This window comes from Sinohyriopsis cumingii, chromosome 1, assembly GCF_028554795.1.
Source record: "Sinohyriopsis cumingii isolate HCF-2022 chromosome 1, ASM2855479v2, whole genome shotgun sequence".
NCBI lineage: Eukaryota > Metazoa > Mollusca > Bivalvia > Unionida > Unionidae > Sinohyriopsis > Sinohyriopsis cumingii.
This window is the reverse complement of record NC_142961.1, coordinates 151,293,748-151,437,926: the sequence shown is the minus strand read 5'-3', so window position 1 is coordinate 151,437,926 and position 144,179 is coordinate 151,293,748. Positions and strand designations below refer to the sequence as shown.

General features: G+C 37.2%; 2 protein-coding genes and 2 pseudogenes across 3 annotated transcripts; 3 read left to right on the top strand and 1 right to left on the bottom strand.

Annotated features, from left to right (window-relative positions):
- Positions 1 to 766: 766 nt before the first annotated feature.
- LOC149808165 (putative G protein-coupled receptor 75) lies at positions 767 to 19,322 on the bottom strand. 2 transcript variants are annotated; one of them, XM_089974036.1, is made up of 3 exons: positions 19,059 to 19,322; positions 6,874 to 7,028; positions 767 to 6,126 (listed from the first exon to the last, which is right to left on the bottom strand). In XM_089974036.1, exon 3 carries the CDS (start codon positions 5,291 to 5,293, stop codon positions 3,911 to 3,913), a length of 1,383 nt encoding a protein of 460 aa, XP_089830162.1. In that variant the 5' UTR covers positions 5,294 to 6,126; positions 6,874 to 7,028; positions 19,059 to 19,322; the 3' UTR covers positions 767 to 3,910. The 2 variants fall into 2 exon arrangements, with proteins under 2 accessions (XP_089830162.1, XP_089830169.1); XM_089974043.1 differs by lacking the exon at positions 19,059 to 19,322 and having other exon boundaries at positions 6,874 to 7,491.
- Positions 19,323 to 45,905: 26,583 nt separating this feature from the next.
- On the top strand, positions 45,906 to 106,275 carry LOC149808164 (uncharacterized). The gene is made up of 3 exons (XM_089974022.1): positions 45,906 to 46,454; positions 95,521 to 95,670; positions 104,599 to 106,275. The coding sequence occupies exons 1-3, from the start codon at positions 46,247 to 46,249 to the stop codon at positions 104,841 to 104,843; spliced, it is 603 nt and encodes a 200-aa protein (XP_089830148.1). The 5' UTR covers positions 45,906 to 46,246; the 3' UTR covers positions 104,844 to 106,275.
- A 5,069-nt stretch (positions 106,276 to 111,344) lies between these two features.
- On the top strand, positions 111,345 to 115,567 carry LOC149808163 (uncharacterized; annotated as a pseudogene).
- A 7,402-nt stretch (positions 115,568 to 122,969) lies between these two features.
- On the top strand, positions 122,970 to 141,893 carry LOC149808162 (uncharacterized; annotated as a pseudogene).
- The last annotated feature ends 2,286 nt before the right edge of the window (positions 141,894 to 144,179 follow it).

Genomic DNA, 144,179 nt, shown 5'->3' with positions numbered 1-144,179 from the left:
AAAGTTGCCGCTCACTCACATCGATTAACAATATGGAATTCGCGCAGCCATAACTTTTTTCTCTCCAGATAGTGGAATTTTGTGTATTCGGGAAGAAAATTTGACGATTTGCGTTAAGTTTTTCTAGGTGCCCTGATGTGACATACATATTTAATACTGACAACCAAGATAGATAGTTTGGGATAGTACTGCTTTAGTGCAAGTTGTTCATGGAAATATGAAAAAAAATTGCACAATAGTGAAAAGAGAGTTTAATAGTCAAATTGTGGTCTCCAGCATCGATTAAACCATACTGCAAAACAAGAATCCGCTGTTTTTGGAACATCAGCAGTTTGAATATCAAAACAATGAGCAGAACTGCAAAAATAATGTAACACCAAATCGATAGTTTTATCACACTCACGTGTACGTTTATAATCTGTGTCACGTCGGCACACGCGCGCGCGTGTGTGTGTGTGTTACATGTAGGTGTCACGAGAGAAGGGCCAAATACAAGGTACTATTTTACTACTTCCTGAGTGCTGGTGGTACGGTGGATCGTGTGTGTATGTCAATAACTTTTCGGGGTTGGGTAGGGTGGATCGTGTGTGTATGTCAATAACTTTTCGGGGTTGGGTAGGGTGGATCGTGTGTGTATGTCAATAACGTTTCGGGGTTGGGTAGGGTGGATGGTGTGTGTATGTCAATAATGTTTCGGGGCGGGGTAGGGTGGATTGTGTGTGTATGTCAATAACCTTTTGTGGTTGGGTAGGGCGGAGCGTATGTGTATGACAAAAAAATAGTTTTATTCGCATCTGTGCATATCATTCGAAAACATAAGAAATGCAAGTTTGAAGTGTACACTTTTGATTAAATTATTCGTCTTCTAAAAATTTTATTTCGTTTGTTCCTTTTATTTTCTTTGCAGAATTTGATTAAGCTCCCCAATTTGTAAATAATAAAAAAAAAAAATACATGACGGAAATTTTTTTCAGTAACAACAATGAAATTGTTAGAAAACTATGGGCTATTAGTTCTAGAGAGATTCATACTCATTTTACTGTTATGGTCAAATGTAAATATTTTATGAATGAGTCACAACTTGTGTTTTTTTTTCCCTATCGGGTAAAATATACCACACGTGCCTATAAAGTAGAATATGTCATTATAATACATTCAGCTATTAAAAGAGTGAATTAAATGTGAATTAAACTTGATCATCGTGTCAGCATAAAATGCACAGACTGAAACAGTCCACGGGGTTCATAGATTAATGTACCTAGGCAACAATGCATCGTTATAGCACAGTGTACTCTTTAATTTTCATTTTTCCCACAAAGACTTGGCGTAAAGGAGGATATAATATTTCTTATTCACGCTTGAGTTTGAACCTACCATTGAGTTACAAGTGCTCGTCAGACTGCAATGTACACTCAGAATAAAGCCTTTAGCAGATTGGTCGCAAGTTCAAAATGAAACAAATCATAAATCTTCTGCCTCGTCATTTCTTTCATCATCTATCGTTATGGTTAGTACACGAAGACATCAAGTACTGGACATCTCAAAAGAATGAGTTTCGACGCGTTTTTTGTTTGTTTTTGTGATACGTGAGATGGAAATTGTTCATCGTTCGGCGAAAATGACATTAATTACATATCCAGAAACATAAATTAAGCGAATTGATGTCCATATATGATATTTTCTCAAGATATTCACCTAAATCTTGCAAGAATTATACTTAAAGGTGATAGGGTTTTCTCCGAAACGTGTTCGTTTTAACTGGTTGGTATCTCAAGAAATCATGCTTTGTATTTAGCCACAAATAAGAACCAGCATTGACCTTATATACAAACATTATTAACATTCACAGTAAAAGTCTGATAAAGTTGACCGTTGTAATAGTCTTGCCATTGTATCTGGCAATGTAAACCCTACGTATGATGCAAAGGAAAAGACCCAATACATTGTGATAAATCTAAGGTATGTCCCATTTATATTTACGTATCCATTTCCATAGATTTATGACATATTTGTGATTAATTGTTTGACTGTTGGAATTGTGAAGTTGTAATATTTGTAGTCATTCACTAATTAGAGGAAAAAATTTTATAATCTAGGAGCGTTGGAATTTCCAGTAGACAACAGTTGTTGTCGAGAAGTCATAGGAAATAAGGGGGAAACAAGTGACTTCTAGCAGAATTCTCGCTAGGGTTGGATTCGCTCGTTAAAGAGACCTCTTTGGCGTATTACACTATCTGGTACTCTATGACAGAAGTTGTATTTGGAGTGTGAAATGCTGGAATTTGTCAGTTAATAAAATCACAGTGAAAAAAAATCATTAAGGAAATGAAATATTCCATATAATGATATAGTTTAGAATAAGCAAACTTCAAGTGTGCTAATGTGATAAACGTGAAGGCAAATAGTGATAATTTTTAAGCCAAATATTTGCTCTGCATGTACAATATCATTCGTTTCCTACATTGCGTGAATGTCTCCTTTCTAATAATTTGGCCCTCTTTTATGCCTTTGAATCTCAGAATAAAGGACTATATTGATAAAAAAAATAAAAAATATCAGATACATAATTTATTTTTATTTTTATTTTATACTGATTTTAAGACATAATTTGTAATTCGAAAGCGTATGATGACGAGAGACAGCTACATTGCCCTTTTAGTAATGTCCCTAATGTTTCAATTTTTTAAGTTTAAAATAAAATTGTTACTTTAACAGGCAGTCACATTTTTTTAAAAAAAAGTGATTCTTCAAATTTTATTATTTTTCTTGCTATGCATGCAGCAAGTAATGGCAAAAGCATATACATTTGTATATAAGATCCCCCATATTGTCGAGTTCATCTGCTGCACTACCCTCATAGTTCGCATTAACAATTTATAGCACTACCCTCATAGTTCGCATTAACAATTTATAGCACTACCCTCATAGTTCGCATTAACAATTTATAGCACTACCCTCATAGTTCGCATTAACAATTTATAGCACTACCCTCATATTTCGCATTAACAATTTATAGCACTACCCTCATAGTTTGCATTAACAATTTATAGCACTACCCTCATAGTTCCCATTAATAATTTATAGCACTACCCTCATAGTTCGCATTAACAATTTATAGCACTACCCTCATATTTCGCATTAACAATTTATAGCACTGCCCTCATAGTTCGCATTAACAATTTATAGCACTACCCTCATATTTCGCATTAACAATTTATAGCACTACCCTCATAGTTCGCATTAACAATTTTAGCACTACCCTCATAGTTCGCATTAACAATTGGTATCAAATAGTTCATCAAATTGTCTAATGTCTTTTTAAGCTCGTAGTTAGTCATATTTATTGAAGTCTTTTTTTGTGAATCTCTTAATTAAAATGAACATTCGAATATGCAAGAGATATGAGCCACATGAAATATCCAACTTTTAGAACTGAGTTTAATTCTTGCCACTACCGGTATCGCCTTTTTCTTTCCATTCAAAGCAGTTTTAATTTTTTGTAATGCATTTTTAGATTGATACGGTTAATTTTAGCACATGTGAGGTCCTTTTCAGACTGGAATAAAATTTTCATAGTTAAGTAAGCAACGTGGCATGTGTCGAATATTAAATATTTTTCATTTGCCACAAGATTACATTTCCCTTATGAGACCCCGAGTTTTCTTTATTTTGATTGATCGAAGCAGGGGAAGAAAGAAGAGGTACCAAGCAAAATCTGAGCATACAGCGCTAGTATTTTACCAGACGACCAAACAATTAACGTAGACTATTAAAGTATATAGCAATAGAAGCAAAGGCTATTAAATAGGATTTAGCGAGAGAGCGTGCCTGCCAAGTTTTTAATCAATCGTCGCTTCATAAAATATCTTCATCTGTTGCTATGGAAGCAACAACTAATGGCAAGTAGCACTTATATATAAGATCTCTCTGCATTTTCCATTGGGTTTGCTATACTAGCCTTATATTTTGCATCGGTATTTTTCTCGGCAATTTTGTTGTTCTCTGCCGCTTCTCTGTTTGATTGTAAAAGCAATATATTTTGCATGTACATATGTCTAACACCTATGTGCTTATCACGGTTAAAACACCGATTTAATACCTTCCTTGAATACTTTGGCGATCCGGCTGGAAAGGTATTAGTGTCTTGTGTATTATGAGACAGTTTCAATTGGTTCGTTTCTGGCGTCCTTTTGCTTATTGCTCTCAGTTTCGTCCTTTTATGCACTATGTACTCACACCTTATTAAATTGTAGAGCAATTTGCCGTACTTGTATTTGATTCTTCCATTGTTCTGTCCGTAAACATAGGGATTCAAAGCACTATTAAGAAACACCAATGCTATTCCACATAACTTCACCTGATAGAGAATAATTGACTCTCCCGTCCAAAGTTCTATTGCCTGTGAAATAATGAGCGGACCCCAGCAGAGCCCAATTGTTAAAATCACAACAAGACACATGGTCAATGCCTTGCTTCCTTTGTTAGGAGGGGGCAGTCTGGGGGGCGGGGACCCATTCTTTACTGGACTAGAATTAAATGTTTTATTCCAGAGACATTCCTTACAATGAAGCTCCGGAGATTTCTTGAATTTGTATAATTGTGGACTAGTCCTAAGGCAACATTGGTTCTGTTGTCTGACCGTCCAGGATATAATTCCATAGGAGATGGCTATTATTGCAAAACTGACAATAGTGACAGGTGCGATGAAAAACAAGATAAAATTGTTCTCCATGCGTTTAGGGCTGTTAACAACATACTGACAATTGTAAGATACTCTGCTCCAAAACGTCGTAATGTGAAAGGTTCCACCTAACGAAACGGCCATACTTATAACCCAGACTAGAAGAACGACAATTCCAGTCTGAGCTAAACTTAATGATCCTTTTATATATCCCATGACTCTTGCCTGTCTGTGAATTGCGATGGAAACGAGACTGAGCAAAGATAGCATGCCACATATTGTTCCAAGAAACAAAATACTTCCACAGAAAACTCTTGGTGTTGGCGGATCGGAGAATAACAGAAACAAAAATAATGGTGCCAAGCACGTACACATCATGAAATCGGCTCCAGCCAGATTAGTAATAAGAAGATCGAAATTACTCCTCAATTTCTTCTTCTTTAAAGAAGTGAAAAGTACCATTCCATTTCCTGTGCATCCTAGAATAAGCACGAAAATAACTAGAACTGTGCAGACTGCTTGTGTCGCTGTGTGAACGCTGCCCTCGAAACCAGGTGTGGTGATACCGTCGTTTTCATTGGAGATGGACTGGTTTTCAAACTTTGAATACATATCGTCAAGTTTGGTGTGATAAAACGTGAGCGCTTCTCCAGTTTCTCATATCTCATATACAAGCATACATGATAAAAATTGCAAATGCCTCTGCAAGTTTTTAGACCAAATTGTGAATAAGCATGAGCACAACTTGTTTTGGTTAAACAGAAAAACGGATCCGACAATATATCAATCTGAATACTAGGTGCTTCGAGATACACATATATCTTCCTGGCGCAGGGAAAACTAAGATTCCCATCTGTACCTTTTACCATATCTTGCCATCTTTCCATGTGCTACCTTGCTGTTTTCAGAGGCAATTGTTTTCTCTCCATGCATTTTATTATCCAACAGTCGTTAAAAAATTAGGCAGTATACAAAATATCTTTACGTCTCAACATATTGTTTCTATATTCCGTTTATCTTAATTTCTATTTATTCGTAGTGGTGTAACACATTGTATGTCAAATCTTGCAGCAACCAAACTAAGCTCACAGCCAGTGAAATCTCTGTTTTTGCGAATTTACCAAAGGCTCATTTCACAACTGATTTCATGTGACGTGAACCATGCAAAATGATTGTAAATCCGTCTACTCCATAATATTCCGCACACTGATGGGATAGAGTTTCAACGAAATCCTTTTTATCCGGCCTGTACAAATTCCAGTTACTGCTTACATAGGGCAATACTGGAGAGATTCCAAACACAACGACGCTCTCGATCGTAGATCATACAAAGTATCACGCCGAACAACAGTTGCGTCTGTTTTGCTGTCTGATACCGGAAGGCCCAAAGATACTAAGGTTATAGCCACATTGAAGTACTGTATATTATATCTTTAGGGCTGTGCCTGAAAAACGTTTCCAGAAAAACATGGTTAACTTATAAGCAATGTATGTCCCTCTCTCTCTCTCTCTCTCTCTGTCTCTCTCTCTCTCTCTCTCTCTCTATATATATATATATATATATATATATATATATATATATATATATATATATATATATATATATAATACTCGTCAATAATGACCCTTACATTTGTCATATAATTAATAAAATAACGCGAATTGAGGAGACAATGGAAAACATATTTCTATCAGTTCTTGTTTGAAAATGCTAATGCCACTGCAGTGCTAATGATGATGATGACACCCATGTTTTTAGTAAAATTTCTAGGGCTATGTTACGACCACAAAATACTTTAGAAAAAAGAAAAAGAATTATAAATTCCAATTATTCTTCATCAATATATTCACATTGTTCTTAAAATTGTCTTGTTGCAGAAACTGTATATCGCACTTGCTAATATGAAGTATTAAATTTGTCAGACTGAACAAATTATGATTATCCAAGTTAATTACCCAAAAATAATTTTTGCATATATATTGTTTGCCATGCTAAAGTAGCGGCATTTCGTTTAAGCTGCAGAAATGTCTGGTAAAGTAATTACTCAGCTTCATAAAACACCGCTCGTATACTTGAGAAATGTCTAGTAAGGTAATTACTCGGCTTTAAAAATAACCGCCGATATGAATATCCGTAGAAGAGGAAAGAATGCCATCCGTTTTATCTTAACAAGAAGTAAATAACACTGTACCTTGATGAAGGCCTGTTTGGTCCAATTTTCCTTTAAAATAATGCATGCTCATTCCTAAAATCTCTGGCAAGTCCGATGGCAGCAAATTCTCACGTCTGCAGAAACTTACAGGTGTTAAGATACTTCAAGCCCCGAGTCCTTGTCTGTATAAATACCTGGACGATAATATATACAAAATTAACAGCCGGCTATTTAAAAATCCAAATTCTGAAATATGATCCCCGAATCGAGCTCCTATAAAGCCATACCTTCCTCGAAAGGCGAGCGAGGAAATTTATTGTCCTTCTGTACCTATTAAGTTGATCGACAGTTCATAATTTTCTTGGCTCGTCCACCATCTAATAAGTGCGCTTTTGGCTTTTGTTGTGCTAAAGACTGTTTTCATGGTTGGAAAACCCCGCATACGTGCCTGTTATTGAAAAGGTATAAAACAAGATCGCATTGTGAGCGGCAACTTGATCTCTACGCGCTGTGTACAAAGACAAGCAACCTCCACGTCGTTGTTCATTCGTTACCCGCAAGTCTATACAGCGCGGTTGCGGGACGTTCAGAATTAACATCAGCCGCTGGAAAATAAAATATCAGTTTTAAGATCAATGGGCAACAGTCACCCAACCCGTCAATGACAAAGAGTACTGAGGCTTTCCTGGAGGGTGGCAGTCAATCTTGAGGAAAGAAATGGACAAGCAACTATAAAATCCAGGTCGAACTCAATATAGTTTACAAAGTGGGGGATTGTAGCCATTTGAGTACCAGAGTAACTGAGAGGAAGTGTTACATAGAACAAATGTCAAACAATTTACTAGCAGCAATGGTTGTTTTTTACTGCTCTAAATTGACAATGATCCCAAGAACCAATGGCTATACCGTTGTCTTCCTTGTATTATTTTAAGTCTCTTTTTTAACTGAGTACCAAGATTTCTATGAAATATATAGATATGCTGTTCAGTTTTGAGCTTAGAAAAATGGTATAGGAAGCGAACGGGTTAATAGACTACAAGAGACTCTTCAGTTAGTGAAGTTACTCCTTTGAATTTGAAATCATTCCCACAGACAGTGGTATGACACTTAAAAGCATTTCTTTTCTACGCAAAAATGAGCATTAGTTCGCCTTTTGCGGAGTGGATAGGCTAATATGTTTCCTGAAGCGATGGGACTAAGCTAATATTTGCATTCATAAAAATAATCGGTGTCTAAATGAGGCGATTTTACATAATCAAACAAGCGTGAGGGAAATCTAAGCACACGATAACCCATAATCCTGCAAATTAGTACTTTGCCATAAATGGAGAAATCAAATTATATTTTATAATCTAGATGGCTAGATATACATACCTCTCTCTCTCTCTCTCTCTCTCTCTCTCTCTCATGAACTGAAAATGAAGTATCAGTACTGTACAATTATTAGATGAATTGCCTTGTAAGGCGTTTTCATAATGGCAGGAGTATATAGTGTCCTCAATACAGAGGCTTCTGTCCTTATAGTATAATCTTTATTTTATCCACGAAGTTATTTTTCATCCCACAGACCATACAATGTGCACCCTTATATTTTATTACATATACATAGTGGAATATATTACATGAATCAAACTGAAAGAAACACTTCTTGTACGTGATTGGTTGGTTGTCATTAAAGTGTCGTGGTTTGGTCGAATAAATATTACTGTGTTTTAATAAATAACATAAGGATGTTATGTGTTATGACCAAACATATGATTTAACGGCTGTTATAATTACTCGCTCATTATTACACAAATGAATATCTTAACTCTATAACATCAGTAAAGTTCACAGTACTGTCAAACAGGAGATAATGGTTAACTTAGGGGACTGTGCGGTGTGTACTTTTAATACATAATTGCATGCACATATTCATGTGTTATTAATGTCACTATTATTATAATATTCTTATCTCCTCTTGCTTTTCTTAATGTTATTGTTTAATCGCTATTATTTTTTGGATTAAAATTAAAATTTGCTGGATGTCGAAGAATGCACACAATCATGATAATAAAAGATAAATGTTATAGTGCATTAATTCCAAACTAGGCTGTCCTTAGTGCCCATTTTTCGGCATCACTGGCATATCAGTGAATGGGGAATATCTAATAAAAAAACGGAGATGAACTTTCGAAATTTCTGATTTCGGTTTGATATTTCAGGGTTTTTTTATTACGATGTTCCTCTGGTGGTTGAGAGTTCTAAGGCGCTCGCCTCCATAGACCACTCACACATCTCACCTCTGCGTGAGTTCGAGTCTCGGCTGGCCGCCATGTATAAGTTGATCAAGTGCTGAAAAATGGCGATAAATCCCACAAAACCAAACCAAGCCAATTATTTTGTAACGAATAGGGAAACAGTCAAACGTTTTCTTAACATCCGCAAAATTTTACACATTATTGAGTGCAGGGTGAAAACATCTGTATTTTTTATATTCAAGAACATCAATTATTCCTAAGGAAGTTTACATTCTGGTCATAAAATGTAGATTCTAATGTTGCCTAATTAGTCTCAGTTTGTATTATTAGTATGTGTGTTGCCTGTATAAATGGAAATTCACACATTACCCCAGTAGTGTATACATTATACTCATTACGAACAGAAACTCAAGAATCTCAGAACTTCGTTGTTCCTATCAGACACCATACTCAGACTAGCAGATACCTATCATCCTGACTATGTTAATTCAAACATTGGGATTCAAAACGGCCATAATAATCCTCTTTGATTGACAATCACAAAACCAGGCTTAATTTGCCTGCCGCAAATTAGTTTGATGGAGTATCTAGTGTGATATCATACAGAAGGAATTGATCTATAGAAATATTTAGAATACTGCTACAGTTCGGTCCTGGCTGAAGCATATGGAAAGCAATCGTCAGAACCTGGCTCTCTGAGTTTCCAATATTACATTTCCATAACCTGTCTTAGGAATTATCAACCTTTAAGGGCATGTAGTCCTTACAACTAGCATGTTAAAACTAGGAGGAAGATAAAGAATTTTTTCAAGAAGGGTCAGAGTTTTGAAAGTTGGGTGGCTCATGTTGAACAAAATGCATAAATTTATTTGATTATATTGTAGAGGATACCTTTTTTAATTAAAAAAATAGGTGGTGAGGCGGGGAGGTCATTTGACTCTTACCCATCTAAGTTTTTGCCAGTAATCTAAATAAAGTATGCATTAGTGTTTAGATGACTTATACAGCATAGTATGAAAAAGACTTATACAGCATATTATGAAACAATGACTTATACAGCATAGTATGAAACACTGACTTATACAGCATAGTATGAAACACTGACTTAAACAGCATAGTATGAAACACTGACTTATACAGCATAGTATGAAACACTGACTTATACAGCATAGTATGAAACACTGCCAAGGAAAACTTCCATCGTATTTAGATCCATCACATTCTGAATGACGTGAATACACTCATCTGTTGCCTGTTTGTGTATGTATTTGCAATGAAAGCCTTTACAAGTTTATTCTTTCATAATTTATATTACATAGGTTATACACATTTTATTGCCATTTTATTTCATTAGTTTTAAAATGTCGTCAGAAAGCACGTTGAATGTCAAGACGTGCATACTTATTTTTTTCAATATACCTTTAAATTGCTGCAAACTGAAAGTAATCCTATCAAATTATTCCGATATTTTTATACAGTGTGTGCGCACTTATAAGTCGACCCAACTGCAAACAACACAGATCTTGATATGCCGTAACATAATGCGATGACAGATCGGGGTCTATGTTGTTTGTTCTACTGAATCTTCCTAACAAACTGCATTTACCCAGATCTGCAGGCGCATTATACAACGGCAAATTTGGGTCTGTTCAGTTTGAAGTTGGAATCGTCCTATACGCGAGTACTTATGGTAAAAAAACGTACTCCCAGTCACATGCTCAGTTGAAGGCAGCAAAACTTACGGCTTTAAAAAAAATACAAGATCTGTCTCGAATACCTTGGCTGCTGATAAGAGACTAGACAAGAAATAGGAAACTATCCGATTTGTTGTACCTATATACGTAAAGATACGGGGCTGAGATCATGAAGTGTATACAAACTAGATAGATCCCTGAAAGAATGAACAAACAGACATTGCTCCATTGTTTGCCCAATGTCTCGGTCTCCGGCTAGAAAGAAGAGGGACCGTCAAATTATCGGATCATAAATGAGATTTATACTATACCATTAGCCTTTAGAGTGCCAGAAGCCTAACAGTCCAAAATTAGTTAATAATTCTACTGGGTAGAAAATATATTTTGACTGTCATATAAACATTATGCAATTACTATAAATAAAAATTTAATGGGTCTTGGTACCGAGAAAATGGGCATAAGGTCAGTGCTTTTTTGGTGTCACTGCTGAATTCATTTGTTTAATGCAGTGACAATAAATATTAGTTTTCGGTGAATTAAAGTTTCTGGTTTACTCAGCTATTAATCTTCATCCAGTTCTTATTTTCCAGAATGCTATAATTGTGGAATGTCTCAAAAGAAGTCATCAAGATTGCTGAGAATGAATCTCAAGCATGCCTATTTACCAAGCATTCCTCCCAAACACAACCCGATATTCGAGAAACCATGATTCATCATCAAACGGATATACATAACTACAAGGTCACACCAAGCAAACGGATATACATAACTACAAGGTCACACCAAGCAAACGGATATACATAACTACAAGGTCACACCAAGCAAACGGATATACATAACTACAAGGTCACACCAAGCAAACGGATATACATAACTACAAGGTCACACCAAGCAAACGGATATACATAACTACAAGGTCACACCAAGCAAACGGATATACATAACTACAAGGTCACACCAAGCAAACGGATATACATAACTACAAGGTCACACCAAGCAAACGGATATACATAACTACAAGGTCACACCAAGCAAACGGATATACATAACTACAAGGTCACACCAAGCAAACCAAATCTTCAGATACATAAGTAAATTCAAATAGCAGCAGCTTCCGGTGAGTTAAATACTATCGAGGATGACGTAATGATAATAAATTATGGTGATACACGTCAAAGCTTTGGTTTTACATAGACGCCAATTGAACTGTGTTGAAATACACTGAATGAATTCATTTGTCACTAAACAGGATTAAATGGGTGGGGGAATAAAGAGGAAAAATATTGCGAATAGATTTTGTTAGCTGTAACTGGTCCATTAGAGATGATTCGCGCTTCTCGTGAGTGCAGTGAAAGCGTTATTCTGAACAAATTAATAAAAACATGGTATGCTATTCAAAATCTTGTGAAAACAATTTTCCCAATATTAAAAAACCAAAATACTCAAAAGACAAAGCTGATAATTATATATTTTAAGCTTCATTGTGTGGCGAGCGCTTCACTAAGAATTCATTGTCATGGGTTGTTTGTGTTAGACGGATTTTGCGTCATTTACAACATACTCTGGAGATTCTGTAATATAACGGAAGACATCATACAGTGCTGACCATTCTAGTGGATTTTAATCTCAAGTTTGCTGAATTCTCGTTTATAATGTGGATACAAATAAAAATAAAAATTTCTTTATATCAGGTGTTTAGGCCCAAGGCTGACCAGAGTAACTTTTGGTAGATACAATGTATTTTACAAGTACCAGTCAAGTAGCTATTGGTACATAAAATGTATTTTACAAGTACCAATCAAGTAGCTATTGGTACATACAATGTATTTTACAAGTACCAATCAAGTAGCTATTGGTAGATACAATGTATTTTACAAGTACCAATCAAGTAGCTATTGGTACATACAATGTATTTTACATGTACCAATCAAGTAGCTATTGGTACATACAATGTATTTTACAAGTACCAATCAAGTAGCTATTGGTACATACAATGTATTTTACAAGTGCCAATCAAGTAGCTATTGGTACATACAATGTATTTTACAAGCACCAATCAAGTAGCTATTGGTAGATACAATGTATTTTACAAGTACCAATCAAGTAGCTATTGGTACATACAATGTACTTTACAAGTACCAATCAAGTAGCTATTGGTACATACAGTGTATTTTACAAGTACCAATCAAGTAGCTATTGGTACATACAATGTATTTTACATGTACCAGTCAAGTAACTATTGGTACATAAAATGTATTTTACATGTACCAGTCAAGTAGCTATTGGTAGATACAATGTATTTTACAAGTACCAATCAAGTAGCTATTGGTAGATACAATGTATTTTACAAGTACCAGTCAAGTAGCTATTGGTAGATACAATGTATTTTACAAGTACCAATCAAGTAGCTATTGGTAGATACAATGTATTTTACAAGTACCAATCAAGTAGCTATTGGTACATAAAATGTATTTTACAAGTACCAGTCAAGTAGCTATTGGTAGATACAATGTATTTTACAAGTACCAATCAAGTAACTATTGGTACATAAAATGTATTTTACAAGTACCAGTCAAGTAGCTATTGGTACATACAATGTATTTTACAAGTACCAATCAAGTAGCTATTGGTATATGCAATGTATTTTACAAGTACCAGTCAAGTAGCTATTGGTACATACACTGTATTTTACAAGTACCAGTCAAGTAGCTATTGGTATATAGAATGTATTTTACAAGTACCAGTCAAGTAGCTATTGGTAGATACAATGTACTTTACAATGTACCTCCCGCATCCGGGGCGGACGCTCTAACCACTAGGCCACCGGAGCGGTTCGAAATACATGCATATCATATGTAAACACTTGATTTTCAATGCAAATTGGACAAAATTCCAGTTGATATAGACTTATACAACACGAATAAAATTGAAAACTTCAGTTGTTCCTAATAACTTCGAAACAATTTTTGGAAAGAGCAAAAATGACAGGCAATGGATAAAGGTTTAAAACAAACGACATGAAGATGAACTTTGAACTTAAAAGTTAAAAGCTTCGTACAAAGCCTTAGGTGTACCCTCTCAATAGCATCACGATGTTCATAACACTCCCCCAAATCTCTTATCCATAGGAAAGGATTAGGACAATTATGTGAGCACAAATACATGCTGCATTTTTAATAAAAACTCATTTAGTCATTAATGAACGATTTCATAATGAATTTCATGATGTTTTCTCTACTTATTGGGCTACTCTTAGTTTAGCTTACCCAAGAAAATACAGTACGTTAAACACAAAACCATACCTCTATAGAAACGAAACCATTTCTACCTGTTAATAATTATAGAGCCATTTCTCGTGTGACTGCATGGATTCAAACCTCCGAAAAACCCCAACAATTTAATTTTAATGTACGTTCTCTTTCATATCATATTTTGCACAAAACATTCCAAGGGCATGTGTTTGCCTCTTTAAATTCCCGGCTGTATCCGAAAAACTCTCTGTAGCGTCAGCCAAAAGAAGTTATAACACATTTGAATTTGGAATTATCTTCGTCAATATAAACAGATCTGCATTTGCCTGTTTCTGGCAATTCGATCCGTTTATAAACGTCTTAAACAGGAAAAGACTTAGCACGAATCACTGCACAGTATCAACAAAACATTTGAATACTCTGTCAGTCGTCAAGAGCTTTTATACTTAATTCAGCTGAGTAAAAATTGCTTAAAGAACTTCTATCAATTCTCTACTACCAGCATTTTCAAAAATTTAAAAGCACAGAAAATAAGGTAATGCTAACACAATCGAAACCCTTTGAAAAACTTTAAAAACATGTGTGATTTGTGTGATTTGGATTTTTAACGTAGCGTTTAACAATTTTTCAGTCATATCGCTACGATATCTGCAGTGTGGCAGTTTACAGACATGTAGCGTGATGTCACACGCTTTCACATTATCCAGGCCGAACAGTCCTAGCGCTAACCTCTTAATGCTGAGCGCCAAGCGAGGCAGCTGTTAGTACCATTTTTATAAGTCTTTGGTATGACTCGGCTGGGGATCGAACCCACGAACTCCCGCATCATGGGCGGACGCTCTAACCACTTTAAAAACACAACTGAAACGTCCTTTCTGACTGCGTGCATACTTTTGGTGTAACAGCACGTAAAGAGAAGCAGTTATCTATTGCAAAATATTTTTTTCTATACCCATTTTGTTGCTCATGCAACTTTTCTTCTGTACGAGTATACCTTTAGTACTTGTGTAAAAATGTTACTCGTTACATGGAAATTCCTCTATAGTTCTTAGACTATAGAATTTCTATGTGAACTGTGTAAAGGGAAAATTATAGTTTGATATCACTCTCTATTAACCTTATTTAACACGTGATTTAAGAGTTTTTGTAAACATGGCAGCTTGATTGTATCATATTTATATAACATTTCATCCAATATTCCATCTGCCCATGGGGTTTCATTTGGACATGTTACCTGCATTTCTTCAACAGAAACTGTACCATTTAACGTTTCCACATACAATGAACATTTCATCCGCATACAGTGTACCAGTCATCCACATACAATGAATTTGTCATCCACATACAGTGTACTAGTCATCCACATACAGTGTACCAGTCATCCACATACACTGAATTTGTCATCCACATACAGTGAATTTGTCATCCATATACAGTGTATCAGTCATCCACATACACTGAATTTGTCATCCACATACAGTGTACCAGTCGTCCACATACAATAAATTTGTCATCCACATACAGTGTACTAGTCATCCACATACAATGAATTTGTCATCCACATACAGTGTACTAGTCATCCACATACAAGGAACTTGTCATTCACATTCAAGGAACTTGTCATCCACATACAATGAACTTGTCAGCTAGAGATTCAGAATCTGGTCAAATGCAGACTACCTTATTTCTAACAGGTTTCATCAAAACCTTTTGTGATATTCATCAAGTGACGAATATACGATAACCGTTTATTGCGATAAGATCTTGTGTACATTTCTTTGAAAGGAAATGTTCTTATTTGCTTCCTGAACTGACTGGCACTATTTTTTAAATGCTGATTTGGCTAAAAGTTATGCGGGTAGATTTGTGAGGGTAAAAACATTATTATGAATAGTTTAGAAAACAATATATGACTAAAATAACACCACATTCTTCAGCACTTTGACTTAGATACTTTCTTGTTTTTTATATTGCAAACGGTATTACCACTAAAAACGTATTCTTCTACTGAAATGGATATAAAGATATTCAATAATATTTTTCTCTTCTTTTTAATCTGTCAAGAATCTTAACATTTTAGATCTCAAAACCATCAAAACCTGTCTCATGCTCTTTGTGAGGCAACTGATTTCCCACCAACATATTATTACTTTATTTAAGTTTGTTTTACTTTTGACAACTGCTCTGTAAACACAAGATTGAAAATGCGAGCGTTTAAAATAAAGCTAATTGTAGTAATCCTGACAACTGTAGGATCCCATACAAATTTGAATATACCGTAAAATGAATTTATAAAAGAATATTTTAAAATGATTTTAAATTATGTTACATCGATAAAACAATCCTTTGCTCTAGAAACCAGAAATCGATATAGTAAAAACTATTTATATGTTCACCTATTTTCAGAATTCAAAGAAAATATAAACGAGGTAGGTAGGTAGGTAGGTAGGTAGGTAGATAGATAGGCAGGCAGGCAGATAGATAGATAGATAGATAGATAGATAGATAGATAGATTAATGTACTACTATCTCGGCAATAGTTGAAACAGTGAAGCATTCCTTGCCCGGATGAGTCACTTGGAATTACCAGAGGATTTAACTTCGATAAACATGTTTCGGGTCACATTACCGGATTATGAGAGAAGAAAAATACCTACATTTCTAATCTTAACTTTGGACGCAGAATTAGAGAAGAATTAAATTTCGTGCAAGGAAACTTATGAACATAGTCCAGACTAGGAGTGCCGCCAGAATGCGCAAGGAAGGATTACCTTAAATCTTTAAAGGAAACGTATAGTTCCACATGTCCGTGAGTGTGTATGAATGTTTCCTTGATATTTACATATTTTCGTAAAGTCATATTGATTTCCTCGATATAAAATAGTGGTATACATCTTTCCAGTGTTTTTCATTTTACCTTTAAATCTAATTCAAATATTTCTAAACTGACTTTAATTCAGTCGCTAATAACTAAGACATAACAATAACATTTTGATTTTTCCAACAAACGGTAGTAGGCTTTGGTCATCCATAACTCATCATACTTTTCTATAGTCGTTCTTTTATATATATATATATATATATATATATATATATATATATATATATATATATATATATATATATATATATATATATATATATATATATATATATATATATATATATATATATATATATATATATATATAATCTGATATTTTTTAAATTGGAATGTAAAGTCAGAAATACTACATCACCCAAAGGATTTAAGCAAAATACCGTTGGAAGCCAAAACTCTATTTTTGATGTTGTGGGTTTAGACCAAAAGCAAAAATATTGAAACGACTGTCAAAAAAAGAACTTCATTAGATAACAAAATTTTAACTTTGGGCACACTTTCAATGAAATATATTTCTTTTAAATGTATTACAAAAATATCAGGCAATCTAAGCACTGTTTTGCAATTATCCTTCTAAACCTCTCCAGAATAAATATCTCTTGAAATTATCTTTCAATCACGGAATTTCTCAAGTCTTATGAAAAACCTACAAAACAAATTTGAGATAACTGCATTCCGATGAAGAACTGCCGTAATTGTTTCAGTTTTGGTTGATTTTAAGGCTTTATACCCACTCTTGACAAGGTCATATACTGTTTTCAGTTTTGGTTGTTTTTAAGGCTTTATACCCACTCTTGACAAGGTCATATACTGTTTTCAGTTTTGTTTTCTTTCATCTAGAACTAAGAAGAAAGTTTTCTGTGGAGAGATATGTTCAACACGAAGGAGTAAAATCGAAGTATGTGCATACATGGGAAGCGTTTAGTAGGTAAAAAACACCCAGAAAGATCCAGCAAGATTTCTGGAAATAACACTGCTGTGTTGTGCAGTAGACAAGCTGTCAATTTTACAGAGACTGGCACTGTACAAACGACGTTTTAATCTAAATCTTTATCGTGTCAGAGTTGCTCCAGTTACGAACAAAAGATGTATACAGTTATCCTTTTACCTTGTGAAATTAAAACCAAGCAGATAAGGCTTATCCATGTTATAGGGCAAATCTGTAAAACATATATATATATATATATATATATATATATATATATATATATATATATATATATATATATATATATATATATATATATATATATATATATATATATATATATATATATATAGAGAGAGAGAGAGAGAGAGAGAGAGAGAGAGAGAGAGAGAGAGAGAGAGAGAGGTGTTTGCACGCACAGATGTACACATTATCATATACACGTGTATCGTTTAAAGTGAAACATCCCCGCTCTCTTTCTCTCTCTCTCTCTCTCTCTCTCTCTCTCAAAATATGATCTAAATTGAAGCACACTATTTCTTCTCTGTAGAGTTTCACCAGTGTCATGTAAAGCTGACAAACGTGTAAGACGTGAAAATATGCACATTTCATCTTAGAGATAGGAGACAGTCATACATATTTCATCTACTGGCAATGTCTACAAGCAATTAGATAAGCAATGAAATTGAAAATCAATACACAATATACGAAGGAAACTGATCTCGATATGATCCGAATCGTTAAAGCTATTAGCATTTGGTAAAATCAGCATGCAAAGCACAAAATTATTACACAAGTCATAAAACATTCAGAATGAAACGAAACAAAAATAATACAAGAAGCATGTATATATTTAATATAATGGACACATTAAAATACAAAACACGCTAGACAGAAGAGGAACGTATTACATCAGCAAAACCAGACACGTTGATTATATAATAGTATTCTCCATAAAGCCATTAAGAGGCTTATTTCCAATTACTTAAGATTATCCACTAAGCCATTAAGCGGCGTATTTCCTGTGGGGTACTGGAGAGGCAATAACAAAAAATGGTGGTGTGAAGATAGTTAATACTGAGGTTATGGTTATAGACAATTCTTTGAAGGAAAACTTAACACAGTCTCTCTGTTCTGGATTGATTAAATGCCATTTCAAGTATTCATATTTTTCTACACTCTGTCAAAAATGGATACACTCCATCTTTTATGATTGTACTTTAAACTTACCTGACGAGCTTGAAACTTTGCTTGCAAACGCCGTGGCTCTTGTTCCTCTTACTCCCCGTAGTTATATGCCTCTTTGGGATCAAATGTACACTAACTCGCCAAGAACAGTTATGTCGTTCTTCACCATAAATACGCCTTTTTTTTTTTTTGTTCGTTCAGTGAAAACCAGATATCAGCAGGGATATTACTGGATAGGTTGACATAAAAGATTCTTCCCGGTTAAGAAACGCTGTTTTTACCCTTGAAAAAGATGTAAAAATCAATTATGAGCGTCTGCCCGAGCCGCTCGTCAATGACATACCGTGCGGGAATTGAAATCCCCATTTCAATGGTGCTCAAGTAATGATGTGTTTATGGCAGATAATTGCTTTAACAACGATCAACAGCTATTATCAGTCAAACTTGAAAGTATTCAAGCTGACCTGCGAATTACGTGCGGCTTTCCCTGTAGAAGGTTCCAATAGGGGTAACAGTAGAAATTTGGAGCTCTGCATGCTTTCGTTGCAACCAAGAAGGAATCTTGATTTAAATATACCCAGGCGATTACAATTTGTTGGCACCCACTATATTCCCCGAAAAGAAAGCCCAAGTCTCACCCCACCCTTCCAATACACATACAGAAACACTAAAATGGTTGATGTCTTAAGGGTTAAATGGACTTAGAACTTGGTAACTTTCGCTTCCAGCTGAGGTATCGGCTTCGATGTTGAAGGCTCACCCCTTCATTAGAATTGTTATTTTATCCAAGAAAGATATTTTTCTTACAAAACGTTTTCATAATTTTCCAAGGTAAGCTACTCAGTTGTCAAGAGGTAGAAAAGTAAACATGAAAACAAAACCGTTTTGTTGATGTATAACTTAAACGTTAGTCCCCGTTATATTCTTTTGACTCCATTTGCAATAGTTTCCAACCTTTTTTTTTCGTATTTTCATTAGGACTTGTCTTAAAGTTAAACTTTCCTTTTTCCTTTTCATGCGTGCCAACTCTTTCCACGTGTTGTTACATGTGTATTTTGGAAGATAAAGTCTATCATGAGGACCTAAGGAATATATTCATATTATAAACAATGTGTACAGTAATCATATTGTAAACAATGTATACAGTATTCGACTTTTAATTAATGTATACAGAATTCAAATTGCAAACAATGCATACAGTATTCAAATTGTAAACAATGTATACATATTCAAATTGTAAACACTGTATATAGTATTCAAATTGTAAACAATGTATACAGCATTTGAATTGAAAACAATATCTACAGTATTCAAACTGTAGACAATGTATACAGTATTCAAACTGTAAACAATGTATACAGTATTAAAATTGTAAACAATGTATACAGTATTCAAATTGCAAACAATGCATACAGTATTCGAATTGTAAACAATGTATACAGTATTCGAATTGCAAACAATGTATACAGTATTCAAATTGCAAACAATGCATACAGTATTCAAATTGTAAACAATGTATACAGTATTCAAATTGTAAACAATGCATACAGTATTCAAATTGTAAACAGTGTATACAGTATTCAAATTGTAAGCAATATTTACAATATTCGTATTTTAAGCAACGTGTGCAGTATTCAGATATATTTTACAGAATTTGTCTGAGAGTACTACTACAAGATGAAACTTTGAGGAATGTTTAAACCTGTGTCCTGCACTAAGTATTCGTGCTTGTTTAAATAAATGTTAATAAATGCATTAATTAAACAACTTCGCGTTAACATTGTTTGGGAAAGCCCTACTTTTGCCTAGAATCTGACTTAAAAAAGGAGAAAAAAGCAAAAGATAAATGTACATATGTTGAATGTCAGTAGTCGAATTTGTGCGATGGTGTCAGCAGAGGGATGCAGTTTGCCGTCAACCTTGTTTTCTTTGTTTCTGAAACGTTCAGCTTGTTCTGGAATCACTGCTTTTAAATGTCTTTTTGGCACATACTGATAAACATACTGACTGGCAGCCGCTCTCGACAGCATTATTTTACTGTTGATAATACCACTCCGATGATGCAATCGAAGCAATATTCAGCTGCAGCTTCGTCTCGTATGTATGTATGTATGTATGTATGTATGTATGTATGTATGTATGTATGCATGCATGCATGCATGCATGCATGCATGCATGTATGTATGTATGTATGTATGTATGTATGTATGTATGTATGTATGTATGTATTCACTAAGCTGACGGATAAATTTAAGTTTGCAAGTACTACCTATCTTTTCATAAATGGTCTTATTCCACTATTCACCTATTAGTGAATCAAGCTTTTAGTTAAACTGCCTTTCCATCGGTCAATCGATTCTACCACCTACCTATTTAAATGTCTGTCCCTATCTGTGTGTAGTAGCACATACATACATACATACATACATACATACATACATACATACATACATACACCCACCCACACACACACACCCACACACACACATACATACATACATACATACATACATACATACATACATACAACATACATACATACATACATACATACATACATACATACATACATACATACATACATACATGCATACATACATACATACACATACACACATGCATACATACATACATATTGGTTCACAAGCTAAGTTCGTAAGCAAGCCAGGAGAACAAAATGTAGAGCCCTTATTTGGTCCCAGTTGGTTCTCATTTGATTTACAATCGTTTATCAATGCTCTTATTTTGTATGGGCGACATACCTGTCTAGCCCAGTAACGCCTTGCTAGACGGATCAAATTCACTTCAATCTGTCCGTAGCCTACTCTGTACCTCGAAACCCGCCCTGTATATGAACCCCATTTATTATGCCGTAGATATCAGGACTATACTAAAATCCGACCGGGTATATTGATACCCACTACATGCAATTGAGTTATTGATACACCTGAGAACTGGTAATATAGGAGTACGGGTTTATATCTATCTATCTATCTATCTATCTATCTATCTATCTATATATATATATATATATATATATATATATATATATATATATATATATATATATATATATATATATATATATATATATATATATATATATATATATATATATATATATATATATATATATATATATATATATATAGTCGATGACACAGGTACAATTAAGTCTTCTTCTTCTTCTTCATGGATTATCCAGTTTCCCTACCATATATAAACAACAAGGAAAGGATAAAAGAAAGTTTTTGTACTCCAGATTAAAGTGATGCAAGATTTTTAAAAGTATAGTTTCTTTTGCCTAAATTGCAATGTCTTAAGGCATGGGAACCTACGTACACAGGGTAAACATGTTAATACCCACACCACCAAATTAGTGATTTTTCGCTCATTAGTTAACAAGGAGATATAATTTAAGACAGACGGGATAAAATATGCATGGCCGATAAAGGACTACACTATTACAGATTTGGTTTTGACTCTGTGTGATGAAGAAGTTACCACACGTGTCTGGTTTTCTCATAAAATCAGTAGTTAAACAAAAATAAGAAACTTCAGAAGAAGAAAAAAGAATACAATCAGGTCGGACTTAATCGTCATCATATGACAATACGGCAAAAGGATAACTGGAAGGTGGAGATATATTAGTAACCCATGATGACATGACGTTTTACACAATTAATAAAGTTAATGAAAAGTATGGACCACTTTAAAGATTTTTAAAGAGTGCAATTTTTATGATCTCAAATGAAAGCGCTAATCAATCTATTAAATTAATTTCCAGCTCTTTAATGTTAGTGTTTATAACTTATCATTATCTCGTGCAGGGGTACGAGGTCATTTCTGGACAACTCTCATAAAATGAGCAGCTGGCTTTCCGACTTATAAATTTAAATTATTACCATCTCGTTGAGGGGTACGGGAACATTTCTAGATCGCTACTGTAAAACTAAAAGAACAAAAAATGAAAGTCCATGGACCATAGTGATATTTCAGTGCTGGATTACATGAAATAATTATGATCTTGTGTAAAGATAAAAGAACATTTCTGGATCACTTTAATTTGAAAGACAAACATGCCCCTAGGTCACCGTACCACAGAGATATTTCACACCTGGATCATAGTTATATTTCAGTGCTGGACCACTTGTGAATTTTAAAATATTACCACGTTTTGTAGTGGTAAAAGTGCATTTCTGAACCACTCATAGTATAAAACAAGTGTATACACGAGTCACTAGACCAAATACCAATTTTTGATTGTTTGTTGAATGGGGCAGAACAATGCTTTGACATTTTGTCATGCAACATTAATAATAAATGGAATGTAAAGATCTTAATATGGTTGTTAAGAGTTACTTCCCTTACTAATATCACAGATATTGCCCATTTGGCCCCCGACTCAGTGCTACGAGGTGAGTATTTTTCCCAAATTTAAAGGAAATGTTTGTATTTTCCTCTTTATACACACACTTTAAACAAATAAGTGACGAAGACTAACAGAGGAACAATTGCATCCGAGAACAAACCATGCTACGAGAAATGTGATTAATGCTTTGACAAACACTCTATATGGTGGCCATGGCTTGAAACTGACTACTTTTTTTGCATCAGCATGGTGTTGGCAACTGCTTAAACGGCTATAGAAAAGATGAGCAGTAAATTATATTTACAATGTTCCTTATCTCAGAGATTAGTAATAAACAAAACTGTATAAAGCAATCATGCAAAATATCTACCACATTTCGGGAATGTAAAAGTTTATATATATATATATATATATATATATATATATATATATATATATATATATATATATATATATATATATATATATATATATATATATATATATATATATATATATATATATATAGTACGCTGTATCAATGATATACCAAGAGATGTATACATTTTTCACTAGAAAGGAAACGAGGCTTCCCCAGTTTCCTTTTAATGAAAAAATTATACAACGAGTGTTGTTCTATGCCTTTTGTGGCATTTCACAATCCCCTTTGCATATATATATAAGTTGATAGTTTTCCTTTCTTAGTTTATATTTTTCTTCACATTGATTAAATCAATATAATACACACTTATGATTTAAACATTAAAATATTTTAATATATTTACAGTTGATCTAGGTCATTATTCTGCTTTAGTAACAGTACCACCGACCATAATCTCTCTCTCTCTCTCTCTCTCTCTCTCTCTCTCTCTCTCTCTCTCTCATCCTTTGGTCGGTTTAACTTAAATATTACCATCATTCGTAAGTCCAAAGACATCGTGGGATGACACAAATGAAAATCCTCTTGGCTCGTCATTTCATACATTTTAGCTCGTAACGTACTACGAGGGTCCAGAGAGAGAGAGAGAGAGAGAGAGAGAGAGAGGCCTTTGAACATTTCCATATTTAATTAACATTAATCGATTTTTAGAACATTATAGTATGTTTAAAAAACAATAACAAAAACAAAACATTAAATACACCACACCACCACACCGAGAAATTTGCCGTATAATGTCGACATGGTTTGCAACTTTGTATCATTGATAAATACTGTAGATAAATCCCAAGAAAAAAGAACACATATCGTTACGACAAAACCATATTCTTGTAGGTTACTTGGTGTGATTTCTGTTCCAAGGTTTTAATCCAGCCCAAGTTCCTTTTCTTTCTCACTCCACATTTTTGCGTAGCTTGAACGTTATGCATGAGAGGGGAGGGGGAAACAGAGAGCAGAAATCAACGTATATATAATATCCCAAATAATAAATTTTCCGCTTGAAGTTCTTCCGATTGTTTTGCTTTTAACATTTCCCATGTCATCCATTTGCTCGAACTCCTCACAAATTTGTTCTAATTCCTTTTGTTGAAATGTTTGCCAAATGAAGAATTTGTTCAAATGTTATTCTTTATCCTGTATTTTTGTTAAATACAAACTGCCTAATTTTTCTCTCTTATACGCTAAAAAATTTGTGGTACACGTTTCTCCTATGTTTTTGAACTTTAACTGATCATTTTGCTGTTGATGGTATTGCTTGCAAAAGCTTTCGCAAAGGGTTAAATTCTTCTAAATTCTCAGGCTGTTTGTTGTTCACAGCATTAGTCCAGTTCTACATATAACTTGTATGTAATACCGTTTAGACATTATTACCTGTCAAAGTACATAAAAGGTCACTTATTGACAAAAAATGTCACGAACCACATCTCGCTTTAAACCACAATTAGGCACAACTGCAACCATGTAATTAGGTGTACGTTGAGTATGCAAAATATCATGCTTAAATTTATCAGTGGATTATGTTGTATTGTTGCCCACGTCAAAACGGTCATACAATTTTTTAAATTTACAAGTGGCAAGAACGTCACATACTGTTTCCTTGTACAATTCGGTTCAAACATATGCATGTAATTTCTTTCTCCAGGAGAGGACATGGGTTTTTCCTGTGGCGTTATTTTTATTTTCCTCTTCCTTTCACCTTGAAGTATTTTACGTTGGTAACCACTCCTGTACAAATGGTGCACCTACTGTAGTGAAACACACCAGAGACCTAAACCTCTACACTAAGGAAGGTGGGCCACGAAGACATGCTTTCGTTGTCGATTTACTGAGTTTGACTTCCTCATTTATCATGTTTTCTCTGTAACTAAGAAACCTCAACAACAACAACAAAAAAAAACATTTATGCGTACATTCATCTTGAAAAGCATTAATGATCTCTTGCAGAATCAGGTGATAGTGACCCTTCTATGCTCCAGCAATGAAATTAACTTTTGCAGTTAGTTCCATTTATGTTGCACTGATACACGCAGGGGCGTGCTTTAAGTAGTTGGCACCCGCGGCGGATCCTTCCTTTGGCACCCTCCACAGTTTACTTAAAAATGTAAATACACAGAAAAATACATGTGGTTAGCTTCCAGAACCAATTGAGGGTTAATATTGCTATTCACAGTGAGTCCTTGCATTCATCTAAGACAAAGTTCCACTTAGAAGAGGTGGACAACTCCTCCCATAGACATTTTCTACATTCCTATTTAATACGGTGTGGAAGAGCCTAGCGTTGTTGAAACGGAAGAAAGCTTTTGAGGGGCGCGCAATACATTGTGTACATTGGCCATTTGCTGAGAGACAGAGTATATATATATGTACGCTACATCAGTGATATATCACTAGATGTATACATTTTTCTTTAGAAGGAAACGAGGCTTGCCAAGTTTCCATTTAATGATTTTTTTTACAACGAGTGGTATATCATTGATACAGCGTAAAAACTATACATATATTTTATTTATTTTATTTATATCACATACAAATATATATATATATATATATATATATATATATATATATATATATATATATATATATATATATATATATATATATATATATATATATATATATATGCCATTTTAACGGAGTTGGATTGACGAGAGGCAACTGTCTATTGACTGGGTGATTGAACTCACATCCCTGCCGAGTGTGTCCGCTACAAAATGTAGTTCTGTAATTTTGTGCCTATTCAAAATTACCTTTGCATAATGATAGGTTGATTGTTTTCATTTTTGAGTTTCTATTTGTATTCACATTGATTAAATCAATATAAGTTACACTTAAATGCATACATGAAAAATGGTTTTAATCAACAAAGTAGAGCACTAGGCCTACAGACACAGATTCTTGAATACCGAACACTCATCAATGCAATGACGTACAGGCGCAAGGAAATTAGCGTGGAGTAGAATCTAACCGAAACGACGAACCAACAAGAGGTATTTAAAATATTTTAGTATATTTTAAAATGATCTAAATCTTTATTGTACTTTAATTAACTTTACAACCGACAATAAAAATTTGTTTCTCTCTCTCTTTCTCTCTCTCTTTTCCTTTGGTCGGTTTGACTTAACATTTACCATCATTCTTCATAGCTCCAGAGATGTGGTATATCTTTTCATAGATTTTCGCCCTTATCTTGATAGATGGTCAACAGAGAGAGAGAGAGAGAGAGAGAGAGAGAGAGAGAGAGACAGAGACATAGAGACAGAGTGAGAGAGAGGGAGAGGGAGAGAGAGAGAATGAGGGGCTGCCTTTAGATATTTTCATATTTAATTAGTAATAATCGATTGTTAGAACCTTATACTGGGTTTAAGAAGCAACAACAACATCAACCAAGCCTTAAATACATTACATATGTGTGTCCCGTAACATACATTTAGCTTACTGTGTCGACCGGCAATTACAGCTTCGTATCATTGATACAATAAACACTTTAGATAGGTCCCAAGGGAAGTGTAGACATACCGTTATGAAGAACGATATTGTAGATTACTTGGTGCAATTTCAGTTTCACTGTTTTCTATCCAGCCCAATTTCGTTTTCGCTCTCACTCAAGATTTCTGCATATTTTTTCTCTTGGGCATGAGAGGGGAGGGGTAAGCGAAAAAGAAAGGATTCCGATTAAATTGTGTACCATGTTAAATTCATTTAGAAAACCGGGATTATTATTACCTTTAATCAATATTTTCATACGTCTTTAAAGATGAATGAGTGGAAATTAAACATTAATATATAGGAATAGAACAGCACACAGTTCAAAGAATGTTTATGTATGCGTATTATTGCTCCATGGACGGATCACAATTTGATATACCAGTAGTACTGGTGTATCAAATTGCTTTATACCAACACTTTAAATATGTATATATATATACTGATGTAATTATATATAATTTGGGAGAGTAATACGTAGGGGAGGTGCAAAATTAATATATAGCGACCAGACTACTAGCTATTTCAGGAAGGAGAGAGAGTACAAATCGAGAAAAATAAAAAGTTATTTATCAAACAATTTATCGAACAATATAAACAAAGCATTTATAAATAATTGGTAATATCTCCCTTATAAACAACTTAAGAAAATGATTCATAAATAGTTAATGAATACAATAATTTATCACGGAACACTGGGCGCACGGTGGATGAAGACGCCACAGAAAGGTATCACATGTAACTGGGTACATGGAGGATCAATACGCCAGAGAAAGATACCACAGAACACTGGGTACATGGAGGAACAACACGCCAGAGAAAGATATCAAAGAACACTGGGCATATGGAGGATCAACACGCCAGAGAAAGATGCCACAGAACACTGGGCACACGGAGGATCAGCACGCCAGAGAAAGATATCACAGAACACTGTGCATATGGAGGATCAACACGCCAGAGAAAGATATCACAGAACACTGGGCACATGGAGGAACAACACGCCAGAGAAACTTATCACAGAACACTGGGCACACAGAGGATCAACACGCCAGAGAAAGATATCACAGAACAATGGGCACAGGAAGGATCAACACGCTAGAGGAGATGTGGATAGTTATTTTAACCAGCAATGAACATAATTAAGGAGCAGGTCAAGGCGGTTACGGTGTAAATAATGTATTGGAATGCAAAGATACAAAATGTATAACTAATGCTTTGAATTTGCCAGTTTGTATGAGTCTGAACATTTTATATTTTTGAAAAACGAGGGGTAGGTCAGAAGAATTTTCATCATTTTCTCCAGGGATAAAAAGCTTGTAGCTTTCTGCACAAAAGAAAAAAATCATTATGGAAAACTAAGAAGTTAAATCGTATTTTTCAAGACACATCATGTAGAAGACGGTGTAATACGCAGTCAAGATTGTGTTGAACTACGCATTTTTTTCTAAGGTACCGAATAATATTCAGAATTTGTTTTTTTATTTGTATATATTTCACCGGAAAGATCTCCAATTTATGAAAATAGATTTTAGTTATTTTGAAAGAATAAAATCTGTATAAAGAAGCTGCTTGGGTTCCGGTGGGATATCTTTTAATGCTTGCATACGAGATTTATTTCTTGACTTATTACTTTCCCACTTTTTGGACAAAACTTTAGATGTAGTTCATGATGACGATACGTTTTCTCTGCCACATAATACTTTTTTATCTTTCGATTGAAACACAAAACACTTGATTTGACTAATGTAGAGATGCAAAATGTTTAATGCACTTAATGGTAAGTCTTTCATATAGGGAAGGGAATGTAATATGCATTGCAAATAATGGCAGCTGAATAGTGGATCATGTTGTAGTCTCCACAGAGTTGTTTCCCTGTATATCAAACTTTAGTTTTGATGAGGGAAACGAATGCTAACATTTTGCTAATGAAAATCGTTAAAACAAATTATATAATTGCAGTACAAAGGGATATTTTGTCATGCATATGTCAGTGAAGTGAATATTGGACGATAATTACGATGATGATGACAATGTTAGTAATTGGGATTTTTGTTTCGGTTGAATGACAAAAATGGGGAATCTATCCTCCAACGTGTTCAACAGAAATTTAATTAGCATGTTCAATCTATTTACGTATCAACGAACGTATAAGCAAGTTTTGTTCTTTACATGAGGAAATATGTGTCGAAATTCAGCCAACTATGCACCCATTTTTACTCCAAGGTTACAACAACCGTAGTTCGATGGAATCAAGCCTAGTGGAGTACTAAGGGTAAATGGCGTACGGGGCTACGATGAAGGGGCTTTGGCCCCCAAGGCCCCTAAAGCCAGGGGCATCGCCCATTCCGCCCCCCCCCCCTCCCCTTTAGTGCATTACTGATCAAGACTGCGATAATAATAAGCAGGATAAATTTCAGCTGCTAAATATAGATTTAGGAATTAAGATATTTATCTCGACGCACATGTTCACATTATAAACTCGTTTTAAATTTTGTATCTATTAAAAAGGTAAATATATGAAAAGTCCATAGAAGAAAAATGTGTACATTCAAGAAAATTTTCAAAAAATAATCATGCTAGTGTTAAAGTGAAAACAAAAACTATATAGCGTAAATAAATGATAAAATAGCAAAGCATAACTGCTTAGACTGGTTCCTTAACAATCTCTTATAGAGCTGAACAAATGGATAACGATAATGCGAGAAATGATAAGGACAATTTTGAACCAATTACAAACCAAGAAGTGTTGCGTTCTTTCCTCAGCAGAAACAAAGGTGCAAACAAGATTTAAGTTATCTGCTACGAGTGAACATAAACATGCATTGTTTAATTTCTTTACGTGCTTTTTAAAATAAAAATCGTTGAAACGGGGAAATTTCCAAAGATGTGGTCAAAAAGTATATGTCCGATTTTTCAAAAGGGAAGTATGAATGACCCAAATTACAGGGAAATTTCCTTAAAAATGCACTGTGCAAATATCCATATTAATTTTGAAGCGATGGTCTTATAGATGGGCAACAATTCAATAAATCATTTATCCCAGGAATGACGATGATGGAAAAATTCTAGAGTATCCAATTTCGTTTTGCAGATATCAAACTATGGTTTGAAATAGAAGTAACAAAGATTCACTCTTAAACCGAACAGACACTAAAAATAAAAAATAACAAATAAATAAAAATACTTTCTGTATTTTGGCATTCCACAGGTTGTTCGACTATTTATGGATACAAAGATGAGCTAAACTCACGCCAGACTCACTGTATGAAAAAAAAAGAGCAAAATGTTTATATTCGTTTATACTTTTTTTTAACTTCTTCGTCTTCTTTTTTCGTAAATGGTAGGTTACGGGCAAAAAGGATCATCTCGGTCAAGTTTCCAATGACTAGGCCTTGAGTTGTAAAAACAAGTCTGAACTTGTATCTTGAGTATGTCACATGATGTTTCCACGAAAATATTATACCTGAACATTTCACATAATATCTTCTCGAAAAGTTGGACCTTCGTGCCGCAGATGCTGTCTCCTCGAAAATTAGGACACGGATATCTCAACAGCTAATACTGAAAGCTGCATAATAATGCTTTCTACTAATTCCGAACATTTTTTAAGAACTTTAGACGACATTTAATACTGTAGCTTAAAATGAACAATGAAGTTTTGTTTGATAACTGTTCAAATTATGCGACTGGGTCTTATTTTCGAAACATTTAATAAAATGACCCCTCGATCAAGTGCTACGGTCACTCAGCACTCAGCTCTCTCATAATATAAATTCTAAATGGATCATTCATTGGTGTAATGATCTATCTAGGTGTGCTGTTTGTCTGTGTGCATAAACAGTGCTAAACCCAAACAAAAGTGCACGTGTAGTAAGAATTCGTGAAATAACACAGAAAGCAAATACCTGGTTTTTGGAGACAACTGGTTGCAACAAATGCACGTAATGTTCGTGTTTCCACGAGTAGCAAAGCATAGCTTGAAAGATAATTATTTTAAAACTTGGAAATCTATATTTTACTTTTCTAGTAGAATGATGCTGGATATGCATCTTCCAAATAGATTCTTATCTAAAGACTATCTTGTTTCCATGACAATAAAAAAATGGTTATATAGCACTAGCAAACACGTAAACACCATCTCATAGACTCCATATTGAAACAGGCTGATCGTCTACTCCACAAAAAATATCATAAACAATATGAAAATATGAAAAATGTCGTCTATGTATTGTGCTAGAGGACTAATTTCCGTTTGTATTAGAACAGTGGTTCCCAACCTTTTCGAGTATGAAGACCCCTTCTTAACTTCAAAATACTTAGCATTGTCCTTCAGATGCTAATGGTTGTATTTTTAGGCTCCCTGTGAATAACTCCATTGTTCCCGGGGGTCCGCGACCCACATCGTTGGAACCACTATATTAAAATATCAGTCTTACATGAAATATAGACGTATGTATATAACTAAATATTAATGGAAGCATTCAAATATGGTCAAATGTATAGATTAACTTCGAATTAAGAATCAAAAGATTATATGGTAATATAAGCATTTCACAGTTGTAGTCTACCATATGACCTTTCAACGACTTTATTAAACTATTACTAACAAAGATAATTTCTCAATCAGCGTTAATCAACTGTAAGATCATAATTAGACCGTTTACATTCATTGCATGAACAGTTTTAGTTGCTGATAAGTTGCTCACTTTCATCTTTCTTTAACGTTATTGTATTTATTTTTCGCTCTCAATTTGATTGTAAGTTAGTTCTTAATAGCAATTAACGCACATATTCAATAATCAAAATGAATCAGATCTGAACAGTTTTCATTAGGATTCCTATTTCCACATAATATAATTTCACTGTGCAATTTACTGATAGTTATTTTTATTATGTACCTATCAATTTTCTGCCCAAGAATTTTACCGTCAGATCCCAAAAGTAGGAAAACTGTCATTTTCTGATTCCGTATTACAATACTTTAAAACTGAGGACGGAACTACTTTTCCCTTGAGGTTTCCTGGTAACAATTGAACGAGGGCGAATACCTGCTCCGTAGCCTAACTGGACATACAAATGGGAATGATTAGCATTCTCTCTAACAAATTAGTACCATTAAGTTCCTAACAAAATGTCAATCCCGCTGTAAATAACTGTCGAAATAATAACGTCAAGTCCCCATCGGAGCCTCTCAAAATGACCTTCGCTATCAGCCTAGCCCCGGAAGTTCATATAAGAAGGGTTGAAATCTTACGAAATGTCTTATTTTCAGTTAAGTTTTGAAATGTATTCATTTATTTTAAACTTGATAGGTATATAAAAATATCACTATCACAATAATTCAATGTTGATTGCGAGATGACGTCTTGATGTCGGCGTCAGAAAATCCCAGAGAGAGAGAGAGAGAGAGAGAGAGAGAGATAGGGATGGGGTTGGGTGGGGTGGGGTGAGAGGGAGGATATTTTATTTTCAACGTTAATACTGGATATATTTCATCGTGATGTATTAAAATATATAATTTTGGGTACCACAAGATGAAATATATCTGAAGTTTAACGTAGGAAAAGAAAATCTTATTTTTATTATATATCAAAGTTGCTCAAACGTTTAGAAGATTAAACTCACTCCTCGCCATAATAGGCCCACTCATGTCTCAAATGCTGTCCGATAAGTATCTAGGTCTATAGCAATAACTAATGGCTTGAATCTGAACCGAGTGACCAGTTCCTCATTATGATGCTGTCATCATATCGTGTGACCATGATTAAGACCTTTTGCAATGAATGTGAAAACTCCATGCCAAAAGTTTGAATTACCGGCTACTGGCTGAGACGCCTTAGCGGACACACGTTGGTCCAATTATGAAATTTTAATGTCATATGTCGAGAATTCCAGGTTCGCCTGTTGTGTCAAAATGCTGGTCTTGGAATTTCAATTTGATATTCAGAGTTTTGTAGCCTTAATTATTGAATTGCACAGCGGTTGTTGACAATGTACATTTATATCTCCCAGCTCTACATTTTGAACTTTTGAATTACACAGCGGTAGTAAAATTTTCAATGTTTTATTTCGAAAATCAAAACTTTACAAGTTGAATCCAATTTCTTGTGCTGAAAGTTCCATTTCATTAGAGGTGTTTTTAGATTTTTTTCCCTGTTTCTATGTCGGTAAATCCTCACAAGTATGCAATATATTGTTTTATGTTTGCACCTGTAGTTATTCTTGCACCATTTTTCATTATATGTGATGTTGATTACATTACATGTATTTTATAATGCTGTCATGGGATTATTATCTTATCTATGATATCTCTGGCGAAATAACAGGGTCCCCCAACCCTGCCTGCCAAAACAATATCTTCAGTGAATATATATATATATATATATATATATATATATATATATATATATATATATATATATATATATATATATATATATATATATATATATATATATATATATATTTATATATAAACATTCTTATAAACGTATATATATATATACATATATATATATATATATATATATATATATATATATATATATATATATATATATATATATATATATATATATATATATACATATATATACATATATATACATATATATATATATATATATATATATATATATATATATATATATATATATATATATATATATATATATATATATATATATATATATATATATATATATATATATATATATATATATATATATATATATATATATATATATATATATATATATATATATACGTTTGCTCTCTTGCATATCGTTAAAGACGACTAATGGAGACAGGAGCAGCAGTGGCTACGTGTTTAACGTAATGGACTCGCGAACGAAAGGGTGCAGGTTGGAATCCTATCATCTGATCAGTCCAGCTCATCTTCAGTGGTGTGTCCTGGGTACTTGGTACTTTACCCGACTAGCCTTTAAAACAAACCCCAATTTGTCTTCCTCTACTGTAAAACACCAAAATCAAAACCTGTTGTGTATATTCGATTTGTATTGTTTGTTGGTGTTTTCATTGATTATATGATATGCATATCTGCATATTGCAAAATCGATCTTCGTCCAAAATCAAGTTAATGGTAAACCTGACCAGTGACAATTATTTTGTAATCAACAGAATACATAGCTAATATTCTCTATTATTATAGATTTAATAATGAGATCATTAGTAACTGAAAACATGTTTAATACAGTTCCAGTTAAAGATACAGCCTTGATTCTGACGTTAGAAAGTTCAAGAAAAGAAATTTCCTATAAGGTTGACAGATTCTCCAGAAAATAGTAATTGAGACCGAGGTCACGTGGATGAGTATATAAACTTGTTTACTTATGGATTTTTCATTCCCGCCTAACCATCCGAAGCGGAATCAGTCTTATTGTTGTGTTCAGTTTTTAATGTGGGTGGATTTATTATTTAAACTTTATTTATTATCATTCACGAAAATTACAAAGTGCTCATTCATATTCTTGGACTAAAACAATAATTATGGATTATGATGATTTCAGTCAGGGACGTTTGGATTATATTCTTGTGATACATAAAAAGACTCTTAACACATCTCGACATTCCAGACCATGGCACATTAGTACATTCGAGATTACATGCACATCAACACATTCAATATTGGACCTTATTTGGAACACCACTGGAATTTAGTTGGAACATCATATAATTGACTTGAGATAGAACTGTTAGGACTATTTTGGATTTAATTCACAAAACTAAAAGTTATTTTTAAATTTTCACTTTGTATTATTTTAGAGAAATAAATATTTGCTGAATTTTACGAAAACCCTGTTGGCTTTCACTCTTTTCTATTACTTAGTGTTAGAGTCGTAACAACTAAAACAACCAGCGGCTTTCTTACAACAAAACATGAGGCAGTGATACATGATGTTTTAACGGACAACAAACTTCTGTTACAAACATAAAATGCACAGGCGCTATGCAAGCAATTGTGCCCACTCTATCAGTTAGTGCCGTGGTGTGTGAATGCCGAGAGCAGAGGTGGGATCGTCTTACGAAGGTGATGTGAACATAAGTGGGTTTCACTGACCTTGATACGCTCCAGCGATTACGTTCACTTTTTGCTGTCAGTTTCGTTTCATTTCGTTTCGCTGAAACCGTTAAAGGTCAAATCGTCAAAATCGACCAGTGCATTTATTTGGGTAACATACCTGCATTCCCATAAAATAAGCCACTCTGGGCACACTCTCTTATTCAAATTACCACTTTAGGGTTTTGGGATCGTGAAACCGAGGAATAGGTGAGGCATAGACATACAATAGAACTGATGCAACGTTAATATTGATATTCACGATGAGCCCTTTTCATTGATCAAACATAGTGTTCCGCTTCATTTCCGTGTCATTACAGCGACATACAGCCGCCAGTCACTTTATTCATTCATGTACTAAATTTGTTGAACACATTATAATATGTGAAAATGTCCAGCCCTGGAATGTCAGAAATAAACGCTGAGAGAGAGAGAGAGAGAGAGAGAGAGAGAGAATAACTGGAAACCTAACAATGCATCAATGCATAATGGAAAATATTCATGTAAAGATGATTGCAACGGATTAACATAAATAACTTATTCATAAACATATGAATTGGTCACACGGTGACACAAAACACACACACACATATATATAAACATATGTATGCTGTGTCACTATATATATATATATATATATATATATATATATATATATATATATATATATATATATATATATATATATATATATATATATATATATATATATATATATATATATATATAATACCGGTAGATTAAACGACAAAGTTGAGCCAAGCCGGAAACCATCTTTGGCCATTGGAAATAGGTGTCATAATATTACATTGTCCAATAATAATTATCAATCAAGTCAGACTACAGTGAATTATTCTAACTTATATAGGAGTGTTAAAATTTTGGCGGTTAGATAAAGTTAATCCTGATTGACTTAACTAAACGAAAGGTGTGTATCCCAGACAAAATTCAATATCTTAAGTAATTTCCCTTGCGAAATTCCGCAGTTCAAGTTATCTTTTGAACGTGAGGTCTATGGGACTCTGAAGAAATTATTGAATAGATTTTCTGGTTAAATAAATTGTCCAAGGGACGGGTGTCTGGAAGATTTTGAGAGAGAAATAGAAAGATGGATAGATAGATAGAGAGATAGTTGTTGTTGTTGTTGAGTTTAATTATAGTGGCGTGCGCACAATTGTGCATGTGCCACTTTTTTTCTGACTGCACCGCAGCCTGCTAGTTGTTCCTGGGGAAGGGAATGGTGCCACCTCCCCCAGGCTTTTTTGGGTTCAAGGAACCCTGATAGTTTGGCCTCAATCTGTGGGTCCATAAGGTCCCTTACAGTTGAATGTTTAGCTGTCATTAGTGGGAAGGAGAGCTCGGGAACGGTCCTGGTTGCTTCACATCGCTGGTTTCTTGTTGCATTTGCCTGGTGTTTCTTGCTTTTTTTCTCCTATTTTTTTTTCTTCTTTCTTTTTCATAATGTTCGAACAAGGGGGTTATTCTATGCTGCTTATAGAGGTTGTTAGTAGAAATCATGTATGAAGAGAGATTTTCAAGGTTATTATGGTATTCCTAGTCGAGGTGTTTAGGGTGTATTTCCTACGTTATGTTCTTTATAAGTTTTTAGATATTGCCTCTTTAAGTTATCATTTATCAATGTTTTTAGAGATTGAATGTTATTTATACTTTATTTAGCAAGAGACCGGAGTCCTAGCCGATTAAACGGTTCGTTAAGGACATCTAGGACCGGAGTCCTAGCTGATTACTCGGTTCGTTAAGGACATCTAGGACATCCGATTTTGCTGTTTGTTTAGTTTTTGATAGGTGCGTAGTAAGTGAATTATTTATTATTATTTTTATAACATTGAATGATATGTTATGGGTTTTTATGTGGTGGCTTCTAAATTTATTTAGCCAGTTACTGGGTCTTTTGGTTTTGTGGCGATATTAATTATATTTTCTTCCTTATTCCTGCTGAGTCTATGAATTTATTTATATTTTTATATGCTGATTGTTTATTTTTATTAGAGTCCATAAGTAACTCTGGGTATGTGTGTGGTGAGCCAATCTCATTTTTGGTTTTTGATAAATATTTTTCGAGCGGGTTGATATTTTGGGCATATATTGAATACGTGGTGTAGATTTTCGGTGGTGTGGCAGTTAAAGCAGTTAATGGTTGCTGGTTTGGGTCCTATAAACCTTCCAAAACTGCTTGCTAGTTTAGTTTTTCCAGTTATTAGCCTGTTTATGGTTTTCTGTTCTAAATAGGTACCCTTTGGTAGCTGTATGTTCCTATCTACGGTTTTTTGGGTTTCATGGTGCTTTTTACCTTTTGTGGAGGAGTTCCAAAAATCTTGCCATGTTTGGTCTATATATGTTTGTGCGAAGCTTAGCGCTTCTGTAGAGCTATAGTTCAGCTTGATAAAGTTTTGATCTCCTAATTTGGTTTGTGCAACTTTGTCTGCTGTTTCGTTGCCAGGGATTCCAATGTGCGACGGTATCCACATGAGCTCGACTAATTGATGTGCTGTAGTGATATCGTCGATTAATTGGCATACTTGGTCGAGGAATTGTTCCCTACAGTGTGCATTGCGATTTTGGATCGATTTGATAACGCTTAGGGAATCGCTTATAATGACGGCTTTAGGTATTTGGTTGTCTTTGATCCATTGTAGTGATTCAAGTATAGCCCAGAATTCAGTAGTGTAAATGGAGCAAATAGTCAGGTAATCTGGATCCCGTTTGTATATTGAATTCAGGGATGACTATTGCTGCTGTGTTCTTGGTGGGTTGTTTGTTTTTGATCCATCGGTTTATATTTTAACATAGTCGGAGTATTTTTGGTTGATTTCGTTTACCAGTACAGGTTTTAGTAAGTTTTGTTGTCCTTCTTTATTGCCTAATTTGGTAGCTTCAATGTTAATCCTTGGTGGGTTTTGTAACCATGGTGATTTGTTCTAGTCTGTATTGTTTGTTACCTGTGTTTTTAGTAGAGGTATCTTTTCTCTTAGTTCAAGGATTACTTTGCCACTTGGTGTGGTGGGTATGATTTTGGGTTTGAAGACAACTTTACACTTGTTTATAACTATTTTGGTGGGATGGTTGTCTGGGTGGGTATCTAATCGAACGGAGTATCGGAGGAGCAGTTCTTGCCTACGTAATTTTAAGGGTAGTTCTCCTGTTAGTGTTTGTAGTTCTTCTAATGATGTTGAGGGGAGTGTTCCTGTGCATAATAGTAAGGCTTTTCTCTGGATAGTGTCAAGTTTTTGTTGTACAGGTTGCTTAGCCGAGTTATATGCTTAGCAACCGTAATCCAGTTTTGATCTAATTAGGGTTTTATATATCGTGAGGAGGGTTTCCTGGTTGGATCCCCAGTCAGTCCCTGTGATGTTCCTGAGTAAATGGAGATTTTTGTTACAATTCTGGGTGAGTTGTTGAATGTGCTGTTTCCATGTGAGATTTTTGTTAAAGAACATTCCTAGGAATTTTACTACTGTATTTGATTAATTGATTTTGTATATAGAAGTTTGGATAGACTAGGTTGTTATTTCGTTTGGGGATGAATATGATTGCCACAGTTTTTTCATGAGATATTTTGAAACCCCATTTGTCCGCCCATCTCCCTATGTTGTCTAGGCTCTGCTAGATTTCTTTAACTACTGTGTTACTGGCAGGATTTCCATTCCTCCATATGCCACAATCATCTGCAAATTGTGACAAGTTTATTTTTGTGGAGGCTGCATTTAGGTCAAGGTCGTTTAACATTAGGTTAAATAGTAGTGGACTTATTACACTGCTTTGCGTTGTTCCATTTTCAAGTGAAAATTCTTCCGAATGGGTGTTGCCTATTCTTGTGGTAATTTGCCGGCCTGTGAGGAAATCGCCAATCCAGCTGAACAAGCGTCCAGTTATTCCAAACTGGTTTAATTTGGCCATTGGTCCATTGGTCCATACTAGGTCGAACGAATTTTCTAGGTCTAGAAAAACCGCTATGAGGTTGCGATCGGTTTTCCTATGTGCGATAAAAGCGAGTTTGATGTATGTTTCCAATCTGAGAAGTTCGTCAGTGGTGGACCGTTTTTTCCGAAAGCCACATTGATTTATGGAGAGTAGGTTATTGGTTTCTAGGTGGTGTTTTAACCTATTTGCGATTATTGCCTCCATTATTTTGCAAATATTGTTTGTAAGGGAAATGGGTCGGTACGAATTTATGTTGTTGGGATCTTTACCTAGCTTAGGAATTGGTATTACTATGGCCTGTTTCCATTTGGTGGGTAGTTGGCCTTTATCCCGTATCCTATTAAAGAGTTTGATTATGGCTATTGTTATATTGATAGGTAGTTTTTTGTAGATAATGTAACCTAATTGATCCTTACCAGGGGATGTTTCGTTTTTGGATCGTAGGGCTATCTCCCATTCATGTATTGTGATGTCGCTATTTAGGTGAGATTCTTTTGTTCCTTGGTCTTGAAACATTTGAGGTTGGGTTTCCTCCATTAGCTTTTTGTGTTCTTGAAAGTTTCTGGTGTGATTATTGTTGCTACTCATGTTCGAAAACTGCTTCGCTAGGAGGTCTGCCTTATCTTTATTTGTTATGGCATTTTTAATTTTAATTGGGGCTGAGGTAGTTGCTTTCCCTTTTATGGCTTTTATATTGTCCCATATTTGTTTTGAGTTTGATTTTAGACTCAGTTTAGAGCAAAAGGTTTGCCATAGATTAATTTTAGCAGTTTTTATAGTTTGTTTTAGCGCTTTTTCTTTATCTTTATATTGCTGGAAGTAGATAGAATTTTTGGTGCGTTTATATTTATTTAAGGCCCTTTTTTTGTCTTTATGTGCTATAGTGCACTGTTAAGTCCACCATGGTACAGGGGTTTTATTTTGGATATTAGTTGTCTTTGGGATGCATCGGTTAGCTGCCTCTATAATCGTGTATGTTATGTTATCATAATACATGTCAATACTTGGGCTTTCTAAATTATCTGGATTTACTCTAGCTAGAAATAATTGGAACTGGTCCCAGTCTGCCTGTTGGTACCTCCATTTAGGTGGGGTTTCGTTTGGAATGTGTTGAGTTTTTGTTTGAATATTGATTGTGATGGGGAAATGGTCACTTCCTAACGTATCTTCTTGATCCACCCACCAATTTGTGATTTGAGCCAATTTTGGGGTATTGATGGTTAGGTCTATGGTTGAGAGAGTGCCATTCTCAGGGTTTAATCTAGTGTTCGACCCGTCATTTAAGATGACCAGATTGATCTCAGTTATCCATTTTTCAACCATTTTCCCTCTTTGATCTTTGTTTTTACCTCCTCATAACTCACTCTGTGCGTTGAAGTCGCCACAAATAATTAGATTGTTGTTGTTGTTATTAGTGATTTCCTTTAGTGAGATTAGGTTGGTAGGGCAGAAGGTACCCCCTGGGTCGTATGCATTTATTATTTGAATGTTTGTGGTTCCTATATTTATCATTACTGACATTATTTCGATGCTATTATTAATGTTTAGGTTAGGGGGTACTTCTATTATTTCATAGTAGATTAGTGTATCTAACAAAAAAATTGCTAGTCCACCCCCATTCTGCCCCATGGGTCTGTTTTTAAAGATTCCCTGGGTATAGCCTTGTAGTTTGGGCAGGCGTTTGTGTTCTTGTGCTATGAGGGTTTCCTGCAGGCAGATTACGTCCGGTTTTACGGCCGTATTATTCAGTTTGTTCTGCAGTTCTGATAGGTTTTTAAAGATTCCTCTGCAGTTCCATTGCCAGATGGTGATTTTATTATTTTTTGTACTATCCATTGTTGACGTTGTCTTTATCTGTTAGTCTTGTGGTCCAATCAGCTAGTATGGTGAAAATGGTTTTGAGGGTTCTCATTATGCTACTGAGATCTTGTATTAGGGTTCCTGTTGTTAGGTTCATTACTTCCTGTATTAATTCTGTGTTGGGGTGTGTGTTAGGTTTGGGGATGTTTGGTGTGACAGTTTTGTTTGTATCTGGAGTGTTATCAGTGTGGTCTTGGTTTGTTACAATGTGGGTTGTAGTTTTTGGTTCTTTTGTTTCCTGATTCGAGGGTATGTTTTGTGGTGCATTGTTTACCTTCTGATTCTGTGTGGAGAGTTTTGGTGTTCATTGATTGTTTCAGAGGTAGATTTTGGTGTGTTGGGGTTGTTTCTACAGATAATGTTTTTGGCAGAATGGTAGGTGAGATGTTTTTCGTTCATTAAGTCCACTATTTGTTTCTCTTTTATTGCGAATCTGCATTCTGCCGAGATAGATAGATAGATAGATAGATAGATAGATAGATAGGTAGGTAGGTAGATAGGTAGGTAGGTAGGTAGACTGATAGATGGATAGAGAGAGAGAGAGATTCGGGTGCATAGAAAGAGTGAGTCTCGAAAAGGCACCAAGGTGTTGTCTTAACTGCATACAGTATGTTCATTGATGTAAGTTTGTAATTATATGTTAATTTATTCTTTTTAAATTCATACTTCAGTTATCCTTAAGTTCAGAAGTTAATCACGGTTCATTGGTCTTCAATGTTATGTGATTCATGTATTGTAAGAATGTCATACACTATTTCATGGATATAAATGTGTTCGGATTTAGCGGTTTTTATGTTGTAGAAATCATATATTGTAGGGTTTTCAGTATTATTCTAACACGAATTGTGAGAATTAATTTATCTATCTTAAAGGATAGTTATCATGTATTTTAAGAACTGATTTTAATAAGTCTATGTCAATGAATCATAAATTAAGACAAGAAGTAAAGCCCATTATTCATTTGTGTATTTAAGTTGTGAATTCTCTTAACCGAGAGAATCGGCGAGTGTCGATCGACATCGTTTAGCTAGTAATTTACATTCCACATTGTGATGTAACAGTTTTCTTTTTACGAGGTCTAGTTATGTCATGGTTCCAGTTATGAATGCAGCTAGCAGCTAGGAAATTAACAATATTTTCATTTGGGTTTGGACTTTTTCTTAACGTAGCTTTAACATTTGTTCAGTTATATCGCTACGATGTCCGCAGTGTGGCAGTTTATAGCGATGTCTAGCACTGGAGCATCATGCCGCAGACATGTAGCATGATGTCCCACCCAGTCACATTATCCTGACACCAGGCCGACCAGTCCTAACACTAACCTCTTAATGCTGAGCGCCAAGCGAGGCAGCTGTTAGTACCATTTTTGTAAGTCTTTTGTATGACTCGGCCAAGGATCGAACCCACGACCTACCGCATCCGAGGTGGACACTCTAACCTCTAGGCCACCGGAGCAGTTCAATATTTTCATGTTAATAAGACTGTATTATTATCAGGTTGCCATCAGACCACATTAACCTAGTTCTGTTGAATTACGGTAAGACCATATCTGATGCCAAAAGAGTTGGAATATTGTTCAATCACAGGTGAAGAAAAAGCTGACAAATATTTATGTTGCGTATTATTTTTATTTAAAGGTGAAAAAATAACTCCATACTGGTGCTATACAATGAGAACGAGTGTAGACTACAACCAAGTTACGGCTAATGACCCGAATTGGTTGGAGGTTGGGGGGGGGGGGGGGTAACGCTAACCTGTCACCAACAGTGATTTGGAAAGGAACGAGAGCAAACATGTTATTCTGACATGCCGGCGATTTGAGTTCGATCATTCATTGGATTCTACAATGAAATTTGTTTAATTGGTATGTCAGAACGGGTACTTGCATTTCACATAAATTTTGTTTTTCTGTCTGTAAGAGAAATTGTATCATTCAAATGTCATGTTCAGTTTTATTTTGTTTATGAAATTGGTTAAATTGTTATATTTTTCATACGCGGCCCGTGTTGTCCTATTCTATATCTTTACTCACATCTGTATTATCCCCTATATCAATTTCAATTTCATATTTAAATATTGTTTTTATTTGATCTCGGCAATAACAACGTAGTCGATCGTCTCCTATATAACGATAACTGAAGCACCATAATAGACGGGAATCATTTCACCTCCCTCTCTTTCTCTCTCTCTCTCTCTCTCTCTCTCTCTCTCTCTCTCTCACACACACACACACACACACACACACACACATTTATGGGTACACATAAGCTGACACATAAGCACACACAGCGTTTCCAAAAGTTCGTCATTTATAAAGCTTTTCCTCATATTCAGTCGTCAGACAAAACTAGAGGATATCAATTCAAGCTAGTTGGTTTTCATATTGCATTGATCAATTTCATCACCATATAAAATGATGGGTTTTGTTGCGTGTGGAAATATAGACATTTAAAGAGTCAACCCTGAGGTATTAAGAGACCACATATTCTGACTCCATATCTTGATAGGAAAATACCCAGTATGACTTGAAGTAAAGAATCACCTGTCTTCCAAGACCGGATTCGTGACTACATATATGGGCTCTCAAAACAGGTTCCAGTTTAGTTCTTGTGGCCACCTATAAAGATTGTTGCAAATCCGATATTCAATGCAGTATCTTATATCTAAGCTATAAAAAAACAACTTTTTGTTTCTCCTGAAATTTTTATAAATTTAGTTCATATATCTGTGGGAGCCACTCAGATCTCGCACACAAACTGTAGAACATACCATGGATGATTTAACTCCCTTGTGAACAATTTGTTTTCGGCGAAGGACAATGGAGGGTTTGGATTAAAATAAACCTTAGAAATTTCCAAAGTTCAATAATCTAATTTTAAAGTATGAAACAAATTTGAAGATAGATAATCGATGAGAATGAGTATCGTCACATATACACATGCCATGTAAAATACTAGCACAGCAGGTTTGAAATGTGTACGTATTATGTTGGTAACATTGTTATACTTAGTGTTCATGTTTATATATTATGTAACACCTAAGCTTTAAAAGACGTGAGTTTATGACTAGAGAGAAGTTTTAAGGCTGATCAATGATGTGTGACGGTCATTAACTTCATATTTTAGCAATTAAATATGGGTGCAGTTTGGTTTCTTTTAATAATAACAGGAAAAATCTAATACTCTTTGACCCACCCTTTCTCTAAATTGAACAAACAAAATTTCTTAAGATTCAAGGATTATTTTTGTTCTTTGATTATTCTCCGCTTTCCCTTCCCACTTTGAAGGTAAAATTTAGCTGTTGTTGATGTGGGTTTAACGCCATTTTTCAACACACGATATGCTGTCGATGGTGGCCAGTATATAAGAGTCACCGACCTACGGAATGCTCTTGGCAAGGTTTCCCATATACCACACTGGTCGATCCCGATACTGGAACCCACTCAGTGACTGGTAAAAGCGAACATGTGAAATCACTCGGTCACCATGGGCCCAAGTTTCGATGTTAGTTCTAATGATCAAAGACGAAAGCAGTGCCGGATTACCAAATAGGCAGAGTAGGCACCGGGTCTAGCGGCCCCGCGACAACGGATCAAAATAATATTGATAAAACGTATTAGGAAATAATTTGCTGGGGGGGGGGGGGCATGATTTCGACTACCTAAGGACCTAAGGGCCTCCATAGGGTTTAATCCGGCACTGGACAGAAGTGCTTATGTAATGGACATGCGCCCATCGTCCATTAGCAGTTGTTACCCCTCCTAAACTACTGCCATGATAACACATGAAACATGCGATACAGATTTATTATGAGGTCTTTTAGGATCATAAATGAAAATGGTGCATGTTGACCATTTTGTATTTCCGCCACTGCGGTCATTTCAAAAATATTGTTATCGCTGCTCCTCTTGAATGGATGGCCATATCAACATAGAATTTTCACAAAAAAAAGACTTCATCTGATACCTTGTTGGTCCTAAATGAAAATGGTGCCACTATCATCAATCAGGCAGTCTCTGAAAATCTTATAAAACTTGTTATTGCCAATCCTCACGAAGGGAGGGTCGTGTAAATATAATGTGTTCGCTAAATAATTCTTATGATATACAGTTGTTAATGTAAAATGGTGCTAGTATGACTTTCAACAGGGCTATCATGGCCGCCATCTTGAAATATTATTATGACTACTTCATCATTTCCGCCATTTTTACTGCGACCTATGTAAGAATCCACGCCGATATTTCAGGCTACACTTCGCGTAGGATAGAGTCTTAGTTCTTTCCAAGCATGATGCCAATGGACAACACGCTGCAATTGTAGTACGTAAAATTGAAGAAATATAGTAATAAAGATACATTAAACAGCGTTCCGATAAAGCTCAAATAGCTATTTCTAAGATTATGAATTTATGAGAACTGTATGCAACAGAAATACAATATTAACGTTTCAAAACTTTCATCGATGCACATACCTACCTACCTATCTACCTACATACATGCATACGGTCACCAAATCATATTTCTTATGATAAGTGATTATTTTTTTACTAAAGCGTGTAATGTACGTCACAACCGCGCCCTTTTATATGCAAATACACGACGAATACTTTGTGCACAATTAGTGCGTTATTGATCAGTCTTCATTAATTCCAGTAAGACCTCTAGCGCATCATCAACACGAACAACACTTGCAGAGCAAGTTGGCCACGTGATATCAATCTATCAATTCAAGCGAGAGAGTCGTTTACGGCTGACGGGGCACAAACTTACATAGGTCTGAACATTGTTTACAACGGCAGACGTCTATAATCCCGGGAACTGGTATTTCTAGTATGGAAATTAAGACGTAGGCTGTACTGCTCCTAAGATACGTGCAAGATTTAATATAAATACAGTTGACAACAACTGGTGTGTGATACTTCCTTACAAAGTATTCACTTTTGTGTTAATTATGTAGTGGAGCTTAAGATAGAGGAGCAAGCTCAGAATTGTTTAAAATCTTTCGAAATTTATAACAACTGCGAACCAGAAGACCAAGAAAAAATTCAAGTTCAAAGACAAGTGCTACTGGAAAATGGCGGGTCCATTTGGTGCTGGTGCTCTCCCCCTCATTTCTTGTATAGCCCTCCTCGTCGGGGCCACTTTGATCATTCTGGGATTTGGAGCCCCATATTGGGCACATAATAAACAAGATTATGTGGGACTGTGGAGGTTTGGGAATTGCCAACCAGCCTACAAGAACTGTTACAACTACGATCAACCATCTCCGATGCAAATACCAGGTATGTATATCATCATTATCATCACTAACGACAACATCATCATCATAATCGTCTTCGTTGTCCGAGTATTTACCTACGATCATTTAGGTACGTTTAACTTCTGGAAAGTGTAAAGATGAAATTATTTTTGTAAAATTATTATATATTATAACTTCTTAAAAATGTTAAGCCAAGTTATTATATGATGCGCATGTCAGAGGTCAGAGAGACCACACCCTGGAACGCGTCCCGTGTATCAGTGGAAGAAAGCTGATCAGGTTTTTAATCATTTATTTTATATAATTGGGCCAGCCTACAGACCGTGAAAATGTATATTTCTGTACAGTCACACAGGTGGTGACAGAACCTGATCACACTCACCTTCACATGACCTCTTCTTCAGAGTTTGGTATTCGGTGAAATACCCGTTATAATACACCATCGACATCTAGATACTAACAGTAAAGACAGCGTTTATCCATCGATCCTGCATACAATGTTTGGATACACGATTATACCGAGTCCTTACCTCTGACCTTGTTCCAGCCTTTAGTGGGAATTGGGTTCAAGGTCGTGTAGGCTAAATTGCCTGTGAATGAGAAGCAGGAGATCGTTTATGAAGACAGGTCCAGTAATCTCGACAACCTGAACATACATACATACATACATACATACATACATACATACATACATAATAAAGCCTATCTATATCACTTTTTCGGTTTGATACTTAAGACGGGTCTTATCCCGTAATCATGGCTTGAAGGTAGCATAAGACCAATTTTTTAAGCATAGCGTGGATTCCGCCAGAAACGAAAATTACCGACCGATCACGGATCAAATGTTTCCTCGACCTCATAATATATCAGCCCCAAAACATGATGAATTTCGTGCTGGGTATTCGATAATAGATCAAATATTTTCTTTACATATATCTTCAGAAATCTTGAAGTACAAAGGGACACAATTATTTTATGCGTCTATTATTGATTTTAGCAAAGCTTGTTGTTGTTGTTGTTGTAGGGTTTAACGCCATTTTTGAGCACACGATATGCTATACATGGCGGCCAGGATTAATGGTGGAGGAAGAACCCGGGAAAACCCCGGAAAGAACCACCGACCCACGCGTAGCTACTGGCAAGCTTTCTCATATACCCACAGTGGCCGAATCAAAGCTTGTAGTCTGGTTTAGTGGGCGGGTCTTTGGAGAAAGTTGTTGAAAAATAATATAAATTTAATTTTTTTTTCATAGAATTATTCTCAATTTGTATCAAAATCGGCGATTTATAAAAGATATAAAACAAGATGTTGAACAAGCGAAATAACTACGCATCTTGTTTGCAGAAGAATAAACAATATGCAATTCCAAATCGATTGACAGTTGCAATTGTCGATCACACAATTTGACCAATTTGTTCAACGGATGTGAAGTTTGGGGGTTAGATAATATACGGATTATTGAAAATGTTCACAGTTGAATTTCTAATATATAGTTCAAAACTTAGAAAGAGCACACCTTTCTGCTTTCCTGTATTAAGACCTTGACAGTTTTTGTTTTAAATGTCTCATAATTGGATTAGGCATTTCGATAAAAAAAATTCAAAAACACTCAAAATTTCCGAAACGTTATACACTACTGTGTAAAGTTATAAATCGTTTGAATATATTAAAAACATTTTGGTTTCAATTGGAAGAATGGATCTGCTCTACCAAGCATCAATACGTAACTGTCAAGAGCTGAAACCAAGTGTTGTTAAATGATTTATTTCATACATGAATGGAATGCACGATTAAACGATACATCACAAACGGTACAACTTACCAATTAGTCAAGCTAGATCTAAACTTTGAGCAGTATTTGAGGTCTTTAAAAATAAATCCAATGTGCCGCCTGCTTGTGACCTGATATTTCAATACGCTATAAAGGTTCTGTTTGTTCTGTTCAGTTACCATCTTGAATCTTACTGATCAAAGTTATTGGATCCACTTCTCGTTCCATTTAAAGAAAACTTCAGGCAAAGGTATATATTACGTGTTCAATCGACAGATTCCATCTGTACATTTTCTCGGACGGGCTATGGTGGGGTGATGGTGGTGGTGGTGGTGGTGGTGGTTGGGGGGGGGGCACATTATTGGATACGTGGTTTTATTAACAACGACAACAACAACAACAACCCAAAAACAAACCAAAACCACGATGTAACGTATGAACAGCTGTTATACCCAATTTTCATCTAATTCATGATGTGTAAGATTATTTACAAAATGTATGTCACGTGCGCTACGAGGGACCTAGGGAAGCAAGTTAACCATGTCAAAACACTTGGTTCTAACCCTAACCTGCATGTTGGCTGGGCTGTGAAGTGCAGATATACATCTTAGGTCATAGGCATACTTAAGACCAACTAATAATACACATGGAACATACCATTATTCATATTTATATTAAATTAATATAAAAATGAATTTAAATGTTTGTTTCCTTTCAAATCACTCACCGAAATTACAAGGTTTCGGTTGAAGAGCTAGAAAGTCTATGAATTTAGAATAAGTTTTCCATGACGAAGAACTGATTTACCGCTTATACCGACAGCGGAGGCCAACACTGAACAGGGACGAGTGGCTTGAAATATAAACCATCTATACGAGTCTCGTATCACGTGACCACTATAAGTCACATGATCAGCAATCTGATGAATTTCAAACTCCAAGAAATGTATGCTCTGACTTAGAGAAAAATTCTAATAATCATGAATTATCCAGAGCAACCTTTTTCTGTTGTAGTTCGTATACAGTTTAAACTCCGTAAACACTTGATGAATCAGCAAAACATAAACGTGCCATGCTAACTCATCACATGCTGTGCCTCTACGTCAGCTGTGCAATCCTTATCGGTATCGATGTCAGGTTCTGAAAAGTTAAAACGAATTTTCAACTCTTACTAAATGGAATTATGAACTATTTCCTATTACTAGCATATTTATTTTACCCTCACGCTACTTTATGTGCAGTCTTCAGTACTTTTCAGTGCTGTGGTGAACCAAGCACATCCCATTTCTGGGTTTTATGTTCCACTACATCCAACGTGTCCATTTTCGTGCAAGGTTGATTTCCATATTCATTTCGTGCGTAGGTTGGTTAAAATGATTTTTTAATGCGTTGGATCCTTTTGGGCTAGATTCTGGGTTTGTGAGTCGGGGATGGTGGTAGTGGAATAAAAAAACATAAATTTACACATGAATAATTCGCAATGCAGACGTCGTTTCATTGCGTATGGAACTGAAAAAATTATAACATTTCAAAATAACTGATTTGTTACATTCAATTTAATTGGAATTTAAAGAAAGGCTTGCACATCCATGAATCGCCCATAAGAAAATCCAAAACGTATGAAATTTAAACTTTTAACGATGTTGAAATAGTTAGACAATATCGCCTTCGTGCTAATGCACGCACAGAATCAGGCAGGCGTTCTATGCAGTAGCAACGATGTATTTGAAAACAGTGTGCAGAAAATATCCAATGTAATCAGGCTCATATTCTCGAAACTTTATACACATTTCGACCAAGAAACTCAACCTCAGACCCAAAGTTTAATATATATATTTAACACATGTACTTTATCTACATCCCTGAAATTCAGAATATTGATAGAGGAAGCTAAAGATAGGAAGATTATGAAAGTTCGATTAATTTAACCGTGCTTTAATCAAACTGCTTTGGAGAAAATGTCCCTGATATGATGATACTTTTCAGTCTATAAAAGGGACCCCGAGTGGTCTAAGGCGCTCTCCGTTACGGATCACTGCCATCTCACCTCTGTCTGTGCCGGCTCGAGTCTCGGATTCAGCCAACGTGGGTATGTGAGAAAGCTTACCAGTAGTTTCTCGTGGGTCGATGGTTCTTTCCGAGGTTTTCCCGGGTTCTTCCTCCACCATTAATACTGGCCGCCATGTATAGCCTATCTTGTGCTGAAAAATGGCGTTAAACCCCACAAAAACAACAACAGTCTATAAAACATATTAACAATTATTTTTTAAAAATCTTATTGAAATGCAAACCCACAGCCAGATTCTTTTCTCTTAATTATATTATTCAAGATATTTGGCGCTACAACGAGAAGAGTTGCATTTAAGTTTGTGGATCATGTTTTAAGATTTCTCCTTGCATATGACTAAAATAAGTGGAGACATTAGCTTTCGCATAGTCGATGACACGGAAGTAAATAAAAACATTTTAGCAGACATGTGCTCAAATCGTACTTGTATTTATATCTTTATTATAAAGATGCAAGAAATTCAACGTGGAAGAAGAGAAAAGTATTCCTTGCAATTGGAAATAAATTTCCCATGTCATTGTTAACCCAGGACATTACTGTACTTTAGGAAGGAGCAAATATAAAACATCTAGCTGTATGGCATATAGGAAGATGTTGAGTTTACCTATGTGCTAGCACAGGACTAGATCAGAATTTGGTAAAGTCCACTGAGACATTTTTCTTGTTGTCAGCTAAAACTCTTAGCTGCTTAAGCATATGATTTGAGAGTAGTGAAGGGGGACACTTTACGTACAATGGAAATTAGCATTAAAAACACCCTTGGGACACTTTACGTACAATGGAAATTTAACATGGAGAAAAATCGTGGGACACTTTACGTACAAGGGGAATTAACATGGAATAAATCGTGGGATACTATACGTACAAGGGGAATTTAACATGGGAATAAATTGTGGGATACTATACGTACAAGGGGAATTTAACATGGGATTTTTTTTTTTAAAAAAGTTTTTTTAAAATTTAAATTTAAATTTAAATTTAAAAAAGGGGTAGGCAATTCAAAAGACTATCTCTTTTCGAGAAATATGGCTGGCCCTGAAAAGGGCCTTTGGGTTTTCTTCTTCTTCTGCTTCTAATTTCTTCTTTTCCTCCACCAACTTCTTATTTTATCTCCAACACTCTTTCTCTTCTTTTTTTTCTCCTTCTCTTCTTTCTTCTCTTCCTCCTCTTCTTCTTTCTTCCTCTTCTCATTTTCCTCTTCTTTTTCAATTTTTTCGTTCCATGTTCTTATTCTTATCTTTTCCTCTTCATCCTCCTTCTCCTCCTTGATCTCTTTCATTACACCACTAATCTTGTCCTTTGCTTTCCTTAAATTGTTAATTTCCATCTTTACACGATGGGGACTATAGGAATAATGGTCTTCAACCAGTCTTAATAGCATCTGTTCCATTATTCCTAAGTTGTCTAAAACGTCTTGCAAGGTTTGTAATTTGTCCATTTGGTTTGACGCCATCTTCTTTGTATTCTTTGCAGAATGGTTTGAACGACGAATACTGTGGGTTCTTATACGAAAAGCGCGAACGTGAAGGAAAACATCCCCTAAAACATAAAATGGATCTTACCTAGATGATGACCGAACATCGCGCGTACGTGAAGGAAAACATCCCACTTTTCTCATTTCATATAATATAACCCTAACTATACTCTCCACATTTGCTAAGAAACCCATAATCTACTATTCACACCAACATACCTTAGCTCTTACAAACACACAAACACATACACTTCCACTATTAATAAAGAGTTAGTGTTTATTTTCACACTACTCTACCTACATACATTGGCAAATCGATCGTTATTTCTTTTCTAGAGTATTGGGTAGCCCTGAAAAGGGCTGTTTTGTTTGGAACTTCATGGGCACCTGGTTAATGGTGGCACCTTCCAGGCCTGGCGCCACATACACATCTTATCCCCCAGTTACTTTTTACCTTTTGAGGGGAGAGAGCAGAGGCAGGATATGTTGCTTCAGAATCCCAATTTTCACTCTCTGGGATTTTGAAATTTCTTCTCTCCTTTTCCTCCTCCTCTTCTTTGTTTCTTCTTTCCTCTTTATATCTTCTTTCTTCTTCTTCTTCTTCTTTGTTTCTTCTTTCCTCCTCTCTTATCCTTCCCTCCTCGACAATGGCTTCCGCGGCCAGTTCATTTAATATGCGCCTGGCATATTCCAGATGCACATGAAGCTCCAACAGTTTCTCAAGTCTCGTGTTCATTTTTGGCGTTGATCAATCAACAAGGGTAGCTCGACTGCCGAACGAGTTTCAATTTATAGTGAAAGCGCGTACGTGATGGAAAACATCCCCCTAAAAACATAAAATTCATCTTACCTAGATCATGACCAAAAACAACAACAACAACGCGCGGACCTAAAAGAAACACTCTCTCACTTTTTTATGCTACCCATCACTTCAATAGACTATCCACATACGCAAAGCAATCCAATCTAACCCCTAATATACACCTCAAGCAGCCCAAAAAACAAACATCATTTTAATCTACTATCCACACCAACCTACTTTATCACTTACAAACACAATCACACAAACTCATACGCTCACATTTTTAAAAGCTAGAGTTAGTGTTTATTTTCACACTACTCTACCTACATACATTGGCAAATCGATCGTTATTTCTTTTCTAGAGTATTGGGTAGCCCTGAAAAGGGCTGTTTTTTTGTTTTGCTATGGCATTCTTTTTTAGTTTCTAAGAATGCGATGTCCTCTGAGGATAGACTTTCTGGCAATAGGTCTGCTTCTTCGGAAAGAGAAGAAGAACTCTTTGGTGTCGATACGACAATCTACAAAGCCTCTGTCAGCTTCAGGTTGCTGCTGCTGTTGTTGCTGTTGTTGTTGCTGCTGTTTTTGAAGTCTGTATTTCTCTGTCCATTCTTCTTTTTCCCTGTTCATTTCTTCTCTGAAGAGCTCTTCTATCAGGTCTTCAGTGATTTTTAACATTCTCACATTCTCTATTTCTTCTGGCTTCGGTATCAGACTGTGTCTGACCCTATGCAAATTCACGTAGGCTTCGTTGAGCTTAGCTAGTTTGGAGCACATCTTCTTAGGAGGATGAGTCGACAATGGATGGCTAGACTGGGAACAACCCGGTTCTTAAAGTGAAAGCGCGGACGTGAAGGAAAACATCCCCCACACGGTTTTCGAGCCGCAACGTTCATGAGAGGGATAGTAAGAAATGAAAGAGCATCAATCCAACATTCTTATAGCTAAACAAACCACAAAGGCATTTTTTTCAAAACACAACATTTTTTATTCAAAAATGACTTAACACTAACTAACAACAACTCTAACAATAATCCAACATGATAACATCAAACAATTTTTTTCAAATTACAAACATTTTTTTCTTCAAATACAATCTACTTTAAACAAGGCTGACAACGTTGTGAATGAAATTGTGATTTCCACTGTTGGAAATCATTAGGCCATTGATGGACACTACGTTTCCTAGCTTGAGACAAAAGATAAGCATAATGGTCACAAAACCATCGATCTACTTTCACATCGTTTCTAGCAGAAGAACGAGGATCAAAATGAGTCACTAAATGTTCTAAGGAATAGCCCAGGCTGCGATGATGCAGAAAATACACACAGTACTGTCCACACACCAAGGAATCTGTGCCTTGTAATTTCACGTTATTGAATCGGGTGGTTTGAGCATTTCTTCTCATAAAGTCGATGATATCGTCTTCCAAAGGGGGCAATCCGTACGAATCGAAATATTCCACACATCCTTCTTGAGGAAAGTAGACGGCTACCCAGTGGGTTCCTGGGAGATGACTATCGTCCGTGTTGATCACGTAAGCTTGATGGTCTTTAGGTTTGCGATGAGGGAGTTCATCTTTAGCACAGACGACGGGATTCCAAGAAGACGTATACGAACTGTGGTTCAAAAGGTAATAAAGTTCCCAGGTATCCATTGTTTTGTGTTTGTTTTCTTCTTCTTCACAGGTAATAATACGTCGTCAATTCGATCCTGACTTTTTGCTTGAAAATGTCTGACGAATAAACGGTTATTCGTTCTGTTTCCTCACTCTGATTCAGGAGAGCTTCGATACGATGGATCTCTTGAGTGGTTAATGCTGGACAAGAATGTTCACGCAAGTCTTTATACCACTGGTGCAACACGTCTTTGTTCGAGATGAGGCTCCAAGCTTCGTCCAGATACTCGTCCAATTTTTCTTCTTGACTCAACATCAGGCATTTATCGTGTTGAATTTGACTGGGATGATCGTTTTGACATCCATAGCAATTTTTCTTGATCAATTCCGTCATTTTGTCGACCAAGTGTTTGGCAAAACAGCAGACTAAATGGGCTTCTTGTTCTGGCCATCTCGACTTCATCATGATATCTTCTTCGTCTTTGTCTTGAGATTCTTCTCCTTCCACGGTCTCCTTACATTCCATCTCCAAAGTTTCTCCACTAGGTAAAGAGGGACAACAGTCTTCCATGGCTTTCTAATAATCTAGAATGACTTCTCTCAAACTGTTGATTTCTATGGTATTATCGAATTCTGCATACAGGATGACGTTCACTGTCTTGTCCAGTGGCTTTGCAAACTGAAGTTCCACACGAATCTGGCCGGATTTTATAGGGTGGAAATGTCCCTCGTCGCTGCCTTGGTCTGGAGTAAAATCGAAAGCCCACAAAGCATAGCCTCCTGCATAATCGTCATACGTAATGCCGTGAGTGGTGTTGGTTCCTAACTGGCCGGTGGCTTCGTACAGGGACAAGTACGATCTCAAGTAATTGTTCTTGGCAAAGTCAGGTTCGAAAGGTCGGGTACACAAGGTCTTGCCATCACGACTGACTTCGATTTTCTTCACTAAAAAGTGTTGAAAGTTGAAAGGATTTTTTTCGGCATCTCCGTTGAAGGCTGTATTCTCGACGATACCAACGATCAAACGTTTGGGTAACTGTCCTTGAAACAGATGATCTTCGGTTATGGATTGCAGTCCAGCAGAAATGGTGAACGTTTTCACTTCCACGCGTCGGATGGGATACTTGGCGGTCGTTCTGCTCAACGTCTGACTGATGTCGTTACCTACTTTAGGTAGCACTTCCACACGTCGCACGTAGAGTCTGGCTTCTTGGATTTTGGTTTTGTAATCGTCAGCACTAGCCAATAAATGGAAAGCGGTACTGCTCCGATTCAGTCTCAGGCGAACATTCACCCCGTTCAGCAAATATTTCTCTTGCAACCACATGTCCAAATGCAAACGATCCATCAGTTCTAAACTCTTTCCATCTTTGATTCTGTCTCTTCGTTCTACAAATCCTGCATTGTGATTTTTGCTTGTATCAGTTACCAATTCTTCAAACTGGCCTTCATCGTCAGCTTCCCATACCACACAGGCATTGAGATGAGTGTTCTTGGCATCTATTCCGTACGTCAAGAGATTTTCCAGGTGGGCCCGATAAGGGTAAGTATCCATGCTGCTGCTGACCAGTTTGTTGTTCAAGTACAAGTCCACTCCACTGAACAAGGAATGCATGAAATTGTTGACGGGAGCTACTGCTTCAGTGTCTATATCACCTCCTGTCTTATCTACAACTTTGACTTTCAGGTACAAGTAACTGCTATTCAGATCGATGTAATCTTCGGGCTGTCCTTTGATTTCAAACTCGATGGGAGTGGAATCGGTCAATGAGGAGACGGGATGAAATTCCACCCACTGGGATTCTTGCATCGTCATCATGGTGGGGGGCATGGCAAACAGATCCAGTTCCGTCTTGGAACAAGCGCAAGACTCTCGGTGCATCATTTTTTGTTGTTGCTGTGTTTCAATAATCGAAAACGTCTAAGTCTCGAACGGTTCTTCTTTTTTTGGCCTTTCTCGCTTGAAGTCTGGTGAAAGGGTGTTTTCTTCGTCGTCTCTTTCTGCCTTGTCCTTGCTGAATGCCTGATTCGGTAGCGTGCAGGTCATTTATAGGTGTCTCTCGTCGACCCAAAATGTCTTTGCCTGTTTGCAGCAAGACATTTTTGCCTGCCCTCATCAAGGCTTCTTTAGGGTTTTGTTTGTCGATGATGACATTTTGGAGAAATTCTTTGCCTTGTGTCAGTGCCGCATCTTTCAAGGCGTGCAATCCTCGTGTCACCATCGGTTTCAAGACTGGAGCCACCGAACGAAAGGCCGATTTTAACATGTCTCCTAAACCGTGTCCTCGCTGTCGAGCCACCCCTTGGTACACTGGATACATGACTTACTTACTTACGAGTCGTGAGAGAACCGTTTTCGAAAATGGAGTTTCACCGTGACTTTTCCTTTGGTGAATGGAATATTTTGTCCCAAATCTCCTTTTATAGTAATGTTGACCGTGTCCAAATACGACTTGCTGACAGGCAAATAGTGAGGATGGACAAATTCGCGGTGGACGTGGTAAGTGTTTCCACCTTCCTCGTCAGCGTTCGTGGCAGAATCCACTTTGAAAGGAATGACACGCAGTAACGGCACGGAGGTGTGTCCCACCACGTTGTATTCCACCACATCGGAATACACAAAGATCAAATTCAGTCCTTGGTTCAGTTCTACCGGGCTATTAAAATACTGGCCAAAAGTCACGTTGTCGTAAATGATGGGTAATTCGGGTGGTGTTTTTTGTTCTAATTTCTTCCTCAGCTCCATGTTACCGCCCAACATGTCAAACAATTCAGGACAAAATTCAATGGACACGATTTTACTTCGCTCAAATTTCATCAAGAAGCGACGAGCTACTTTGTGGTACTCCAGGGTGACACTTTTGTTCTTGACAATGTCAAAAGCTTTCCCAAACACGCCATTAAACCTGGAGGCTATGGCGCTGACCAAATGATGACCACTGAAATAACAGCCTGGGAGAATCACAAAGTGGTAGGTCCACGTTTTAGTTTTCTCATTATAGGTTTTATTGTCATATTTGACATTCTTATCCAAGTACTCTTGCAATGGCTCGTCATGAACTTCCACATCGAATTTATTTTGATTGGGAATGACATTGTGAACTTGGGTCGGGTGAATCATTTCTACTAAAGCCACTTCCCAATGGGCTTCGTGATCTAAGGGGATGGCTTGAGGTAATTTGGCCGTGTAACAGCACAACGTGTTGTTGGGAAACACCTCCATGGAACTGTCACTGGGTAAGGTTAAGTAAAATTGGTTTTGGTGACTCATAATTCCAGAGTTCTGTGACTGTCCGAGGGGTTAGTGGATGTCAGAGGCGTGTCTCCGCCCAAAATGGGGTTCTGGTTGTGGTTGTTATTGGAGTGGTGACTGACACTGGCACTGGACACAACGTTCCCGTTCGAGGAGAATTTCAGGGAGGGATTGGGAAGCAGGTAACCGATGCAACTGCTCAATAAAATGGTCCACAATTGTTTGTCTCCTTGTTGCAAACTCAAATTGGCGATGGCTGCCCCGATGACACAATACACCACGAAGATTTGGCAGAAAAAGACGATTTGCGTTTTAGGCACACGTTCTCCACACCACACCCACAAGGGTTGTTTTTGTAAATCTTGCACAGAAGAACTAGGGGAAGAAGGACTGGTCGACGTAGCTGCGTCTGCTGTGTGAAAGGGCATGATGGTCACTTCTTCTTTTTATAGTCGATGACTTGCGAAGCGTCGATCCAAGAATCGAAACTGGGTGGATATCCTTTCCAACGTACTTTGACTTCTTTGACACGTCGTTTGCCCACTTTACGGGTTCTGCGTTCGAGAATGCTTTCGATGTCGTACACGTCGTCTTCTTTTTTGGTGACACGTTGTAACTCGGGCAAATAAAACGTTCCTTTGAGTACTTCTCCGTTCATGTCTTCCAATTTATAGACGGCAGGATGACGGCCATGCACTCGTCCAGTGACGCGAAACAATTCGGTCGTCCAGTTAGGTAAGTAACCTTTGTCGAAAGTGCGTTTGGTTTTGCCAATGCGCACCCAATCTCCTACGGCCAACTCTCCACTTTTCTTAGGGACAGCCCTCGTCGGGGACGTACCAAACAGGCGCTCAAACACCAGCACTTCGTTGTCGGGAGTCACGTCTTGCGGGGCACGTCCGATGCTTCGATGGTAAGATTGGTTGTACGCTTGCACCAGGTGCGGTAAGATGTCGATGTACTTCAGAGTGTGGTGATGCGTAAAATATTTCCACATGCGTTCTTTCAAAGTGCGTTGAAAACGCTCCACGATGCTGGCTTTGGTTTCGGGATTCTCGGTGGTAAAAAAATGAATGTCACGTTTCTTTAATTCTTTTTGGAAAGCTTGGTTCAGAAATTCGGTGCCTTTGTCCGTTTGCCATCGAAGAGGGCGACGACCGCTTTGTTTCAACACCCGTTGCAGGGCTCGCACTAACTCGCTGCTCGATTTGGAAGTCAAAGGCACGACCCAGGCAAATTTGGAAAAGACGTCGATGACACAAAACAAATATTTGTAACCACGATTGTAGCTGGCCAAATGAGAGACATCGGCTAAATCGGCTTGCCATTGATGATCGATACCTTCCACTCGGGTGCGACTTCTGGCAAACTTGCGTCGAATGGGTTTGTGTAAAGTGTAGGTAGCTTGTTCTTGTAACCATCGTTGCACTTGAGGTAAACGGAGACTTTTCAGTCGGGTTTTGGCAGCACGATACAATTTTTGAACTCCTGCGTAACCTGCAGGATGGGAGGGATCGTAGTAAATGCTAGCTAAGACTTTTTCCATTTTTTTGTGTGGATTGGTGTCTTAATAAGGCACCCACTCTTGGAAGAGGCTACTCTTTTTCTCTTGGGGTATTTTCTTGGATTGCAAGGCTTTGCGTGTGCGGCCAGCAATAGGTGTCGAAGAGGAGAAGGATGTCTGAGCGGGGGATATCGGTTCTTGTTTCACTTCTGTTTTCACTTCTGTCTTCACTTTCTTTTTCTCTTGTGAGGAAGAAGGGGTGGCCATCATCTTTTTAATCCATCCAATTCTGGAGGTAGGTGGTGTTGTTAACTTGCGTACTTTTTCGGGTGGAGTTTGAAATCCTTCTTCTTCTTCTTCTTTTCCTTTTTCTGTCTTGACCACTGGTACTGGTACTGGTACTGGTGATGGTGCTGGACTTTTCATCAAGGTCTTAAAATCTTTCAAAGTGGGTAGAGCTGTTTCGTCTAAAGCTTTCTGGTGAAAGAGTTGCAGTCGTTGCAAGAGTTGACCGTACTTTTGCGATTTTTCTGTTTCGGACAAATCTTGGCGATCCATCAAGGACTGCAATTCGTGTTGTAACTGGGACATCTCGCTCAAATTGGGATTGGGAGGTAAATGCGGGGTGCGTTGTTCTTGCCACCGATGGTATTCCATCCATCGTTTGTAAGGCACTAAAGCTAGTTTTCGTCCTTCCATGGGGTTGTCAGGGGTGAATTCTGAGATCTTGGGACTTCCGAAGGCCTTTTTATCTTGCTCCCATCAGTCCTCCCAACATGGTTCCCAAGACTCCTTTCAGTATGGGGCCTAACAAGAGAGGTAAAATGCCTCCACGTTGGACCAACATCTTCTTTTTTTGACGAATGGGAATTTTCTTTTGAACCATTTTCCGAAGAACGTGACGATGTTTGCCTAAGCATTGTTTCTGGTGTTTGGACAAAGGGATAGTGCCTTTCAAAACGTTCAAACAACATTCGCACACGGTATCGATGACCTCTTTGGAGGCCGTTTGAATGAGTTTTTTTCGTAGGGGTGGAGAAGCTTTGGACAGGACAGATAACAGGTCCCCATGTTTGGCTAAACGTGGTGGTAGTCCTTTCCTTTTCTTTCCTTGGGGTTTTCTGGAGGGTGACATCTTTGAGTCTTTAGGAGCACCTAAAAACACTGATACCCTACTCGGTCACAGGCCTTTTTTATACTGGAACGCGTCGCCACTGATTGTCTTTACGTTTTATCAGTTTGAGGACAGGCATGACACGTCGTGCAGGGGTACGTAACGGACTAAATCGAGCCAGTTCTTGCTTGGACAAATCCAGTAAACTTTGTAACATGCCCGATCTTTCTTGAACTTTGATTTTGGGAGAAGGTACTTTGTGAGCAGCAGCCACTGCTGCTAAATTGGAAGGTCCTGCCACTGGGGAAGCTCTTTTGGGGGTCATCAACGGAGAAGTTCTTGGTGTGATCAACGTCTCCAAGTACTCTTCAGTTCCTGGTGACATCAACGGAGAAGTGGACAAACGTGAGGCTGCCGGAGACGTTGTGGCAGGTCGTGGCTTGCGAGTGTAAGGTTGCGTCCTGGCTGAAGTGCCTCTCTTGCGACTAGTTTTCTTCTGTGGACTTTTCTTTTTTTGAGGACTTTTTCTCTGTTTCTTTTTCTTGGGGCTTCTTTTCTTTTTCCGGGGTGATGGTGGTGGTGTCTGGTAAGAGGAGGGTCCTGCCACTGGAGAAGTTATTCTTCTTGGGGACTTGGTCTTTTTCTTTTTCTTCTTGGGGCTTCGTTGAACTTTTGTCTTGGGGATAACTTTGGGGGCATTAGGATCCCATCTTAAGAGTGAGCGAATGATGACCCCTCCTAGAGTACCGCTCCCTCCAGGTTTCAAAATGATTTGTTTTTTGGTTTGAGTGTCGATGCGGGGATCGGCCAGTTGGACCAAAGCGACTTTGTTTCGATCGAAAAAGCGTTGGGTTTGATGAGGAATCTGAATGATTCCTTGGAGTAATTGACGTGCCGTCACCGTGAACCATCGTAAGACTTCTTTGAGACTAGCTTCTAAGACACGGGCTCGTGTTTGTGGATCTTTTTCTCGGCTGATGCCATACAAGGCACGAATCAATTTGACGGGAAGATGAGACTGAAGGGACGTCATGTTCACACTGTGTGAGACAGACGAAAAAGGGTCTGAGGTTTTTATAGATTTTTTTCATGGGAGGAGTGAAATGAAGTCGAGGACGGAGACGTGTACAGGACAGGCCCTCCGTCTTGGCACCAGTGGTGAAACAAGTGGGTACGAAATCGCAAATCCTCGGGGGTCGTAGGTTTCAAATCGACGAGCAAATAGGCGTGTGGCGGTTGAGTGGCATCGTCGTACGCCTGAGTCAGCCAAGGCGTTCCTAACTGTTTGGCTAAGACTTGCACTTGCGATTTATCTCGAGGGCTTTTAAACAAGACCACGTAATGCGCATTGAGACTGATGGTGCGATGGGCTTTACTTTGTTGAAACAAATTTTGGGTGATGTAAACGACACTGGCATTACGGTGATGCCCTTTGCGCGTGAACCACAATTTAATTTCTTCTTCGTCTTCTCCTAACATGTCGTCGAAAATGACCAAATGGGTTAGACGGGAGTCAGAGACGATGCCGTCGTCTTCTTTAGGAATGCCTTCCACAAACACGATGGAATCGCCTTGACTTTCACGCAAGAGGCTGTACGCCGATTGCCACTCTTTGTAACACCACACGATCCGTTGAGGTGGCCGATCGATCAAATGATGTTTATGTTCGATCAAACGTTTGACGAATTCGGTTTTGCCCGAACCGCTAGGTCCAGCAATGAGCATGTTAAAGGGATGGCGAAGATACAAAGCCTCCCAACTGGCACGATCTAAGTGTTCGTCGATGACTTTGACAGTAGAGGAAGAGGGAGCAGAGACAGCAGAGGTAGCCATGGTATGAGAAATGTCACTTGTGACACGAAAAAACAAACAAGACAAGAGTTTATATACTTTTTTCAGAACACGTTTATTGAATGTTTCAAATATGAACACGAAAGACAAAAATACATACAACCCAAATAGTGACGTACAGGAATATAAAACACAGCAAAGCGATCAAAGTGAAATATAAACAAGTGTCTGTACAACATGTTTTGGTTAACCAAGATGTCCTAGGGACAGTGTGTAATGTTCTTACAGTCTCTACATGAGGTATTGTCACACAAGTGTCCTCCCGGAATGACCTTTCAGGCATGTCCATGACAGTCCTGTCCTGAAGCGAGTGGTTGTTCTCGGTGACGGGTTCTTCTGGCACCGTCACTAACACGGGTTGAAAAGTAACTTTTTTCCTTGAACAACTCTTGTGCATACTGGGCCACTTCTTGGGTCCAAGCCTCAAAACCCCCCTTTTTCCAATCACGAACATCTGTCCAATGAGGGTGTAAGTCACAAGCTACACACACATCGTCATACACGTCTTGGGTCGCTAAAAGTTGACGAATCTTTTTTTCCTGTTGAGGTCGAGAAGTATCCAGATGAAAACGCAAGGCTTTGAACAAAAGGAGTTTTTCGTGACCATTTAAGGCCATGGAGGTGGTAAGTACTGATCGTAAAGAGTCCACAAAGAATCGGCTGGTAAACGAAATCCCAGAAAACAAGTCACTAAGACACACACCACTTGTCGTCCAAAATTGAATGGATACAGTTCTTGTAATAATTGATGGTAATGATCCACGGTTTGAATATGGTCATTGAGTTCCTTCCACGGAATCTGTTGGATGACATGTGACATAAACCGTGGCATGGCAGCCTGTTTTTATATTCTCTTTTTTTCGGATGCAATAGACGTACTTTCTAGCCAGAGATCTTCGTTGTCCAGTAGGGAATCTAAATCTTGCATACTGTAACCGAAACGTTAGAGTTCGTTTAGGTGTTTCCTCTTCCTCTAAGTAGATTCCACGTAAAATATGTTGGTAATCCTTTAACTTGTCTTCCTCAATGTATTGCTGTAGGTGAATCTCGAAGTAACCATAATCATGAACATGTCGATCATTAGCGACCTCAAAGTGTTGAACAATGTCTGACCATTGAAAGAATTTCTGACGAATCAGTTCTCTTATACCATTCAGGTACCAGTGGTTAAAGATCTGGTGACGTATCGGATGCAATTGTTCTTTACGTTTCACTTGTATTTTGACCAGCTCTCGGTAAATGCGTTCTCTCAACTCCACAGGCAAAGCACGAATGTTCTCTTGTAAAGTATCCATGAATAGGTCATACTAAATCCTCTTTGGTCTGACACAAGAAATGTACTCTTTGCACAAACATGGTTTCACTTCAGTGTCGAATTTAAATCGTTGAGTCACTAATCTACACATTACAATTCGTTCAGAAGTTTCCTCTTTCACCAAGTTGACATTGTGTTCAAAAAGTTTGTAATTCGTTAACTCTTCCTCTGGAATTCGATGCAGTACGTTTACAATGTAGTAACTACAATCGTCCATACCAAACCATTCCTTTTTATAACCAGAAGGTCGTTGATCAATGTCTGTCCAATGGAACACTTTCAATTGAATCAGTCCTTGTATAGCCTTCAGATACCAGTGGTTCAAACACCGGTGACGTATCGGATGCAATTGTTCTTTACGTTTCACTTGTATTTTGACCAGCTCTCGGTAAATGCGTTCTCTCAACTCCACAGGCAAAGCACGAATGTTCTCTTGTAAAGTATCCATGAACAGATGATTATGGTAAAAAGTTACTTCAATGTCTCGGTCCCACTAAGGGTAAGTAATGACAATTCGGTGACCATCGAGCATGTTCAACGAAGGCCGAATCTTGCGGTTCCCAGTGGTGAAGTGACACACCGCAACTGAAGCACTTGACTTTATCTCCTTCGCCCAAGTAGAAAAATCCGGCTCTGGCTAATTCTTCGGGGGTCGGTCCTCCCAGATACTTTGGCCATTTTCCTTTGAACGATTGAAGACGATTTTCAAAGTCGCAGTATTCCGACAAACGCACAGGAAACGAATATTCGTTTTTCACAGGTTCGTTTCGATGAGGGTTGAGTGAAATGGGTAGGAGTTTGCTCAGGGCTGGATGACATCCGTAGGGAGGTAAACGTGAAGGTCGACATTCCCCTTTAAAACGAAACCCAGTAAAATGTCCAAGAGGACGAGCAGCATCGCTTTCGCATCCCACAGGTTTGACACGCACAGCATCACTTTCCATGACAGGGGTAGGGGTACTAAAGTTCCCATGATGCTTTACGGCATCGCTCAGGTCACAAGGTACAGCATCGGTCCCATCGCAAGGCTCACAATCGCACTCGTCTGCAAACTCCGTTACGCAATTACAATGGTAACCACATGGACAATCGCAGTTTCCTTCCGGACATTTTCCGTCGCAATTCATGGGTCTTATCCATCCAATATTAGTCACACTAGAGGAAGATACAACTTTTTTACAATCCCCAAACTGGAACGATGTCTCTTTCAAAGTATTCATCTTGTTTGCTCGGTCTTGGTAGTCACAATGAACTATCGATCTTGCCTAGGGTTCCTTTTTTATATACAGACCAATACCGACGTGACCGTACGGTAAGGTGAAATGATTGGGAAGTCGAACTCGCTTCTGGTATACAATTTGATAGACTTTTTCCAAGGGCCGACTGACGATGTGGTGAGTGGGTAAACGTACAATTTTGTTCGGTTGGTAGGTGGTCACTTTAAAGTTTCCATCCTCTCCCGATTGCAAGGCTTCTTTCAATACCCCAAAGTTGACCACTCGACTGGTACGATAATTCAGAGTCAGTCCTTTCACTTTGCACGTCGTGTGCACTTCTCCTTGTTTGTCACGGTATTCGTAGCCGTAATTTTTGGGACCGCCACTGACGAAACTTAGAATCTTGTCGTCGGGATGTTCGTCTGTCCAGGCTCCTAAACGGTCTCCTTCGATGTTAGGGTGATGTTGAATCGGGTGATGGATGTAAATGCAACTGTCCGTGTCAAAGTACAGGACGCGTTCCCCTAACAGTTCTAAAGCTTCGTACAATTTTAAGCGAGCATGGGCTGTCACGTAAGCCGCAATGATGACATTTCCAAAAGGGTCGTCTTGTACAAAGTCCAGATCTTCTTCGTAATTGACCAAGATCAAATTCTCTCGAACGACGTCCACGTGTTTCATGTATTTGGTTTTGTCGTGAATCATCTGGAAGTAGCGGGAAGGTTCTGTCAAATATTCCGTCTTGGGTAAACACGGTCGTTGTGCCATTTTACCCCACAAGCAATTTAACATCACTTTGGCAAACGATCGCCTGCCTTCGTTTTTCTCGATGTGGTCTAAAGTGATGCCTTCTTGTTCCCGGTATTTCTCTTTGAATTGTATTTGGTCTTCGGGAGTGTGACACCAGGAAGGATAGCCGCTGGCTTCTTGCTTCAGTTTCAAAAAGGCATCCACGTAGTCTGCGAAAATGCCTTTCTGCGTGGGGTCACCCTTGTGGTATTGTTGTGTCTTGGGAAAGTGGCAAATTTCGTACACTTCTAACAGTTGGTATCCCATGTCCAGAGCTTTGAACAATTCTACGCTGACCCAGGTTCCCGTCAAGGTCCGTTCTTCCTGGGTGTGCTGACAAAGCTGATCTTGGTTGCACGTTTCGGCACAAGTACGGCACAAGGGAAACATCAGTTTGCCTTGACAATGGTGAGGTAAGACGGGATGGTAGAGGTTCGTGGGAGGCAAAACTTTGCACTTGATCAAGCCTTCGTATTGTCGAATGTTTTTCAGGTCGATGTGTTCCGTCAGCAATTGTGGGTGCCCTACGGGAAAACGACAATATTTGCACACGTAGGGATACAGCGAACACACGTCCAAGTATTTGATTTCTTCTCCTTTCTCTTCGTCGGCTTGGTACAGCAAACAGGTGGCATTGGTCCTTCCTCCGTACAAACTATCCCTCGGGTTCAGCGGGTCCACGAACTGGTAACTTTCCACGAGGCGTTTAAACTCGGGATCGGTTTTCATACGGTGATCGTACTCGTGTTCCCACATTTCCACCACATGGTATCCTTGCTGTTCCAACTTTAGGCGCCGCTGACAAGTGTCCTGGTACAAGTCTTCCATGGTTCGTTGCAAAAACTGATTTTTAGTGCCACGGTCAGGGTAACAGACGGGACATCCGTGAAATAAGCAACCGTTAAACTCGTACACGATCTTGGGGTTTTCTAAGTCCCAGCCATCGACCGAATACGTTCCGATGGTCTTTTCGCCCCCTCCGTTGCGGGCATGCTGAATCCACTTGTCTTCCTTGTCGCACAAGTAATGTAACCAACGTAGGGCTTTGACCGAGTATTGACGTTTGACAAAGTGGGTCGTTTGAGGACTGATGACAGCCACGGTCTTTTCAGGCATGAATCGTTGTCGATACACTAAGGAACACGCTTTGGCAATGGTGCAAGCTTCTTTCAAAGGATCGACCCCTCCGTGTTCCATGAACAGTTCTCGAAATTTTCCACAGCAACGCCGTAAAATGTCCACGTCGGAACGACAATACTTTAGCATTTCTTCCTGAAAGTCGAAAGGGTCCGAGGCGTGAGCCTGGTACCAAGCGTAGAAATCTTCTCGTTGTTCGGTACGCATGTTGTCGGGGTCGTAATAGTGAGCCTCAGGCAAATGGGGTAGAACGGCATGTTGATTGGCTTCCGTATTGAAAAAGTGTGGAAAGTACCCTTTAGCCATTTCTGTCATTCCAAACGTTTTAGGCATTCGACTCAAAGGCATGGCCAAATAGCTCATCGAATCTTTAAACTGCACTTGTCCCACTTGCATGAAAATGATTTTGGCTCCGTTCAAAGTGACTTTAGGACGTTCGGTGCCTTGTTGCGTATAATATCTGAGAAGAAACTGTCCATCGTATCCGGAGAAATTGTGAGCCATCACCGTGGCATGACGATGACAATCTCCGTAACGTTCGATGTCCTCTTGGCTCCACGTCTTGTCGACGGGGTCTAAGGCCCATTGGGCAAAATCGGCTAACGTGTTCGGTCCCCGAAAGATTTTTTCACGCCCTCCGGGTATCTTGCTGCAGTGAGGGCAATGACTGAAGATAGGTTCTTGAATGCACTTCTCGCACGCTCGATGAGCCACGCAGAAATTAGGAATGTGAATGCCAGTTTCTTGCATGCATTCGAAATCGAAAAAGATGAAATTGCCTTTCTTCTTGTGACCGTCCTCTTTCTCTGGTGGGGGTTGGTATTTTTGCACGTAACATTGGTGTTCCAAGTCCACGATGTGGTGACAAATGTGACATTTTTTCTTTCCTCGACATACGTGTGCCTTGGTATTATTGGTACGTATGACTTGTTCACACGTAGAGCACAATCTCAGCAGTTGACAAGCGCATTTCTTCTGTGAACCTTGCGTCTTCAGATGTTGTTGGTAACAGGTAGGGCTGACAAACGTGCGCAGACAAGTGGAACAAGGCACTGGTTCTTCGCTCAGACAGGGTGAAGAGGCCAAACATCCTGTGCATTTCGATCCACAATGCTTGTGTTGCTCTCGATTGTTATAACCATGGTCACATTTCTCACAGTAATAACCGTATTTCAGGAATCCGGTGATACTGGTAATGGTATCGAAATGTTCATCGTGATGATAAAGATGAATGTATTTTCCGTCCTTAAAGTCTTGGCCTCGAAACAACAGAGGTCCGCGCACTTCTTGAGGGTGCACTTTCAAGGTGTAGCGTGGAGCTAGGGCATCTTGCAATTTTTGCATCTCAGGAATGCCACAGGGTGTGTCTTTGGACAGGCCAGCTTGTTGCAACAGGAGTTCTGCTTCGTTTAGTTGCTTGGCTCGATGGGAACGTTGAATAGTGTTCCAGGTTCTTTTCCATTCTACCGTGTCGTTCTTGTCGACATAGGTTCGTCCCACCACGATGGCACGGGCTAAACACATCTGGTCATGAGAGTTGTTAATTCGGACGAGACTCTTTTTGGTGTTGCGAAGGTCGTCCACCAATAACATCTTTTTGCGTCCTGTCCCTTGAGGAGGAGAGACGTGGGTCATGTCCAGTGTGGCTTTACCATCGGTGATGTCAAACTGATCATTAGATTGTTGTACGTGTTGAATCTTGTCCATGACTTTGGAAGCAGTCAATTCTGCAGGGGTGCTAAACTCGATCCAAACAGGGGATTTCAAACCGTCGTGTTGTATGGAAAATCTCAAACGATCGTCTTCTTTGGGTTGACATTGTCGCTTGAGTGCAGTGAGCAAAGAATCCCACACCTCAGTGATGAACACTTCTGCTTTCTCTAACGGTACTTCGGACTTGAAATCTTTAAACTTCACCGTGTATTTGTAAGCCGTGGTTCTAAATTTTCTAGAGGAGCGCTTTTCCGTCTCTCGAATGGAATAGTACTTTTCAGGGTTGACAAAGGGTGGTGAACTTGATTTAGAGGGTTCGGATTCTGGTTCACTCATGTCCTCTTCAAAATCACTGGCATGAATTTGTGCCAAGATTTCAGCCCTGGTACGAGGCGATAGATCACGTTTCTGCCTCTTACTTTCTTCTTCTTTCTTCTCGAATGAATGGGATCGTTTCATCTTGAAAGCAAAAAGTCAAATGACTCAAGTTCAAACACCATAAACTACTTTATAGTCCTGGCAGACCAGCGTATATAAAAGGGTGTGTGTCTTGTCCTTTCACTATTCATTTCACTCTCAAGCCGAGCACAACGATGGAAGAGACTGACCAGATGGAACGTTTCGTCAGAGCTTTGCGAGGGGTCATTAGAAAATTCTCTTCAGACCAGCCTACGGACTACTCTCCTTCCTTTAGAGATAAAAGTCAAGATACTTGCTATATCTGTCAGAAGAAAGGGCATTGGTCTTCAGAGTGTCCAGACCGTCAAAAAAGAAAAAAAACAGGGACTAAAAGAGACAAAAGTGAAGATACCTGTTATTATTGTCAAGAAAAAGGACATTGGTCTCCAGATTGCCCAAAAAAGAAACAAGAGGAGTCAGAAGAAAAGAGGAATTCTTCAGAAGAAGAGAGGGATTCTTCAGAGGAAGAGAGGGATTCTTCTGAGGAAGAAAGAAGACAGGTGAAGAAAAAGAAACAGGAGAAAAAAAGAAGAAGGGAAGAAAGCGAGGAGGAAGAAGAGGAAAAGAGTGTGACGGTGAAGAAATTCAAAAAACAGAGAGACTAAACAAGGAGAAAAGAAGAAATCAATGAACTTATTATTAAAGTGTTGTGTTATAAATTGTGAATTGGATTGTAAAAAAATGGAGAAAAGAATAAATGAATGATATAAGGTAAGTGTCTTTGAGTTGTGATTTTAAAATAAGAAGCTACACTCACGCACTCATACACAGACACGTACTATAAGGGTAACATGGGTGAGTTTTTTTGAGTTATTGGCAAATTGAAATTGTATTTCTTTTCGAGAAATGTGGGTGGCCCTGAAAAGGGCCTTTTTTCTTCATGGTGTAGGGGTGAGTTTAAGCAATCAATTTTAACTGCCTTAAGCCTTTGCCACGGCCAAGGCCTACTTCTGGACTGCGTAATGTTGATGATGATGATGATGATTGGGTTGAAATCACTAAGGGTGGTACGGTAGGCTTAGTCACAGGGTTGACATGTTTGGCTCGGGAAGGTCGTATTCTCTTCGGTCGTGATAAAGAAGTCTGATACATTTGTTTCAGACTTCTTAACTCCGCTAAAATGTCCAACAGTACCGTGACCGTTTGATTTTCACCCTCTTGTTTCTTTGCTGCTACTTCTTCTTGCTGTTGTTTTTTTCTTACCTCTTCTTCTTCTTGTTGCTGTTGCTGTAGGAGAAAAGCCTGTTCCGCTTCCTTTTGTCGTTGTATAAATTTCTCCAATTCTTCTTTCTGTCTCTGTCTAAAATTCTCCACTTGCGGTAATGAAGAAAGTAACGAAGGTTCCGGAACAAATTCTTGCGAGGAGAGAAAATCCACAAAATCCCAATTCACCTCTTCTGAAAGTAAGTCCGAGTTCCCTTGGGCAGTCTCCCCTGCTGGTGCACCCCAATGGACCGTTTTCTGAGTTTCCGTCATGTTGAATCACTGTCGCATAGACTGACTGCACACAAGCGCTAGCGAATCTATATTGACTACGTGACGTCACAGACTGCTCTCTTCGGATTGGATGCGAGCTGACTGAATTCTGTAACGCGTATTCGGATTGGTAAATGAACTCAATCCGTTTCAATCCTTCCTCCGCCTATAAATAAGCGCCGTTCAATGCATTGATTCACCTGTTCTCGTCGCTTCAAGATGTGGACTACAGTTGAGTCATCCACCCTTGTGTCTTCCATGATGTTTCGGACAGACTTGCTCATGTATGTCCGATCCAAGTGGACCGTTGTCCACAGGACAAACACCAGCCTGTGGATACGTAGGATCTACGTCGAAAGACAAGGATGCCTGAAAAGAGTGCTGATGTACGGACCAACAGTAAGACGCAGCCTAAGGACAAGAAGAAGACCAATGCGGTGCCATTTATGTTAATGAATACATTAACATAAAACCCAAAGGCCCTTTTCAGGGCCAGCCATATTTCTCGAAAAGAGATAGTCTTTTGAATTGCCTACCCCTTTTTTAAATTTAAATTTAAATTTAAATTTTAAAAAAACTTTTTTAAAAAAAAAAATCCCATGTTAAATTCCCCTTGTACGTATAGTATCCCACAATTTATTCCCATGTTAAATTCCCCTTGTACGTATAGTATCCCACGATTTATTCCATGTTAATTCCCCTTGTACGTAAAGTGTCCCACGATTTTTCTCCATGTTAAATTTCCATTGTACGTAAAGTGTCCCAAGGGTGTTTTTAATGCTAATTTCCATTGTACGTAAAGTGTCCCCCTTCACTACTTTTGAGGTTTGTTTGGATTTTCATATTAGCTTTTAAAGTCGATTGTGAAGATAGGATTATTTATGGCACTACGAAAAAAAAACGAGGGAAAAAATACGAAAAAGCGTCGCACGTTCAAGACCTCCTTTTGGCTGTCAGTTTGATTTTGCTTCGTTTAAACGCAGGTAGACTCAGTAAACTGTAGTAGTTCAACGGTCCAATTTACAGCTCTCGTCACATGAATAGAGTAGATTGTAGGAATTACATTTTATGAGTACCGTGTGTATGCTTGCACCATTTTGTTATTCTATTCTGAAGACACAATAAATATATGTTTTATCGTATTCTTATCCGGTGGGTGGGGGTGAAAATGCAAATACTTTTACCTCAACCACACAACAATAATTTTTAAAAACTTAGTTTATTTAATTTTGAACTTACATACTGTGTGTGTGATGGTGGGGAGTGGAAGAGATTGTAATTATATATGGGTGACGAGCGATAAACAAGTTTTAGTCTGAATAAGGTCTGATACGTTTACTGAATTCAGAAGGCCTGAATAAGCGAGACGTTGCGGGCTGCGAAAGTGTTACAATAGATAATTGTTATTCTTCGCATAAAGTCCGCCTTTACTTCAGGTCTGTAGCTGTTTTAGTCACAAAATTCCGTCCGCTTAACACCCCGTTTAATGAATGTTTCATTCTGACTTTATTGCATTTATCGAAAGGTCGAGCTATATATAGACAACTTGGATCATAATGACTATGATAATCATTGTCATTAAAGGAGCATTACTGTGTAATATAAAAATGAAAAATTCCATTAAACTCAAAAAGAGTGCAGTCCTTGAAGTCAAACATTCGGGCCGGCATAGATAATCCAAGTCAAACTTCCAGATTTAAAAAAACGGCGACGTCGGTGTTGAGGGCTGTAAATACTAAATAGTGTACAGGAATAATGTTTACATATTCGAACAACTGCGATTGTTACTGTAGAAGCTCATAATTCCATGTAAACATTAGGGGGCAGGGGCCAGTTTTTATGTGCAAATTTAATGCCGCAATCAGGGACTAGTATAACAATTCATAAAAAATCAAATACACAAATGAGGTCAAAAAGGTCCATATTTTTGTATACCTATATTAAAACAAAGCATAAAAATATTATCCACTTGACCAAAGAAGTCAATGGCAGTTCAAAGCAAAGTTTATGCACCCCAATCCCAAATTTATATCTTCAATTTTCATGTCCGAAGGTCATTTTTGATGCTCACAGTGCAAACACGATCCCTTTTCCTAGACGCAAAACAGCGTGTACTAAACAGGCTGATGCAATTGAAAACAGTTGTCATCCAAGCCGTTTTTGAGTTATTCTACTTGCCCCAAACCCATGTGTTTACTGCTATGGAAGGCTAGCTCTTCTTCCTAGCCGACTATTGGTATTTCACTATCAACATACTGCAGAGTAACTATGGAAGGTGTACATGCCTGACATCAATTTCAAGAACAACACAAGCCCGAAACACCTAGTTCACAAATATATCCATATCTTTAAATAGTAAACAATAATAGCTGAAAAAGTCACACCATAGCCTTAAGTTAAGAAATTTGCCAGGAGCCAATTTACGAAACTGGAGAAGAAGAAATGTTTTGTGGAACATCTGCCTGTTCATACGGGATTATTTTGATCAAGAAAACGGAGAAATATTAAGTATAGAAGATAAGTCAAAAGTTACAATGGAGCTAAACGCATCCAACGTATATAGACAATGGCTTCAAGGTCATATGAAAGAGCGAGAGCCGTCTCAAAACCATTATACAAACAATGTGTTATTAATGCTCAAGGATCTGGATGGTATCATAATTTCTAGCAGCAACTTTAAATCACAATGATATGTTACATTAATGATGGAGGAATGGATAGGCATTAAATATAATGAATATTGTTAGCGTTGCTGAAAATTTGCTTGAAGAGTGACGGTGTAACTATACAATTTTATCCTTTTGACCTTTAACACAGTGAATGTCTTTGGTGACATAAAAATGGTACTTGCAGCTGCCTCGCATGGCGCTCAGCATTAAGAGGCTAGTGTTAGGACCAGTCGGCCTGGTGTCAGGATGATGTGACTGGGTGGGACATGATGCTATGTGTCTGCGTTATGATGACCCAGTGCTAGACATAACCAGAAACTACCACACTGCCGACATCGTAGCGATCTAACTTAAAGTTTGTTACAGCTACGTTGAAAATCCAATTCACACACACACACACACACACACACACACACACACACACAGACAGACACACATCTTTTACATCACCAAAGTCTTTCATCTGTTTCATCCAATTAGGGCAACTCTAAAGATGACATTGCCTGTTGCCTAAGAAGCATTTACGAGTTCTACCTCATATGGCATAAAACAGTACAATGTATTAACATTATTCATTTAGGTAAGTAACATTATTCATTTCAGTAAATAAAAGTTAAGTAAGCATTTATCAATTTGATAATCCCACTTAAGCGCATTTCTACTGAAGCCGAGGGGCCCCGAGTGGCCGAGTGGTCTAAAGCGCTATCCGTCACAGATCACTGCCATCTCACCTCTGTTTGCGTGGGTTCTAGTCTCGGGTTCCGCCAATGTGGATATGTGAGAAAGCTTGTCAGTAGCTTCTCGTAGGTCGGTGGTTCTTTCCGGGGTTTTCCGGGGTTCTTCCTCCACCATTGATACTGGCCGCCATGTATAGCCTACCTTGCGCTGAAAAATGGCGTTAAACCCTATAACAACAACAACAACAATTGAAGCTGAATTTATTTGTTGCCAAGAATCGCTTCTTGTAAATATTTAAATTGTGTCTAATCTCGGAAATAATGTTTAACTTTTTCTTGGTTTCTTTTGTTTACATTTGGATAAACTTGAACTCTTCGGTTCATCTGGTGCATTGAGCCAGAAGCTATTCTATTATTCGGTGTTCCTGGCTATCGAAAACAACTGCTTAAGATAGAGGTTAACTAGGAGACACTAGACTTATAAACATGACACAGATTTAGTTTTCAGCAGTCTCAGTTACTACTATTTGTTTATTTATCTGTCGAATTATCTTAGTGAATGTCTTACATTTAATAAATTATATGGTCATATCAGGGTTTTGTTGTTTTGTCGCTGTGGTATTTTAGTCAGACAATAAGATGTCGAAAATCTTTTTTCTTTGCGTTTTTTTTCTTTTATTTCAGCAACGAATAAGTAGGTTAAATAAGTGAATTTCTTATTGAGCATTCTCAAATTTTCTGTTTAGCGTTTATGTGCTTTCCTTGCTGTTGTAATTTTGACCACTATAGTCATGCTTTCAGTGATGTAATTTTGATATGATACTATGAGTGGTCAGGGCATTCTACTGTATATGGTTTCTGAAGTCTGAGTTGAAATCAACGGCAAAACCCATACTTTTAGGGACAGTTTTAATACACATTTATGGACAGGTTGAAGACACATTTATGGACAGTTTGAATACACATTTACGGACAGTTCTAATACACATTTAGGGACAGTTTGAATACATTTAGGTACAGTTCTAATACACATTTAGGGACAGTTTTAATACACATTTAGGGACAGTTTTAATACACATTTAGGTACATTTAGGGACAGTTTTAATACACATTTAGGGACAGTTTTAATACACATTTAGGTACAGTTCTAATACACATTTAGGGACAGTTTTAATACACATTTATGGACAGTTCGAGTACACATTTAGAGACAGTTTTAATACACATTATGGGACAGTTTTAATACGCATTTAGGGGCAGTTTTAATACACATTTAGGGACAGTTTGAATACACATTTAGGGACAGTTTTAATGCACATTTAGGGACAGTTTGAATGCGCATTTAGGGGCTGTTTTAATACACATTTAGGTACAGTTCTAATACACATTTAGGGACAGTTTTAATACACATTTAGGTACAGTTCTAATACACATTTAGGGACAGTTTTAATACACATTTATGGACAGTTCGAGTACACATTTAGAGACAGTTTTAATACACATTATGGGACAGTTTTATTACGCATTTAGTGGCAGTTTTAATACACATTTAGGGACAGTTTGAATACACATTTAGGGACAGTTTTAATGCACATTTAGGGACAGTTTGAATACGCATTTAGGGGCTGTTTGAATACACATTTAGGGGCAGTTTGAATACACATTTAGGGACAGTTTTAATACACATTTAGGGACAGTTCTAATACACATTTAGGGACAGTTTCAATACACATTTATGGACAGTTTGAATACACATTTAGGGACAGTTTGAATACATATTTAGGGACAGTTTTAATACATATTTAATGACAGGTTTAATTCACATTTAGGGACAGGTTTAAATCACATTCAGGGACAGTTCTAATACACATCGAATGACAGTTTTAATACACATTTAATGACAATTTTAATACACATTTAGGGACAGGGTTAAATCACATTTAGGGACAGTTCTAATAAACATTGAATTACAGTTTTAATACACATTTATATTTATTTTAATGACTATTTCTATTCCATGAAAATTTAAGACCGTCTCCAGAAAATTTAACGGTAAGATTAAGCAAACACAGGTTGTGAAAAAGAATACAAATGACTTGTTTTTTTTGTTTTTTTTTTGTTGTCAGTTCATGTGTGCGACCTATCTTGCGTAATCCTGCCCACGCTATAAATAAGCATACGACTTGTTTTGGTGTTAGTTCATGCGTGCGATCTGTCTTGCGTAATCCTGCCCACGCTTTAATTACCACTTCAGTTGTGTAAGCCACGCATATGACACGACTAATGCAGGTGTAATTTAGATAACAATCTCACGTGACACCCGTTTGATAAATTTTTATAAATTGGTATTTATCAACTATTATATGTATGAATATGTGAAAAGTGATTAAATGTCGCTGAAAAGTTTTTAAAATGCCGCATTAATTGTAATATCTAGTTTATGAATTAGTGCTTGAGTAACAGCGCTTTAACACTAGACATTACATCGTATGTTACTATTTGGTTATGTTCATAAATAGGTCCCTACCTTGAACAGTACCTTCGATTTCAATCGTAAATGGTATTTTTAAAATGCGCTAAGATAAGTGTCCTAAACTAAAATTTCCGGCGCATTTATTTTTTTAGTGGGCAGTAAAATTAAGTTATAAAAAAACAGTTGTCATTTCGATGTTATACAAGCTGTTTTAAAGCAGCAACATAGAATTGTGACCATGAGTTAATGAAGGTTGGAGCTGTCATAAGCCTTGATTGCGACATAATCAGTCGTGTATCCAATTAGTTCGCGTACATTTATGACCCAACACAGAAGTGGTAAAGACATATAATGTTTCCCTTGTTCGTCCATCCATCCTTCACAGTCTGTGTGCGTCAGAGTTAAGGCACAGTGGTGGGAAATCCATGTGATATGAACATGTATCTAGTTCTTAAGATGAAATGTTAATATTTGGAATGATTATTTCTTGAAATTCAATAAACTTCATTGCATCTATCAGATGTTAAGTATTTTAGAGGTGTATCCGAGTTTTAGAAGTGGGAAACCAATTATGGTCAGTTACTTTGTGGAAACTCTAGCTACTAATTAATCCTCATGCCACGGACACGATCCCTGGATCTACATGAGCAGCAGAGAGGGTGAACAGACCATAGAATTCCGACAAAACAAATAAAACAAACAAAATAAATCATCTCGTAGAAAGGTCCAGATTTTACAAATGAACTTTTCCTTGAGATGTTTATTTCTGCAATGACCGATTGTACTAATAAAACCTCAGTTCGAAATAGTATCTGAAAAAATAAAGTACTCTACGTGTTTATTTATTTCTTGTTTATTTTTTTGACGACCAACGTTGGTAGGTACCCTCTCTGCTGCTCCTCTTCTGCTGATATTAATTAAATTATTATGTTATAATAAAATGGTACATCCAGAATCTCATACTGCAAGAACAGCACGAGAACGATTAGAAACAATTAAAAAATTTCTTCCTGTCAGAGACTCATTTAGAAAAAATCTGCAAGCGCAGCAAGAATCAAAAGTTGAGTTTGAAGAAGACACTAAAAAACTGTTTAAGCCCGTCACTGCGGCTACTGAACAAGTTACAACTGTCATCAAAGAAGATCTTCTTCCGGTATCAAAACAAACTGCGGCGCAGGCTGAAAAAATAGCAAGAAGAACTAAACAGGCAAAGAAGATTTTACGAGACCTTCCAACTGACATAGCCGCAGCTCAACCTCCACCTGTTGATGAGGAAATACTTGAAGGCATTGAAGAACTTCGTACCGAAGTCGCCGATGTGAGAAAAAAACTTGCATCTAAATCCAAACCAGCAGGAGAAAACGTAGAATTAATTGCAAAATTTAACGAAGGAGTTGTTGAGGAAATTAGAAAAACTGAAAGAGAGAGATTACCTGAGATGATATTAGATAATATATCTAATAAATCTAGTATTTTAAAACCCCGTCATGAAAAAACAAATGATGATAATTTCATTAAATGGATATATCGCGTATATTACAACAAAAAACAAGCTAGAGGTCTAGAATACGAAAGACTTAAAGAAGAAGTAAAAAGACTTTATAGAGAGAGATGGGAACAACCAAAACAAGGAGAGTCCTCCCAGTATCAGCTTCCTCCACCTCTGCAACAAATAGAACAACAGCAATCTTCTTCGCCACAGCAAAGGTTGATGTCGGAAATTAAAAAGGCTAAAGAGTCACTTAAATCACCCTCCTCGAAGAAAATTCCTGCACCGAAAATGACATTTACACCGACAGGTTCACCACATGGATTTCGAGAAGGTGACTCACCCCCGGCCACCACTGAAGTACTTACTCCGGTAATGCAACCACCACCTCAAGATGAACCTAAAACAGGACGTGGTTTATGTCCTGATAATATCATCAATGACGTGTCACGGTTAGAAGTCCTCATAGGAGGAAAACGAGCTGGAAATAATTCACCAGAAATAACCAATGAAGCAGCTGATATTTGTCGGCGACTATTTCAAGGTGGTATCATGGATATTGGCGTTTACCGAGAACTTATTGATGAGCTCGTTGATGACTAGTTGTTAGATAAATGGTAAATAAAATAAGATGATTGTGCATGATAATCATCGTAAACCCACACAGGTTAGAGCGGTAAACTCACGATTACCAATCTATAGTGTTATTTACGGAAATGGACTTGGTGATGTCATTCGGGGATTATTCACGAGGATAGCTCCAAAAGTAGCACCTGTTGCAAAACAATTATCGATGAAGGCTATTGATATTGTTCGTGATAAAGCTCCTGGTGCAATTGTCAATGTTGCTGGTAAGGCGTTCTCGGCGATCAAGGAAAGACTAGCACGATTATTGCGACGAAAACAACAACCACCGGTGAAACTGGCAAGTACTGAGGTGATGCCCGCAGATGTTAGTAAAATAATAAATCAGGCTGCAAATCAAAAACTAGCGGCGATATCTGAAGAAGCAGAAAAAAATATAACAGCAAATTTAATAGCAGGAAGTGGTCTTCGTCGACGATGATCATCATTTGGAAAAATGGTAACTATAATAAAAATGTTCAGGCGCGAATCAGACCCAGCATTTGATATGGAGGCACCTGTCCTTAAGTACGAGTCAGTACGTGATTATCAATTTTATTCTTATGACGCAAGACTACCAAATCAGCGGGGGAGAATCGAATTACAGGTTCATGATACAAGTAGATATTTCTTGCCCGCTGAGGCGTTTATTGAAGTAGAAGGTAGACTTGTAACGAATGTTGTAGCTAATACGCCATATGCTGCTAATTTGCGTGTTGGTTTTGTCAACAACGGGATCATGGCATTATTTAGTGGCGCCACATACATGATTGATGGAAAAAATATTGAATCAGTTCAGAATGATGTCGACGTTGCTACAACAATAATTGGTCTAGCCAGATATTCTGACGACTTTACAAGATCGGCTGGTCCAACAATGATGTTTGCTAAGGATATTACCAACAACGCTGATCATGTTCAGTATACTAAAATACGAACACCACAAAATACTGCAGTTAATCCACAACCAGTTGATTTTGAGCACGCAGACAGACCAGGTGCTGATTTTGATATTATAGGAACCGTTAATGCGACTTACAACCTAGGATTTGCAACACGCCGATCAGCTCTGTCGGGAGATAATAGAAATTTTTCGTGTGCAATTCCATTATCTCACATCTTTGGATTTTGCAGAAATGTTAGAAAAGTCATCTTTGGAGCTAAACACACAATTGTGCTCGTAAGAAAAGGTGATGATAATGATGCAATCTGGCGAGGTGCTGGTGTTGCCGAGGGTAAAGTAAATATATCAAAACTTTCATTGTGGATGCCAGTAATGACTCCATCTATTACTGAGGAACAAAAATTACTATCTTTTATGGATCAAGGCGGTAAATCATTGCTATCATGGTTAACAGTAACCACAGATGCTGCTCAAAGCAATAGTAATGGTTTATTTACATGGCATATAGCATCACAACAGGGTGTTTCTGCACCACGACATATTTTTATTGCACTACAAGATAATGCTCGGACGAATAATCAAGAACGTTCACATATGATATTTGACAACCTTGGAGTTAATGAAGTTTCCTTACGGATAAATGGACATCAAGAACCAGCCGAGGATATACAGCTAAATTTTGTTCAAAATCATGTAGCGCGCGCATATCATCGTTTAATGTCATTCATGGGACGTGATCAAAATATAGATACCGGTTTGCAAATATCACAACTAGATTTTACAGGTCTATATCCGATTTATTACTTTTCACTAGAACATCTTGATTTATCCAAACAATCTGTTGTTGATATACACTTTCGAGCTCATGTTACTAACCCTCCTCCTGATATACCCGGTCCACCAATTGTTCCCGGCTTCTACAGAGCGATCGCGGTCATACTTAGCGACAAGGCCATGTTACTTGAAGGTGGCAGTGGTCGAATGAGGATCGTTGATGCACCGGTGGAAAATCTTTAATCGTGTTATTTAGAAAAATATATTTTATATAAAAATGTCGTATAGTCATGTTAATGTTACTCTGACCCCGGGTCAGGTAAAAAAGCTTCAATCAAAAACCGCCAACAAATGCGGAACTAAAATATCACTAAAACGAGATCATATTAGTGGTGGTCCAAACAAATTATCGCTGACAAATAATCAGATTAAACATTTCAAAAAAGCCCTAGAATCAAAAACTGGAGTTCAATTCCATCTCTCCCCGAGCGCCATCAAAGACATGGTTAAAACAGGTGGTATATTTCCACTACTTGCGGCCATTCCGGCATTAATAGCTGCGGCTGCTCCAGCCGTAGCAAAAGCGGCCGCGTTAGGTGCTGTTGGAACAGCCGCTGGAATGGCACTAAAGAAAGCAACAGGGCGGGGATACAAAAAAAAGGGACGCGGTCTAAGATTACCGGGATCTCGTTGGGGGAGAGGCCTAAGGCTTCCAGGATCATTTCGTTAGACGTTCCATCATCAAATTTTGATTTACTTGATGCTGCTAAAAAATTAAAAATATCCGCCTTTAGAGGTGTTTTTATGCGAGATCAATTACCGAAACAACCAAACAAACTAGAAACAGGTATTATTAATCTTGACAAACGTTCCGGACCCGGTACTCATTGGGTATCATACGCGGTTGACCCGCGTGGAATTGTTTATTTTGATTCGTACGGGTTAGCTCCACCTGTTGAATTTATCAAGTATGTCGCACCACTTCACGCAACAACCTCTGGTTACAAAGTTTGGTATTCAACGCTACCCACACAAACAATGACAGATCCGCCAATATGCGGCCGTGAAGTAATTAATGTACTCGATGCTATATCAAAATCATCCAGGCCGCCACATAAAGTCGTGCACGATTATACAAGCAACCGATATGTTGCGCGTAAAGCATTTTAAACAACGGATCTTATTATAATGGTTGATATTTACGGAAGATCTTCTACTAGTAAGAAAATAAAATCCGACGTTGATCTGTCAAAGTATGCGACTAAAGATGACCTCGCTGATATTATGAACCTGGCTGGAGTTGACCCAGATGAAGTTGTTATTTTTCAGGATCGATATGGTAAACTAAAAACCAGCAATATCAAATGGAATGATATAGTCCGGCGAGTACTCGGTGCAGTTACAGATAATACTCCCGTGTTTACTGATAGCGGCAAAATCAGAGATTCAAGTATGTCACTTAAAACCATTAGAGATGAAATTGCAAAAAGTGTTGCTAATCGCGTGAGAAACACCGGTGACACAATGATGGGTGAACTTAGCATGAACGGGAACAAAATAGTAGTTTTAAAAGATCCAACATCTGACGAAGACGCAGCAACAAAAAAATACGTCGATGTCAACTATGGCACCGTAGACGGTAAATTATCCACGTTACGGGCTGAGTATGACGTTCACGCAGGAGCTTTTGGAAGATTTCGAAGACATTTTCAAAAAACCGATGATACCATAGATAAATTCTTCGGTACTCCACGCGCCATTGACATGAAACTCGTTGATATCAAAAATAACCTAGACACGATCAAACAAACACAGCAAGACGTCGTAGCGGGAATTCCTGAGATTGTCAGTAAAACCAATTTGATTAAAATTCCAGCTGCAATAACTCCCGGGCATATTACAAACATCGTATGCACGGTATCATCGGGATTTGCAACATGGTCGCAGCAAAATAATACTATCAAATATACCGCAACAGTCACTGGCGTGTACAGGCTGTCTGTGTTTAGTGCTGCAAAATTTGAAATATTTACAACGTTTCCATGGCGTCATTCCACAGACAGGTTTTCCGTGGTTGTATCTGTTGTATTAAATAGCGGAACCGAAGAAATATTTATTCTGGAAGCAGATGATAAGAAATTAACCGCAACATCCTTCTGGTGGTGTTTGGAATTTGTAGCTGAAACACCTCAATTGGTTACTGCATAAAAATATATATGGACGGTGCACAATACAGATACAATCAAGCGCGTGAATGGCAGGCGGCGCTAAAAGATCAAGTCGATCAATATACAGTAAAAGTAAAAAAATATCGACGACGATTGGTTATCGTTGATGTGATTGTTTATTCAGTATCCGCTGTTGTTGCTGGAACCGGTGTAATATTATCAGCGTTGACAACGATGGCACCAGTAGCTGTAACTATTTGTATTTCAGCAGCAACAACTATTGCAGGTGTGCTTGGTATCATCACAAAAAAAATATGTACTTGTACGAACGAAAAATTATCCGATTACAAAATAAAATTACATACAGCGACGGTAGCATACTCGAAATTATCCTCGTTGTTATCAGCGAGTCTCAGTGATGGAATTATATCTGATTTCGAATTTTCAATGATGACCAAAATATACGACGAAGGTATTAAAGATACAAGTATCAATAATGACAGAATTACTCCAGCAGATCGTGACCAACACAACTCCGCCAAAGATAACGATGATCTCGGTAAGTTCAATTAATCCTGAATTTAGTGTTAATTTTCCTACTGCAATTCCAGTAAAAGAAATAGCACTAGCGCAATTACGAGTATATTACAGCTGGCCAAATATCAGATCAAAATCATTTAATGGTACACCAGCAAATAATTCGCTCGTATTTACTAACAACAACAAACCCGATGGAACACCTGACTGGGTTGTTGTTGGAATACCAACTGGCAGTTACGAGATTGAAGAGATCAGTGAGGAATTTGCGCGTAGAATAAAATCAATAACGGGAAAAGAATCAAAAATATCAATTAATGTTCATGAGCCGACGTTGTCCTCGACGATTGAAATAAACTCGCCTGATTATGCCGTTGATATTTATCAGTCCACGATAAGATCCGTACTAGGTTGGCCTGAAATATCACCACCGATAACACCGATACCACCAGAACCGAAAAAGTCTGATTATGTCACGGATAGACAATCATATCATGAAATTAATCCATCATACGGGGAAAGACTACGTATTATAAAAAATAAATCAATGCTTCACAATTTTGCCTTCTTCGGTGGAATTGAGGCATGGTTTTTTAAAAATCCGGGGGAAACAGGACATTTTAAGGGTTTTTATCGAGAAGATATTATTGAATATTTTCAGGAAATCAATCAAGAGTGTAAAAAACAACTAGATCAACTAAATCAATATTTTAACGAACATATTTTTGACATATCAGCGTCATCGCGTGAAAAAATCATCACGCGTGTGGAAATATTAAATCAGCTTATATCAGATATGGAATATTTTAATAACCGAATAGTTCAGGCGATGCTTAGTCTTTTAGAATCACCTAAAACTCTTGATGCAAAAATATGGTTAGAAAAATATAAATTAACAGAAGCCGATGTACCAAATTATAAATTTCCCGGGTATAGTGTAACCGAGTTAAGAAAATCTATCAATGATGTCATTGATGAGTTTTTTCCTAAACTACTCGATGCATGGAGAAAATTAATTCCACCTCCAACTGTTCTTAGACATGATAATGATCCACACGGCGGCGGAAGACACGTATCTCCGCGGATCGTTAATATAACACCGACGGTCGCGGTCAATCTGGTTTGTGACGTAATCGATGGCAGCTATCAAATAGATCTCGGAAGATCAAATCAAGCTCAACAAGGATACATCCTGTACACGTTCACACCACAAGTTCCCCCTGGAAATTTAATCGTGCAAGAACCAACTAATCCTGTGTATCTGCGGTGTCACAATAATATGTTAACACGAATCAATTTTAAACTCACAAACCACCTTAATCGCTTAATTGACATACGTGAAGAAGAGCTTGTAATAAATCTGTATGTAAAGTCGTAAGACTTCCGTCGTAAGGATTTCTGTCTAAGGACTTTTGTCGTAGATCTTCATGTAATGGAGGGTTTTTACACGCGAGGATTTCTTAACAGTTAGAAGAACATTTGTAACAGAGATCAGACTCAAATTCGATCAACTTAAAAAAATATTTTATTATTACTGGCACAAATTTGTGTTTGGTACAAATTAATCGGCCTAGGCAACTAAAAAAGCTAGTCGATGAAAGTAAAATTAAAATTTCTATCACAAAAAAAAATAATATTTATTAATTTTCCTGATTTTTACTGAAATTGTACAAATTACTTGATTTTGACTACCAACTACCCCCTCAGAAACATAAAAATGCACGAACTACTTGATTTTGACTACCAACTACCCCCTCAGAAACATAAAAATGCACGAACTACTTGATTTTGACTACCAACTACCCCGTCAGAAATAAGAAAGTTCTAACCTTGTCAAATTGTTCCTAACAAATTTTATTTATTATAAATTAATTTTATTTATTAATAATATTATTTTTACTGAGATTTTTATTTTTTTTTACTAAAATACAACGAAATTGCTCAATTTTCCTGATTTTGACTACCAACTACCCCGTCAGAAATCAAGTAATTCGTGCATTTTTCTTGATTTTAGTAAAAAAAAAAAAATCCTCAGTAAAAATAATATTATTAATAAATAAAATTTATAATAAATAAAATTTATAATAAATAAAATTTATTAGGAACAAATTTGACAAGGTTAGAACTTTCTTGATTTTGACTACCAATACACGTGGTCAGCGTTGACATGGACCCCAGTTACCAAAACTTTCATTTTCATTATCACCAGTAACGAGGTTACCTTGGATCGTTTCACCAGTAACGAGGTTACCTTGGATCGTTTCACCAGTAACGAGGTTACCTTGGATCGTTTCACGATCTAACATTATTTTTCTTAATAGTCTTATGCGAGTACTAATCGTTTTCTTTGCCTCATACTCGTGGGATAATAACGATTTAATTCTTTCTACGGCGGTAGAAAGAGGAACGAACTCCTTCACATGATCATCTTCTACGGTAGCTAGCGACTGAAACATTGCCGATTGAATCCGTTTCATGAGCCTGTATTCAGATGATAGTGTGTGTGTGTACCCATGGAATTACGTTCTTGTAAAATCTCAAAGTCAGAAACTATTTTTTCAGGATTAAGTTCATCAGATATATTAATTCCATCTTTTTTTAATTTTTTAATAGCGACAATTACATCATTGATATTTTCATGGTTCATTATATAATATATAAATCTTTAAAATAAAAAAAAAAATATCCCAGAACCCCTTCGAGTTCGTCGGGATGTTTCTGGGACAGCACAAACATATAACTTAATTAAGGTACGCTCAGCAAAAACCCACCCATAATAATTAATCCAGTGGGTGATACGAAAAATAGGTATCAACCACAAGTCAATATTGTGGTTGGGAATTTGCTGAGCGGGTGGGTTCTTGCGGTTCCCCCCACTATTATAAAAATCGCAATTATGCGTACACCACCGACAAATTGTCAGCCATGGGGATTCGATCCTGGACCGCGAGCGTCACAGTCCAATACCATACTGATCGAGCTATCAAACATTGTTACGAACATATGTTTCGGAAGTTAATATATAGCTAAGGAACCAATATTTACAGTAAACAGCGGTTTCTGAATAATAACAGTTTCTGTATTTATAACAGTTTCTGTATTTGTAGCGGTTTCTGAATAATAACAGTTTCTGAATAATAACAGTTTCTGTATTTGTAGCGGTTTCTGAATAATAACAGTTTCTGTATTTATAACAGTTTCTGTATTTGTAGCGGTTTCTGAATAATAACAGTTTCTGAATAATAATAGTTTATGTATTTGTGGCGGTTTTCCTAAGTAGACTGAGAATCAATAAACAACAGTTTCTGTATTTGTAGCGGTTTTCCTAAGTAGACTGAGAATCAATAATAACAGTGGCATTAATGCACCAGTCAAAGAACTTTCCAGAATGTAAGTTCAGTGAACACACAACTGCAGGTCGATTACAATGAGCAACGGTTTCTGTTTCACACACAGCTTCCTACGGATCAATAACATTATCATGTGTTGTATGATGGGGAAATATTTAAAAAACATAAATAATACTTCTACGAGTAATTAGTTACGATGTAATTAGTTACGATGTAATTAGTTAAACTGACTAATTACGATCATAAAAAACCAACCATCTACGAAGAAAACTATATATTACAAAGTAATCTCCCCTTATATAATCAAAAATTCAGTAGTGTATGGAGGACCTACTGTGACATAAATTAAAAAAATTAATTCAATGTGGTGATGATAGTTAATAATGTGGTGATGATAGTTATTGATACTTAAAGATAATTTTCTGTTTATATTTTTTCGAGAAAGTAGATCTGGTTATATTATCTGCGACGTATTTTACCACACGCGAGTTAATATCAAAATATGTCGCAGCCGCGTTCATAGACTGAAACATAATTTCTTTGCCGGTTTCTATGTTTGTGGAAATTACCGCCCTCTTTCCGATTGTCTTATATCTTCCTGTATTTCCACGTGTATTATTCTCGCTGTATGTGACAACACGAAGGTTGGATAAATTATTGTTTTGAGTATCCCCGTCAATATGATCAATAACAAGATCGTCATTGATCAAACCCTTGTGACACTCGTATGTAAATCTATGACACAAATAATGTTTCTTCCCCCCCTCGCATGTGAACCTTAGATAGCCAGTATTAGAAACAACGCCAACTGGTCTCTTCAACTTGCAGTGTCTGATGATACCATTAATATTTGATTCATAGTTTGTTATGACAGGATGTGGGACAAATATATTTTGCTCCATTATAATAATATTATATGTTTAAATCATTGTTTGTCTGAAATCTTGATATATAATCCCTCACGGATTTTATAGCGTTTTCACCGCTATTATTTTTTTTGTCATAATATCTTTTAAGCTCTCTGAACCGTTTCCCGCCGCACTTCCCACATAATTCTGTCTTTCCTCGCACTCCAATACCACACCGTAGACATGGTATTGGTCCTAGACTTCCTCGTCGTATGTTTTGTGAGTGCATCCAACAAAATTCCTTTCTACAGGATTTGTTGCATCGATTTACTGAGCCGATCATCAACCATCTGCATTGGGACATTGTATATATATATATATATAATTTTCTTTATTTAAATATTTGTTTTAATTATATGAACGAGTTTGAGAGATTATCCCAAACTAGGCCTGTTAAGTATAAATTCAACCTTGACAGATTATCTTCTGTCTTGCCAGTACGAGATCTGGTTGATCCGAAAAATAAAAGTTTGATCTCGAAAATTCACGACCCCAAGAAAGAATTTTACACGGATGGTGCATCTCACACATGGTCAACGTTCAAGATTATACGCAACACTGTCACGGACGCCACAATGAACGACAAGCGAGCGGCAAGTATCATTAACTACATCGCTGAATACGAGGGCAATCAAAAATATTTCTTCAGAGTAAAATTTATTGTATTAACAGAAACAGATAGTTGGATTATCCGTGACAAATATGATCCTGTCCTTGGTAATAATAAAACTATCATATTAAGTAAAAATTCCAGACCGGGTCTACTGACAGGTATTGATAAACCGTATTATGAACGAGCGTATCCTGTAACAGCGGTTATTTATGGAATCTATGAGATAAATAAAAAACCCAACGTTGATAAACTAGCGCCGATGAAATTTTCAAGGTTAAATTGTGTGGCTGAACGAGTAATAGAACACTTTACAAACGCGATGCGTGGAAATGGATTAACTGATTTAAGGCGTGAAAAAATAAACTCGTGGGCTGATTCAGTTAAGGATACCGGTGCTACAATAAACGATGTTGCTGGGTTAGGAAAAATATTAAAATTTCCAATAACTGTGGCGACAATAACGGGAGAAGTACTGTACCAGTCGAAATATAAATCGAAGGGAGCTCCAATAAATATTATCGATCATAACGCGCACGCATGGACTAACGCGGTAACAATATTTCCACGTGATCGAACTGTTAGATTTTACTCCCCAGATAATTCTGGGGCAGATAGTATGTTTGATTTTATCAACGAAATAAGTAAAACCGATCCTGTATCGGTATGGTTATTTAAAAGTAATGAGGAGGGTGAATTTGATCAGTTTGTCAAACCGAACGGTGAAATATATCGCACAGAATCCCTCCATGACGAGATGAAAAATCTTGCGACGTTTTTACAGTGCAAGCACGCGGAAAATACTGACAAATTACTAACTAATTGTTTTACCGTTCCATCTGTTGCGGCTCATTTCGCCAGAGAACGAAATTCATGGAAACCAACACGATTTGATTTACTCGAGGACGTACGCGCAAGTTGCGTCGAATATGGACATGGCGGATTATGGAATACCAAATACAATTACAATGATGTTATTTCGGTTGATATGGTTGCATGTTATCCAGGAAGTTTTCTGGGATACGGAGATTGTTCTGTGTACTTTGAAAGATTTGGTCACCCTACAAACGAGATGACGCGAGTGGCAATTAATGGACCATTACCTGATTTTGATCTGACTGGATTCGCCTGTATTGAGTCGTTCGAGTTTAACGAAAATCTTCACAAGATTTGTTATGTTTGGTTTGGCAGACATTTTTGTGAAAAACGTTGGGCACCTATAGTTTTGTTGCGATATATGCTAGATTGTGCGATACTGACATCGTTGGTGGTCAGTGAGGCAATTATATCATATCATGCACAGACCAAAGTTTGGTTGCCCATGTCAGATTCTGAAGTTATCAGCGAGTTTAAAGATGATATTCCTAATAAACTCAAAACCGCAAAAGATCTCGGTAGAAAAATTATAGGTAAATTTACTCAAGGTGGTGCATATGATTATAAAAGACATCACGCACGATTAATTTTAGATGATGCCGAGTACGATTTTATAATCGCTGATACAACGGCGAAAAATACATTTGTAAATCGAGAGAGTGTTTATTTATCCGACGGAACAAAATTAGGTACGATAGTTAGTTACATAAATGACGTATCCCCGCAATATACTCATCTAAGATCTTCCATGTTGGCTTATGTTTCTATAAATTTATTATCGATGATTAATAGATTTCCTGAGACCGCAGTCAGAGTCGCAACGGACTCGTTTTATATTTCAAGTAAATATTTAGAATCTGTTATGAAATTTACAAGTAATGATGAACGATGGGGTTCGTGGAGAATAAAAAAGGAACTATTACACAATTATGTAGAATCAGCAGATGTTCCAGTGAGAGATTTTTATCGTGAGGGTAATAAAATATCAGAAATGTCGAAGGCACCATCGTTGAGTGATCCAATAACCAGATATAAGACAGTATATCTCAATGGACCTGGTGGATGCGGCAAAACAACTCGAACGATTAATGTTTTTAGAAATTCAGATATTATCGTGCTGACACCCACACATAGACTCGCACGTGAGATGAAACAGCGGCAAGTACAATCGTGTACGTATCATAGTTTCTTTCGGTGGCGCGGAGATACATGGACTCCTGAACGGATGGGAGAAAAATATATACCTAAAATAATTATTTGGGACGAGATATGCACGGTCTCATTGGATACATTAAAAACGTTTCTTGATTGGTTGTTGACGAAAAATACCGCCATAATAATGTGTGGCGATCATGGTCAACCTCCGCCTTTTGTTTGACCATCTCCACATGATTGGTTAAAAAATTTCGTTGATTATTACGAAGAAATAGATGGTGATCATAGAGCTCTTGATGCAAATTTGAAGGAGTTTAAAAAATTAATCAGATTACAATCAAACAAAATTCAGTGTGAAATAATACGTGGAGTGATCTCAGAGACATCAATGAGTGATTTTTTGAACTCATGGAGACCCACCGATTTGATCGTAGCAAGTAGAAAAATAATCAGAGACGCTTTACAACAACAGTTATTTCAGCTGCATAAAGAACAATATTCAGAACTACCCGTTCCGTTATGTTATAGACCATCAGATACACGAAAACAGAATATTAATGTTGATATTCCAGGACCCTTGACAGAGTCAAGGAAACAGAATCTCGTATTAAATGATATTGTCGCCGTTGATATCAGTGTGGTCGAAGATGCATTACGCGCTGACAAATCTCCATGGGTGTTGGGATACGCCATGACGATCCACTCGTCACAGGGATTAACTATTTCTGATACACGAGTCTGGATTGTAGACGATCGCATCGAGTGGTCAAATTTAGTTTATTTGGCGGTATCGAGGGTCAGAAATATATCTCAATTACGTAGAATCATAATTCCTGAAATCGTTGATAAATTTAACATCATCGATGATGATATAATAAGAAAAAAATTAATCGGATACAAACAATCTGACAAAAAAAATAAACGTGACTTTGATCTTGATGTTGAATTTATTATTAAGTTAAAACAGCAGCAGAACAATCATTGCACCAGTTGTAATTGTATAATGTTATGGCGATATTCGAGTAATGATTCAAGACAATTTACCGTAGATAGAAAAGATAATAGTCGCGGTCATACACGAGAAAATACCATGTTAACCTGTCTTGAGTGTAATCGACGTAGAGGCGCCAGCGCCTTGGGTGCTGGCACTAGTGCTAGTTAAGTGATCGAAATCACCGGAGTGATCGCGGTGGTAGTTGTGTATCCGCGGGAATTATTTGTAGTTGTTCACGTGTAAATCCACGTTGAGGAGCGGCCGAATCTAATCTGTAGATTGCAGGTCTGGAAACGCCTACATTTCTTCCAGTGGATCTTGTCACGGTAGATATTTTGTGTGTGGTAACACTCCAAATAGGATCAGTCGCTATCACCTTCAAGTTCACCAGGCTCATATAAATATCTGACTGTGACATCACCTAATATTTTTTGTTTTCCAGCATCTTTTCGTTGTGTTGGTATATTTTTTTTTTTGTGACCGCGCTAATGGGTTTCATGTTGGTTGTTCGTGTGATCTCATTATTTAATGCAGCTATCACGATTGGTAATCTTGCAACCCATTCGCGAGATCTTTTATCCTGAATAAATTCCCTCGCGTATTGATATCCAAATAACCGTTCAGCAAGTGTTCGATTAAATCGCTCAACAATTGCTTGATCACGATGAATTGCAGTATGACCTCGTCGTATTTTGGTATTATGTTGTTTCATCAACGATGATACTGGACCAAGAAATTCCTTACCAGGATCAACCTGTAGTAGCTGCGGCCATCGTAGACCACCTTGTGGTCCGAGTCCTCGTTGATAAATTCGTTCAAACGCATCGGCTACTTCAGATGATGTTTTCGCCGATAGCGGCTCTGCTTCTTTATATCTACTTGCAACATCAACTACGGTTAGCGCGTACTTGTACGTTTTTCCACGCACAGTATCATGCGGTAAAAACAGAATATCAGCTTGATGAACTTCATTAGGAACACTGACATCGAAATACGAGTACTGAATTTGTTTAGGACGTGGTAGATAAATTTGCCATATTGCTTGTTTAGATAACCACGTTTTAGCAGTAGAATGTTTAACCGCCGCTGCATCAGCGAGTTTACCAATTGCTGCTTTGCCTCTCCAGTATCCTCTCGGCGAATAATAAATTGATTCCATTATTAATTACCAGCCCCAATCGCTAATTTACCTTTCATCGAGGATCTTACTAACCAATTAGCTAATGATTCTCTAATATTTTTATTTTTTATAGAATTTAATGAATGAATTAATTTTACATCTGCAATATGCCTATCTTGTAGATTTTTACTTTTATAAGCTACATCATGAGCATGACAAGCTCGATCAATAGCGTTTATTGGTTCCTCGCCTGGTTTTGGTTGATCTTGATCATCGAGCCTGATATCAAGTCTGGTACCAGGACCGCAATAATTATATCCTGGTAGATGTTTTTCTCCACTATATTTAGCCCATGGAGCACCTGGAAACTTTGACATCAAATTAGCAATATCACCACCGCGCTTATTAGGTAAAAACGAAAATTTCTTTCTACCGCATATAGAACATTTTCCACCGTACGCTATTTTTTTATTTTTTGTTATAACTGTAGCTAAATCAATAGTTGGAGTTTTAACTTTACAGCGTAAACAATATAAATTCATGTTATAATATATATGGATATAATTGATTTCTCAGCAACTCGGCAACGAGAGCCAGTTAAGCATCATCCTGCGCTACCGAACTCCATCAGAATGATTATCATAGGACCATCTGGATCGGGTAAGACGCAATTATTACTTAATCTGATAATGAGATGGTTGAAATGGGATAAGTTGTATTTAGTAGCACCATCCGTTGATGATCAACGATGTTATGATGTACTTAAAGATTTCAATGAAAACGCGCGATTACTGGATGAAGATAATGATGTTATAGAGTTTATAACCGATATTGATGAAGCACCATCCGTAGATTCCATAGACGGATTTATTAATAATTTAGTTGTATACGACGATGTGATGCTAGATAAACAATCAAATCCAGCCAGAATATTTTCCCGAGGTAGACACAAAAATACAGACGTGATCTATGTTACTCAACGATATACACAAATACCAAAAGTGATCAGAGACAACTGCAACATTTTAGTTGTGTTTAATGGCGTAGACACACACACGTTGCGAAATATTCATCAAACCTGGTGTGGTGGTGACATGGATATAATTAAATTCAAAAATTTCTTCTCACGAGCGCAAGCTACCCCGCATGGATTTATAACAATAAATTTACATGATCCAAGAACAAGATATCGTGTGGGTATTGATAAAATATTTGGGTAACAGGGGTGATGATAAAATTAAATTTAATTAAACAGATATCATTAATATAATGAACAACTGTGCGTGGCTGCGTCAAGGAACAACAGATAAATGCAACAAAAGGTGCCGTGGAGAATATTGCAAGAAACATAATTATCTTATAAAGAAAAACCTTCATGCTGGTCCACGAGGTTGTGTTGGATGTAACAACGGCGTTAGAGGATTATATCAGATTTGCAAAAATTGCGGTGGAGATCGATATCGAAGTTTGATGAACTATTACAGAAAAAGAAAGAACATAAATCCAAAAATAGAAAAACCACCATCAGAACTTGAATATTACTTGAAACATAGAACAAATTCCGAAGATTCAGATGAAGATGATTCAGATGAGGAAAAACGACAGCGAGAACGCGTTGAAAAATATTCATCAAACTTGGTATGGTGGTAAATTAATAGCAGCAGAGAGGGTACCTACCAACGTTGGTCGTCAAAAAAATAAACAAGAAATAAATAAACACGTAGAGTACTTTATTTTTTCAGCTACTATTTCGAACTGAGGTTTTATTAGTACAATCGGTCATTGCAGAAATAAACATCTCAAGGAAAGTTCATTTGTAAAATCTGGACCTTTCTACGAGATGATTTATTTGTTTGTTTTATTTGTTTTGTCGGAATTCTATGGTCTGTTCACCCTCTCTGCTGCTACATGACATGGACACAATCCATGGATCAGAAATTTATTTATTACAAACAGTCAGTTAAGTAGCAGCCTGGCCACACATGTTGATTTCCCACTCAAATTACGGAAATTTCATATTTGCTGCTAACATAAAAATATTTTGGGATTTTTCATACAGTGAAAGCTGAATTGGTAATCAGCAATGGCAGCAACTTTTTTTTTATATTGCTCCGTTAGGCTTAGATTCATGTTTCAGTATCCTAGCAATATTGCTCTCTCACAGACGATAAAGATATTTCAAAGATTTTTAACATCAAACAACCCGAAGATTATCTCTTATGCTGTTTGTATAATTTTGTCTCTCTGCAAAAATCTTTGATACCTGGTATATTAACATCTTATTCATTTTGAAATGAATACATGAGACCTTTAATCTAAGTAGGGAAAAGATGGTTTCGATAATTTGTGTAAAAAGGGATAAACACTTGTAAAAGGTCTTGAAATTACCTGAGAAACACGGCAACCTGTTTTCAGTGAACTTTATTCTTAAATACAGTTTTAAGGTATGCCTATCGTGTGCTGAAAAATGGCTTTAAACTCCACAATGCCAAAGTTTAAATGCAGAATTACAAATCTCACATGGTCATTATGTTACTCATGTATTGTGCTTGTAGGCAAAGATTATACAAATAAATACATACAAACTTATATGTGTTCTTGTACGTTGGATACAGTTTAATTAATATAAAGTTCTGCAACAATGGGCTTTATTAGAAAATATAGCTATGTCATCATGTTTAACAAAACTTGATTGCCGATAGGTACAATAGATAACAATAGATGACGAGCACCGAATATCAGCCAAGTAAACAACTGACGAAACAATATCAGATGCAGCCTTTGCATGTATGGTGCAAAGAAAGGGTAGTTTTTCACTTTTGCTTTTGGAATTAATGCTCCTGTTAATCTTGTTTGTAACCAAACAATGGAAACAAATATAAAACGTTGAAAACGAAATGGTCAGAATGGATTGCATAGACAAAAAGAAGCTTGACAAAAAATATGAAACCATATTATTAACTTTCTTAGCTTTCATATCTATTGAAATGAAGAACTTAACATTGAAAATAAAAACTGGTGTATTGCGTGTACTGTGGTCTACATCAAGGGGATAAATTTGACGCTTCCTCAAGACGCTTGATTGATATATTATGGTATTGCCATAATATTAACATCACAAATGAAATATACCCACTTATCATCTTCAGATTGGAGAACAATCGGCAAAAATAATAAGTCCAGTCCCTTTGTGGGTCTGAATTTACCCATATATATATATATATATATATATATATATATATATATATATATATATATATATATGACAGTTTTACATTTACAGCACTAATAATGCTGAACTATTTTTTTAATTAAGCTGTCGTTATCTTGTGATCATGAAGGGTGCCAAGACGTGTAGTGTGCGACGTCATCACAGCTGTACTGTTACCACTCACGTTACATTGTGCTTTCTATTACCATAGTTATCACATTCCTAGGTTTTCTCCCAAATAAGTTGGTTCATATTTCATGTAGTTACTTAGGAAAACGTTTATGCCCAAAAGCGCGGTAGTCCATTTGGCAGAGCTTCGGACTTGTAATCCAAGGGTTGCAGGTTTGATACCCATCCAGGTCAGCTATTGTCAACTACTTCAATACCCATCCAGGTCAGCTATTGTCAGCTACTTCAATGTGTCCTTGGAAGGGTGCTTCTCTTTCATTTCATCGGCATCATATAGTCTGCAAAGTGCTTTAGTACCGTTAAAAACAAGCCAACACTATGTTAAAAAGCCGAGGATGGATTTAGAAACAGTTGATAAATTTGATATCAAGAACGTACTGAAGTTATCTTCAAAAAAAAAACCACCCCAAAACCTACTCCCGTGGGTTAGAATATATATGGGGTATAAAATCTTAAACTAATATTGTCACCAACCGGAAACAGGGATCTCCCCAACTTTTTAAAATCGTTTTATTGACAAAGCTGAAACCAATCTCTTGATTCCGCCCACTCATTTGTATATTTTGTATATGTATTCATTGCATAAAAAGGACTTGTTCTTGTCAATTTTTATCTAGCTTGTGTATGCAAAACTAAACATAAGTATGACTTTGACTGCGAAGACAGAGATGAAAGCTGCGTCAGTAAGGGTCAGACTTTATGGGAACGTTAATTAAAATTGTTACAAATGCGCGTTTCTTATACGAGATAATGTTTCACAAAATGCTCAGTTTTGCATAAAACTTTTCTATCCTTTTCCAGACTGGCTACATGCTGTACGAGCAATGGAATCTCTTGCAATCATCTTTATCGCCGTACCCCTGGTGACACTGCCAATCTATATGTACATTGCCTTGGGCATGTACTACAGATGTTTTATCGCCACCATGTGTGTCAGCAGCCTGCTCTCAGGTAACGATAAGACCATTCATAATTCATTTACCATTATCATCAGCCTCCCTCGATATGAGTTGAATACCAATATGAGATTTTCCCATTCGACCAATACGATCACAGAAAAGTTTCTTTATATATATATATATATATATATATATATATATATATATATATATATATATATATATATATATATATATATATATATATATAAAGGCTCACTCATTCTTAACATTCATGTATGAATTATACCGGGAAAGACCCATGTTTTCGTGATTTCTCTTTCATCTTGCCTGAAAATGTTATGGAAAATTAGTCATTGAAAATCTTGGGAAGAATTATTGACGTCTTTTTTCAGCGAATATTATAAAGTCATCGGCCGACTGTGGCTAAGCCAGTGACGGAGCGAGGGGGATGGGGTTATGAGGGGGATGGGGTTATGGGTTGGTTAGGGCATTTGTTCCCGAGCGCCAGACGAACGGGGCGTTGTCGGGAATTTTTGTGATTATTTTTCCTTAGCTGTAATTTTCATAGTGCTTCACGTTCACTTTAGTGTAACTGGGGCAATTTTTCACAAAACTTAAATTTAGGAGTGACGAGTAGGTGGTAGATTTGGGAAGCTGGCAACACATAAAAATTGGTCTCTGCATCAAGTAGAGGAGCCACCCAAAAACGTTTCTCCCAGGTGCCAAGAACCATAGGGCGACCTCAGGGGCTAGGCTCACTCATTAGAATCATCCATCTCTGAGCTATACTGGGCAATATCCAAGTTCCCTTTTTTGTCTTTCCTCTTAGCTAAAAATATTTTTGGAAAACTAGCCTTTGAAAATCCTTGAAAGACTCTTTAGCCCTTCCCCCTCCCCCGCAATAAATAGTTTGTCCTAATGCTGAAACAGCAGTCATGGAGAATTTAATTCATCATCAAGGTCAGAGGTTTATAGAGATAGAACCGAATTAATTACCTCTTCAGACGACCCAAAGAGGAGTTCTGACCGGTTGATGATGTAATATTAACAAGATACCCAAGTGGGTCCGAAATCGTTAATTTGGCGACATTTGCTTCATAGCCAGCTGCTCTTGCCAATAAGTCTATGCTAGTCGGATACTTTCTCTAGAACTTTCTTCCAATGCTCTTAATTGCATTAGTCTTGAAAATGCATGTTTAAGGGTGTCAATGCTTTTTATATATTCATCCATATTTAGTGCCACATCAATGTCATTTGTCTAGTATTGAAATTTCATTATAGCAGGAAGGGAATTCATTCGCTAGCGTGTCAGTTTCATAATGCAAGGTTCTCTGGTTTGATACCCTCCCTGACCAGTCCGAGTCGGCTACGTCGTTGTTTTCTTTGGGAAAGGCGTTTTTTCTCTACGGTATGGTCGATTGGCATCGTTTGCACAAATTTTCAAGATCTAAATGCGATAATGTTTTCTATCAAATTTGGTTAAATTCTTATGAGTGGTGCTTCAGAATAGCAATTTATTCTCTACTTTTAGAAACGGTGACCATATCTGTTGGTAGATTAGCATTATTTTGTACAAATTTTGAAAGCTCTTTTCGCTAGGAACGTCTGTGCCAAATTTGCTCCATACAGGTGCTGTTTCTTCCCTTTTTTTAGAACAAATATAACGCTGAAAATAGCAATTGATGAAAGACGCACGATCGACGAGGTATGATAGGTAACGGACTCAGGGTCATGCCATAAGTTCGTTCGTCATTACGGTTACCTCAGCTAAAACCTACGAATGTCATTAATATTTTTCATGATCATAGAAGTTGAATTTTGTGTGTGTTAAGAACGATACCGTATGAAACTACAATACAGTCAAAGTGACAGTGTTAACGCAGACATGCTAACACCTCTGACAAAAATATAATGCAAATATGTCTCTCAGTTTTATAAATAAGTGACAAGAATTCAGAAAGATATACGAACATTTGCAAAACGAAGATAAAGTTACAAGAAGCGGAAATGGCTTGTTTCGTATAGGAATGAGATAGAAGAAACTACACGTAACTCCAAAATACATTCTTTAACACAGTAGTGAACTAGAGTCCGTGCCAAGGGCAGTTCTTTAAGAGTTTAAAGGATTATTCATTTCTTTATACAAAATATGAAATAAAAATGGAAATTTTTTTTATATAAAAATTTCTTTTAATAATGAAGCAGTGTCTCGTGATCACTTTTTTTCTTCGTAAATCACCCAGATGAACGACAGTCATTAAATTCTGCATTAAAAAGATCACGTGTCAGAGACGTTAAAATCTACTGCATAAATAAGGGCCTGTTTATGTATATGTAGCAGCAGAATCAACGGTCGCGGATTCAAATCTGGTCTTAGATCAGCCGGTTCGGCCGCTGTGGTGTGTTTCTGGGTAACACTTTTCTCCTACTGCCTCGGCACTGTTTAAACTTTGATGTGTTAATGTGCCTCACAAAAGACACACACAAACACACACACACACACACACACACACAACAACAACAACAACAACGTAATTAAATTTCATTGTTTTCCTGCTGTCTCGATACTACAACTCTTTCAATTAAAAAACTAACCTTTCTTCAGAAAACTAAGATTATGTTTTTATTCTTCACGGTGTATAGTCGAGAACCCAGGATCTTTCGAAATGGGGCACACACCTACATACAGGCTGTAGGTCGCCATATTTGCGATTTGCGAACAATATGACCTTGTTTTTAATTTACACAATGTTGCAACAGCAGCTAGCTGGTAGAATTGTGGTCATGACGTAGTGACAGTACATTTGTTTTTGGCCAATCAGTGATCTTCCGGTTATAATATAACACAGTAGCTTGCTAGAAATTAAGGTTTCACTATATTAGCTTGAATCAAGTGAAAGATTCTGAAAGTCAGTGGAGACGCAAGAAATTTTTTCATATGCAAGCTAGCGTAAAAAAACTCGGTGTGAATAGTATTTGCATACTTTTAGAATGTCTGCTAACATGTATAGTTTGATGTGACAATAGTTATGTTAAACGGCTGTGTCCGGTTGATAACGTTGGCCCGGAATGTAATCCTGTTGGACCAAAGAAAATAATAGTAACCTATTGGCATCTCTCAGCTTATCACATGTAGTGGATAAAGCTCTGTACCATCTGTTGAAAAGATCAATTTCTGCACATTAAATTGACACATAGTCATCATCAACTGGAATGCCATTAGGAAATCGAAGGCAATGTATGAAATGGCAGTTTATCAAGCTGCTAACCTTATGTTTCTACGTATTTATTGTGTAGTCTTTGTAGGCCTGTGCATTAACGCGGTGAAACATTGCCTTTGACATTACACACGTTAAGATCGGCCGGAATTAAAGGAAAACTCATCAGCTCAGTCGTGGCTAAAGCACGATGTAAAAGCATGTTCTACCGGTTCTATCAATCACACTAAATCATGCCAAAATTAGAAATTTACAGCCCAATGAATTCATATAAAATAGGGTTTACAGACATTGAACTTTAATACAATGATGTAAAACAATGTAACAGCTAAAATTCAACATAAAAAATAGCCAAAATTAGAAATTAAAATTTGACTGAAAAAGGTACAAGCCTATGTATTACCAACGTGTGTTCCCCCACCCAACACGTGCATATATATATATATATATATATATATATATATATATATATATATATATATAATAAAATAAACAACACCAACACGTAGAATGTGTGACCGGTTTCGCTTTAATGCTTCATCAGACTGAATTCAAACTGAATTCAATATCATTGCTTACGTCATTAAATATGTTGTTTCTAAGTGATCAATGAAATAAACAATATGACATAAACAAGATGACGTCATAGCTTACATTTTTAACGTAATTATCTTATACTTTAACGAATAATTTACATGGAGATGTGCATATACATCAAAGATTAATGATATCTTAATACATAAAAATATGTAAAACTGGATCTTAAAGATACATATATCTCTACTGATAACTATATATAAAATTTATTAATAAATAGAGATAAACAGTTTTAGTAATATTTATATTATGTATAATCCACACTATTTAGAGGTATAGAAAATAAATACATAGAGAAGAGAAAGAAAAAACTATATTAATAAAACAAAACAAAAAAAATAAAAATAAAAAATATATAGACTATATATGCTAATATACTCTTTACAACTGTTAATGAGGTTATCAGAACTCAATTTATATAATAAAAAATATGGTGTGCATAACGCTTACTATCAAGTATTTTATAAATAATTAATCATATGCAGAAAATTATTCACAAATTCACTTTCACTTTTAAAGAATTAGTAAACTTATTTTTATGTTATTAGATTATACTTTTACCGATTAAAATTGTCTGCAAAGTAAAATAATATGAAATATTCATATCTAATTGTAAACAGGGGACATAATTCAGAAAAAATTACTAAATGTCATATAGTGTTTTTGAATTTAGACCTTTTGGATATGCCGTATTAAGACGGTGAATCCAATAGGTTTCCTTTAGTAGGCGTTCCATTTCAGAATCAGCTTTAACAATAGGTTGGAAGGAGAAATCTTGCAATGTATGGGAATTTTTGTTAAAATGTGCGGCAACATGAGATGAAAATGATTGATCGATATAATTTTTTATATCTGATCTATGTTGGTTCATACGTTTAGATATTTGTTGACTGGTTTGTCCAACATATTGTATGCCACATTTTTTGCATGTTAACAAATAAATAACATTTGATGTTGCACAATTAATATCACAACGTATATTAAAAGTTTCTTTCGTATTATTACTATTGAAAGAAGTATTTTCATTAATAAATGAACAGTGTGAACATCTAGGTCTATTACATTTAGTTGATGATCCTATTTTATATGATGGTTTTTCTAATTTGGAATTAGTTAGGAAATCTTTAAGATTTTTAGTTCTTTATAAGCAAATGTGGGTTTGCTTTCGTGTATCGATTTAACACTTGCTTTACATGATAAGTTTAATAAATCCCAATACTTATTGATAATCTTACCTATATTAGGCAAACTTGGATTATATTCAATAACAAAAGGAATGATATCTTCATTTCTACTTTTGATTTTATATTGTAAAGATTCAAGCTGTGTAAGAGAACAATGTTGTCTCTACCTCTCCACACCCTGCAACCCCATCCAGACTTAGGACTGGATTAACCAGTGGCTTACTAAGAGCAAATGGCGCCTGGGGCGACAATGATGGCCACAATAAATATGTGCGCCCCAAGACCTCTGGCGCCCGTGATTTTGGTGTCCCGAGACCTCTGGCGCCCGCCCCGTACACTAATTGGATTAACCACTGCCATGGAAATGGTACCAATGCAAACTGTACAACATTAACATCTAGTCTAATTTCAGTTTGTGTACATTCGTACCTTATCCATAAAATTGCTACACCTAGTCCTAATGACATACCCTGGCTGAGTAAACAATCAGATTTGAAATGCGTCAACTCCATCACAAGGCTACAACAGCTGACTCAGATAATAAAACGAAACAACTTTAGAGCCATTAGGCCTATTATTATCACGCTAATCGTCTTACAATTGATAACACCTGATCTTCTTCCCTTCACTCCGTCCAACCACCACTCGGTAAGAGTGCTTTTAAAGCCCATAAATATTATTGTTTTATTCAATACCGCAATATATTTGATAGCACCGTCCAATATACTAGTATATCCAGCATGGTAGTAGATTTGATAGTACCATCCAATATGACCGCTCCGGTGGCCTAGTGGTTAGTCATACCAAAGACTTAACAAAAATGGTACTAGCAGCTGCCTCGCTTGGCGCTCATCATTAAGAGGTTAGTGTTAGGACTGGTCGGTCTGGTGTCAGGATAATGTGACTGGGTGGGACATCATGCTACATGTCTGCGGCATGATGCCCCAGTGCTAGACATCACTATAAACTGCCACACTGCAGACATCGTAGCGATATGACTAAAAATTGATAAAGCTACGTTAAAAATCCCAATCACACACACACCATCCACTATACTAATATATTCAATACGGTAATAGATTTGATAGTACCATCCAATATACTAGTATATCCAGTACGGTAATAGATTTGATAGTACCATCCAATAGACTAGTATATCCAGTACGGTAATAGATTTGATAGTACCATCCAATAGACTAGTATATCCAGTACGGTAATAGATTTGATTGTACCATCCAATAGACTAGTATATCCAGTACGGTAATAGATTTGATAGTACCATCCAATAGACTAGTATATCCAGTACGGTAATAGATTTGATTGTACCATCCAATAGACTAGTATATCCAGTACGGTAATAGATTTGATTGTACCATCCAATAGACTAGTATATCCAGTACGGTAATAGATTTGATTGTACTATCCAATAAGAAAAAGAAAACCTGCCTGGGGGAATGTCCAGCCTGTATCAATGGTCACCATATGAAGATAATGAGCACTTTCTTATTCAATTCTTCATGCATGTAAGGCACATTATTGAACTGTGTTTTCTCTATTACTGACATCTTCAATAAACTTAACCTGGCCACTTCATCTAAATACAGAGCTAACTGTGACACACACACACACACACACACACACACACACGCACGCACGCACATACAAATGATGGCATTTCAAATCTGTTTACGTCTAATCTATACAACAGAAGTTTCTTAATCTCCTTTTTCGCTGTTTATTTTTTTAACTTGATTATTTTTAATGATATATATAGTAATCCCTTCTCAAATGCTGGATCATGTCGAGTTGTCAGCATCAGAAAATCTAGATCATTACGAGACGCGAAGCGTCTAGTCACGATCCGGATTTTCGGATGCTGACAAAAAGACATGATCTGGCAATCAAGATCGAATCACTATAATGATATTGTCCTTTTTTTAACTATCAAATTTCAACTAATTTAATAAACTCCCTATATACATGTATATACAGACTCGACACAAATTTCATGCAGTTTTTTTGTTTTGTTTTTGTTTTTTGCCTAATCAAGTGTTATATAAACTGAGCGAGAAATATACTATAACGTGTAATTTGATATACTTTTACCAGTTATGTATAGATACTTGCTTCCTAAGTGATTGTGACAGTCGCATGACAAATACACGGACGCTCGAGTCGAGCTATATGACCAAAGCAGTCGAAGTTTTAAAACAAGCGAATGATCGAAAACCGGATCCGATTGACTGCCGAATCTAACAGAATAGCTGAATGTAGTCATGAAATTTGAAATGGTGACAGAAGGTATTGTTTTATTATTCCACATGGATTTAAAGGTAATCAAAGATAGTATTTGATCCGGAAATATTCCGTACATATTGTTGAAACACCCTTCAACTAGTCGCAACTCAAGAACATCGAAAACTTCAGATAAGCGTCTAAAATCTACACTGATGTGTTGAGGATGGGTTTGTCTGCGTCAGTTGCCAGACTTTATGAAGAGGTGAGATCAAACCGCAAACCGTCTATCAGTTTCAGGACAGGTTTGAGGGCTGATTTATCAGACTAGTGTTCCAAGTGTGTGTTAACTGTTCGCACGGACAACGGGACCGTTCTGTATCGCAGATTCTGTCTTAAAAACAAAATCTTGCATTTATGTTTTTTCCCCCAGCCTTTTATAGTTAAAGTATACATTATTATAAAGCTGTGCGGAGAGATTCCGACAATATCATGATTTGGACCTATTCCTTTATACCCTTTTTGTTACGGTAGAATTAGCATGTCTTATTTAGTCTGTATATTTATAATTATAAGCAAAAGAGTTAACTCGTTGTTTATTGTGATCATTGCTTATTATGAGCTTGAATGTAAATCATGCACACGGGAGATGGTATTTATATGTGTTGCATTTTGTCTGATCCCGATCAAAATATGTAGTAAAATAAAATAAGCATAATACCGAAACGAAAGTAAAATAAAATTAGCATAATACCGAAACGAAAGTAAAATAAAATTAGCATAATACCGAAACGAAAGTAAAATAAAATTAGCATAATTCCGAAACGAAAGTAAAATAAAATTAGCATAATTCCGAAACGATAGTGGCTAATAGGTATATAGTCTTCTGATGCCTGAATTTTCAACTAATATGTTGAAAAATGTATGTCTCCATGTTATTATTGCATCACTGCGTCCCGCCTAACTCCTCATCCCTCGGCCCGTCAGGTGTATGGATTCGCCACTGGTATACTTAAAACATAAATAGTTTTAAATAATACGTTGTTAAAACTAAGACTTTGTAAAGGTTGAGAGAATTTAGTAACGTTCATTTTATTCGTCTGAAATGGCCTACATTTGCTTTAATGGACATTTGTAACTGGTAATTACAAAGCATCGTGGTTCAATGATTTCATATGGACTGGTACAATACTGAGTTGGGTACAGCGAGGTCAAAGTGAAAGATCAAACGTGCAAGGCATTAACTTTAATGCCGTATCTAATCTACTAACACGTGCTCTGTTAACAATAAAACGTTGCACATTGTTATCTGTATATCTATATCATTTTCTCTTTGTATGAATGTCCACCACAACAGTGTTGGGGCATACAGTGTTGTATATGTCCGTCCTTTGGTTTGTCCTTCACACTATGGTTACGTTTTGTGTTTAGGTCGGATTTTAGGTATTTTGGTAGGCATCCTTGTTCCATGAACACTTTTCTGATTTGAAGAGGAATGTGCGACTGCAGTATGTCATCATGTATTTTTCCAACTGATTCTCGTGCCATCATAACTTGTGTGCAATATGTAAAAACAGTCTTGGAATTTTGATTGCCACTTTAAACAGAATAATGAAGTGAGAAGGAATGAATAAAGTGCTTGTAAGCAAACTGGTTTGTCTCTGAGTTTTAGTAATTTATTCTGCCGAATCTTTTCACTGACGTCTGTTATGTTTTTAATACGTCATTTTCATTTTTTTTCAGCGATATGCGGGATAGTAGGTGTGATCGTGTATGGTGCTGAAGCCACAAAACTCGACTGGATCATCTCGTGGAGCCTTATTGTGGTTGTCATTGGATCCGCATGCGCATTCATTGGTTTCCTCGTCCTTTTGGCTTCCTTGTGTGCCAAGCGACCCGAGTCGATCAAGCAGGCCTATTTGCCTAAGAATTTGTATATCCATGAATCAAAACCTAAACTGTATACCATTCAAGTGGATAGTCAATAGCTGTTTAGCTCTGTCTTTCATGATGATAATGATGAGAGCATTGTTAATGACCAAACTTAGTACATTTAATGCTTATCTGTTATGTGCGTGTATTTTAAGCGCATTAAAAAAATCTAATCGCATATAAATTTGTACTTTAAGTTACATACCCTTTTTTGCTTTCAGTTTTATTTGTTTAGAGGGAAATCGATCATTTTGAATTGGTCTCGAACAGTTTTGTGCAGGGTAAATCGGTCATTTTGAATTGGTCTTGAACAGTTTTGTTGAGAGTAAATCAATAATTTGGAATAAGTCTAGAACAGTTTTGTAACTTTTAGGATGTTATCTGAAACAAGAGATGGCCTCTTTAATTTTTCTACACAAATATATATAAAATCAAGTTATTTTTATAAGTTGTTTTGGATTTTTTTTGTTCTCTGTTTGGGTGTAATGAGATAGTGATATCATTGCCAGTACCTTGCCATTCAATTACGCAGTCTGCTTTGTGACTGATACTTATATTAGAATTAATACCTTGTCATAATGCCCATATAAAGAAATAAGGATACTAGATATGATGGTTACCTAACATGACATGTATGTTTTTATAATATTGAACAAGGAAACAGAAAAAATCAAATCTCAGCATTGCAACATTTGAGATAGAAAGAACATTATTGTTTGAAGGCATTATGTATTGAGAATATCACTATAACTATGACGACTTTAGAAAATTTTGCATTGTCATAAAAAAGAATGAAAACTTGTGTTATATACTTTAAAGATTTGCTGATAAACAGTTGGGTATTCTTCTTAGTGGTTTAATTATAGTTTATACTTCAATATCTTTGACCATGTAATCGTTTTGCAAATTTGTCTCGACCAGTACATATGAGGTTATTGCGATGCTATGTAAAGTGTGTGTAACGTTTGTATGATTTGAAATTTTCCAGTGGGTAGTCCATCCACATCATTTCCACATCAGTGATGATGAAGAAAGTGGATCGATTATCTTTTTGCAAGAAAAGACCAGTAAAACAAAATTTGAAATAGTTCATCAAGATTTGACATTCTCGTCTGGTACGAAACATTGGTGTATTTCAATGAAGTGTGTTCACATGAAATAAGTAGTGATAATGTTTGGTTGATTTTTTATAGTATGTATAATCTAGAGCTTTTTACATAACGATAACGTACAAACAAATACGAACATCATAGACCCTGACTTCCCACTGCATAATGCACTGACAGCACATGGTCTAAGGTGCTGAAATTAAATTACGGCGAATGAATTAGGCCCTGATCTGTCGGTGCTTGTATTTGGATCCCTTTTACATACCAGATTAAATACGGTATATTACAAGACTTGATTCATGTGCATTGTGTTAGTATCGAATATTCACACCTTATGTTACTATATTTGCATCGACCAAATAAAATTTTATATTTATTTCGAACGTGTCACTTTTTGTCGAGCCCAAATTTCTGAAAAAGAGACACAGAGCAGTCAATTTTCTGGCTGTGACCTCAACTGACAAGAATAGACAAGACAAGACAAGAAAGGACAAGACAAGACAAATATTTATTGGGTAATTTAAGGTCATTGGCCCATAACACATCATGACACAATACTGTACTGTAAAAGAGCGCCTGGATAAGTAGTTTAAAATTGGACGATGTGTATTTGATAGCAAAGTTCTTGTTATATTGATGGCAGACTCTGTAGAACCCCGAGCATACCAGGCCCATATCTCAATAGCAAACCTTTAAACATAGATAAGATAAAACTTATTGAACGTTTTTAATGAGCATTTTACCGAAATTACATAAAAGAATTAAGGCATTACAAAATAAAAACATGATTAGCAAGACATCCAAACACATCATAACACAAAAATACAGAATTGGACAAAACGCACAACGCATGACGCGAAACCCGAGGAAGCAAATAAGTTTTAATAGTCGGTGAGTAAAAGCAAATTTAGTATCTAGGATAAATTAGAAACACAATTTTGCATTATTTTAAAACAAATACTGGTCAGAATTGAAATTTAAAATAAATGCAGACTCAATTAAGACTAAAAAAGACATGCCTACGCTAACGTAAATATCAGTTGTCATCATGGCGGTAGAGGTGGGAGAGTATTATTTACAGATATTACATTTACAGTATCTACCATTCCAAGATGGAATTAAAGATCTTAATGAAATAAAGTTTGATTGCACTCTAAAATGGTTTATTTAGCTCGTTCCATGGAAGCTGAATATCTAAAGGATTTTTTTGCGAAATGTTGAGATTTTAATTTTCACACCCAATTTGACCCCCCTGCATCATCTTTTTCTTTTAACATTGCATAATCATTGAAATGTATGCCGATCCCGATATATTCTTATCAGTTTAATTCAGTACTTCATACTTGAACTATTTCACACACAAAGAACATCTTATAAGTTTTCCGAAGACCAGAAACTAAGTCTTATTTCAAGGAAGTTTAAGAATATTTGTGCAAAATAGATTGTATACTATTTCAATACACCAGACTCCAGCACCATATGATAAACATGGTTCAACGACAGTGTGAAATAATTTTAAAGAATCAATAACGAATAAAATTACCAACTTTTCCTCGCACGTTATTAATTAGAATAACATCAGAATATACATGTATTGCTAAAACATTATATCGCTTTTGTTCAGCCGAGTTTTGAATTAAAAAGCAAACCTACATATTTATAAAAATAGCTAGTTTCTGTATATTTTGACCACCAAAAGCACCTCTCACTTCTTTATATAAAGCCTACACTTCTGAGCACAATTATCTTTTGGGTATTTTTTTCAAAGTTCACTAACAATTCTGTTGGAACATGACACGAACACGAACGTATTTTCAATCCACTTTCAATCGCTGTTAATGAACGATTCAATACCAGTAATAAGTTCATTCATGAACAGATTGTATGAAAGTGGACTGAGAATACGTCCCTGTCTTTTTCCAATATTAAAATTTAAATAAAGAAGCATTTGTTTCTGCTTACCCTAATAAATCAACACAGGTTTACGGCACATAAAAATTACTGGCTTATGCCAAAAAGCAGTTGAAAACGAAGATAGAACCTGGTCGAGTCGGTGGTTCTTTAACTCTGGTTTTTGTATTGTCCCATATCACTTTCCAATTCAGAGTTTTTTCAAATGGATTTCCGAAATATCATTTCCTACTGCCAGGAGAATAATCAACAAATTTGTGTCTGTATCGAGAAATATGCAACAAGAATGAGTAAGCGTTCGTACCTTGTCTCTTCAAGCCCACAACGCCAAGCTGACAATCTACTGTGTGCTGAGACAATGTATGGATAAGATGAGCTGCAAAGCTCATAAGCTCACTGTGAATCTCCCGCTCCCTCTGAAAACTCTATGTCGGAAGATAGTCAGTCTACTTTCTCTGATGGAACCGCTCCGGTGGCCTAGTGGTTAGAGCGCCCGTCTCGGAAGCGGTAGGTTGTGGGTTCGATCCCTGGCCGAGTCATACCAAAGACTTACAAAAATGGTACTAACAGTTGCATCGCTTGGCGCTCATCATTAAGAGGTTAGTGTTAGGAATGGTCGGCCTGGTGTCAGGATAATGTGACTGGGTGGGACATCATGCTACATGACTGCGGCATGATGCCACAGTGCTGGACATCACTATAAACTGCCACGCTGCAGACATTGTAGCGATAAGACTGAAAAATTGTTAAAGCTACATTAAAAATCCTAATCACACACACACACACACAGATTCTCTGATGAAAAAATCATTGTTGGAGAATGACTTGGACGGGGTCAGCGTGAACAGTTCAGATGTTGGAGCTACAAAAGTAATCACCCGAAGGCCGATGGCTCAGAAGGAGTGCCTATTAATATACCACCTGACCCCATTTTAGATGAATTGGCTTTAATCATGTACAACGAGACCGTAAGCGTGACTTCTATGAAGAAGAGTTCCAGAACGAATTACTAAACGACTCATCATGAGATGAATATATCCCTGGGATGAGAGCTAGCATATGAATAATACTTGCAGTGAAAAATGGAAGAAGTTGCGCCATGAGAACGTTATTTTGTATCAGACATAATTTTATCAACTTTCAATTTCATTACTTGAATTCTTGTATTAGAATCTTGTAATTCCAATAAATGAATATTGTATACCGATAATTTTGGTTAATAAATATTGTATCCCCATAATCGTTGTTATTAAATATTTTATTCTCATAATTCTTGTTAACAAATATTGCGATCTCATAACTTTTGCTAATAACTATTGTATACCCATAATTTTTGTTAATAAATATTGTATGCCCATAATTTATGTTAATCAATATTGTATGCTCATAATTTTTTATAATAAATATTGTATTCCCGTAATTTTTTAAAATAAATATTGTATTCCCATAATTTGCTGTAATAAATAGTGTAAACACATAATTTTTTTTATCTCCTTTATTAAAAAATAGTGAATAGTCGATAGCGCCACGCGCCTTATGGATGTAATATATATATATATATATATATATATATATATATATATATATATATATATATATATATATATATATATATATATATATATATATATATATATATATAAGTGTGTGTGTGTGCATATATATATATATATATATATATATATATATATATATATATATATATATATGTGTGTGTGTGTGTGTGTGTGTGTGTGTGCATATATATATACATGTGTGTGTGTGTGTGTATGTATACATAAAATAATTCTAGGCATTACAATCCATCCTTTAGTGTCAATTTATTAAGAATTTTTCTACGGTAACCAAGTTTGTGCAAACACAGCTATGGATTATATCAGTGATGGTGCTTATACAAGGTCCAGAGGTCCGGTAAATACTACAAGTAAACAAAGAGCATGAGAATAGTTTCTGCCTGTACCTCCTCCGTTTCCACCGTTACATATTTGTTTTTCACAAAAAGGGAAGTTCCGAATGGATACACCCGTCTGAAAAGTGGTTCATTCAATCAGTCGTTGCATATGCAAAATATTAAAGGACCGATAACCAAAGGTATTTCAGTTTATGTTTGAGTCATTACGCACTTGAACCGGATGTGTTAACTTACTATCTCTCTGTGCTGTTCATGAAAGTTTCATTGTAAATAGAATATTTCTTTTCAATACGTGGTTATATTTTCAAGACAAAACGTCGATTCTTTTGAATATTATTGTACATAGTGGGTGTAATTAGTCAAGCTATAGGTCAGTTCAATACATCCCAAAGGTTACACAGGCTACACCCTTCTTATTCATTTCATCTCTGTGGGAAATCATAAATGGGGAAGAGAGGTCAAATGTATCGCAGTATCGACTAACATTCAACCATAATTTCAACGGAAAAGGGGCGATATATTTGGAGCGAAAATTTAGTCTCAAATCGAAACAAAAATTCATCTTTAAGAGAAACAGCTTATCTCAAACAATATATCTTCTATCCTTTCTAAATGAATACATGCAGTAGCCACACATAGTAAAATAGTTATATTTTCCAGTCGGAAAAAGGTAAATATACGTATTTTATTTTCATATAAAAATGAAATGCGATAGCTGTGCACACTGCAGCTTCTAACAATTGTTCCACATGCAACAATGTTAGTAATTTGATGATGATGTCGAACAGGATTAGATGTGAAAGTGAAAGAGCAGAGGAACATATTTAGGACGATGCGAAGGGCTCCTGTCCATCAATCCGATTTCTTTTTTTTTTTTTCTTAATAATAATAATAATAATAATAATAATAATACAATTGATAATAATAATATGATGATGATAATAATAATAATAATAATAATGATAATAATAATAATACAATTGATAATAATAATAATAGTAATAAATCAGTAATATTGATAATATAATAAGATGGTGTAATTGCGATTTGATGAGTTTGTCCCACAGGTTTTTAAAAGTCTGAAACAGTGCCACGATTGATGTACACTTTCTCTTTTGAGACTGGTCTTGTAACGTTTATTAACCATAACAGTGGTTATTGTTTATACTAATTGAGGAGGCACGTGCGAACGCATTAAAAAAATCGAGAATATGGAAAACAAATATATTGATCACAATAATATATCATGGGTATGGTGAGACAACGTGTTCAAGTTTATAAGATTACTAGTTCTCTCAAACAGAGACACATTATTGAGCCAACAAGATTTTCAAGATTGTATTGTAATTCATGACCGCTCTGGGAAATGTGACTATAAACAAATATGAATAAGAAAGTTTAAAAAAAATGAATGAGGTATGAAAATTGAAATAAAAAATTTTATAAAAAAAATATTTAAGAAATATGAGTGCAATAAATTGTGAACAAGTCCTTGTTGTTGTTGTTGTTGTTGTTGTTGTGTGCTTGTAACTGTGGTGGTAGACTATGGGAATTAACTCCTCCGATCATAGCCGCAAACGAGCGGTTTCATTCCCAGTCAAATGGAAGCATGAAATCAGATCAAGCTTCGATTGACGTGGGTTATATGTGCTGTCATTGGACACGTGGAAGTAAATATCACAATGTAGATAACGTGGTGATTGGTATATGTGTTTAACCGTCCTATATAAGGCAACTCACAATTCGGCTTCGGAACCATTCAGCAGGCACAATGGGGAAGATATTTTGTAAACTGTGGCAATCAGAAGAAGTGAAAATATTGATATTTGGACTCGATGCGGCAGGAAAGACGACTTCATTATATCAACTGAAATTGGGTGAGGTTGTGACGACTATTCCTACGATTGGTTTCAACGTTGAAAGCATTGATTATAAAAATGTAAAGATCACAGCATGGGATGTTGGGGGTAGGGACAAAATACGTCCCCTATATCGCCATTATTTCGCACATACTGATGCATTTTTGTTTGTTTTCGACAGTAATGACAGAGAGCGATTTGCAGAAGCGCTAGAGGAGTTTACGAGATTTGTCAATGAGGACGAATTAAGAGACTGCGTGATTTTAGCGATAGCTAACAAACAAGATTTACCCAACGCCATGACAGTGGATGACATTGAGGCAAAGATAAAGGAAAAGAAAATTATACAAACACAGACGTGGAAAGTGTTTCCTGCTGTTGCCACAACTGGGGATGGACTGTATGAGGCACTGGATTGGCTAAAAGATCAGATAGCCCTCAAGAAAACAAGAGGGTACTTCAAGAATAGTGAAAAAGACACAACTGTCGAGAAAGATCAAAAAGCTGTTCAAAATTTCAGCTCCAAATTTGAACATTTCAAAGAATCTTTATTGAAAGTTAAAAGCTTATTTTGGTAATTAACAAAATCGGATTGTACACAATGGTGACCATTTATACTTAGCTTGTTTGGACGGCGGTTTTAAATATTATGCCGAACCCAGAAGCTTGGATATATCTTGATTACATGTTATTTACAGAATATGAAGGGTCGCATGCTAGTCTCAAAAGGATGAAAGGAAAGCCTTTCATATGAACCCTCCACAGCTACCGGAACATCTTTGCTTGCTTGGAACATTCGAATTTCATTCACCGGAGTAGTTGAATTTTCTTGCATATTTTCAGTTCAACATACTATGTCATGTTTATCTTGTAATTTAAAGGAAAAACTGGCAAGTTAACAAATGGATTTGTGTACAAGACATCCGTGTATCGGTTTATATCATCAGTGGCAGATTTGCCATTAGGCAGACAATTATGCAGCTGTCTAGGGTGACAAAATTCAGTGGGCGGCAGATTGGAAAATATGAAAATCTAGCTTAGCTAAAAGAATTATTTGTTTTGTAAAAACTAATTGAAAGAAAAGACAAAACGTGTTCTTAATTTTTGAGATTATTGAAAGGCTCCAAGGACTTTAAAGGCTTTGGTTTGGGCGTGGGTGGGGCGTCAATTCTGATAAGTGCCATGGGGCGACAAAATCTTAAATCTGTCACTGCATACCGTATGTAATAGGCAAGAAGATACACCTGTAGAGAAGGGCCGGATTAAGACTTTGGGGTCCCGGGGCACTTCAGATGCGGGTGGGATGGTGGCCTTGTACATCTACAAATACACCCTGAAAGCAGTCCTTGATCTGTCCTGTACACATGTATAGCTATATTAGACCAACAGGTTGGACAGATATATGGTTTATTTAAGCGCATGTAATTTTATACAGAGCAACCTGAGGGGGTTGGGAGCTGGGCACGTGTCCCATGTGCTCCATACTTAATCCGAGCATGACGCAAAGGTCTATAATTTCACTGGTTTAAAGGCTTTGTTTTGGGCGGGGTGGGTGGGGGGATAATAAATCCATCCCATCATGCCATTTATAAAATTCCATAAGAAAAAAACCTACGAACAACTCGGAACATAGTATCATTTCTAGGCATGAGCGTTAAAATCCAACCAATATCTTTATAATGTAATATTCATGGTAGCCACGGCAGGTGTATTATGAAGATGTTATAGCGTTAATGTAGGTGCAATATAATGAATATATTTTTACCTGTATATTTGTATTTTATGTATCTAACATTGCATTTTGATTATGTTAAATATATAAATATATGTAGTTTTTATAAATCTGGTGATATTTAGTTATTGTTATAAAGATTTAATTTTTCATCACTCATTGTATTTCTCTTAGTAAAATGTTTCGCTAGACAAGTATATCTCTACTAAAAAGACGCATCTTTTTCCCTGTACATCTTGATGTAGTCTGTTTTGTCATTTACTGTTGATCACATTTACTTAAAAGTACGTCACACGAAATACAATTTTGAACACAAATTATCCTTTCACGTTCACATTGTGATGAAGTTGTAGATTCTTGCCTTACGAAAAATTTGTATAATACCTTCAGTTCAATCTTTCTCGTAAACCACCTCTCTCCCACACACACAGTCGTGAAGTGTATTGAAACCATTTTCCACAATATCCGAAAAATATCCACCGTACCTATTTCAAACTGTGAACGAGCCAGGACCAAGAGATTTCTCGTACGACCATCCTCTGTTCTTATTACATCATCATGGTACGTCTTCTACAAATGTAGGGTCAGGTAGGAAGCATACTAAATGGCATTGTCCTTATACTGTCAGTAAATAGCAAATAGCAATCATCTTCTGATACTCCAGGATTTACCTCATGTACTTTTTACTGTCCCGTTTATATTGCACTGTTGAAAATTGAATTCATTTTGAGGACAAATAGTCAGTACCTTAAAAAGCGAACCACGCGTTTAACTTCTCTTGCAATTCGACTGCAAGAACAAACTTAAAGACCTAATAATGTTTCCTACCTTAAATATTCTCAGCATGTTGTTTAATGTTTTTTAATTTCATGGTGTTTGTTTTTGTAATCATATCATTATATGTTTTTTTATCTTATAGATGTTGTCTAATGTTGTAAAGCGCTTAGAGCTTCTGAAGATTAGGCGCTATACAAAGTCCTCATTATTATTATTATTGTTTAATTTTCACAAAAAATATTGGATTTCTTTTAGCGAAGAAGCAAATGAGATTTATCATTTGATGGATGTCTTGTTTTAATCATATCTAAATAAAGCGCTAATAGCTCTGAACAAATACACGAATGCCTACCTTAATTAATATGTATGCAACCAATCATCAAATACATCCCTGTATGTCAATTATTACGTCCAACCATTTGCCCCACCCATCTCTCTCTCTCTCTCTCTCTCTCAGTTGTCAGAGCGGTAATTTGTTGAAATTATCAAGTCCAACGGACATTAACAGCAGCGTGTACGCAATAATGCAGTTATTATTTAAATAAATTAATGAAAGGTTTTATTCAACTTTCATATCAAACAGTATCAAGCAGTGTTTTCATAATGATCCTCTTGCGATCTTTAAGAGACTATTTTTAACCTCATTGAGGGAATTGGCTTATAGGACTAAAAGCAAGTATCAATTTCCATCAGGGACTATTATCATATCTCCTTTTAAGTCGAATACCAGATAATTTTATCCGTATATTATATTAGGGAAACTGGACAAAGTTTTATTCTTCCAGCGATGTCAAGCTACGTCGTTAACGTTTTGACTTTGGGTTTACATAGTTTAATTTTGTACGCATTAGTGATGATAATATTGTACATACAACATTTACAGACATTGCACATTAATTATTATCTTCTTACGTATTTGATAATGAGTATTGTAATTGTTATCATGGATCTCTTGTTAAAAATGAAGATTGTGAAAGTTATAATAACGATTTCACATACCTACCTACCTACCTACCAACCCCCCCCCCATACATACATACATACATACATACATACATACATACATACTACTATTAACGATAGGAGACTAATAATTACTTTAACTAGATTGTATTGTGTTAAAAAAATTATTTATACTTGGAATTTAAAATTGTAAATTTTTAACAACAATTTCACGTGAATAAATATAATAACAGAATACACCGTAATGTTTGTCAACGATAATGGGGGAAATTCATCGTGTTGTAGAGTAAAAATAGAAAATTATCGAAAAAAGTTTACAGTATGTTATGATGTTACCAATTTTAGTACAAATTTAGTTGTAATCATGGAGGAATTGTAAGATGAAAAACCGTCAGTTTTGTTGGATTTTGACCTATGAACTCGAATATCTAATTATGACAGACATAGATCAAGTTTCTTAAGTTTCGCATCGGTACATTTAACAATATGAAATAAATAAATAAATAAATAAATAAATGAGAAAGATATAAAGCACTACGACGATATAAGTAGCGGAACTTTGTTAATATGATAACTGCACGTAAATATTGTTTCGAACACAAAAAAACCCCCAAAATCTTCCTGAACAATTAAAAAAGCACGCTGATTAGGTGACCACATGTGAGTGTCCTCACTGCATCAAAAGTAAACAATCACACTTGTTGAAAATCTGAGAGGAACATTTCAAAGACAGAGAATTTGTCCACGTTTTCAAAATTTTTTACAGGGTAAAAACAAAAAACTTAGACAATTTAGAAATACAGACACATAGTCTGGTGGATAAGAAATACTTGTTAATATTTCCGAAGTCTCGTACAATAACACATCACCAGATTAAATGATAATCGGTCGATATTTGTTGAGGCGTAAATGTTACCTAATCATACCCAAAGTAAATAAAGTACAAAAGGCAACCATGATCAAGGAGTTCTTATATTTCCATTTGTCCTCTTATAAGTCGTCATTTCAGAGGAATCAATGATTGATTGCAGATATCACTTAGTTTTCTTTCTTGAGTCTTTTCACCAAAAGTATCAAGAAAAAACCAGTCCACCCATAACAGTCGCTATGCAGCAAAGCACAGTTAACTATACTGACGTATGTTTTCAACGAAAACAGGCCGCAAAAAATTATATAGTTAAAAAAATATTTATATATTTAAATATTGCCAGAAAAAAAAACTGCATGCACAAACGTGCAAGAGCTAAATAGTAATACAAAACAAGAATATTATTGGTACTTTAGCAACATTTTCTAAAAGTACTTTAGAAAAAAAATATTTTAAGTTTACAAAAGTATCAATAGTCCATGAGCACTTTGTATTTCCAGTGAATAAATAATTGGAATCAATGAATTCCAGCACAAATGAAATATCGGATTAAACAATGATTTTGCCTCAAAATCTTATAGCATGAATGAATACTTTCTAGAAAAAAAGCAAGATTAAATAGTCCTCTACATTACCTCTCTCACAATTAACATTTTCTATAACAAAAATCTATTACCTAATGGAAAATTTCATTCTAGAAGGTTCCCAATATTTACAGGATAAAATCTTAGTTATAATAAAAATGTCTATTGCTAGCATTATAATAAAGAACATAGTAAACACAATGTCACATTGAGTCAGGCAAAGATAATAATCTTAATAAGTAACCCATAATCATAGAGAAAAGAATGGCTATGTATTAGTTGTTTACAGAAATCAACGATTGAGATCAGGTTTGATTTTGGACAAGGTCAAGTCCAAAACACAATTATCCATAGCATATAATGAATAGAAAAAGCTAACTAACAAACAATGCAAATTAAATATCCACAACACATGAGAGAGCTATTTTATCTAATGCAATTATCTCTTACTTACGATCTTCATGTCTAAAAGGTTTTGTTGTTTTGAGTGTGTGTTTATCATCTACAGTTTGCACATACCAGCATTTACGGTATATTTTTGGTAATTACATCTTCCTTTAGTTTCCGGGTAACTTGGTAGTGGTGAAGTAGGTGTAGAAGTACTTTAAAATAGTATCAGTAGCATCGTTCTGGAGAAACCAAAATAAATAAAATATCACAGTTCTCCCCACAGCTAATATATACTTCACAAAGTTTTAACGAAGACAGAAGGAAAGGACACCTTAACCAGTCCATTAAGCTGTGGATCATTGCAGACATTGCTAGAGGCTGCCCAAGTAAGGAATCATGCATCAAATCAAAACATTGCTAACAGTCTGAAACACAGAGATTCACCACATTTTCTACCACATGAAATGCAAGAGGCTGTTTGCCACGAAGAGAGGCTTAGAGAATCATAAACGAAAAGGAGAAGCAAGTCTTAGTGATACAACTGGAACTAGTGGCTCTGCTATTAAAATACCAAGCTGGAGATCTTCATCAGAGTCAAGGATGTATGAGCAAAAATGAGTCCATATTTTGACAAAAGGCAAATGCCACAATTGAATATCAACCCATAAAATATTAATCAAGACCTCACATCAAAGAGGTAATGAAAGGCCTTTCAAGTGTGCAGCTAGCAATGGTGATTCAAAGATAATAGTCGGGTCATATTTTCTGCCGAAATATAACCCGTATGGCGATATGACAATCGGATTAAAATCTCGATCTGAAATATAACACGTGTGGAGATATGACAGTTGGATTAAAATCTCGATCTGAAATATAACCCGTATGGCGGTATGACAATCGGAGTAAAATCTCGATCAGAAATATAACCCGTATGGCGGTATGACAGTCGAATCAAAATCTCGATCTGAAATAAAACCCGTATGGAGATATGACAATCGGATTAAAATCTCGATCTGAAATATAACCCGTATGGAGATATGACAATCGGATTAAAATATATATCTGCAACAATATGCGTACTGAGATCTTGCAATCGGATTAAAATCGAGATCTATTTATAAAAAGTTTATCAGATCTACGTATTGTAGGTTGATCTCGATTTTATACAGATTGTTGATTAGCCTGATCCACCGTGAAACAGCTTTGATGTATTTATAACAATCCATGAGAGATAACTCCTCCGATCTTAATTGCGTCAGATCTTCAACTGACGTCGTTTCAGGACAGACGTACTAATTGTATGGAAAAATGGGAACCAGCCTGGAAATGGGTGAACATAAAATAGAATATACATGGATTAGCCTGGCCAGGATCGGTTAATAATGCAAGCTATGTTGTAGGAAAAATAATCTTTTGAGAGCTCATCCTAATTGTGAGTGAAACAAAAATTGAGACATTGTTTTATTGATGGAATATCAGTACTTTAACCGTCTTGGATTTGTTGTTGTGGGGTTTTAACGCCATATTTCAGCGCAAGATAGGCAATATATGGCGGACAGTATAAATGGCGGAGGAAGAACCCGGGAAAACCCCCGGAAAAAACCCACCGACCCACGAGAAGCTACAGGCAAGCTTGCTCACATAACCCCATTAGGCGAATCCAAGACTCGAACCCACGCAGACAGAGGTGAGATGGCAGTGATCCGCAACGGTGAGCGCTTTATACACTCAGCCACTCGGGGTCCCGTCTTGCGTTTGGAACACTCATTACTAAAATTAGCACCCGCCTCTTTGGTGCGGAATTGAAAGCACACTTTTCAAATACATGCAGGTCCAGAAAATGCCGCGGCTCATCCATTTCTTTACACAGAAGCTGACATCCAGGTTTCATCTATACTGATAAATACAGGTTTGATCATGACCACTCAGAAATTTTAAGTTATTGAATTTTTAATATCATGGTGTTTCCGTAGGTTTACTAGGGGAACTGAATTAGTACCGTGAGTCCTTTAAATACTGCTGTCAGTGGACTCGTGGAGTAAATAACATAAAGTTTACATTGTGGAGTTTGCATGTAGCGTTCAGTATTAAACGTACAATAGGTGACCCACATATCTGTGAAAGCACATTGAATGCAACAAGGAAGATACTCTGCAAACCACGAGGACCAGAACAAGTGAAACTATATACAGTTTTGGGCTTGATGCATTCGGGAAGACAATGGTTTTATATCAGCTAAAATTGGCATGGCTGTGACCACATTTCCAAAAAATGGATTCAATGTGGAAACGATTAATTATAACAACATGAACATAACTGCGTGGGATATAGCATGTCGGGACATTGTATAGACTTTTATTCTACCCCTATACAGATGGATCTGCATTAATTTTAGATAGCACAGACTGAGTTCGATTTAGGGAGGCTGTTGATGAATTGAAAACATTTGTCAATGAAGACGAATTGAGAGATAACGTGATCTTCGTCATTGCTAACAAATAAGATTTACCCAACGCCATGGCTGTGGAAGCAATTCAGTCAAAGATGGAGGAATACCAAATTATACAAAGTGTGGAAAGTTTTTCCGGCGGTTGCAACGACTGGGGTGGGGCTGGACGAGGCACTGGACTGATTAAAAGATCAGTTAACCCTCAAGAAAAGACAATGTTGCGTCTGGAAAAAGAAGGAAACAGTTTCGAAAACTGTCAAAAACAACGAAAAGGCGCATATAAATTACAGCTCAAAGTTTGAATATTTCAAAAAAATATTTATTAAAAGCGAAAAGCTTATTTTGGTGAATTAGCAAATCTTATTTTACCAACAATCAGGATCTAGGTCCCGCTTTTTAAAACACTAGTCAAACATAAATACATTAAAGAGAGGTATACAGTCAAAGATATTGTGGATATATGCAAAGTATGGTGATGGATTTTATATTCATTATTTCAACAAGTCCGATGGAAGCGTAATTGTCTTTAAACTTAAGCTAGCTTCTGAACAAAGGTAAATATATTTATTCTAGTGACATGCTGGATTTCGTAGGTTAAGAATGATCTAATTTCTACTAATGTCTTGATTTTGAAGTGATCTTTCAAGTTTATCGATCGCAATTCAATCCAAATCAAAGGATGATAGCCAACAGAGATTTTTATATATTTATTTAATATTTTATCATGCATGAGAGGTTATATTCTGTGCAGTATTTTATTATGTATGGTATACGTGAGAAATTTATTTTTTGGTAAAATAATGAAAAATGATTTGTTTTTGTGTATGTTCTTTAATATCACCTTTTTATTGCGCGAATCTCTGCATATTTTCTTGTTGTATTGTTACATTGAAACGATTCTGAAAGTGGCCTTATTGTTTAATGTATGTATGTATGCATGTATGTATATATGTTTGTGTGTGTGTGTGTGTGTGTTTACGCACGCATGCATGCAGGCAAGCAGGCAGGTAGGTAGGTAGATAGTTAGGTGTGTATGTACGTACGTGGCTGTATTTCTAAATTGTTTAAGTTTTCGGTTTTTACTATATATGAAATTTTGAAAACTTGGACAAATTGTCTATATTTTAAATGTCCCTCTTTCAGATTTTCAACAAAATGTGATTGTTTATTTTTAGTGCAGTGAGGAGACACACACGTGGTCACCTAATCAACGGCATTTTTAGCCGTTTAGGGAGGATTTTTGTGTATTTCGAAAAAATGTTTACATTGAATTATCATATTGATTCCGCTACTTGTATCGTCGTTGCGCTCTGTATCTTTCTTTATCTCATTTATTTATTTATTTATTTATTTATTTCATACTGTTAAATGTACCGATGCGAAACTTAAGAACCTTTTGTGCAATCACAGCTATGGATTATATCAGTGATGGTGCTTATACAAGGTCTAGAGGTCCGGTAAATACTACAAGTAAACAAAGAGCCTGAGAATAGTTTCTGCCTGTACCTCCTCCGTTTCCACCGTTACATATTTGTATTTCACGAAAAGGGAAGTTCCGAATGGATACACCCGTCTGAAAAGTGGTTCATTCAGTCAGTCGTTGCATATGCAAAATATTAAAGGACCGATAACCAAAGGTATTTCAGTTTATGTTTGAGTCATTATGCACTTGAACCGAATGTATTAAGTCTCTCTCTCTCTCTCTCTCTCTCTCTCTCTCTCTGCTGTTCATGAAAGTTTCACTATAAATAGAACATTTCTTTTCAATACGTGGTTATATTTTCTAGAGAAAACGTCGATTCTTTTGAATATTATTGTACATAGTGGGTGTAATTAGTCAAGCTATAGGTCAGTTCAATACATCCCAATGGTTACACAGGCTACACCCTTCTTATTTATTTCATCTCTGTGGGAAATCATAAATGGGGAAGAGAGGTCAAATCTATCGCAGTATCGACTAACATTCAATCATAATTTCAACGGAAAAGGGGCGATATATTTGGAGCGAAAATTCAGTCTCAAATCGAAACAAAAATTCATCTAAAAGAGAAACGGCTTATCTCAAACAATATATCTTCTATCCTTTCTAAATGAATACATGCAGTAGCCACACATGGTAAAATAATTATATTTTCCAGTCGGAAAAAGGTAAATATACGTATTTTATTTTCATATAAAAATGAAATGCGATAGCTGTGCACACTGTAACTTCTAACAATTGTTCCACATGCAACGATGTCAATAATTTGATGATGATGCCAAACAGGATTAGATGTGAAGGTGAAAGAGCAGAGGAACATATTTAGGACGATGCGAAGGGCGCCTGCCCATCAATCCCATTTCTGTTTTTGTTTCTTTCTTGATAGTAATAATAATAATAATAATAATAAATCAGTAATATTGATAATATAATAAGATGGTTTAATTGCGATTTGATGAGTTTGTCCCACAGGTTTTTAAAAGTCTGAAACAGTGTCATGATTGATGTACACTTTCTGTTTTTAGACTGGCCTTGTAACGTTTATTAACCATAACAGTAGTTATTGTTTATACTGACTGAGGAGGCACGTGCGAACGCACTAAAAAAATCGAGAATATGGAAAACAAACATATTGATCATAATAATATATCATGGGTATGGTGAGACAACGTATTCAAGTTTATAAGATTACTAGTTTTCTCAAACAGAGACACATTATTGAGCCAACAAGATTTGCAAGATTGCATTGTAATTCATGACCGCTCTGGGAAATGTGACTATAAACAAATATGAATAAGAAAGTTTAAAAAAATGAATGAGGTATGAAAATTGAAATAAAATTTTTTTATAAAAAATATATTTCAGAAATATGAGTGCAATAAGTTATGAACAAGTCCTTGTTGTTGTTGTTGTGTGTGCTGTATATTTGGGATGCTTGTAACTGTGGTGGTAGACTATGGGAAGTAACTCCTCCGGTCATAGCCGTAAACGAGCGGTTTCATTCCCAGTCACACTGAAGCATGAAATCAGATCAAGCTTCGATTGACGTGGGTTATATGTGCTGTCATAGGACACGTGGAAGTAAATATCACAATGTAGATAACGTGGTGATTGGTATATGTGTTTAACCGTCTTATATGGTATCACGGTACCAATTGTTTTTCCATATACCTCAATGCTAATGTTTTGTGAAATAAATATACTTTCTGTCCTACTTGGGCATGCATGTCACAAGCTGTCATATAGAACAATGCTAGATTGTCAATTTGACAATGACATAACCAGGTACTCCATTGGATTTAAGAGAGATAACTCTACTGGAACTAGACAGGGGTAAGAGTTATCTAGTCACAACAAGCACATTTTCAGCCATGTGTACCATATTTTAAAAAAATCATAAAAAATGCAAAATATGATCTAGATAGAAATTAACACAAACTCACATGTTGCCAAGAGGCTCAACTTTTTTTTAAGCCAAACAGAAAGTACAAGTCTTACATAATGCACCAATCACAGCTAGTTTTGTTCTTTAATTCTGAATACAATGTTCCATACACCTTAAGCTCCGCCCACCTGGACTTGCGCAATTGGTACCGTTATACCATATAAGGCAACTCACTTCAGCTAAGGTACCATTCAGCAGGCACAATGGGGAAGATATTTTGTAAACTGTGGCAATCAGAAGAAGTGAAAATATTGATATTTGGACTCGATGCGGCAGGAAAGACGACGTCATTATATCACCTGAAATTGGGCGAGGTTGTGACGACTATTCCTACGATTGGTTTCAACGTTGAAAGCATTGATTATAAAAATGTAAAGATCACAGCATGGGATGTTGGGGGTAGGGACAAAATGCGTCCCCTATATCGCCATTATATCGCACATACTGATGCATTTTTGTTCGTTTTTGACAGTAATGACAGAGAGCGATTTGCAGAAGCGCTAGAAGTAGTATATGGGGCCACCCTAGCGACAATGGGAATTAGCATTACAAAACCCCTTGGGCCACTCTAGCGACAAGGGAAATTTAACATGGAGAAAAACCCTGGGTCACTCTAGTGACAAGGGGAATTGAACATGGAAATTGAACATGGGAATGTCACCTGGGGATCAGTGGGAATTAAACATTGGTAACGTCATAGGTTTATAGGGTCAAAACCTTTTATAGGGTGAAATGTATTTGTAGGGACAAAGGGTTGATAGGGACAAACATAGACATACAGAAACAAACAAATACATATTGAAACACACAGAAAAGAGGACAGAAATATTCTAAAGAAAGACTCACAGATAGAATAGAGACTCGATAAAGAAAAGTCTGTTGTATGGGTTCAAAACATTTATTCAAGTACATATATACATGGGCTCTCTGGCCTGTGCTTTGGTCTAAGCACTATCCATTAAATACATAAACATTTGAACATAAAAGAAACATATTTACGAGTTGTTTAGTTATTGACTCTAGTAAACTAATGTTTAAAATTAACGTTCACTCCTTTCTAAAATCACTTCATATGCAACGAATTTACATTAAATGTTCGTTTATAAGAAAAAGTCAAAACAAAACAAGTAACAAACAATCAAATAAGAGAAAGTTCGTGTTTGTCTCTCTATCCGTTACACACGTTGTTTAATATCTGGTCAGCTACCACTTGTGTCCCAGCATAGATGTTTCCGATCTCGTATTCCCTGTCAGTCGTAAATCTGCTGTTACGTCCATCGTGCTAGGTACACTTACCGGTAAGCAGATCAAGAGCAGTGATCGTCTTCTTCCCATGGAGGTGCAACATATGCCATATGAATAGTCACTTTTCCATCGGTGATGTCAAATTTTTCTCTCACCGACCGCACGTCTTCAATAGCCCTCAAAAGTTTGGAAGAAGTTATTTCTGCAGGTGTGCTAAATCCGAGACATACAGGCGAGTTCAAACTGTCGTGATACATAGATAGGCTCAAACGACCTTCATCTTTGACTTGGCAATGACATTTGAATTCCTCTAACAGTGAGTCAAGTAGATCCGTAATGAAACCTGATACTTCCTCGGCTGGAACGTCAGAGGCGAAGTCTTTAAATTTCATCGTGTAGGTGTAAGTTGTCGTTCTAAATTTTCTCGAGGTCGCTGTCTGGGTCATTTGGATGCTAAAATACTCCTTTAGGTCTATTGAATCCTTTCCCTTCTTGAACGCACTTTGCTGTGACGGTATGGTGGTGAAAGAGGTCAATGATGTTTGTTCCTTCTCTTTTTTCTTCTGCGTAGAGTTATTCATCTTTCTCGTCGCTTGTCCTCGCAATGAAGTGTCGTTCTTGGAAGTCGTCCCTTTTTATGCTGGGTGATATCAGCATGTCCATAAGGTAAAGTTTTGTGGTCTGGAAGTTTCACTGGTTGCACGTAGTTTGTCATGGCATTAGTACATAACAACTAAGATGTGGTATTGCATTGGTGATGTGATCGTGAGGCATAGAATCACACCCGAGTTTCTCGTTGGACTTGAGTCTTACGCTCTATACTTGCTGTTTGAAAGGATTCATTTTTGTCGATTGGTCTTGGTAGTGACAATGAACTATTGGTCTTGGACGTTGTCCCTTTCTATATGCTGACCAATATCGATGTGACCGTACGGCAACGTAAAGTGATTGGGAAGTCTCACTCGCTTCTGGTACACGATTTGATAGATTTTTTCCAGGGGTCGACTGACGATGTGGTGAGTGGGTAAACGTACAATCTTGTTCGGTTGGTGAGTGGTCACTTTAAAGTTTCCATCCTCTCCCGATTGCAAGGCTTCTTTCAATACCCCAAAGTTGACCACTCGACTGGTACGATAATTCAGAGTCAGTCCTTTCACTTTGCACTCCGTGTGCACTTCTCCTTGTTTGTCCCGGTATTGGTAGCCGTAATTTTTAGGACCTCCACTCGCGAAACTTAGAATCTTGTCGTCGGGATGTTCGTCTGTCCAGGCTCCTAAACGGTTTTCTTCGATGTTAGGGTGTTGCTGACCCGGTCGATCGATGTAAATGCAACTGTCCGTGTCAAAGTACAGGACGCGTTCCCCTAACAGTTCTAAAGCTTCGTACAATTTTAAGCGGGCATGAGCTGTCACGTAAGCCGCAATGATGACATTTCCAAAAGGGTCGTCTTGTACAAAGTCCAGATCTTCTTCGTAATTGACCAAGATCAAATTCTCTCGAACGACGTCCACGTGTTTCATGTATTTGGTTTTGTCGTGAATCATCTGGAAGTAGCGGGAAGGTTCTGTCAAATATTCCGTCTTGGGTAAACACGGTCGTTGTGCCATTTTACCCCACAAGCAATTTAACATCACTTTGGCAAACGATCGCCTGCCTTCGTTTTTCTCGATGTGGTCTAAAGAGATGCCTTCTTGTTCATAGTATTTCTCTTTGAATTGTATTTGGTCTTCGGGAGTGTGACACCAGGAAGGATAGCCGCTGGCTTCTTGTTTCAGTTTCAAAAAGGCATCCACGTAGTCAGCGAAAATGCCTTTCTGACTGGGATCACCCTTGTGGTATTGTTGTGTCTTGGGAAAGTGGCAAATTTCGTACACTTCTAACAGTTGGTATCCCATGTCCAGAGCTTTGAACAATTCTACGCTGACCCAGGTTCCCGTCAAGGCACGTTCTTCCTGGGTGTGCTGACAAGGTTGGTCTTGGTTGCACGTTTCGGCACAAGTACGGCACAATGGAAACATCAGTTTGCCTTGACAATGGTGAGGTAAGACGGGATGGTATAGGTTCGTGGGAGGCAAAACTTTACACTTGATCAAGCCTTCGTATTGTCGAATGTTTTTCAGGTCGATGTGTTCCGTTAACAATTGCGGGTGCCCTACAGGAAAGCGACAATATTTGCACACGTAGGGATACAGCGAACACACGTCCAAGTATTTGATTTCTTCTCTTTTCTCTTCGTCGGTTTGGTACAGCAAACAGGTGGCATTGGTCCTTCCTCCGTACAAACTATCCCTCGGGTTCAGCGGGTCCATGAACTGGTAACTTTCCACGAGGAGTTTAAACTCGGGATCGGTTTTCAAGCGGTGATCGTATTCGTGTTCCCACATTTCCACCACTTGGTATCCTTCCTGTTCCAACTTTAGGCGTCGCTGACAAGTGTCCTGGTACAAGTCTTCCATGGTTCGTTGTAAAAACTGATTTTTAGTGCTACGATCAGGGTAACAGACGGGACATCCGTGAAATAAGCAACCGTTAAACTCGTACACGATCTTGGGGTTTTCTAAGTCCCAGCCATCTACCGAATATGTTCCGATGGTCTTTTCACCCCCTCCGTTGCGGGCATGCTGAATCCATTTGTTTTCCTTGTCGCACAAGTAATGTAACCAACGTAGGGCTTTGACCGAGTATTGACGTTTGACAAAGTTGGTCGTTTGAGGGCTGATGACAGTCACGGTGTTTTCAGGCATGAATCGTTGTCGATACACTAAGGAACACGCTTTGGCAATGGTGCAAGCTTCTTTCAAAGGATCGACCCCTCCGTGTTCCATGAACAGTTCTCGAAATTTTCCACAGCAACGGCGTAAAATGTCCACGTCGGAACGACAATACTTTAGCATTTCTTCCTGAAAGTCGAAAGGGTCCGAGGCGTGAGCCTGGTACCAAGCGTAGAAAGCTTCTCGTTGTTCGGTACGCATGTTGTCGGGGTCGTAATAGTGAGCCTCAGGTAAATGGGGTAGAACGGCGTGTTGATTGGCTTCCGTATTGAAAAAGTGTGGAAAGTACCCTTTAGCCATTTCTGTCATTCCAAACGTTTTAGGCATTCGACTCAAAGGCATGGCCAAATAGCTCATCGAATCTTTAAACTGTACTTGTCCCACTTGCATGAAAATGATTTTGGCTCCGTTCAAAGTCACTTTAGGACGTTCGGTGCCATGTTCCGTATAGTATCTGAGAAGAAACTGTCCATCGTATCCGGAGAAATTGTGAGCCATCACCGTGGCATGACGATGACAGTCTCCGTAACGTTCGATGTCCTCTTGGCTCCACGTCTTGTCGATGGGGTCTAAGACCCATCGAGCGAAATCGGCTAGCGTGTTCGGTCCCCGAAAGATTTTTTCACGTCCTCCAGGAATCTTGCTGCAGTGAGGGCAATGACTGAAGATAGGTTCTTGAATGCACTTCTCGCACGCTCGATGAGCCACGCAGAAATTAGGAATGTGAATGCCAGTCTCTTGCATGCATTCGAAATCGAAAAAGATGAAATTGCTTTTCTTCTTGTGACCATCCTCTTTCTCTGGTTGGGGTTGGTATTTTTGCACGTAGCATTGGTGTTTCAAGTCCACGATGTGATGACAAATGTGACATTTCTTGTTTCCTGAACATACGTGTGCCTTGGTACTATTGGTACGTATGCCTTGTCCACACGTAGGGCACAATCTCAGGAGTTGACAAGCACATTTCTGCTGTGAACCTTGCGTCTTCAGATGTTGTTGGTAACAGGCAGGGCTGAAAAACGTGCGCAGACAAGCAGGACAATGCAATGGTTTTTGCCCTTCGCTCAGACAGGGTGGAGAGGCCAAACATCCTCGGCATTTCGATCCACAATGTTTGTGTTGCTCTCGATTATTATAACCACGGTCACATTTCTCACAGTAATATCTGTATCCCAGGAATCCGGGGATGGCGGTAATGGTATCGAAATGTTCATCGTGATAATAGACATGAATGTATTTTCCGTCCTTAAAGTCTTGGCCTCGAAACAACAGAGGTCCGCGCACTTCTTGAGGGTGCACTTTCAAGGTGTATCGTGGAGCTAGGGCATCTTGCAATTTTTGCATCTCAGGAATGCAACAGGGTGTGTCTTTGGACAGTCCGGCTTGTTGTAACAGGAGTTCTGCTTCATTTCGTTGTTTGGCTCGATCGGATCGTTGAATAGTTTTCCAGGTTCTTTTCCATTCTACCGTGTCGTTCTTGTTGGCATAGGTTCGTCCCACCACGATGGCACGGGCTAAACACATCTGGTCTTGAGGGTTGTTAATTCGGACGAGACTTGTTTTGGTGTTGCGAAGGTCGTCCACCAATAAGACCTTTTTGCGTCCAGTCCCTTGAGGAGGAGAGACGTGGGCCATTTTCAGTGTGGCTTTACCATCGGTGATGTCAAACTGATCATTAGATTGTTGTACGTGTTGAATCTTGTCCATGACTTTGGAAGGGGTTAGTTCTGCGGGTCTGCTAAACTCGATCCAAACAAGGGATTTCAAGCTGTCGTGATCTATGGATAGTGTCAAGAAATCGTCTTCTTTGGGTTGACATTGTTGCTTTAGTGTGGTGAGCAAAGAATCCCACATCTCGGTGATAAACCCTTCTGCTTTCTCCAATGGTACGTCGGACTTGAAATCTTTAAACTTCACCGTGTAGGTGTAAGTCGTGGTTCTAAATTTTCTAGAGGGTCGCTTTTCCGTCTCTCGAATGTGATAGTACTTTTCAGGGTAAACTGGTGGACTTTGGTTTGGAGTGGGCTCTCTATGTCTGGTCGCAGACGTGGAAGGTGTTGGTTCAGGTTTGCTCATGTCTTCGTTTTGAGCGAACACTTCTTTTCGTGTGTGAGGCGATACGTCACTTCGCTGCCTCTTACGTTCTTCTTCTCTCTCACTGAAATCGTGCGATCGTTTCATCTCGATTGCTGATTCAGAAATGATTTAACCAAGTTCATTCTCTCCATATATACCCTCTCTACCTCTTGTTGTCACAATGACTTGGTATATTTCACAAGGGCAAGTGAAAGCCAAGCATATAGGAGCCCAACGACAGCGGTGCGTCTTAAACACCTCATGCATCTTGATGACCCTTCGATTCAAACCCTACCACGAAAGAAAAAAGTTGCAAGAAAAAAACCCAGACAGTTGGTGTCTTCAAGAGAGCTAGAGACGCCGGCACTGTGTCGCTGGGACACGTACGTACTCCAGAAAACTACGCCACTCGACAACGTTGTCTCCTTCTCTCAGTCACTTCTACTTTGTCGCTGAATACATTCTACCAACCCTGTTTTAACACACGTTTCTTCATCTGATATTTTTAAAAAATATACTAAACACATTTTTAAAAGAACTACCCTTTTTCGACAGCAGTGACGGCGTCTCCTGCTGCTGTTACCACTGTTGCTGCACAAAGATGATCTTTCCTTAAGATCAAAATATGAGACAGAGCAAGTAAGTTGTGAAGTTGAGCGGAGGTGTCTAAACAACAACTGCCAAGCCCTATGTTCCATTTCTGTTTGTGATAATAACTTGTGATGCTTCACATTTTCTAAAGTGGAAATCTTTACAAACGGTACAAAAGTTATATGACTTTGGCTTCTGACAGTTGTACAGACTCTTCACTTTATAAGTGTCACGAGAAAATAGTGTATCAAAGTTTTACCATTTTCCAAAACACCCACACACTTGCAACGTGACCAGAATCTGTACTTCTTTATTTGTGGATATCCAACAGACCCGTCCCAGCATATATAGCTGGTTAAGAACTGTAGGAATATCACCTCATTTTTTTTCAGAAATATCAAAGCTTTTATGTGTATCTTCCCTGTTCCACCCTTTATTAGTGCTTAGGTATATTCCCTAAACAACACAAACAATTTGGAACAAAATTAAATTTTGAATTAAGGTTTCTCTCTGTTTATACATTTTTTTTCAAGTTGTTGGTACATGGCATATGACATCCAAATACTTTCTCAAACTGAGAGGCATTTCTACACATGTCATTGCCTTTGTTAAATTCGGTTTTGTTGGTTAGTCATCGTTAATCTTTAATTCTATTTTTATGATGTATTTCTTTTTTGCTAGAAGATTTAATTTATTTATGTTGTTTAGTCTGCTGCTGCAAAAAAGAAAATGCATGTATCTATAGCAAAGTGTTTCAGTTTGTTCAGTTTTTTATTTCAAGCTCTACAAAAGGTACCAAGTTTGTCTTGCAAGGGGATTGAAACTTTAAGTTACGCGGACGTGAAGGAAAACATACCTTTGTTACTACAATTTGCTGTCTTTGTGTTCGTTCTAATCATGCTTGCCTTATATCTTTTTGTTTTAGGATCATATTTCTTCTGATGTAAATACATACATCAATGGATAGACAGCTTGGGTTATCATCCTTGAGGTTCACTGTACTTTTAGTTTCTTTACTTCATACAAACCCCAAAATCATTAGCTTGAAGGGAAAAAAATAACAAAAAACTGACACCTGGTACTGTAACACATCTGCCTCTGTTGATGTGAGTGTGCTTGACAAAATGTTTGAGTAAGATTAAAAATGTTTGTCGGTTTCAAAACTCGAACCAGTACTGTGGCCGTTTAATATTTTCATGTGGCAAGAAGAAATGGTACAATACGCAACAAAGGGATTGTACATTTACACTCCAATCTGTCTGCACTGCTATGGTAACAACGCTCTTGCGTTGACATTATTTTGCCACACTACCTAAGAAAAAACAATTCATCACTCATCATAAACGATTTCATTGGCTATACATATTTTCTTACCGCTTTCGCTTCGAATTGACTTCAGTACCTTTTCGCACAGTGACAAGATCGGACGTGTTTTTTGCTTTTTTTTTTATTCTGCGGCTGGTCGCTACACTACTTGCTCTGAATTTACAACCAAACATTGTGTTACGCATTGTAAATGACTTCATTGGGCCAACCGATATTTTACACTTCTGTCTCTATTCATATGAGTGTGCTTGTCAAAATGTTTGAGTAAGATTAAAAATGTTTGTCAGTTTCAAAACGCGAACCAGTACTGTGGCCGTTTAGTATTTGATCTGGCAAGAAGAAATGGTACAATACGCAACAAAGGGTTTGTACGTTTACACTCTCCAATCTGTCTGCACTGCAATGGTAATAACGCTCTTGCGTTGGCATTATTTTGCCACACTACCTAAGAAAAAAACAATGCATCACTCATCATAAACGATTCATTGGCTATACTTATTTTCTTACCGCTTTCGCTTCGAATTGACTTCAGTACCGTTTCGCACAGTGACAAGATCGGACGTGTTTTTTTTTTGTTTTTTTTTTTATTCTGCGGCTGGTCGCTACTTTACTTGCCCTGAATTTACAACCAAACAATGTGTTGCACATTGTAAGTGACTTCATTGGTCAGTCGATATTTTCCACCGCCTTAGCTTCAAATTGGTTTCACTTGTTATTCGCACCGCGAGATAATCAGACGCGTTTTTCTGTACCTGACCATTAGTCACTTCACAAACAATAAAACTAACACACAAATGATCACGCCATGGGCGACTCATGGAAATTATGTTAGTCATGTTACGAAATATATCGCGACTTGTTTGGATGTACTTTTCTGTGGTCACTCTTTAATCACATGCGTCTTCAGTTCACTCTTGTCATGTTTTTTAAAGGGTGTATTTTTTCTATGGATGTGATTGTTATGTTCTATATGTTCTTTTATGTTTTCAATGATTTTACTTTATATCTGTATTTTAATTTAGATGTATAGACTATGTAGTCTGAAATAAAGAATTCTTATCTTATCTTATGTAAGTGGAATGAGTGTTTCTTTGAAACTTTCATAAGGAAAATATACCGTAAAAAAACAAACGTACGTGTCGTGATATTTTTAAAGTAGGAATGCATGCTTTCTCTCTCTCTCTCTCTCTCTCTGTGGTTTTGATTTATACCCTAATGAAATATGTTCCCGTTTGAAGATACCTCTCCAAAATTGTGATCAGTGGTCACCATAATTACGCGAACTGTTCCGTTTGTCATCTTATTTTTTTCAAAAGTTTACACTCTAAAAAATTGTAGAACGATTTTTTTTCTTCCATCAGTAAATCTTTGGATAAAATAAAAGCTTGAGTTTGCACAATTCTGGTATCTTAACTTTATCCTATTTTGGAACTGAAACATGTCACGGAATTTTTTTTCTTCTAACATTAGATTTACAGTTTTTCAGAAAAAAAGACAATCACACGGCTTTTTCAAGAATGAAGCAAGTGACATTGCACTGTATAACCCTGCCTATGGTTAACTCTGAATTCTAAAGTCAAAACATGGGTTCAGGAAAAAATGTAACAATGTTCGTCCTATCCTCCTAAGACGAACATTGTTACATTTTTTCCTGAACCCATGTTTTGACTTTAGAATTCAGAGTTAACCATAGGCAGGGTTATACAGTGCAATGTCACTTGCTTCATTCTTGAAAAAGCCGTGTGATTGTCTTTTTTTCTGAAAAACTGTAAATCTAATGTTAGAAGAAAAAAAATTCCGTGACATGTTTCAGTTCCAAAATAGGATAAAGTTAAGATACCAGAATTGTGCAAACTCAAGCTTTTATTTTATCCAAAGATTTACTGATGGAAGAAAAAAAATCGTTCTACGATTTTTTAGAGTGTAAACTTTTGAAAAAAATAAGATGACAAACGGAACAGTTCGCGTAATTATGGTGACCACTGATCACAATTTTGGAGAGGTATCTTCAAACGGGAACATATTTCATTAGGGTATAAATCAAAACCACAGACAGAGAGAGGGAGAGAGAGAGAGAAAGCATGTATTCCTACTTTAAAAATATCACGACACGTACGTTTGTTTTTTACGGTATATTTTCCTTATGAAAGTTTCAAAGAAACACTCATTCCACTTACATAAGATAAGATAAGAATTCTTTATTTCAGACTACATAGTCTATACATCTAAATTAAAATACAGATATAAAGTAAAATCACTGAAAACATAAAAGAACATATAGAACATAACGATCACATCCATAGAAAAAATACACCCTTTAAAAAACATGACAAGAGTGAACTGAAGACGCATGTGATTAAAGAGTGATCACAGAAAAGTACATCCAAACAAGTCGTGATATATTTCGTAACATGACTAACATAATTTCCATGAGTCGCCCATGGCGTGATCATTTGTGTGTTAGTTTTATTGTTTGTGAAGTGACTAATGGTCAGGTACAGAGAAACGCGTCTGATTATCTCGCGGTGCGAATAACAAGTGAAACCAATTTGAAGCTAAGGCGGTGGAAAATATCGACTGACCAATGAAGTCACTTACAATGTGCAACACATTGTTTGGTTGTAAATTCAGGGCAAGTAGAGTAGCGACCAGCCGCAGAATAAAAAATAAAAAAAAACACGTCCGATCTTGTCACTGTGCGAAACGGTACTGAAGTCAATTCGAAGCGAAAGCGGTAAGAAAATAAGTATAGCCAATGAATCGTTTATGATGAGTGATGCATTGTTTTTTTCTTAGGTAGTGTGGCAAAATAATGCCAACGCAAGAGCGTTGTTACCATTGCAGTGCAGACAGATTGGAGAGTGTAAACGTACAAACCCTTTGTTGCGTATTGTACCATTTCTTCTTGCCAGATCAAATACTAAACGGCCACAGTACTGGTTCGCGTTTTGAAACTGACAAACATTTTTAATCTTACTCAAACATTTTGACAAGCACACTCATATGAATAGAGACAGAAGTGTAAAATATCGGTTGGCCCAATGAAGTCATTTACAATGCGTAACACAATGTTTGGTTGTAAATTCAGAGCAAGTAGTGTAGCGACCAGCCGCAGAATAAAAAAAAAAGCAAAAAACACGTCCGATCTTGTCACTGTGCGAAAAGGTACTGAAGTCAATTCGAAGCGAAAGCGGTAAGAAAATATGTATAGCCAATGAAATCGTTTATGATGAGTGATGAATTGTTTTTTCTTAGGTAGTGTGGCAAAATAATGTCAACGCAAGAGCGTTGTTACCATAGCAGTGCAGACAGATTGGAGTGTAAATGTACAATCCCTTTGTTGCGTATTGTACCATTTCTTCTTGCCACATGAAAATATTAAACGGCCACAGTACTGGTTCGAGTTTTGAAACCGACAAACATTTTTAATCTTACTCAAACATTTTGTCAAGCACACTCACATCAACAGAGGCAGATGTGTTACAGTACCAGGTGTCAGTTTTTTGTTATTTTTTTCCCTTCAAGCTAATGATTTTGGGGTTTGTATGAAGTAAAGAAACTAAAAGTACAGTGAACCTCAAGGATGATAACCCAAGCTGTCTATCCATTGATGTATGTATTTACATCAGAAGAAATATGATCCTAAAACAAAAAGATATAAGGCAAGCATGATTAGAACGAACACAAAGACAGCAAATTGTAGTAACAAAGGTATGTTTTCCTTCACGTCCGCGTAACTTAAAGTTTCAATCCCCTTGCAAGACAAACTTGGTACCTTTTGTAGAGCTTGAAATAAAAAACTGAACAAACTGAAACACTTTGCTATAGATACATGCATTTTCTTTTTTGCAGCAGCAGACTAAACAACATAAATAAATTAAATCTTCTAGCAAAAAAGAAATACATCATAAAAATAGAATTAAAGATTAACGATGACTAACCAACAAAACCGAATTTAACAAAGGCAATGACATGTGTAGAAATGCCTCTCAGTTTGAGAAAGTATTTGGATGTCATATGCCATGTACCAACAACTTGAAAAAAAATGTATAAACAGAGAGAAACCTTAATTCAAAATTTAATTTTGTTCCAAATTGTTTGTGTTGTTTAGGGAATATACCTAAGCACTAATAAAGGGTGGAACAGGGAAGATACACATAAAAGCTTTGATATTTCTGAAAAAAAATGAGGTGATATTCCTACAGTTCTTAACCAGCTATATATGCTGGGACGGGTCTGTTGGATATCCACAAATAAAGAAGTACAGATTCTGGTCACGTTGCAAGTGTGTGGGTGTTTTGGAAAATGGTAAAACTTTGATACACTATTTTCTCGTGACACTTATAAAGTGAAGAGTCTGTACAACTGTCAGAAGCCAAAGTCATATAACTTTTGTACCGTTTGTAAAGATTTCCACTTTAGAAAATGTGAAGCATCACAAGTTATTATCACAAACAGAAATGGAACATAGGGCTTGGCAGTTGTTGTTTAGACACCTCCGCTCAACTTCACAACTTACTTGCTCTGTCTCATATTTTGATCTTAAGGAAAGATCATCTTTGTGCAGCAACAGTGGTAACAGCAGCAGGAGACGCCGTCACTGCTGTCGAAAAAGGGTAGTTCTTTTAAAAATGTGTTTAGTATATTTTTTAAAAATATCAGATGAAGAAACGTGTGTTAAAACAGGGTTGGTAGAATGTATTCAGCGACAAAGTAGAAGTGACTGAGAGAAGGAGATAACGTTGTCGAGTGGCGTAGTTTTCTGGAGTACGTACGTGTCCCAGCGACACAGTGCCGGCGTCTCTAGCTCTCTTGAAGACACCAACTGTCTGGGTTTTTTTCTTGCAACTTTTTTCTTTCGTGGTAGGGTTTGAATCGAAGGGTCATCAAGATGCATGAGGTGTTTAAGACGCACCGCTGTCGTTGGGCTCCTATATGCTTGGCTTTCACTTGCCCTTGTGAAATATACCAAGTCATTGTGACAACAAGAGGTAGAGAGGGTATATATGGAGAGAATGAACTTGGTTAAATCATTTCTGAATCAGCAATCGAGATGAAACGATCGCACGATTTCAGTGAGAGAGAAGAAGAACGTAAGAGGCAGCGAAGTGACGTATCGCCTCACACACGAAAAGAAGTGTTCGCTCAAAACGAAGACATGAGCAAACCTGAACCAACACCTTCCACGTCTGCGACCAGACATAGAGAGCCCACTCCAAACCAAAGTCCACCAGTTTACCCTGAAAAGTACTATCACATTCGAGAGACGGAAAAGCGACCCTCTAGAAAATTTAGAACCACGACTTACACCTACACGGTGAAGTTTAAAGATTTCAAGTCCGACGTACCATTGGAGAAAGCAGAAGGGTTTATCACCGAGATGTGGGATTCTTTGCTCACCACACTAAAGCAACAATGTCAACCCAAAGAAGACGATTTCTTGACACTATCCATAGATCACGACAGCTTGAAATCCCCTGTTTGGATCGAGTTTAGCAGACCCGCAGAACTAACCCCTTCCAAAGTCATGGACAAGATTCAACACGTACAACAATCTAATGATCAGTTTGACATCACCGATGGTAAAGCCACACTGAAAATGGCCCACGTCTCTCCTCCTCAAGGGACTGGACGCAAAAAGGTCTTATTGGTGGACGACCTTCGCAACACCAAAACAAGTCTCGTCCGAATTAACAACCCTCAAGACCAGATGTGTTTAGCCCGTGCCATCGTGGTGGGACGAACCTATGCCAACAAGAACGACACGGTAGAATGGAAAAGAACCTGGAAAACTATTCAACGATCCGATCGAGCCAAACAACGAAATGAAGCAGAACTCCTGTTACAACAAGCCGGACTGTCCAAAGACACACCCTGTTGCATTCCTGAGATGCAAAAATTGCAAGATGCCCTAGCTCCACGATACACCTTGAAAGTGCACCCTCAAGAAGTGCGCGGACCTCTGTTGTTTCGAGGCCAAGACTTTAAGGACGGAAAATACATTCATGTCTATTATCACGATGAACATTTCGATACCATTACCGCCATCCCCGGATTCCTGGGATACAGATATTACTGTGAGAAATGTGACCGTGGTTATAATAATCGAGAGCAACACAAACATTGTGGATCGAAATGCCGAGGATGTTTGGCCTCTCCACCCTGTCTGAGCGAAGGGCAAAAACCATTGCATTGTCCTGCTTGTCTGCGCACGTTTTTCAGCCCTGCCTGTTACCAACAACATCTGAAGACGCAAGGTTCACAGCAGAAATGTGCTTGTCAACTCCTGAGATTGTGCCCTACGTGTGGACAAGGCATACGTACCAATAGTACCAAGGCACACGTATGTTCAGGAAACAAGAAATGTCACATTTGTCATCACATCGTGGACTTGAAACACCAATGCTACGTGCAAAAATACCAACCCCAACCAGAGAAAGAGGATGGTCACAAGAAGAAAAGCAATTTCATCTTTTTCGATTTCGAATGCATGCAAGAGACTGGCATTCACATTCCTAATTTCTGCGTGGCTCATCGAGCGTGCGAGAAGTGCATTCAAGAACCTATCTTCAGTCATTGCCCTCACTGCAGCAAGATTCCTGGAGGACGTGAAAAAATCTTTCGGGGACCGAACACGCTAGCCGATTTCGCTCGATGGGTCTTAGACCCCATCGACAAGACGTGGAGCCAAGAGGACATCGAACGTTACGGAGACTGTCATCGTCATGCCACGGTGATGGCTCACAATTTCTCCGGATACGATGGACATTTTCTTCTCAGATACCATACGGAACATGGCACCGAACGTCCTAAAGTGACTTTGAACGGAGCCAAAATCATTTTCATGCAAGTGGGACAAGTACAGTTTAAAGATTCGATGAGCTATTTGGCCATGCCTTTGAGTCGAATGCCTAAAACGTTTGGAATGACAGAAATGGCTAAAGGGTACTTTCCACACTTTTTCAATACGGAAGCCAATCAACACGCCGTTCTACCCCATTTACCTGAGGCTCACTATTACGACCCCGACAACATGCGTACCGAACAACGAGAAGCTTTCTACGCTTGGTACCAGGCTCACGCCTCGGACCCTTTCGACTTTCAGGAAGAAATGCTAAAGTATTGTCGTTCCGACGTGGACATTTTACGCCGTTGCTGTGGAAAATTTCGAGAACTGTTCATGGAACACGGAGGGGTCGATCCTTTGAAAGAAGCTTGCACCATTGCCAAAGCGTGTTCCTTAGTGTATCGACAACGATTCATGCCTGAAAACACCGTGGCTGTCATCAGCCCTCAAACGACCAACTTTGTCAAACGTCAATACTCGGTCAAAGCCCTACGTTGGTTACATTACTTGTGCGACAAGGAAAACAAATGGATTCAGCATGCCCGCAACGGAGGGGGTGAAAAGACCATCGGAACATATTCGGTAGATGGCTGGGACTTAGAAAACCCCAAGATCGTGTACGAGTTTAACGGTTGCTTATTTCACGGATGTCCCGTCTGTTACCCTGATCGTAGCACTAAAAATCAGTTTTTACAACGAACCATGGAAGACTTGTACCAGGACACTTGTCAGCGACGCCTAAAGTTGGAACAGGAAGGATACCAAGTGGTGGAAATGTGGGAACACGAATACGATCACCGCTTGAAAACCGATCCCGAGTTTAAACTCCTCGTGGAAAGTTACCAGTTCATGGACCCGCTGAACCCGAGGGATAGTTTGTACGGAGGAAGGACCAATGCCACCTGTTTGCTGTACCAAGCCGACGAAGAGAAAGGAGAAGAAATCAAATACTTGGACGTGTGTTCGCTGTATCCCTACGTGTGCAAATATTGTCGCTTTCCTGTAGGGCACCCGCAATTGTTAACGGAACACATCGACCTGAAAAACATTCGACAATACGAAGGCTTGATCAAGTGTAAAGTTTTGCCTCCCACGAACCTATACCATCCCGTCTTACCTCACCATTGTCAAGGCAAACTGATGTTTCCATTGTGCCGTACTTGTGCCGAAACGTGCAACCAAGACCAACCTTGTCAGCACACCCAGGAAGAACGTGCCTTGACGGGAACCTGGGTCAGCGTAGAATTGTTCAAAGCTCTGGACATGGGATACCAACTGTTAGAAGTGTACGAAATTTGCCACTTTCCCAAGACACAACAATACCACAAGGGTGATCCCAGTCAGAAAGGCATTTTCGCTGACTACGTGGATGCCTTTTTGAAACTGAAACAAGAAGCCAGCGGCTATCCTTCCTGGTGTCACACTCCCGAAGACCAAATACAATTCAAAGAGAAATACTATGAACAAGAAGGCATCTCTTTAGACCACATCGAGAAAAACGAAGGCAGGCGATCGTTTGCCAAAGTGATGTTAAATTGCTTGTGGGGTAAAATGGCACAACGACCGTGTTTACCCAAGACGGAATATTTGACAGAACCTTCCCGCTACTTCCAGATGATTCACGACAAAACCAAATACATGAAACACGTGGACGTCGTTCGAGAGAATTTGATCTTGGTCAATTACGAAGAAGATCTGGACTTTGTACAAGACGACCCTTTTGGAAATGTCATCATTGCGGCTTACGTGACAGCTCATGCCCGCTTAAAATTGTACGAAGCTTTAGAACTGTTAGGGGAACGCGTCCTGTACTTTGACACGGACAGTTGCATTTACATCGATCGACCGGGTCAGCAACACCCTAACATCGAAGAAAACCGTTTAGGAGCCTGGACAGACGAACATCCCGACGACAAGATTCTAAGTTTCGCGAGTGGAGGTCCTAAAAATTACGGCTACCAATACCGGGACAAACAAGGAGAAGTGCACACGGAGTGCAAAGTGAAAGGACTGACTCTGAATTATCGTACCAGTCGAGTGGTCAACTTTGGGGTATTGAGAGAAGCCTTGCAATCGGGAGAGGATGGAAACTTTAAAGTGACCACTCACCAACCGAACAAGATTGTACGTTTACCCACTCACCACATCGTCAGTCGACCCCTGGAAAAAATCTATCAAATCGTGTACCAGAAGCGAGTGAGACTTCCCAATCACTTTACGTTGCCGTACGGTCACATCGATATTGGTCAGCATATAGAAAGGGACAACGTCCAAGACCAATAGTTCATTGTCACTACCAAGACCAATCGACAAAAATGAATCCTTTCAAACAGCAAGTATAGAGCGTAAGACTCAAGTCCAACGAGAAACTCGGGTGTGATTCTATGCCTCACGATCACATCACCAATGCAATACCACATCTTAGTTGTTATGTACTAATGCCATGACAAACTACGTGCAACCAGTGAAACTTCCAGACCACAAAACTTTACCTTATGGACATGCTGATATCACCCAGCATAAAAAGGGACGACTTCCAAGAACGACACTTCATTGCGAGGACAAGCGACGAGAAAGATGAATAACTCTACGCAGAAGAAAAAAGAGAAGGAACAAACATCATTGACCTCTTTCACCACCATACCGTCACAGCAAAGTGCGTTCAAGAAGGGAAAGGATTCAATAGACCTAAAGGAGTATTTTAGCATCCAAATGACCCAGACAGCGACCTCGAGAAAATTTAGAACGACAACTTACACCTACACGATGAAATTTAAAGACTTCGCGTCTGACGTTCCAGCCGAGGAAGTATCAGGTTTCATTACGGATCTACTTGACTCACTGTTAGAGGAATTCAAATGTCATTGCCAAGTCAAAGATGAAGGTCGTTTGAGCCTATCTATGTATCACGACAGTTTGAACTCGCCTGTATGTCTCGGATTTAGCACACCTGCAGAAATAACTTCTTCCAAACTTTTGAGGGCTATTGAAGACGTGCGGTCGGTGAGAGAAAAATTTGACATCACCGATGGAAAAGTGACTATTCATATGGCATATGTTGCACCTCCATGGGAAGAAGACGATCACTGCTCTTGATCTGCTTACCGGTAAGTGTACCTAGCACGATGGACGTAACAGCAGATTTACGACTGACAGGGAATACGAGATCGGAAACATCTATGCTGGGACACAAGTGGTAGCTGACCAGATATTAAACAACGTGTGTAACGGATAGAGAGACAAACACGAACTTTCTCTTATTTGATTGTTTGTTACTTGTTTTGTTTTGACTTTTTCTTATAAACGAACATTTAATGTAAATTCGTTGCATATGAAGTGATTTTAGAAAGGAGTGAACGTTAATTTTAAACATTAGTTTACTAGAGTCAATAACTAAACAACTCGTAAATATGTTTCTTTTATGTTCAAATGTTTATGTATTTAATGGATAGTGCTTAGACCAAAGCACAGGCCAGAGAGCCCATGTATATATGTACTTGAATAAATGTTTTGAACCCATACAACAGACTTTTCTTTATCGAGTCTCTATTCTATCTGTGAGTCTTTCTTTAGAATATTTCTGTCCTCTTTTCTGTGTGTTTCAATATGTATTTGTTTGTTTCTGTATGTCTATGTTTGTCCCTATCAACCCTTTGTCCCTACAAATACATTTCACCCTATAAAAGGTTTTGACCCTATAAACCTATGACGTTACCAATGTTTAATTCCCACTGATCCCCAGGTGACATTCCCATGTTCAATTTCCATGTTCAATTCCCCTTGTCACTAGAGTGACCCAGGGTTTTTCTCCATGTTAAATTTCCCTTGTCGCTAGAGTGGCCCAAGGGGTTTTGTAATGCTAATTCCCATTGTCGCTAGGGTGGCCCCATATACTACTGCTAGAGGAGTTTACGAGATTTGTCAATGAGGACAAATTAAGAGACTGCGTGATTTTAGCGATAGCTAACAAACAAGATTTACCCAACGCCATGACAGTGGATGACATTGAGGCAAAGATAAAGGAAAAGAAAATTATATAAACACAGACGTGGAAAGTGTTTCCTGCTGTTGCCACAACTGGGGATGGACTGTATGAGGCACTGGATTGGCTAAAAGATCAGCTAGCCCTCAAGAAAACAAGAGGTTATTTCAGGAATAATGAAAAAAAAAACACAATTGTCGAGAAAGATCAAAAAGCTGTTCAAAATTTCAGCTCCAAATTTGAACATTTCAAAGAATCGTTATTGAAAGTTAAAAGCTTATTTTGGTAATTAAAAAACTCGGATTGTACACAATGGTGACCATTTATACTTAGCTTGTTTGGACGGCGGTTTTAAATATTATGCCGAACCCAGTAGTCGGATATATTTTGATTACATGTTATTTACAGAATATGAAGGGTCTCAAAAGAATGAGAGGAAAGCGTTTTATATGAACCATCCACAGCTACCGGAATATCTTTGCTTTCTTGGAACTTTCGAATTTCATTCCCAGGAGGAGTTGAATTATTTTCTTGCATATTTTCAGTTCAACATAATATGTGATGTATTTCTTGTAATTTAAAGAAAAAATTGACAAGTTAACAAACGGATTTGTGTACAAGGTATCCGTGTATCGGTTTATATCATCAGTGGCAAAATTCCCATTAGGCAGGCAATTATGCAGCTGTATAGGGCGACAAAAATCAGTAAGCAGCAGATTGGAAAATATGAAAATCTATCTTAGCTAATTGAATTATTTGTTTTGTAAAAACTAATAGAAAGAAAAGACAAAACTTGTTCTTAATTTTTAACATTATTGAAAGTCTCCAAGGACTATAAAGGCTTTGTTTTGGGCGTGGGTGGGGCGTCAACTCTGATCGTGCCTAGGGGTGACAAAATCTTAAATCTGTCACTGCATACCGTATGTAATAGGCAATAATATATACCTGTAGAGAAGGGCCGGATTAAGGCTTTGGGGTCCCGGAGCACTTCAGATGGGGGTGGGATGGTGGCCTTGTACATCTACAAATACACCCTGAAAACAGTCCTTGATCTGACCTGTAAACGTGTATAGCTATATTGGACCAACTATTATACAGGTTGGACAGATATATGGTTCATTTAAGCGTATGTAATTTTATCCACAACAACCTTTGGGTGGGGGGTGGGGGCTGGGCATGTGTCCCATGTGCTCCATCCTTCATCCGACCATGATGCAAAGGTCTATAAATTCACTGGTTTTAAGGCTTTGGTTTGGGCGGGGGGGGGGGGGGGGAAGATAATAAATCCATCCCAGCATGCCATTTCTAAAATTCCATAAGAAAAAAACCTACGAACAACTCGGAACATAGTTATCATTGAAATCCAACCAACATCTTTATAATGTATTATTCATGCTAGCGACTGCAGGGGTATTACGAAAATGTTATAGCGTTAATGTAGGTGCAATAGAATGAATATATTTTTACCTGTATGTTTGTATTTTATGTATCTAACATTGCATTTTGATCATGTTAAATATATAAATATATGTAGTTTTTTTATAAATCTGGTGATATTTAGTTATTGTTATAAAGATTTAATCTTTCATCACTCATTGTATTTCTCTTAGTAAAATGTTTCGCTAGACAAGTATATCTCTACTAAAAGGACGCATCTTTTTCCCTGTACGTCTTTATGTAGTCTGTTTTCTCTTTTACTGTTGATCACATTTACTAAAAAGTACGTTACACGAAATACAATTTTGCACACATATTATCCTTTCACGTACACATTGTCATGAAATTGTAGAGTCTTGCCTTACGAAAAATTTGTATAATACCTTCAATTCATTCTTTCTCGTAAACACCCTCCCCCCTCCCCATACACACAGTCGTGAAGTATATTGAAACCATTTTCCACAACATCCGAAAATATCCACCGTACCTATTTCAAACTATAAACGAGCCAGGACCAAGAGATTTCTCGTACGACCATTTTCTATTCTTATTGCATTATCATGGTACGTCTTCTACAAATGTAGGGTCAGGTAGGAAGCATACTAAATGGCATTGTCCTTATACTGTCAGTAAATAGGAATCATCTTCTCATGCTCCAGGATTTACCTCATGTACTTTTTACTGTCCCGTTTATATTGCACTGTTAAAAATTGAATTCATTTTGAGGACAAATATTCAGTACCTTAAAAAGCGAACCACGCATTTAACTTCTCTTGCAATTCGACTGCAAGAACAAACTTAAGGACCTAATAATGTTTCCTACCTTAAATATTCTCAGCATGTTGTTTAATGTTTTTTAATTTCATGGTGTTTGTTTTTGTAATCATATCATTATATGTTTTTTATCTTATAGATGTTGTCTAATGTTGTAAAGCGCTTAGAGCTTCTAAAGATTAGGCGCTATACAAAGTCCTCATTATTATTATTATTGTTTCATTTTCACACAAAATATTGGATCTTTTAACGAAGAAGCAAATGAGATTTATCATTTGTTGGATGTCTTGTTTTAATCATATCTAAATAAAGCGCTAATAGCTCTGAACAAATAAATGAATGCCTACTTGCATTAATATGTATG

Bases quoted from the DNA above. Each gene is read 5' to 3' on its own strand.
- LOC149808164 (XM_089974022.1), top strand. From the start codon at position 46,247: ATGGCGGGTCCATTTGGTGCTGGTGCTCTCCCCCTCATTTCTTGTATA. The intron at 46,455-95,520 runs GTATGTATATCA...ATCCTTTTCCAG, and splicing joins ATCTCCGATGCAAATACCAG to ACTGGCTACATGCTGTACGA. The intron at 95,671-104,598 runs GTAACGATAAGA...ATTTTTTTTCAG, and splicing joins TGTCAGCAGCCTGCTCTCAG to CGATATGCGGGATAGTAGGT.
- LOC149808165 (XM_089974036.1), bottom strand. From the start codon at position 5,293: ATGTATTCAAAGTTTGAAAACCAGTCCATCTCCAATGAAAACGACGGT.